General features: G+C 40.7%; 3 protein-coding genes and 1 pseudogene across 7 annotated transcripts; 2 read left to right on the forward strand and 2 right to left on the reverse strand.

Annotated features, from left to right (window-relative positions):
- Positions 1-17,216: 17,216 nt before the first annotated feature.
- NSL1 (NSL1 component of MIS12 kinetochore complex) lies at positions 17,217-54,875 on the reverse strand. Its single transcript, XM_055419056.2, has 6 exons — positions 54,573-54,875; positions 48,424-48,502; positions 38,677-38,807; positions 37,058-37,112; positions 21,469-21,536; positions 17,217-18,695 (listed from the first exon to the last, which is right to left on the reverse strand). Exons 1-6 carry the CDS (start codon positions 54,804-54,806, stop codon positions 18,417-18,419), a joined length of 846 nt encoding a protein of 281 aa, XP_055275031.2. The 5' UTR covers positions 54,807-54,875; the 3' UTR covers positions 17,217-18,416.
- LOC129551262 (securin pseudogene) lies at positions 24,173-24,772 on the forward strand (annotated as a pseudogene).
- Positions 54,848-72,136, forward strand: TATDN3 (TatD DNase domain containing 3). Of its 5 annotated transcripts, XM_088845257.1 has the most exons (11): positions 55,244-55,383; positions 56,645-56,744; positions 56,827-56,859; positions 57,782-57,855; positions 58,068-58,152; positions 61,299-61,361; positions 62,259-62,368; positions 62,534-62,589; positions 64,267-64,379; positions 68,039-68,119; positions 71,186-72,136. In XM_088845257.1, exons 2-11 carry the CDS (start codon positions 56,742-56,744, stop codon positions 71,327-71,329), a joined length of 762 nt encoding a protein of 253 aa, XP_088701383.1. In that variant the 5' UTR covers positions 55,244-55,383; positions 56,645-56,741; the 3' UTR covers positions 71,330-72,136. The 5 variants fall into 5 exon arrangements, with proteins under 5 accessions (XP_055275026.2, XP_055275027.2, XP_055275028.2 ...); XM_055419051.2 differs by lacking the exons at positions 55,244-55,383; positions 56,645-56,744 and adding an exon at positions 54,848-55,028; XM_055419052.2 differs by lacking the exons at positions 55,244-55,383; positions 56,645-56,744 and adding an exon at positions 54,850-55,028 and having other exon boundaries at positions 68,042-68,119.
- Positions 72,137-90,066: 17,930 nt separating this feature from the next.
- On the reverse strand, positions 90,067-93,145 carry SPATA45 (spermatogenesis associated 45). The gene is made up of 2 exons (XM_088845027.1): positions 92,872-93,145; positions 90,067-90,086 (listed from the first exon to the last, which is right to left on the reverse strand). Exons 1-2 carry the CDS (start codon positions 93,143-93,145, stop codon positions 90,067-90,069), a joined length of 294 nt encoding a protein of 97 aa, XP_088701153.1.
- Positions 93,146-136,389: the final 43,244 nt, after the last annotated feature.

Consider the following 136,389-nt stretch of genomic DNA (forward strand, 5'->3'; position numbering starts at 1 on the left):
GGCAGCCCAGAGGATTATGTTCTTCAAGGAGCTCTGGTTTCACAGGGGGCTGCTTTACTCAACATGGCACAGAGTTCTAGGTAACTGAGGGCTCTCCCAAGTTGCCTCCTCCCGGTCTCCTTTCTTTCCAGGGAAGCCAGTTTTACACACTCTTGGAGGCTCTGCACTGCTTCACCCTGCTCCCCATGAGCCTGAGAGATCCAGCCATATTCACCTCTGTGCCTTGACCTGAATCCTTCTAGAAGTAACGGGGAAGACAGATGGGAGAGGGTCCCAGTGTAGTGACAGCAAGTCTCAGACTCAACCTTTGCACAAATGTTCAACCTTTGCAGAAGTGTCCCAGGCACTGCCCAACTTTTGTAGGCAGTTCCTGGACTGCTCCGCCAAACTCCTTCCCGAATTGGCTTTTCGCTCTTTGCAAACAGCTGTTCGTCACTCCTTTCATCCATCTTACTCTTGGATTTTTTTAAAGTCATATCACTTGTTCAGACTATCCCCCAGTCGACCTCAATCTTCTCCCATTATTCGTAGAGTTCCTGAAACCACCTCTTCCAGGAAATCTTCCTTGACTTACCAGAATAGTGAAATCTCTGGCCTCCTTCCACGCTAACCACTCTCCTCAAAGAACTTCCCCTTTGTTTCCACAGAATGTAAATGCTGCAATTTATTTATTGTCTCGTGTGTTTTGAATAGATTCTCAAGAAGGATAAAATAATCAGCAATGCTTTTTGAGAAGGAGGATGGTGTCTCACAGATGTGCGGGAGGCCCCACACACCCCAATGCATCAGCAAACAAGTGGTGCTGTTTTAAGTGTGATTTTGCAGGTGGCTGCTCAGACTTTGCCTTCAGAACCTGAGTTTCCACATTCCAGTGGTGCTACTTATACATGCAGCATCAGCCAGATGCTTCAGCAGTATTCATTCAACAATACCAAGCACTGGGTTAGATCCTGGGGATTTAGTGCCCATTGAAAAAATTTAAGACTATTGTGGTAGCCCATCATTTTGGTGGTCCATCACGAACCATGTCTCCCAGCATTCATGTCCTTGTAGAGCCCCCACCCCCAAACCCCTTCTTAAACCTGACTTGGCCCGGGACCTACTTTAACTAATAGAATATAGTGCAGTCTCAGTTCAGTTTAGTCGACCCCATGGACTGCAGCACGCCAGGCCTCCCTGTCCATCAGCAACTCCCAGAGCTTGCTCAAACTCAGGTCCATCAAGTCGGTGATGCCATCCAACCTTCTCATCCTCTGTTGGCCCCTTCTCCTCCCACTTAGTAGTAGACTGTACTACCACAGTCTAGTACAGTCTAGCACAGTCTAGTACAGTCTAGTATAGTCTAGTACAGTCTAGCACAGTCTAGTACAGTCTAGCACAGTCTAATACAGTCTAGGAGACAGTACAGTACAGTCTAGTAGACTGTAAAGTAAAAAAAAAAATTTCCATTGCAATGGTCCCTATATCTATCCAAAAAAGAATATAGTACAGGTGATGTTGTGCCAGCCCCAGGCTTAAATCCAAGAAGACCTGGACACTTCTGCTTTTGTGGTTTGAAGCTCCTTGAGCTACTGTGTAAAGAGATCAGCGACCCTGCTGGAGAGATCACACGGGAAGTCCGTTTGGAAAGAGAGAGGCACTGAGACTAGGGAAAGAGCGAGATGCTTGGCCGTCCCAAGTCCCAGGTGAACCCAGCCTCCCGACAACCTGCCGACTGAGGGCAGCCACATGAGTGACCGCCAGCACGAAGACCAGTGAAGCCGCCCAGCTAAGCCCAGCTCAGCCGGCAGAACCGCGAGCAAGGAACCATTTGGTGGTTGTTTTAAGCCACTGTTTGGGGGATGATTTGTTACACAATAAGTCCCTCCATACGAAAGAGTTCCATCCTGAGAGCACGTTCTTAAGTCCAATTTGTTCCTGAGTTCAAGAAAGTTAGCCTAGGTACCCAACTAACACACTTGGCTATGTAGTACTGTACTGTAATGGGTTTGTAATCCTTCTCACACAAATAATACATGAAAAGCAAACACAAAAAATAAAGTGTTTTTAATCTTACAGTACAGTACCTTACAAAGTACGCAGCACAGTACAACAGCTGGCACACAGGAGCTGGCGTGGAGTGAAGAGGCGAGAAGAGTTACTGACTGGGGAGGAGGTGGGCGATGGTAGAGCTGAAACTCTCATTTGACGTTGATGGCACAAGTTCTGGCTCCTTGCTGGATTCAATTCTATCTATCCTCTTGAAAAAATGATCCAGTAATGTCTGGGTAGCAGCTCTTTTTCCCTTGCCATAGATGACAGTGGCACTGGATTGCATTCTGAATGGTTGCTGCAAACTGTGTGCTGTCCTACATTTGGGTCCTGTGATCCAACAACTAACAGTGCCCTCAAGAAAACGCCCTTCCATTTCCTGCGTCGTGAGCCTCTCTGGTTCTTCAGTTACTTCTTCTTCCTCTCGGTCTCTCTTCATCCATTCTCTGGGCCTCCAGTTCCATCAGGTCTTCATTAGGAAGCTCCGCACATTGCACGGAGAAGTCGTCCTCTTGCAGATCTAGCTTGAAATAAAGATGCTGCACTACTGCAGTCTATACAATAAAGTACACAAAGCACAGCCACCTGGAGAGGAAGCATGCACACGTCCATGTACGCCTGACGCATGAACTAACTTACGCGATTGAATTTGCGAACACAAGTTTGAATCCTTGAAAGTCCATAACTTGAAGGTTCATATGTAGGGGACTTACTGTGTAGCAACTCATAAATAAATAAACAAATCACAATGCAGTTCATTTCAGTTCAGTCGCTCAGTCGTGTCCGACTCTTTGCGACCCCATGAATCACAGCACGCCAGGCCTCCCTGTCCATCACCAACTCCCGGAGTTCACTCAAACTCATGTCCATCGAGTCGGCGATGCCATCCAGCCATCTCATTCTCTGTCGTCCCCGTCTCCTCCCGCCCCCAATCCCTCCCAGCATCAGAGTCTTTTCCAGTGAGTCAACTCGTGGCATGAGGTGGCCAAAGTATTGCAGTTTCAGCTTTAGCATCAGTCTTTCCAATGAACACCCAGGACTGATCTCCTTTAGAATGGACTGGTTGGATCTCCTTGCAGTCCAAGGGACTCTCAAGAGTCTTCTCCAACACCACAGTTCAAAAGCATCAATTCTTTGGCGATCAACTTTCTTCACAGTCCAACTCTCACATCCATACATGACCACGGGAAAAACCATAGCCTTGACTAGACGGACCTTGGTTGGCAAAGTAATGTCTCTGCTTTTTAATATGCTATCTAGGTTGGTCATAACTTTCCTTTCAAGGAGTAATTGTCTTTTAATTTCATGGCTGCAATCAGCATCTGCAGTGATTTTGGAGCCCCCAAAAATAAAGTCTGACAGTGTTTCCACTGTTTTCCCATCTATTTCCCATGAAGTGATGGGACCAGATGCCATGATCTTTGTTTTCTGAATGTTGAGCTTCAACCTTTTCACTCTCCTCTTTCACTTTCATCAAGAGGCTTTTTAGTTCCTCTTCACTTTCTGCCATAAGGGTGGTGTCATCTGCATATCTGAGGTTATTGATATTTCTCCCAGCAATCTTGATTCCAGCTTGTGCTTCTTTCAGCCCAGCGTTTCTCATAATGTACTCTGCACATAAGTTAAATAAGCAAGGTGACAATATACAGCCTTGACATACTCCTTTCTCGATTTGGAACCAGTCTGTTGTTCCATGTCCAGTTCTAACTGTTGCTTCCTGACCTGCATACAGGTTTCTCAAGAGGCAGGTCAGGTGGTCTGGTATTCCCATCTCTTTCAGAATTTTCCACAGTTTATTGTGATCCACACAGTCAAAGGCTTTGGCATAGAAAATCCTTTTCTCTACCCAAAAAATATGGTGTTCATGACTTGCCTTGTGACTCAAGCTGGGGACTTCCCTGGTGGTTCAGTGGTTAAGAATCTGCCTTGCAATGCAGGGGACACAGGTTCGATCCCTCATCAGAGATCTAAGATCCCACATACCTGGGGCAACTAAGCCCACGAGCTGGAACTACTGAGCCTGGGAATCCTGGAGCCCATGAGCCACACTAGAGAAATTCCAGCGATGCAATGAAGACAAGAACAGCCCCCCAAAAAAAGAGGCGCAACTGTTCCATGGTCCTTTGCTCCGGGTGGGGCTGGTGCTTACCCCCCTCATTACTGGGGTGCAGCAAGACTCAGCACTCAGGCTTAGATGTGGAAGACCAGGAGGCAATAAAGTTTAACTGGGAAAATGAAACTAAGTCAGTTTAATGCTTTCCAAACACTATCTTTGTAACAGATGCTAAGTGTATTTGGAAAACTGACACAATTTTCAGCAGCAGTCAACTAAAATTATTTCTTTTATTATTATTATTCACAGCTTGTGGGATCTTAGTTCCCTGACCAGGGATTGAACCCGTGCAGCCTGCAGTGGAAGCACAGAGTCCTAACCACTGAACTCCCAGGGAATCCCTCTTATAATTTAAATTAATATCATAAACATGTCTCCAAAGAGGACAATGATTTAAATGTGTGCCACGTACTTCTCTGAAAAACTTGATGACTCAATTATCTGGAAGTTGCTTTGAAAGCTTATTAATTCACAGTTGGCCAATTCAGAATTTATAACTGTAATCTTGAATGGGCAGGACTGTTAACTTCCTGCCATGAAGTAATGGTTGGCTATAATGATTTATATTTCTCAAGTAATTAACAGCAGAAATACACACGCAATCTCCTTAAGATAATCAACTTTTTAAAACCACTTTGAGCAATTTCTTAGATGTTGCTTATAATTCCTGGGAAATTTAGAAATATTTGTTGTTACTATATGTTGCTGCTGCTGCTGCTAAGTCACTTCAGTCGTGTCTGACTCTGTGCGACCCATAGACAGAAGCCCACCAGGCTCCCCCGTCCTTGGGATTCTCCAAGCAAGAACACTGGAGTGGGTTGCCATTTCCTTCTCCAATGTGTGAAAGTGAAAAGTGAAAGTGAAGTCGCTCAGTCGTGTCCGACCCTTAGCAACCCCACGGACTGCAGCCTACCAGGCTCCTCCATCCATGGGATTTTCTAGGCAAGAGTACTGGAGTGGCTTGCCATTGCTACATGTCATTAAAAAAAAAAGAGTGCAGGAGGGAGTTGCGGTGTAATGGCAAGGACATTGCGACCCAAGCCAAGGGGCCTTTGCTCTGTGTCATGGGCAGGAGCAGACTTTATTTTCTGGGGCTCCAAAATCACTGCAGATGGTGACTGCAGCCATGAAATTAAAAGCAGCTTACTCTTGGAATAAAAGTTATGACCAACCTAGACAGCATGTTAAAAAGCAGAGACATTACTTTGCCAACAAAGGTCCATCTAGTCAAGGCTATGGTTTTTCCAGTAGTCATGTATGGATATGAGAGTTGGACTATAAAGAAAACTGAGCACAGAAGAATCGATGCTTTTGAACTATGGTATTGGAAAAGACTCTTGAGAGTCCCTTGGACTGTAAGGAGATCCAACCAGTCCATCCTAAAGAAAATCAGTCCTGAATATTCATTGGAAGGACTGATGTTGAAGCTGAAACTCCAATACTTTGGCCACCTGATGCGAAGAGCTGACTCACTGGAAAAGACCCTGATGCTGGAAAAGACTGAAGGCGGGAGGAGAAGGGGATGACAGAGGATGAGATGGTTGGATGGAATCACCAACATGATGGACAGGAGTTTGAGTAAACTCCAGGAGTTGGTGATGGACAGGGAGGCCTGTCGTGCTGCAGTCCTTGGGGTTGCAAAGAGTCAGACATGACTGAGAGACTGATCTGAACTGAACTGATGGGGAGGGGCTGGAGGCGGAGTTTGCAGTCACACCACCTCGCTTCACCGACCTTGCTTCATATTGTCGTATTGTCTGCAGACCCCCAGGAAGGTGGCTGGGCAGGTACACTGTCTTACCTCTATCTCTAATCCTGCAAATGGAGATGATAATAGCTCCCACCTCATGCATGGTTTTGAGGATTAAATGAGACGATGCACATGACATTCTTAGCATGTTCTTGGCACACAGGAAGCACTCGATGGCATAGTAACTATTAGCATTTTACTACTATTATCTTGCAACCCACTCCAGTATTCTTGCCTGGAAAATCCCATGGACGGAGGAGCATGGTAGGCTACAGTCCATGGGGTTGCAAAGAGTCAGACATGACTGAGTGACTTCACTTTCTGCAAATAAGTTGATACAGTTACATTTCAACTCTTATAGGGAAGTTATTTTTGTACCATTCTAGGCATATAGTGAATTCTGTTTGTTGTGGTACAGCTTGCAGAATCTTAGTTCCCCGACCAGGGATTGAACCCAGCCCTGGCAGTGAAAGCACCGAGTCCTAACCACTGGACCACAAGGGAATTTCCAAGTGGTTTCTTTATGTGCTTGTTTTAAAAACAAACTAAATTTTTTTAAAATAAAAAAACTAAAAAACAAAACTACGTGGGCTTAAACAATTTTATAATTCATTCTATTAATGGCCTTTCACCTGATTTTGCTGCACTATTACTTCGTGGGTTGGTTTACACAATTCTTTCAAAGCATATTTAAAGGGAGATATGAAAGATAAAAGGGGTTGTGTTAGGGGAAAAAGTGATTTCTGAGAATTCTGAGACACTGATCTGATGGATTAAATAGCAAAGCAAACCACAGGGCTTATCCACACATCACGCAGACCATTCGAGGAAATCTCTGGAGTGTGATACCTTCACAGATAACCTGTGGTACACTTGGTCACGATCCCTTTGTTGCCACACCTCATCGTTCCTCCTCTGATTCCCCTCTCTCTGACTCCGACAACAGCTGGGAGGCAGGAGGGGCTCCGGGGCAGAGTGCGCAGCAGATCAAGTCCTGTGTTTCAGGAAGGACCATCTCGGGAGTGTTGGAAGTTGGCGGTGAGGGAGCCACACGTCCATCACCCAGACAGAGAGAACACAATGCTGATTTCTGTCTTTGGATTTTTGTTCCTTCTGAGTGTGAGAGACAAAAGAAATGAGGACTCGTTTTAGCACAGGCTATTTCTAGAGAAGCAATCATTTGTCACATCTGAAAAATTCCCAAGCGTAATTCTTGGGTTGGGCTTCTAACAAAGAGAAATCAAAGTAAGTATTAAGATTTGTCTGTTAATGACAGGACTTTCTTAGGGCTCCATCATAGCTTTTGAGGCCAGACAAAGCCATGTCTTGCAAGCAGCTAATTCCACAGAAGTCTCAAAACACTTGAGTGTTACTTTCATCTTCCCTCTGGGAGTCTGGAACCCAGCAACAGTAGTTTTGCCCCCAAACTTGGGGGCCCCTTTCCTTCTGCTCTCCTTTGTCACCTTATTGAATTTCTGGCTGCCACTGATGTCTCTGGGAACCAAAGGTAGATTGCTTATGGGCAGGGTCTGTGCCTTGTTTACACGTGTGTAGCCATACACCTTAGCACAGTGTTTGGATTCACTATTTGTAAGATAAAAGGAGGTATGATTATGAAAAGTGATTTTAAAGTATTTTTTGGAATGTGATTAAGAAAGCTCACAAGGCTCTGGAAATAGAATGTGTGGGACCTGGCCCCGAGGTGTCCTACAAACTGGTCAGATGTTATTAATACTATTTTACCCACTATTCATTTTCTAACATCCACACACACCCTCAAAAGATCAGAGGTTGGCAGATGTATGCAGAGTATGATAAATCAGAGAATGCACACCCACGCTTATTTGAACCTTCTTCCCACCACGTTCTTTTCAACAGGGAAGGAAATGAAGCAAGATATGCAAGTCAAAGCCTCCTTTCTACTCTTCTTTCCCACCTTCTCCTATGGTGGAGATGCTTAGGTGTTAAATGACTCAAAAGAAAAGGAGCTTCAAATATAGGAACAGGGGACTTCCCTGGCGGTCCAGTGGTTAAGCACGTCCCCTTGCAATGCAGGGGACACAGGTTCCATCCCTGGAGGGGGAACTAAGATCCCACATGCCTTGGGGCAACTAAGTTCACACATTACAACTAAAGAGTCCGTACACCCCAAGGAAAAAGATCCAGCATGCCGCCACTAAGACCTGACACAGCCAAATGAATATATTAAATAAATATTTATTCTTTAAATGTAGGAATAAAGGAAGTCTAACCCAGGAAAAGTGACTGAACCAGCTGGTGCTGCAAAGGGCAGGGATGGGAGAATGCAGGGCTATTGGTCTGAAGCGGGCAGCAAGAGCCCTGAAGGGGTAGGGTAACCCCCAGCTGCTTCTGGGAGGAACTAAACCTCAGAAGAGTTTGAAGGAACCAGAAGAATGAAATGTCCAAGTCTCAGATACTTATTGACTGGTGAAGGGGGAGTCCCATCCAGGTAACGCAAGGGGCAGAGATGGACAGTTAGCTCCAGTGCCATCATGGCAGAAGCTGTGGGCCACAGAGGAATCCTTACAATCCATGACTAGGTATGGGCCCAAAGCCATAGGAACCATTCTCTGAAAGGAAGCTAGTCCAAGTGATAATACAGACAGCCTGAGCCTTCACAAGTGCAGTATCAGCTGGAGCTAGGGACCCAGAGGAGCCAGGTTTTCTTACCCAGGCCACCTGGAAGTCAAAGGACTGTAGCCAAAGGAAAAGAGGACCAGAGGGAAAATATATCTGCTAAATTAAAAGACACTTGTTCCTTGGAAGGAAAGCTATGACAAACCAAGTCAGTGTATTAAAAAGCAGAGATATCACTTTGCCAACCAAGGTCCATATAGTCACAACTATGGTTTTCCCAGTAATCATGTATGGATGTGAGAGCTGTACCACAAAGAAGGCTGAGGGCTTCTGAAGAGCTGATGCTTTTGAACTGTGGTGTTGGAGAAGACTCTTGAGAGTCCCTTGGACTGCAAGGAGGTCAAACCAGTCCATCCTAAAGGAAATCAGTCCTGAATATTCACTGGAAGGACTGAGGCTGAAGCTCCAGTACTTTGTCCACCTGATTCAAAGAGCCAATTCATTTGAAAAGACCCTGATGCTGGGAAAGATTGAAGGCAGGAGAAGGGGACAACAGAGGATGAGATGGTTGGATGGCATCACCGACTCAATGGACTTGAGTCTGAGCAAACTCCGGGAGACAGTGAAGGACAGGGAAACCTGGCATGCTGCAGTCCATGGGGTCACAGAGTCAGACACGACTGAGTGACTGAACAAGCTCCAGGGAGTCAGTCTGAGGGGTGTGAACGCCTTCCTCTGCTCTGACACTCCCAGGGATACAGGGACTACACTTCAACAGCAGTAGCATGAAGACTCCAGAGTTCAAATTCAGCGGTTTCCCAGTGACTTGCCCTCAGGACTTTAAATTCCCCAGCCACACACCGACTCCCCACCATACTCCTCTGCCTCCTGCAATAGTAAGACTATCTTTTAAAGTAATTTTTAAAAGAATATGAATACCATAAGTTATTAATGCCTGTGATTGTGATGTAGGGAAACTGACAAGTTAGAAATATGCAGTGTGAAATCATTCATTCACTCGGCTAATATTAGTAGAGGGCCGACAGGCTACAAACAACTTAGAGATACAGCGATGAATTATAGGAAGACTCCTTGAACTTGAGGCTTCAAGTGAATATGGTTTTAATTTCCTCAAATCATTTCATATAAAATACCCAGTAACCTTTTAGTGGTTCTCTAGAAAGATTTTTTTTTCTTCATTTTTGTACATAGAGACTTGATAATAGAATCTATTTGCAAAACAAATGGTCAGGGGGAGAAAAAAAAACTTCAAAGAAACCAAAACTAAAACTCTCAGCTAAAAAAAGAATCTTATCTGAAATATACTGACATAATGGAACTGAAACAACTGAAAGAAACTCCTGAAATACAATTTATTTCTTAATTTTCAATGAAATGAAGATAGTGGCGAAGGTAACTCATATTCACTTGCATTTGTGTTCCAGTTTTTAAATCATTTAAAAATCAAATCTATGTTTATGAAAGTATTAAATGCACAAAATTTTAAAAATCAAATCTACAAAACTTAAACCAAAAAATATCAGTCCCTTGGCCCACTTTACCCACCTAGATTCATCCACAAAGGTAACCGCTTTCCATTCTCTTCAGCTCAGTTCAGGTCAGTCGCTCAGTCGTGTCCGACTCTCTGCGACCCCATGAATCACAGCACACCAGGCCTCTCTGTCCATCACCAACTCCCGGAGTTCACTCAAACTCATGTCCACAGAGTCGGTGATGCCATCCAGCCATCTCATTCTCCGTCGTCCCCTTCTCCTCCCGCCCCCAACCTTTCCCAGCATTAGAGTCTTTTCCAGTGAGTCAACTCTTCGCATGAGGTGGCCAAAGTATTGGAGTTTCAGTTTTAGCATCAGTCCCTCCAATGAACACCCAGGATTGATCTCCTCTAGAATGGACTGGTTGGATCTCCTTGCAGTCCAAGGGACTCTCAAGAGTCTTCTCCAGCACCACAGTTCAAAAGCATTAATTCTTCGGCGATCAGCTTTCTTCACAGTCCAACTCTCACATCTATACATGACCACTGGAAAAACCATAGACTTGACTAGACAGACCTTTGTTGGCAAAGTAATGTCTCTGCTTTTTAATATGCTGTCTAAGTTGGCCACCTCATGCGATGAATTGACTCACTGGAAAAGACTCTGATGCTGGGAAGGATTGGGGGCGGGAGGAGACGGGGACAACAGAGAATGAGATGGCTGGATGGCATCACCGACTCGATGGACGTGAGTTTGAGTGAACTCCAGGAGTTGGTGATGGACAGGGAGGCCTGGCGTGCTGTGATTCATGGGGTTGCAAAGAGTCGGACACGACTGAGCGACTGAACTGAACTGAACTGAACTGGGCTATCTCTGGAGTCAACTATTTCAGACACTTTGCATTTACTTTCAGTTGAGGCAAAGACTTCACTCCCCAACATTCCCACTTCGTGGTTGATATTCAGATGTCAGAGTGGAAACCATCTGAGTTGTTTCAATACTGCAAGTACTCTTGGTATACTGGTTGGTACAGCTTTCTCAGCATCCCATCCTTGTCACTCTGGATGCTCCAGTTCCTGTCCTGGGAAACCCTGGACTTTCCCAGGGCCCAGCAGCTGCAGGGGCCTCCAGAGTCCCTACTGCAGTGCTTTGACCACTGTCTGTTCTGACGTCCAGTACTCATGCTGTACTCATTATTAATTTCCAGTCCTCTTGCCCTCCCAATGTAACTGCCTCAATTTTTAACTTAATTCAGATTTGGGGTGCTCATTATTATGTCTGTGTAAGTATTGTTCACTGTGTGGCCAACTATGATTACATTTCTTTCCTTGTACAACTTTCTGCTTTTATTGTGGTGAAGAATTTCCTGGTATTTTGACATGTTTGCTTGAACATCCAAATTCTGTAAAATATCTCCTCTACATAATTTTCCAAGCTGTCAGTTATATTTTCTCCTCCCGATAGTGTCTCTTGGAGTCTTACGTGTTCATATTCCAACCTGAGCTGATTGCACTCTTCTCCAGATCTACTGAACTGTGTCCTGTGGAACTAAATTTGCCGCTATCTTGGAGCTTCTCTTTCCTAGACCCACAGGCTTCTTTGGTTTATACTTTGTAGTGGAGCACATGCTCTAGAAGTGTCCCCAAAACAGATGCTTTGGAGATAATTTTTTAAAAAGATTTTGCATGTCTGAGAATGGCTTTTGGCTAACCTCACACTTGACTGCTTGACTGGGTATGGATGCCTAGGTTTCAAATAATTTATACCAAGAATTTCCAAATTGTATTGCTTCAGGACTCTTTATTTAGTGATTTGATGCCATTCCAATTCCCTTTTCTTTATAATCTTTTCCTCTCATGGAAGCTTTTAGGAATTTCTCTTTATCCAGCATTTCTCAGTAATCTGCCTTGGTAGAGATGAGTTTGTTTTTTCATTCCTTGGGTTGAACACTCAGGTTTTATCTTCTCGACTCTTGGGATCTGAAAATGTATTTTTTTCCCCATTATTCTTCTTTCTTTACTGTCTTTTAAAATTGAGATATACTTCACAAGCCATACAATTCACCCACTTAAAGTGTACAGTTTAATGGGTTTTAGTATATTCACCAAAAAACCATCACCACTATCAGTTTTAGAACATTGTCATCACCCCTGAGAAAAACCTCATACCCATTAGTGGTCACTCCCCATTCTTCCCACCCTCTCAGTCTAGTCCTGGGCAACCACTAATCTACTTTCTGTTTCTATAGATTTGCCTGTTTTACCATTTCATATAAATGGGATCATACCAAAGACAATCTTATAAGTGACTTATCACTTAGCATGTTTTCAAGTTTCATCCACGTTGTAACATGTACCGTACCTCTTATTGCCAAATAATATTCCATCAATTGGATATACCACGTTTTATTTATTGTCAGTTGATAGACATTTGGTTTGCTACTATAAACATTCATTCACATGTTATTACATAGACATGCCTTTGTTCTCTTAGGTTTTGACCTCAGAATTGAACTGCTGAATCAGATGCTAACTGTATCATCTTTGATAATTTTGACTCCTTGGTTTTCTCTGCCCTTTCTTTCTGGAATGGCTATCAACTAGACATTGGCCCTCTGAATTTATTCTCCTTATTCTTACTTTTTCTTCCTAACTTGCCATCTCCTAATCTTTTACTTTTGGGAAATACTCATATTATCTTACAGCCCTCACCCTGAATTTATTTCACCCTTTACACTTCAACTTTTAATTTTTGAGAACTCTTTCTTGTTTACTAAATTCTTTAATGGAATTTTCTTAATGGAAGCAGTCTTCTCATCTCTGGGAAAGCACTAATTATTTATTTTGTAACTCAGCCCTGTAGTCAGTTGTCTGGGTTTTTTTGTTTGTTCATTTTTTGTTTGGGGATCCTAATTTCCCTTTGGGTTTTGTGTTCTTGTTTTCAGTTAACCAATATGCTTTGAGAAACAACCATGTGCCCTGCAGGCACTAGTTTGGGTACATCAGAACAAAGATTCCTGCCTTCGTGGTACCTAGTGTCTTTTGGTCTCTGCATCTGGAGGCTTCTTTCACATGTCCAGTGAATTTCCACTTGTGTGCTTATTATTTTTTAAAATAAAACTTATATAAAATAAAATGAAGACATTTAAAGTGCATAGCTCAATGCAATTTTACATATGTATATAGCAATATAAGCACCACCAAGATACAATATACAGAACATTTCTGTCACCCAAAAAGTTTCCCTGTGCCCATTCCCAGTTAGTACCTCCTCTCCGCCCACAGTAACCACCATAGATTCATTCTGCCTCTTCTGTAATTTCCAGAAATGGTATGTACTCTTTCGAGCCTGGCTTCTTTCATTCAATACAATGTCTTTGGGATTTATCCATAATACAGTTAAGTCCCCTACACACGAACTTTCAAGGATGCAAACGTGTGTTCCATCAATGTCTTCACCCTCCACCTCTTATTGCTGTGGATCCTTCAGCTCCCCCGTCTCCACCTCTCCTCCCCACTTCAGTTAGGAACTCTTCTTGCCTGTTCGCTCGACGCCAGTCCCTATGAGCCAGCTGTTATACTGTACGACTGGACTTCTCTAGGTACTGTAAGACTTAAAATGTTTTTTGTTTGTTATGTATTTTTGGTATGAAAGTATTACAAACGTACTACAGAATAGTACTTTATAACCAACTGCACTGGTTGGGTACCTAGGCTAACTTTGTTGGTCTTACGAACGTATTGGACTTTCGAATGTGCTCTCGGGTGGGAACTTGTTCATGTGTAGGGGACTTCCTGTACATTCATCAGTAATTTCAGTTTAAAATTCCTGTGTAATATTTCATTACATGTATATGCCACAACTTGTTTTATGACTATTGGATATTCGGGTTGCTTCCTGGTCTTTTTCCACACTGCGCAGGTTGCGGGATCTTAGTTCCCCGACCAGGAATCAAACCCGGGTCCTGGCAATGAAAAGTGTCAAGTCACAACCACTGAACTGCCAGGGTACTCTATTCACTTCTGAGAGTAAAATATATACAGAAATGTTTCTGGAAGCCCTGTATGGATGGGTCTTAAGAGACACAATGGCTCCACGGTAGAGCAATTGGACTGGTCGGCTGGAAATGTGGTTTGGGACCTCCAAGTATCATTGTCTGGGGCTCTTTTCTCTGGGGGTTTTTCAGTTTCTCTAAAGATGGCCCAGCTAAGATGTGTGAACCAGGCTGCCAGTGTTCTGGAACTTCAAGACTTGCCACTCCAGTCTGGGACTTCGCTTTGCCGTTTTTGGCTCTGGGTTTCACTCTTCTCTCAGGTCTTTATTTCAGTTTCTCAGCAGACAGACTCCTTTTCATAGTCACCAACAGTGAGTGAGGGGGTAAGTCACCACCTCATTTCCAGGCTCCTCCATCTGCTCGGTCTCGGTGGTGTCCTCCATTCAACTGTCAAGTGATTCTGGGGGTGGAGGGGGCAGAATTGGGTTTTTCTTATCAATGTATCACTCTGCAGACACTTAGGTTTGATATCCCTCTGACTTGTTAATTCATTTCTCTTTCCTCCATACACTTTTCTTCTTCATCTGCTATCGTTTGGGGCAACCTAACTCCTGGTTTTTTTCAAAAGATGCATATGTATCTCTTTCTTGTTCTTGCTATTTGGGGGTAAATGCCACAAAAGGGGGACCACGGATTCAATGGATTTTCCATCTCCTTGTCCCTCCTGCGTTGACGTTAATGGCGCCTCACCACCAATTCTAAAGAAGGACAAAATTCTTAAAGAGTTGCTCCTGCTTCTCTCTTCAGGTTCGCCTGCAGCAAGCCTCTTTAGACAAGACCCAACAGAGACTTACCTGGGGGTCCTCCCGTGCACAGAGCTCTCTCACAGCCACCTGCCCTGTTGAATTCTCTCACATTGCTGGGAATCTTCCTCCCTGATTATTCCCTAAAATAGTCAAGACTGCTCAAATGTCACCTCCTTCACAAAAGACTTCCATGGCTTCTCACCAAAGTTCCCCCCCACCCACGTCTATGTAACATTTGCTGCAATGCATGATCATTGTTCCCCTCACTAGGAATGAGACTCTTGAAGTTTATCCCCTGAGTGTTTTCACTTCCTTTTTTGACAAACCAAGTAACAATAGTGCTCATGGAATGCTCACTATGTATACTTTGTGCCAAGTACTAAAGACTTTATATTATGAATTCACTTACTTCTCATAACAGCACTAGAAGGTGGATCTTACACATGAGAACACTGTGGTACAGAGGTATCCTGCTCAATTCTATTTAATAACAGTAGAACAGATATCTGAATCCAGGCGGTCTGGCTCAGAAACTATGCTCTCAACCTGACTTTTGAACTAAGTAGTGACTACCAGGTATCTGTTGAGTGGATTAATAAATGAATAAATGAAGGTATACAGGGGAAAATGAAAGCCTTCAATAGAAGTCAGACAAGCTCAGTTTTACAGACAGCTGCATCCTGAAGCAAAGTAAAAGTCTGATTTCATTGACTTTGTTCTCTATGCAGCCCAAGCCATGAAGGCCCAAGGAAAGAGGTCGAGGAAAAGACTTCTGTTGTCCAGTGTTACGGACCAAACGTTTGCGTCCCCTCAAAATCCATATGTTGAAGCTCTAAAGTGAAAGTCGCTCAGTCATATCCGATTCTTTGCGACATCCATGGACGAATTCTCCAGGCCAGAATACTGGAGTGGGCAGCCGTTCCCTTCTCCAGGGGATCTTCCCAACCCAGGGATTGAACCCAGGTCTCCTGCATTGCAGGTGGATTCTTTACTGTCTGAGCCACCAGGGAAGCCCATAACCCTGCCCCAAGTGTGGCTGTATTTGGAGACAGGACCTCTAAGGAAGTAATTAAGGTTAAATGAGGTCATAGGTGTAGCTTTCTAAGAGGATTAATGTTCTTAAAAGAAAAGACACCAATACCTCCCCAACCACCAATGCATGCATGAAGGAACAGAAACTGAATTTGCCTTGATCGTGGGCTTCAAATCTCCAGAACTGTGAGAAATTAAATTTCTGTTGTTTAAGTCACCCAGTCTGCGGTATTCTGTTACAGCAACTCAAGCTGACTAATACAGTTTCTAATGCCTGATGTTTGGAAACACAGATATTCCTTCAGTATTTTCAGGAACCAGCCTCTTTAAATGTTCTCTCTCCCCTGAAACTGGATTTGACCTTCCTGTGTTTTGCTTCTTTGTCTGACTTTGGTTTTTGTTGAAAGGAAATTTTAGACTCCGTCCAATCTGGCCTTCTTTTTACCATAGGTATGTCACTATTTGATTTTCTATTTTTTCCTTCAATATTTCTTGCAACTACAGACTTTTTGACTTTTCATCACCTTAGCTAGCTAGTTCTCAGTCTATGCAGACATTCAATTTCTCTTCTTTTTTTAAAAAAATCTGTATTTGGCTGCACCAGGTCTTAGTTGCAGCATGCTGGATCTTTTCAGTTGCGGCATGTGGGATCTAGCTCCTTGACCAGGGATCAAACCTGGGCCCCTACACTGGGAGTACTTGAGTCTTAGCCACTGGACCACCAGGGAAGTCCCTCAATTTCTCTTCTTAAAAATACCTATCAATAATAAATTACTGATATCAGCCATATTTACCTTAGTTAATAATGCTAATATATTTTCTTTCCTAATGGTATTTCATTTGGAACTCTGCTATAACTGTGGAGTAACACTTCGAGCTCTCTAAAAGATTTCAAGTTTCAGCGGTTTGTCTGAGGGCTTTAAAAAGAACAAACTTTTTAATTATAAAAATTTCCAGACCCAGGAGTAGAAAATTATAGCTTCACACAGATCCAACATTATCAAGATTTTTACCATACTCACTTTATCTATTCCTCTCCTTTTTTCTTGGCTAACATATTGCAAACAAATCTAAGACATCAAGTTATTAAACTCTATGTATCTCAATATGAATCCCTTAAAAAGAAGACTTTTTTTTTTTTAACAGAAACACAATTCAGTTATCTAATCCAGGAGAATTAAGAATAATGCTTTTGTTTGCACGCTTTTGACTGAAACTATTCATACAGACTTTTGTACCGATATTATGAAAAAGCATGACATTAGTATAGCAAAATTCTATAGACTCCAAACAGTTTTACAGTGAAATTTAGTTATGTGCAAGGTGATAACCTACCATCCAACTAAAGCTGAGCTCCAGAAGGCCTGAGACAAGTCTTAAAAATACACAGGACCAAGGCTGCAGTCTTTGTATGTTATTTTAATAAAAACACACTATTGCATACAAATATACAGATCTCAAGTTGTAACACTCAAATTCAGAATGCAGTAGTTTTGTAAGTTTTCTTCACTGAGACAGACTTTCTTATTCATGATTATTAAGACATAATGAAAGAGAAGTACATTATTTTCCAACCTCGTGATTAGTAAATTCCTCTGTAAAGGAATGAAGGTATAGTCGTTTGCAAGAAAACAGCTGGCAAACTGGATGGCCCTGCCTACATCGTATTAATGTGAATAAGAGAAACAATAAGAGCGAGAGAAACTCCACTTAAATGTTTAGAAGTACAGGCAATGCTACTTTCTCAGACTCCTTTCTACCAACGGTTATATACTTGATCTGTAAACATTCTCAAATGTAAAATGGTTCAATATGACTGCATCTGTATTTCTGCCACAGTGACAGTTTGTTTAATGTATTAATCTGATATATATATTTGAACTGGATTCATTGACAAACAATAATGAGAAATCCGGAAATAAATTATTAGTTCCAAGTCAACTTATGTTTAAAAGTTAATCTATGGAAAACCAAAGTGTGGGTGAGAAACACCAGCGACACGCCCATTTTATTTCTAAGAGAAACTCTTACACAAACAATCTTGTCTTGCAAAACAAAACCAAAAAAATTCTAAAATTAATCCCACAAATTCAAATTGGTGGAACTTAAGAGTAACAAGGTCAAAGCCAGTCTTGTCATCTGCATGTTAATTTGATAAATCAAACTGCACTGGGGGAGGTACCCAAGAAAACAACGGTTATCTGCTACTGTGCAGAAATGGTGATGACTTTCAGCCCTTAAATAAAGATAACTGTTACAGCTCTTTTTCAAACAAAGACGTATATCTGGAAAACGCAGTGGAATATGTTACGTCTCAAATTCCACAAAAGCTGTAAGGCAACCAAGTGTTGATGGTATTTAAGGACAGTAAAAGTTTGCACTCTTAATGACTGTTGACAGGCTTTGTGCCAACATTCAAACAGTATGCTTTTCACGGACTACAGATGAAAATATTACATCACACCCCAGCAGAGCATTACGATATTTGTATTAAGGAATCACTAGTTATCTGCTTTAAACAAAGTACTGCCCAGGCACTAGGCTGTAATCTAAATGTCGACAGTGCCTAATTTCACCTCTTAAGACGAACAAAAAGGGCTTATGTATCAAGATTAATTCTCTTTGGCTGCAACGGATACCATTTTCTCTGGGGGCAGTCTTTAGTTCGCTTTCTTCTCAGTACCAAGTCAGTAGTTGTCCTTGTAGAGGTCTCTGCTGGTGTGGTTTCTATTTGTGCTATAAAGCTCTCGGGTTTAACACCTGGTTTTCTACAGCAACTGGAAAAGACTTCTTGGTGGACTCTCTGGAGCTGGATGATAGGCTGCATCTTTAAAACTTGGGAAAATCCATCTCCTTGTTCAATTAATGCAGGCAGGGACTTAAAAACAAACAACAGTAATACTCCACGTTAATCTCAGGCTGAAACACAAGCACAGACATGAGCACAGCACTCAGGGATTTACACTGCTCAGGCCACGCCTTTTTCTAAATCCTTATTTTCAGGTCACAGATAATTGACATTACTTTAAAATACCAATTTTTGCTGAGGAATTTTAACAAAAAGCTAAAGCTAAAAAGATGTATTCCATTCCCATTTTATAATGCCTGGTAGTAAAATAAAACTCCAGTAAAACAGGAGGTAACAGGGACTTCCCTGGCAGTTCAGTGGTTAAGACTTTGTCCTTCCAATGCAGGAGGTGCAGGTTCGATCCCTATCAGGGGAACTAATATCCCACATGCCTCACAGCAAGGTGAAAAGATTAAAACACACACACACACACAGGAGGTAACAGAATTTCACAGTTAAAAGATCTAATGTCTGGAATTCTGTATTTTAGGATAGTATGTATTTTAGAAATCTTAGAGGAGGGATCAGCGCATTTTTCCTATAAAGGCCCATAGAATAAACATTTTAGGCTGTGAGGGCCATTACTTTTGTCACAATTATTCAACTCTCCCATTGTAGTGTTAAGAGGCCATGCATACATACATGCTCAGTCAAATCCCACTCTTGGTGACCTTGTGGACTGAAGCCCACCAGGCTCCTCTGTCCATGGAATTTTCCAGGCAAAAATACTGGAATGAGTTGCCATTTCCTACTCTAGGGATCTTCCAGACCCAGGGATTGAACCCGTGTCTCCTGCATTGGCAGGCGGATTCTCTACCACCATGCCACCTGGGAGGACCCAAAGAGGCCACAGACAATAAGTAAACAAAAGTACATGCATCAGTTCCAAAACAATTTTATTTACAAAAACAGGTGGCAGGCTGGGTTTTAGCCTGGCCCACCACAGTTCGCCAAAGTCTGATTAAGAGCATACTGTGAGAGAAGTGTGAGTACCAGAAAATTATGGGATCAATACACATCACAAAAGAAGGTTACAGAAAGTAATCAAAACAGAGGAGATTCTGAAGGAGTTTAAAAATAATTTTCATGTACTAGAAATCCAAATGTTTTTTGTTTGGGCAAAATACATGTCAAGAACATAGACAATTTTATTATAATAATATTAAAACTCCAAGTTGGATATGCAATGGATGGAAGAAATTTTCACATACTGAGGTATGGGGAAGTCACTCTGGTTTATACATGATTTAGTTTGAACTGTATGCTAACTCAAATAGCCTGTCTTATGGCCTGTCAAACATACTTGTACTTCTGCTTTCACCATTAAAGAAAAGAATGTGCTCATCATCCAGTTACACAAAGGGCAAAGGCACGACCAACTGCAGTCACCCAAGACAGGGAGCCCCGAGGGGAACTCAGGATGGGAAAGCCAACATGAAGCATTCTGTGCTTTGGATATACAGGCTCCCAGATAGTTAAGATGCACATTTAAGGGCAGATTTCAATGACCCCAGATTCTTGCACCTTCCCATACACAGAAAAATACACTAAAATCATTAACTTGAGATATCTGATCTTCGCACTTAGCAGTAATCTTTTACCAAGCTGCAATCTTGACAATATTTTTTCCCAGCCAAAAAATTCATATAGACTGGCTCCTCCCCTACCTCTTTGGAGCAGTCCCATCAAAGCTACTGAGAAGGTCTTTCCTGGGCTATAGCCCTCAGTTTGACTCTAATAAACCTCTTCTGCTATGCTTATTATATATTATTTACTGATTATTTGCATCAATACAGTATAATACAGTGGTTAAGAGTACATGTTCTGGAGCTAAACATCCAGGGTTTAAATCCTGGCACAATTATCTGTTTGAGCAATCTACTTAGCCCCTCTAGTTTCCTGGTCTGCAAAACAAGGAAGTAGTAGCAGTACTTCTCTCAGAGGGAGAGAGTAAGGATTAACTGAGGTAATACAATATATGTAAAACAGTTTGATGGGGCCTAATTCATACTAAATGCTGACTAAATGTTAGTATTATTATCCAAAATTGTTTGATGGATTTCTAACTCTCAGAACTCAAAAAATATATCCAATCTTTAAAGAAAGTTAAAGTGTTAGTCGCTCAATCATGTCCAATTCCGTGGACTGTATAGCCTGCCAGGCTCCTCTGTCCATGGAATTCTCCAAGCAAAAATACTGCAGTGGCTAGCCATTCCCTTCTCCAGGGGATCTTCCCGATGCAGGGATTGAACCCAGGTCTCCTGCACTGCAGGCAGATTCTTTTACCGTTTGGGTCACCAGGGAAGCCCAACCTTTAAAGAAGCCAGGTATAACACTGGCACACAGTAGGTACCTGCTGCTGCTGCTAAGTCATTTCAGTCGTGTCCGACTCTGTGCGACCCCATAGACGGAAGCCTACCAGGCTCCCCCGTCCCTGGGATTCTCCAGGCAGGAACACTGGAGTGGGTTGCCATTTCCTTCTCCAATGTGTGAAAGTGAAAAGTGAAAGTGAAGTCGCTCAGTCATGTCCAACCCTCAGCGACCCCATGGACTGCAGCCTACCAGGCTCCTCCATCCATGGGATTTTCCAGGCAAGAGTACTGGAGTGGCTTGCCATTGCCTTCTCCACAGTAGGTACCTAAAAAATGGTAATTATTCTGAATGTTACAGTCATTTAATAACTTCTTTATCTATTCAGAAGACTACTGAGAATTCCTATTAAAACAGACTAAGACACATATGAACGCTAAAAGCAAATACCTAGCTACACACGTTATTCACTTATAATTTAGTAGGTAGTTACCTTCATGGCTTCACTGATCTCCTTAGCTACTGTTTCTCCTCTGCATCTCAAGTTTTCCATCCGAGGAGCTGCAAAGAAACCACCAAACAATATTTTAGGCTTTTTAATCTAATACCAAGTCATAAAAGACATGCAGGTGCTATCTGGACAATAATCTGTGAGGACTCTTCACCTTTACTTAATGAGAAAATCAGAGGTTATTCTATACAGAAAACAGAAGATCAGTGAAATAACATACTCTATTTATCTGAATGACTCGGGGGGAGGAAATAATCTTAAAAGAGTGTGGATAATATATCAATACAAAGTACAAGATATTGAAATGGTGAAAATTAGGAAGCACAATATGTCTACAAATGAGATGGCCTTATTAAAAGTGTTAAGTCAAAATAATTCCCTACATTAAAACACTGGAAAATGTAGGGATTAAATCCAATAGAAAACATTATCTCCTACTTTGAAATTCCACCATAATTCAGATTACATTCAGCAGTTCAGTAATCACATCCACTTAAAAAGAATTCAGAGATCATGCAGTCATACTGTTGAACAGCGATGGGGAATACAGAATGGATAAGACAGAAACAGAAATATGAGAACCATAGAGAAGATGGCGTTTCCCAGGTGGCACAGTGGGAAAGAATCCAACTGCCGATGCAAGAGACGTGGGTTCGATCCCTGGGTCAGGAAGATCCCCTGGAGAAGACAATGACAACCCACTCCAGTATTCTTGCCTGGAGAATTCCATGGACAGAGGAGCCTGGCATGGGGTTGTAAAGAGTCAGACACGACTCAGAGACTCAACAGACAGAAGATATGTGGTTGACCTTTGTGGATAGATTCAGAGTAAGAATCAGTGAAGTCTCTTGGTCGTGTCCGACTCTTTGTGACCCCATGTGACAGTAGCCTGCACCAGGCTCCTCCGTCGATGTGATTTTTTAGGAAAGAGTACTGGAGAGGTTTGCCATTTCCTTCTCCAGGGAATCTTCCCAACCCAGGGATTGAACCCAGGTCTCCCGCATTGTAGACAGATGCTTTACTGTCTGAGCCACCAGGGAGTAAGAATAAAGACAAGCAATCTAATTTAAAATTTAATATTCACATAATTTCTCATCACTATACAAAAAGTTTTTAATATACAGTGTGGCAATAATAGGAAGTATTTAAAAATAATTTTTATTAATAAAAATGAGATTCCTATATTTTGTGTGCTTCTGTTAATTCAGTAACATTTGGATCTATTAAAAAGACATATCTTCCATTACATATTTCCCATTAGCTTTGTTTTACACACTGTACAAAATCCTTTGCAAGTAAAAATGTTGTTGAAAATTTCTAAGTAATTCATCTTTTGAAAAAAGGGAGTATGAAAGTTGCAAATGGATCTAAAACATTTCATAATCACTGATAAAATGCAACTCTAGTTGCAAAGACTTTTTAGTTCAATTTACCTTTCCTGCATAACTTACAGTTAACAGAGACAGAATATTTGAAGAAATATGATGATTAAGTCAGAATGGTGGCAACCTCTGAGAGCAGCAGAATATTGACCAGTAAGGAACGTAAGGAAACTTTTTTGGGTACAGAGTGTATGTAAGATTGGGAAGTAGAATAAATATGTGTTAGTTACATTTGCAAATAATATAGTCAATATCTTCAAGTTACCTTTTCAAGTAAAATGTAAAGCAGTGGATCTGTTAAAATGTAAAAATGAAATAAATCGGATATTTTCCTGATGTTTCCAGATTTTTGGACAGTGTGACTATATTTACTGTACATACGAAAACATAATGGGCATATTATTTGAAAATGTAATGTACTATTTAAAAATAGGTTTATCCTATGTTAAAGAAGTTGTAGTACATATACACAATGGAATATTACTCAGCCATAAAAAGGGAACACATTTGAGTCAATTCTAATGAGATGGATGAACCTAGAGCCTATTATACAGAGGAAAGTAAGTCAGAAAAAGAAAGATAAATATCGCATACTAATGTATATATATGGAATCTAGAAAAGTGATACCACTAAAGAATTTATTTGCAGGGCATCAGTGGAGAAACAGACAGAGAATAGACTTATGTACATGGGGAAAGGGGGAGGAGAGGGTGAGATGTATGGAAAGAGTAACATGGAAACTTACATTACCACATGTAAAATAGATAGCCAACGGGAATTTGCTGTATGTCTCAGGAAACTCAAACAGGGGCTCTGTATCAACCTAGAGGGGTGGGATGGGGAGGAAGATGGGAGGGAGGTTTAAGAGGGAGGGGATATATGTATCCCTATGGCTGATTCAGGTTGAGGTCTGACAGAAAACGACAAAATTCTGTAAGCAATTATCCTTCAATTAAAAAATGAATAAATTAAAAAAAAATAAAGATATAAAAAAAACCATAAAAATAGGTTTATCCTATGTTTCCCAACTCTGGAGACAGTATCGAGATCCAAGTGGCAGTTACATACTTTAACATATATGTATGTGTACAAGTTCATCAAGCTGTGCACTGTATATTATAGCTCAATATATATACACACAATGATGAACAAAATCTCTTTTTCAACATTTACTCCAGAAAGTTGTCTTCAGTCACTCAGCACGTAGTAACACATGCAACTTAACAAAAAATTTTCTTCTATAAACACACGCTGAGAGATGAGTCTTGCAAGAGTTTGGTTGTTACTCTGAACTTGATCCAGAATGGCTACTCTGATCTATGTTGATAAGGAAAATGGAGAACCAGGCATCCATGTGGCTCCTAAGGACGGGCTGAAGCTGGGGTCTGTGCCTTCAGTCAAAGCTTTAGATGGGAGATCTCAGGTTTCAACACCACGTGTTGGCAAAATATTTGATGCTCCACCAGCTTTACCAAAACCTGCCAGAAAGGTTTGGGAACTGTCAACAGAGCTACAGAAAAATCACTTAGGACGAATGGACCACTCAAACAGAAACAGACAACTCTCTCTACCAAAAAGATTACTGAGAAGACTGTTAAAGCAAAAAGTTCGGTTCCTGCCTCAGATGACACCTATCCAGAAATAGAAAAATTCTTTCCCTTCAATCCATTAGATTTTGAGAGTTTTTACCTGCCTGCGGAGCACCAGATCGCACACCTCCCCTTGAATGGAGTGCCTCTCATGATCCTTGATGAGGAGAGGGAGCTTGAGCAGCTGTTACACGTGGGCCCCCCTTCGCCTCTGAAGATGTCTCCTCCACTGTAATGTGCTGCAGTTTCCCTCAAGCCTTCAGTCTACTCTGGATGTTGAACTGCCACCTGTTTGCTGTGACTTAGATATTTAAATTTCTTAGCACTTTATAGTTTGGGTATGTATTAATAGTTTGCATTAATAAAGCAATTATTTGTTTAAAAAATAAATAAATAAATAAACACACGCTGATGGACAATAGCTGTTTTCCATCTGTTGCAGAAGCAATAACAACATAAAAAGTGCCAAGTAGTTTGGGATTGCATGTAAAATGGAGTTAGGTCCTAGGCTTGGATAACTATGAACAGATTTTCTTACATGAATGTTTGGTGGAACATTCTAAAGTTGTGCTGGACTTATACTACGTTTAGTATTCTTGGCCCCTGACTACAAAACGCCAGCTAAGCCCTCCCATTACTGCTCTAACTAAAAATTTCCCCCTATTTTTCAAAGGACCGCTAGGGGGCAGTACGACCCCCCCAGTGAGAATCATGGTGCTCCTATTTTTCAGAATTTCCTTGGGAACAAGACCTTATTCTCTTAATCTTGGACTCCCTCCTGCTGAACACAGTGCCTGACTTGTAGAGTAGGTGCTTGAAAAGTATGATGGATGAAGGCTATGACAAAGTTTGCCATGGAGGCACAAAGGTGAGGTCAATCCAACAAGGGAATTGAAAGGAGAGTAAAAAACTTCATAGATGTTATCAGAGCTATGTTATAACATAGATGCTATAGACTAAGAAGATTTCGTACTGGGTGGCTGGGGGTGAGTGGAAATAGGAGGTGTGTGGTAGAGGATGTGCTATACCAAAACAATAGAATAAATCAAGAAAGAAGAAAACAGGAACCAGGAAACATGATCCAAAGCATTAAAGAAGTAAAGGAAATTCCCAGGATGATGAGGAAAGAAACAGATGGAATGGAAGCTCTTCAGCAGGCCTAAAGAGCAAACAGTCCAGATTAGAACAGGAAGACAAAAGGCTCCCAGAGGAAAATCTCCAAGAAAAAAGGAAAGGGTTTTAAAAGTAGATTTGATGGAAGTGTTTACTATATTGAGAGGAATTTTACAGTTCTATTGAAGTGTTTGGGAAAGAATTAGTGAAAGACACATCAGCAAACAAAGCAAACAGAAAAATTAAGCATTCCGAAGCCGGGGGTAGAAAGATGTTCAAGAAAGAAAATACACTCATAGTATGATTACCTGACTCATACTGAAGAACATTTACATAGTCATAACAATCTCAATGCTTAATACTACTGATGATTTTTGACAAAAATGAAAGATTAAAAGTGAACCTGATGAGTGTAGATTATTCTTTTGAGAAACTTGGCTATGAAAAAGAGAGTTCAGGTAAAAGAAACAAAAGGAATGAAAGTTTTCCCTACCCGTGTCTGACAGCACATTTCTGTAGTATTATATGGGCTGTCATACAATGCCAATCAATCTTATGTATTAACTTTAGCAACTCTGATGGAAGCAGGTTTCATCAGCCTCTTTTTTTTTAGATGGGAAAAAAAAGCTGTGAGAGCTGAGAAATGTCTCTGAACTAAACAAATAACTGAATAAACACTAAACAGAGTTAGAAACTCCCAGTACACGCTCTTCTATATTCTGTTACTTTCCAAACAACCACTTTGCCAGGAATTATACTATACTCATGTGAATATAAGTTAACAAACGGTCAAAAATTTTGCTACAATAAAAATCTCTTAAAATAAAAATAAATCATGCCTAGCAAAGAATTTTTAAAAGTCTAGAGTTAAATTCGTTTGAACTATTAACATTTAAGTACTGTTTTGTTTTTAGTTAAGTAAATTAAATTCCTTTCTTTGAAAACTAAGGAGCATCAATAATTTTAGGAATAAAACCAAACACACAAAGATTTAAAAAAAAAACCAAAAAGGAGGGAAAAATAAACACATAAATATGATCACTAAAAATGAAATACATCGTCTGTAAATTTATCAGAAAAGCATTCACCAACATTAACATCTGCTCAGGAATTCAAAATACACAAACTTTTCAATTCCTCACTTAAGATTATTTTAAATCAATGTTTCACTTGTTATAACTAGTAAGAGCATACAAGTACTCCTGATAAACAAACATCTGACTTAGGAATGTCTCACGTCCAGATGGCTGGTCCCTGCCATGCAGGAGATGGATGGGCTTCCTGCAGAAGCATTCCCAACGGCTCTCTCCATCACCTTAATGGGAACACCTTCATGGCACCATTATTCACTGTCTCTCCACAAACAAAGGTATCACTGAACCCAAATGATTACCTCCAAATTCTATTTAAATGTCACGCAGTAGAACTAATGTGCATCTGAAGTGTGATTCTCCTAATATTTTTAATCATAAATGTGTAGTATTTCAGCTACACTATATGTTACATGGGGCTTCCCTGGGGGCTTAGTGGTAAACAATTCTGCAATGCAGGAGACATGGGTTCAATCCCTGGGTTGGGAAGATTCCTCGGAGGAGGGCATGGCAACCCACTTCAGTATTCTTGCCAGGAAAATCCCATGGACAGAGGGCCCTGGTGGGCTATAGTCCATAGGGTTGCAGAGAGTCGGACACAGCTGAGTGACCGAGCACACACAGGTTTACATAGGTCTTTAAAGGGTAGCCTAGAAAATTATGTATTTATAATACCATTTGCAAATTTTTTCAGGGGGGAAATACAGTTCAAATTGCAAAGTTCAGATTAAGTATAAATGTCTGAAATGTAACCATTTGTAAGTGGGTGACTACCTGTAAATATTCCAACAATGGCTTAAGCAAGCTGTCATTATTAGGAAAAAAGAGGAACTGTCTCTAAATCCTTTCCCTGTAGGGTCAGCAAAAGAACTATCACAAAGTCTACTACAGAGAAACTTAAAATAGATCCCTGTCATCACTACATGTTTAGTGAAGGACAGGAAATTAATACAAAGGGAGCCTCGTCGATTAATTTCAAATAACTTTTTAAAAAAGTTGATGATATGGAAGGAATGATTAGTTTCACTAATAGGATCACAAAAGGTTATAAATGACAAATGAAAATTCATCCTATCTAATTAGAAGAATGCTACAAAGATACAAAAGTTTGCTCTTAAAAATGTGGAAGTTAGGCACCCTTGAGTACACTGCCTTCCCTAGTCACTTGCTTTCTAAAACACAGGGAAATGAAAAAGTGGAAATGAAAGATTGAGTAATCAACCTTGTTTTGCTTTTAGGTCACTGCACTGACTAAACCAGGAAACATGAAATTCCAAAAACCTGCACAAATTCAGAAATTCAGCAAGTAAAAAAAAAGCATTAACTGAGTGTTTCCTTTCCATTTCCACTGTATTTTATGAACCTGTATTAGCAAGCATGCATAATATAGGATGTTTGGCTTGTACTAGTTTCTAAAAAGGGTAACTAAAGGCATGAATAAGAACCATGAGTTAAAAAGGTGCATCCCTGGCGAAAAGGAAACCAAAAACTAAGCAGTGATTTATGACTTTCTGGATGATAACACTTTGCCACAATTTTAACCCATCTGTTTAACACACGTGCTAGTATCCTTGGCACCCACTGGCACCTGCACCTCACCAGCTCCTTCAGTGCTCAGGAACTGCAGCTGTCTAAAGGTGCCACGTATTTTCACGCTCCCAGCTTGTGCTACCTGGTCTCAGTCAAGACTCTAACCTTCTCCTGTAACGCTCTTCCCTCTGTTCCTTCCACTACAGCCTCAGCAGTCTCTTGTTCTATGAATACTCAAGACTCTAACCTTCTCCTGTAACGCTCTTCCCTCTGTTCCTTCCACTACAGCCTCAGCAGTCTCTTGTTCTATGAATACTCAAGACTCTAACCTTCTCCTGTAACGCTCTTCCCTCTGTTCCTTCCACTACAGCCTCAGCAGTCTCTTGTTCTATGAATACTCAAGACTCTAACCTTCTCCTGTAACGCTCTTCCCTCTGTTCCTTCCACTACAGCCTCAGCAGTCTCTTGTTCTATGAATACTCAAGCTCATTCTTAGGAACCTTGTTCTAGCTCTTCTAACTGAAAAGTTCTTCCTCTTGATTGTCACAAGATAAATTCCCTCTTGCTACTTCCTCAGAAAAGTGCTTCCCATCACCTAAACACATCACCCTAGCACTGATGCTATTTATTTTTCTATTTGTTGATACTTTCCTTCTCCCACTAGAACACATGCTCTACAGAGCAAGGACCTGTCTGCGTCGTTCACCATTACATCCTCCACAGTGAGAAAAGTTCTGGCATAGAGCAGACATTCAATAAATACGCTGAATGCATGGGTGAATAAGAGTCGTGCGCTAAGTCTTTCTTGAGTATGATGCTACATGCTGGTTTCATATAATGTAAACAAAAATTCAAAGCAAAAAGCTCATGAAGCTTTCAGTTCTGTGAGAAACCATAAGGAAACAAATAAGCACATGTCGTAACAAAAGATATAAAAGAAATAAACAAGTACTATGACAGAGAATTGGGGAGAGATTACTTTTACCAGGGTGGGTAGGAAAGATCTCTCTGCGGAGATAGCATTTAAATAAGAAAAACTGAGAAGATGTCAACCTTAGAAGTACTGGGAGAAGTAAACTCATACACTTATGATCATTTTATCTATGACAAAGGAGGCAAAAATATACACTGAATAAAAGATAGTCTCTTCAACAAGTACTGCTGGGAAAACTGGACAGCTACATGTAAAAGAATTAAATTAGAACATTCTCTAACACCATATACAAAAGCAAACTTTGTTAAAATGGATTAAAAATCTAAATGTAAAACTGGATACTATGAAACTCCCAGAGAAAAACAGGCAGAACACTCTGACATAAACCACAATAGTATTTTTTTTGGATTTGTCTCCTAGAGTGATGGAAACAAAAACAAAAATAAGCAAATGGGACATAATTAAACTGAAAAGCTTTTGCACAGCAAAGGAGACCATCAGCAAAACAAAAAGACAACCTGAGGAAAAAATACTTGCAAACTATGTGACTGACAGGATTAATTTCCAAAATACACCATCAGCTCATATAGCTCAATTAAAAAAAAAATCAAAAAATGAGCAGAATACCTAAATAGATATTCCTCCAAAGACATACATAAGGCCAACAGGCACATGAAAAGATGCTCAACACTGCTAACTATTCAAGAAATGCAAATCAAAACTACAATGAGGTATTACCTCATACCAGTCAGAATGGCCATCATCAGAAAGGGTACAAATGATAAACCCTGGAGAAGGGTGGAAAAAAGGGAGCCCTCCTACACTACTGACGGGAATGTACATTGGTGCAACCACCGTGGAGAACGGTATGGCAATTCCCTGGGGCTTCCCTGATAGCTCAGTTGGTAAAGAATCTGCCTGCTGTGCAGGAGACACTGGTTCAATTCCTGGGTTGGGAAGATCCCCTGGAGAAGGGATAGGATACCCACTCCAGTAGTCTTGGGCTTCCCTTGTGGCTCAGGTTGCAATGAATCCACCTGCAAGGCGGGAGACATGGGTTAGATCCCTGGGTTGGGAAAATCCCCTGGAGAAGGGAAAGGCTTACCCATTCCAGTATTCTGGCCTGGAGAATTCCATGAACTGTATACTCATGGGGTCGCAAAGTTGGACACAACTGAGCAACTTTCACAGCAACTACTTTAAAAACTAAAAACAGATTGCTGACTCTCTCAGCAATTCCACTCCTGGGCATTTATCTGGAGAAAACTGTAATTCGGAAAGACACATAGCCAACACTATGTTCACAGCAGCACCATTTACAATAGCCAATCAAGACAGGGAAACAAACTAGGTGTTTACTGACGAATCAACAAAGAAGGTGTGGTACATACACACAATGGAATACTTCTCAACCATAACAAAGAATGAAATGCCATCTGCAGCAACATTGATGGACCTAGAGATTATCATACTAAGTGAAGTTAGACAGAGAAAGACAAATATCACTCAATAATGCTTATATGTGGAATCTTAAGGAAATGATACCGATGAACAAATGACAAAAGAGAAATAGACCCACAGCCATAGAAAACAGATTTATGGTTACCCAAGGGTAAGAGGGATAAATCAGGAGTCTGAGATTAAAATATACACACTATATACTATATACATATATACTATATATAATATGGATAACCAACAAGGACCTACTTACTACATATTAATAGCATAGGGAACTCTACTCAATATCTTGTAATAACCTACAATGGAAAAGAAAGTAAAAAACAAATACACACACACACACAGCTGAACCACTTTGCTTAAAGAGGGGATCTACAGGGGGCTAGAACAAAAAGGAAAGCTTTTGAAATGAATCTGGAAGGGCCAGGTCACATAAAGGAATGCTGAGAAAGTGGAAGTCTATTATGTATTCTTTAAAAGTGGAAGACTTTAGGATTTTAAGCAGAGAGGAATGAAAGTTGATCTGTGTTTTTAAGAGTATTCTAAATTTCTAGTCAAGCTGGTCTTGGAAGTTCATAAACTCTCCACTTTTGTCCAAAGTACCACTAGATAAATACAGAAAAATTTTAAAGACAAATTTAGAGCATGTACAAAGTAAATTTCTATGAACCAGAAAAAAGTAGAAGAGAAAAAGCTGTTAAGTCAGGCTAAAGTTACAGATCCACTGGAGGGCAGACAGAAGGTAGGCAGTAAGTAAACAGGAATTTGCTCCCCACAAGATAAAAAGGTATCAACATGCATCAGAGGGGCAGGGAATGGGGAGAGCTGGCCTCATACATGAAACCAAGGGCTCGAATGGAGTTTTTCTACCCTGAAAAGGAGGCTGGGGAAACAAACAAACAAACTAAGCTGCAGCATACTTAAAACTACACTAGTTGATGGGAGAAAATGCCTCAAAGCCAGGGCCTATATTAAGCTGACTTAGTGACTGGATCCACTATCGCCAATATTACAGGGATCAGGGGCCCGTCCAGTGTCAATTTAAGATGTGGTTCTTGCCTGGGACTGTTCAAGGGCCAGACAGAAGGCAACCACAAAACTACTAGACAGGAAGAGGGGAAAGCAGCAATAAGAATGTAAGCACATGAAGAACTTAGTCAAGAAACACTTGCTAAGCAAAATTATTAAATATATGAAGAAATTACAACCATGAAAGACAGCCAATATAAACCATGTCAAGGAGAGGAATTTGCTGCAGATAAAATAAAAATAGAGCAATCTGAAAATGATTTTTAAAGGTTTGCTGCTGCTGCTAAGTCGCTTCAGTCGTGTCCAACTCTTAGCGACCCCATGGACTGCAGCCTACCAGGCTCCTCCGCCCATGGGATTTTCCATGCATGAGTCTGGAGTGGCTGACATTGCCTTCTCCTTTTAAAGGTTTAGGATCCTCCAATAGCTAAAGAAAGGCTTCCCAGGTGCTACCGTTAAAGAACCCACCTGCCAATGCAGGAAACCTAAGAGACATGGTTCCAATCCCTGGGTCAGGAAGATCTCCTGGAGGAGAGTATGACAACCCACTCTAGTATTCTTGCCTGGAGAATCCCATGGACAGAGGAGCCTGGTGAGCTACAGTCCAGAGTCACAAAAAGTCTCAAACAACTGAAGCAACTTAGCATGCATGCAATAGCTAAAGGAAATCATAACAGACATTACAGAAGAAAAATAAATCATGAAATAAAACAAGAATAGTATAAAAATAGAAGAAATGATAAAATCACAGAATCAAATATACTGTATATATATATAAACAACTCAAAACTCCCTATACCTATCCGCCCACATACAAATGTATTGATAAAGATTTAAGATTACACATATCAAGCAGTTACAGTTAATTGTCTTATTTGAAGGTGTGTGACATCAGACAGACTGGGGAAGACAAGTAGGTTGTATTTTCATTTTCTACTATATATATACCATTGATTATTTAAAAGTTAATATTAAGCTTACATTTATTAATAGCACAAAACAAAAACTAATTAAAAACATAACAATTTAAATAATGTGAGATTTATGGTAGTTGAATTGGAGGATTCTCCCATATATTTTTAAGAGTAAGGTATAGATAATCTGAATATATAAATCATTTTTCTGCAAAATAAATTATGCTCCCCAAATGTCTAGTATGTATGTATTTCAATATGATTATGTGAAAAGAGACAAATGGATAAATGGATTCACACCAGACGAGTGCTGGATCTCTGAGGGAGCAGTGGATGGGAACGGAGGAAGGAGGCCCAAAACAAAAGTTACACGCCACCCTTATGTTCAAAAGAACATGCACAATTATGTACTTATCTCATAAATATTTCCTGAGTGTCCTATGTCAGACAATGATCTTATAGCTAAGGGATACAGAAGTGGAAAAAACAAAGCCCTTGTTCACAGAGAGTTTATAATACAATAAAATAAACAGAAATTACATAATGTCAGTAAGTAGTGGGGGAAATACAGCAGGCTAGGGTGACAAAGTATGACCAAGGGGGTCAGGAAGGGATCTGACACAGACTGTCGGGGAAGACCTCTCTGATGAGGTTATACTTTGAATGGAGCTGAACAAAGTGAGAGTCAGGCAGGTAGTTTCAAAGAGGAACCAGGGAGCAACAAGTGTGAAAACCACAGGGCCAGTGCCTGTTTGGCACATCCTGGGTGAAACAGAATGCTAGTGTGGCTGGAGCTCAGCAGACAAAGGTGAGAGTGCTAAGAAACTGGGGTCAGAGATGAAATCTGAGGAGCAGCCAGGGACCAGGTCAGAGAGGATCTGTGGACCAAGGGAAGTATGATGGGGAGCCACTGGAGACTTTTAAGCAGGGACTGATGCACCCTGATTATGCTTCAGAAAGAATCCCCTGGATGCCATGTGGCAAACTGAAATGGAAGGAGACCAGCAGACTACTGTAGTAGTCCCATTAAGAGAATATGGAGACAATTAACAATAGCAATAGAGATGGATTTGATAGGAAGTAGTTGAAATTGAAATACGTTTTCAAGGTCAAGGCAGCAAGATCTGCAGATGGATTAAAGAGGTAGCAATAAGCAATATACTACTAGTCACTGGTTCATCTCGAGTACATGATTCCATGTGATCTAATCTTGTTTCTTATGCTTTTAACACTTTTGGGATGTGAATGCATTTTTATATAATCAAGAAAAAGCAAGGAAGTTATTCTCATTGTTAAAAAAAGTACACCCAACCAGTCCAGTCTAAAGGAGATCAGTCCTGGGTGTTTACTGGAAGGACTGATGTTGAAGCTGAAACTCCAATACTTTGGCCACCTCATGCAAAGAGTTGGCTCGTTGGAAAAGACTCTGATGCTGGGAGGGATTGGGGGCAGGAGGAGAAGGGGATGACAGAGAATGAGCCTTCCCGGCACCGCGGGACACAATGGCCATGAAATGGTGTCACATGGTCAGATATGTGGCTATGAAGGGACGCTGCTGACTGGAAGTTGGTACTCGCCAGCTGCCTCTACAAAGATTACATCATGACCATTGCAAGCTGCTGACCTTCAATACCCCCTGAAAGAAGTTCAGGGTGAAAATCAGGAATGAGGCACTCTGTGCTCTGGAAAAAAAAAAAAAAAACTGGCAGAACAGGCCTTCAGATAGTTAGATCTTTTCAGAAAAAGGTTTTATGAGTTCCAATTCTTGCATCTTCTCATACCTAGAAAAACACTGACGTCATTAATGGTGAAATCTGCTTTGGCTATTAAAAAAAATTTTTTCTTTTTTTACAATTAAAAGTCAAAATAGAGTAGCTATGGTTCACACATCCTGGGAAATAACTATTTCCCAGATATCCTGAAAAATGATATTATGAGTGTGATTTCAGATTAGATGCTGTGACCTAATGCAGAACTTAATGCTCCTATAATGCATTTTTGCTTCTGTACTTTGCTTGCTGCTTGTAAAACCAAAGTTACTCCATTTTAAGAGAAGGTTGTTTTTAAGTAAAGATTCCTAAAATTGTTTTTGAAAAAAAAAACAAATGTGACAATAATATGAAAACAACCAAAAAAAAAAAAAACAAACCACATTTATCTTTTGTGTGACTGTAGATGCAAATATACTATAGTTTAACATAGTATACAAATATAAATAAAATACAGGTAAATTTAATTCAAGTATATAAAAGAAAAAATATACTAAAGAGTAAGTGGGGTTTTCTCTGTGAAAGAAAAGATAACCATCAGAAAAATCTGTCAATATTAATTCACTATGTCAGCAGAGTTAGAGACAAAAAGCATAAAATTTAGGGGCATAAGGGAACTTCATGAGTGATGAAAAATTCTGTATCTGAATTGTGGTCATGGTTACAGAGTTGTATACGTTTGCCAAAACTCAAACTGTGTGCATAAAACGGACGCACTTTTATTATACGTAAATTATACCGCAATAAAGTTATGTTTAAAAAAAATATATATATGTAAGGTCATTATAAATAGTTATAAGACAAGCCAAAAACTGAGAGCAAATATTTACAGTGCTTGTAACACTAATGTCTATAATGTGTGTGTGCATGCGTGTATCTTCATGTGACTGTGTATATGACTCTTAGAAATGAATAAGGAAAGTTGAAATAAACCAACCAAAGAACAGGCAAAGAATATAAATAGGTAACTCAAGGACGAACAACCTCACTTTAAAAATTTCTACAAGCCTGTCACAATGGCGGGAAAAAAAAAAGTATAGAAAACCTGATGGCAATTAATTTTTGGCAAACTGCAGAGAAGCAAGAACTTTCAAACACTGCTGGTGGAACCATAAACTGATATGACTACTTTGGAGAGGTAGTAAAGATCAAATGTAATAAAGCTGAACAGAGACAAGCTCTCTGGACCTAGAAATTCTGCTTCCAGAAATCTACCTCAGAAAATCTGCGGCATTAAGTATGCCACAGTTTACAAGACACAGGTGTAAAAATATTCATTGTAAAACTGTTCATAACAGCCAAAAAAAGAAAAAGAAACCAAGTGCCCCTCAGTGGAGGAATGGACTTACAGAGAAGTATTCATGCTCAGAATATTATATAGAAACAAAATGAATGCAGATAATGTGTATACAATACCGATGGGGAAAAGCAAGTTGCAGAATATGATTGGTATGATACAGCTTATGTAAAATTTTTAAAACAAATGCCACACAATGTTTATGGATATACACCTATAAAGTAAAAGCATAAAAACATGGATAGGAAGGATCCTCTCAACTTGAGCATAGTGGTTACAGTGGTTACTTCTGAAGTAAGAGGGAGTGGAATGGGATGGTAAAAGAGTAAAAACAAAAGTTTCAACTATATCCATACCTTTTAATTCCTAGGAAGATCTGATCCAAGTTTGACAAAATATGAATAGCCCTTAAAAATAATCAAATTCTTCAAGACAGGCTTCAATAATACGTGAATCGTGAACTTCCAGATGTTCAAGCTGGGTTTAGAAAAGGCAGACGAACCAGAGATCAAATTGCCAACATCTGCTAGATCATGGAAGAAGCAAGAGAGTTCCAGAAAAACATCTATTTCTGCTTCACTGACTATGCCAAAGCCTTTGACTGTGTGATCACAACAAATTGGAAAATTCTTCAAGAGATGGGAATACCAGACCACCTGACCTGCCTCTTGAGAAATCTGTATGTAGGTCACGAAGCAACAGTTACAACTAGACACGGAACAACAGAATGGTTCCAAATAGGGAAAGGAGTATGTTAAAGTTGTATAATGTCACCCTGCTTATTTAACTTATATGCGGAGTACATCATGAGGAAATGTCTCTTAGGAAAATTGTTACAAACTTTTAAAGGTAAGAATAGAGCTATTTAAAAATACGCATGATCCACATTTTTAGCAACATTAGTTCTGTTGCTGGATTTACAAAGTTTATGTTCTTTTTATTTCTCTGTGTTTTACAAGATGCACCTAAGTGGAAAACAGAATTGAATTCAAAGGTGTAACAAACGTACATATCTCTTAAGTTTAGTATTATATTTTTATTGGATTTTATTCTATAAATGATGAAAAACCAATGACAGTTATCACACGAAGGAAAGATACTATGAGTGCTTTATCAGTACAACTTTGGCTGTAATGCAAAGAATGGATAATATAATAGTATTAAAGACAGAAGGGTATTATAGGAGAAGGTAGATGGAGAAGGTTTAATACTCTAGGTCAGGAGACTGCTTAACAGAAGTCCAGATTCCTGGGTCCTGACCCTAGAAATTCTGAGATGGTAGGTTTAGAGCTAGTTCTCATAAATGGAAGTGAGAAAAAGACCTAAACGCTTATGACTGGGAGTGAGTTAGAGCATCAAAGGGAAGATACCCCTGATGCTAAAACCTTTAAATGAGTATCAGGAACTCTGAAAAGTTAGCAGCTCACGCTTCATTTTTACCACAAATGAATACTGGCTCACCTGGATCAGGGTCATATTTTAGGTCCAACAGATGTACAACAGGGTGGTACTGCTTCTAAACATAAAATAAATTAAAACAGATTTAAATTAACAACTAGGTGACTTACAGAAACATTTTCTTTGGCTAATATAAACAAATATTAGTCAGTAGTATCATTCTTTTGCCAAAAAAAAAAACCCAAAACAAAACAATCATCTAAATTAGATCCTGTAGGGGAGAGAGGAGAAAGAACAGATCAAATTAAGTCTGAATTATACCTTTTAGAGTACTGCCACCTATTGCATACACTAAGACGCAGCAACATAAAGAAGCATAAAAGCAAATTTAAAAAAATAAATAAACAAACAAAAAAAAAAGCAAATTAAAGGCACAGTGACAGAATCTTGTGTTTATATAAAGTATAAGGTAGTTTTCAAACTATTAACGGACTGGTTTTCAAAAGTTCATTTTAAGACAGATGGTTAGAACTCAGAACTCATACTCACACAGAAATCTGTTTTTAACAGTGTCAGCACACTAATGTCTACCTGTGATACACTGGGACTGCAGTAGCAGAACAGCAGAACAAGATCCATAATTCAGGCAGAAAGGAAGTGGAAAATGTTCTTTCTCATGCCAAAAGCAGCAGGAACCAAAAAGGTTTTTTGTCTGTTTGTTTTAAAGCTATCTTTAGTATCCTCACCCCATTCATTTTTGCATCAATTTTTAAACTTAAACAGCAACACCCCATCTAGGTCAGCAAACTTTTGTTTATGTAATACTGACTACAGGTTTTTTGGTGGGGGGTGGGAGCAGGAAGGAAGGGTAGTAATAGGGAGAAAGATACTGGAAAATAAACACATTTTTAATGTTTTTCTTAAGGAAACTTTAAAAGTAGATGAGGGAGATGGGAGTGGGGTATTTCTCAGAGAACTTACATTTCTATGGAAGAAATAAAAAAGAAAACTTTTGCTTATAACTATTTTTTCTCATAGAATGATAAGTAAAATATTTTAGATAAACTACCTGCTTTCACTCTCTGAACAACTCCTGAAAACTACGCAACTGGAAAATTTATATGTAAAAGTATGCTAATTTCAAAAAGTAAGGACAAACCATTAAGCAAAGCTGAAAGCCACATGTATGTCTCACTCCAGAGGCAATGCCATTCCAGCAAACCTCCTTCTGCCGCATCATAATTTTTGGAGCAAAAGAAATTACACACAATTCATAAAGCAAATTTTGGCATTATAAACAGGTAGTCTCAATCTTCATCACCAAAATACATAACAAAGACAAGGGTCTCCCAAAATACATAACTATATACAAATAATGTGCCAAATACAAATCACAAATAGAAGGAAGAGGCTTAAAAAATAAATTTCTTTCTCCTTCCTGGACTTAGAATTAAGTTATTGTCAGTCTTCCATCTTCAAATTCTACTTTATTTTATTATCAGCTGTATTCAAAACCCAGTGTGACTTAGAAAGGGGAAGTTTTATAACAAACAGTAGTAATTCAGGCAGGAAAAACAAAACAAAATGTCATTTATCTCTACTTGATCTTACACTTTAACTTTTTTACTGCAGTAAAACAGACATTACATAAAACTTACTATTTTAAAGGTAAATCATCTTACCAAAATCTCCTGTTGTGCCTTTATGATTTTGATGACACATTCAAGGATCTTTCTGGGATACTGCTTACGTTTTGTGGCTAAATCAACTATGATTTCATCAAACTGGTCTTCAAGGACTTTGATATCAGAATCTATTTCAAGTGAAAAAATAATATCAAAAATTCCTTAAAACACACAGTTTATATTCTATATGAAAATGTAACATAAATAAACTAAATTTAGAAAGCACAAAATTTAAGGAAAACAAATATGGCACGTTAATGGATGCCTCACTTTGGTAACTTATTCATCTATTCATTTAACAGTCCCTGTGGAAATCCAAAGCCCAAATCAGAGAAATACAAAGATGATTTAAAAAAAAAAAGACACAATGAAGAAAAACTTACAGGACAAAAGAATTAGAAGAAAGTTATCAATTAAAGTGTATAAAACAAATGAACTAAACTCTAAAGCACAGCATACTGATTGGCATTAAAACAAAATCCAACAGTCTAATGCCTAAAGAAGACACACAAAAATATATGTGGGCTAAAATCTACAGAATAATTTAAAGCATGCAGTATCTGTGTAAATACAAAAAGGAAAAATCTAGAGTTTTCTATTATGAAAAACTAACACAAATTAATAAGGTTATGATTATGTTAAATAAATTTTCATGAAGTCATATTAAATAAGAGAATATCTAACAATATTACATGTGTCAGTTCCAAACAATATAGTAACAATATATCCTGAAGAACTATTGATTTAAAATGAAAAATATAGTTGTACCTGGAAGCCTTATCAGTTTATAATGTCAAGTTTAGTAAATATGAAATTAAAGATAAATACAATTTTAAAATCTGTATCAAATAACATAAAACTAACCCTGTAATAGTAAAATTTAATGACAAGACAAAAAAATAACTTAAAAATAAAAAAGAGAACTACAAAGATGAACATAACACAACCCCTGTTCTCTAAAAGCTTATGGTTCACTGAAGAAACGGACGGATAACTGCCAAACAACTTCACAAATGCAATAGAGGTAGGAACAAATGCTACCAGGACAAAGAACAACTTGAACAATAACTATGCCTTGGGAATCTGAGACTTTAAAGAGAAAGTAACATTTGAGTTGGATCTTGAAATATTGATATAAGTGTAAATAAACTGCATAATAAAAAGGCAGGGAAAAAATACAGAGAAGCACACAAGGCAGAGAAAACAGCATCGGAAAGATCAAGAGTCTAGGAAAAAGTTCTAAATGGCTGCAGGATAAAGTATAAGGAAAAAAGGATGATATAATGAAAGCCCACACTGAAAGCATTTAACATTTGATTTTAGTATTTCTTTGATTTGGCTAAAGCTATCTTATCAGTTGCTTTCCTATGTTTTAAAATACAGTAGACCCTTGAACAATGTGGGAGTTAGGGGCACCGACCCTCCACACCATCAAAAATCCAAACATAACTTTATAGTTTCCACATCTGTGTATTCAACCAACTACAAATCATGTAGTACTGTAGTACATATATAGTGAAAAAGAATCCCTATATAAGCGGATCCTTGCAGTTCAAATCTGCGTTGTTCAAAAGTCAACTGTACTGATTCTCAAACTCCTGGAGAATGAATAATCACCTGGAGAACGTGTCAGAAGTAAAAAACAGCTATACTGAGGTATAACTGTCATACAGTGAACTGCACATATTTAAAATATACAATTTGCTAAGTTCTGACATGTGTATCCCCTTGAAACCACCACCACAGTCAAGATAATAAACATAACCAGCACCCTAAAAGCTTCCTTATGTTCCCCTGTAATGTCCCCCCCAGCTCCTTCCAAACTGCTCTCTATCCCAGGCAACCACTCATCAAATTTTCTCCACTATATTCTAGTTTTCGTTTCCTAGAATTTTATATAAATGAAATCATATAGTACACATTCTTTTGTAAGAAGGGCAGAAGTTTTGATTCTCAACAGAGGTCTCTGGAATAAGGCCCAGAAATTAAGCACCTCACATGAAATGAATGCAGGGAATACATTAACCTTATTTTGAAAATTATTTTTTATTTTTACTTATTTATTTGGCTGTATTGGATGTCATGGGGCTCTCCAGTTGTGGCTTAGTTACCCCCAGGGCATATGGGATCTAAGTTCCTGACCAGGGAAGGAACCCGGGTCCCCTGCATTGCAAGCTGCATTCTTATCACTGGACCACCAGGGAAGTCCCTGGAAATTATTTTTTAAAGTAGCAAACATTAAGTAGTTAAAAATACTAAAAAGCTACATCCTCAGCTTAACTGACTTTGCATCCTGCGTGGTCTGCTATGTCAAAGTCTATGGCAGAAATAGTCTATTTATCTTACTGAGTAGAGAGCTTCATTATGGGGAAGTCTCAAACATGTTAAATACATACTGGGGAACATTTTGAGACATTGCTGACACACATCAGCATAAATGTACATATCAGGTAAAGATTAATGAGGTCATGTATGACCTTTCATTCATTAAAAAAATATTCATTAACTCCAACTAAATTACTTCTTATTATATGAGATATAATCATTATTACTTTGAATATTCATTTAAATGAGCAGGCTTCCCTATATTTTAATTCACTATTTAAAAAGTTCAACCACTAGCCTGAAAGGAATATTGTTACTATTTCACAATCAGCTATCAAAAACAAGTCTCCCAGTTAAATCTGTGTAGAGAAGAAAATGGTTTCTTAGCGCCACCTAATGATAAAGCCAAAAACCGAAATGTATAAATTTAGTTCAGTTGAGATCACTCACTCAGTCCTGTCCGACTCTTTGTGACCCCACGGACCGCAGCACGCCAGGCCTCCCTGTCCATCACCAACTTCCGGAGTTTACTCAAACTCATGTCCATCAAGTCGGTGATGCCATCCAACCATCTCATCCTGTCGTCCCCTTCTCCTCCCTCCTTCAGTCTTTCCCTGCATCAGGGTCTTTTCCAGTGAGTCAGTTCTTCGCATCAGGTGACCAAAGTATTGGAGTTTCAGCTTCAGTATCGGTCCTTCCAATGAATATTCAGGACTGATTTCCTTTAGGATGGACTGGTTGCATCTCCTTGCCGTCCAAGGGACTCGCAAGAGTCTTCTCCAACACCATAGCTCAAAAGCATCAATTATTCGGCGATCAGCTTTCTTTATAGTCCAACTCTCACAGCCATACATGACTATTGGAAAAACCATAGCCTTGACTAGACGGACCTTTGTTGGCAAAGTAATGTCTCTACTTTTTAATATTGTCTAAGTTGGTCATAACTTTTCTTCCAAGGAGCAAGCATCTTTTAATTTCAAGAGTGCAGTCACCATCTGCAGTGATTTTGGAGCCCAAAAAAATAAAGTCTGACACTGTTTCCCCATCCATTTCCCATGAAGTGATGGGACCAGATGCCATGATCTTTGTTTTCTGAACGTTGAGTTTTAAGCAACTTTTTCACTCTCCTCTTTCACTTTCATCAAGAGGCTCTTTAGTTCTTCTTCACTTTCTGCCATAAGTGAACCTCATCTGCATATCTGAGGTTACTGATGTTTCTCCCGGCAATCCTGATTGCAGCTTGTGCTTCCTCCAGCCCAGCGTTTCTCATGATGTACTCTGCATATAAGTTAAATAAGCAGGGTGACAATATACAGCCTTGACGTACTCCTTTCCCGATTTGGAACCAATCTGTTGTTCCATGTCCAGTTGTAACTGTTGCTTCCTGACCTGCATACAGATTTCTCAAGAGGCAGGTCAGGTGGTCTGGTATTCCCATCTCTTGAAGGCTTCTCCAGTTTATTGTGATCCACACAGTCAAAGGCTTTGGCACAGTCAATAAAGCAGAAATAGATGTTTTTCTGGAACTCTCTTGCTTTTTTGATGATCCAACAGATGTTTGCAATTTGATCTCTGGTTCCTCTGCGTTTCTAAATCCAGCCTGAACATCTGGAATTTCATGGTTCATGTACTGTTGAAGCCTGGTTTGGAGAATTTTGAGCATTACTTTGCTAGTGTGTGAGATGACTACAATTGTGTAGTAGTTTGAACATTTTTTGGCATTGCCTTTCTTTGGGATTGGAATGAAAACTGACCTTTTCCAGTCCTGTGGCCACTGCTGAGTTTTCCAAATTTGCTGGCATAAGTTTAAGCAGGCAAGAATTTGTCATTACTCTGGCATCCCCATTGGCTCAGGGGTAAGGAATTCACCTCAATGCAGGAGATGTGGGTTCAGTCCCTGGGTTGGGAAGATCCTCTGGAAAAGGAAATAGCAACCCACTCCAGTATTCTTGCCTGGGAAATCCCATGGACAGAGGAACCTGGTAGGCTATAGGGTCATAAAAAGCTGGATACAACTTAGCGACTAAACAAATATGTACTGGTTCGGCCAAAAGGTTTGTTTGGTTTTTTCTGTAACTGGCTCTAGTAGTGCTTAACTGTCTTTAATTTCATTCAAAACAATTCTGTTAAGAGTATACTATGACAGCTATCACACCAGTGTGTATTTTTAAAAACAGCTTATTAATTGGTGAATTTTTGAGTAGCCATTTTAATACTGACCATGGAAGAAGAAACCAACATTTTCAGCATATTATGCTTTATTATTTCAAGAAACATAAAAACACATCTGAAACACAAAAGAAAAATTTGTGCAGCGTATGGAGAAGATGCTGTGACCAACTGAACGTGTCAAAAGTAGTTTGTGAAGTTTCACACTGGAGTTTTCTAAAGGGACAATGCTCCACAGGTGGGTAGACCAATTGAAGTTGACCGCGATCAAATTGAGACATTAATCGATAACAGTCAACGTTACACCATGCAGAAGATAGTCAACATACTCCAAATCTAGCACTGAAAATCATTTGCACCAGCTCGGTTATGTTTATCACTTGATGTATAGGTTCCGCATAAGTTAATCAAAAAAAACCTTATTGAGCATATTTCCATATTTGATTCTCTAATGAAACATAATGAAAAATGTCCTGTTTTTAAAGCAAATTGTGACGGGAGATGAAAAGTGGATATTGTACAATAGTGTGAAATAGAAGAGATTATGAGGCAAGTGAAACACCACCAATCACACCAAAGGCTGGTCTTCATCCAAAGAAGGTTATGTTGTATACATAGTGGGACTGAAAGGGAGTCCTCTATTATGAGCTCCTTCCAGAAAACCAAACGATTCATTCCAACAATTGCTGCTTCCAAAACCAACTGAAGGCAGCAATAGGTGAAAAGTGTCTGGAATCAGTCAACAGAAAACACATCATCTTCCATCAAGGTAATACAAGACCACATGATTTTTTGATGACCAGACAAAAACCGTTACAGCTTGGCTGGGAAGTCCTGATTTCATCCACTATAGTCACCAGACACTGCACCTTCAGGTGTCCACTTATTTCAGTCTTTACAAAATTCTCTTAATGGAAAAAATTTCAGTTTCCTGGAAGACTGTAAAAGGTACCTGAACAGTTCTTTGCTTAAAAAGATAAAAAGTTTTGGGAAGATGGAATTATGAAGTTGCCTGAAAAATGGCAGAAGGTAGTGGAACAAAACTGAGTATGTTGTTCAGTGAAGTTCTTGGTGAAAATGAAAGACTGTCTTATTTTTTTACTTAAAAAAACCAAAGGAACTTTTGGCCAACCATACACTATGTGCCAAGCCAAGTACTGAAAACACGGTGATGAGAAAAATATATATATTCCCTGCTCTCAAGAAACTTACTTTTAAATTCTTTTTTAAAATATGTATTTATTTTTTGGCTGCGCCAGGGCACAGCTGCAGTCTGCGAGAGCTCTGACCTTCCTTCGGGCATGGGGGCAGCCCTCTCAGAGCAGAGGGGCGGGGAGAAAGCTGGTTTCACTGGTGTATTCATTCTTGCATTTGTTCACTCATTTGCACAACAATCTCAGTGAACAAAACACAAAAGCCTCTGCCCTTGTGAAACTTACTAACTGATTCTATGTATTAGATCAGATACAAACCCTATTAATTCTATCTTCTGAGCATCCCTTGAAGCCATCTTTTTCTCCTCTTTCTTAGGGTGGCCTTCACCGTCTTTGGCTGCGTTACTACGGTAACTTCCTAAGGTCTGAGAGGTTCTCCCCTGAATCTGTCCCTTCTCCAATTCGCCCCCGACACAGTCAGCGGTTAGATTCTAAAACACAGATTTTTTCTCGTTACAGTAGTGCACCCTTATCTGTGGTTTCGCTTCTGCAGTTTCAGTTACCCATGGTCAACCACAGTCTGAAAATAGTAAATGAAAAGTTCCAGAAGTAAACAATTCCTAAGTTGTAAAATGTGTGCCATTCTGAGTAGCATGATGAAATCTCAGGCTGTCCTGCTCCATCCCACCCAAGACATGAATCATCCCTTTGTCCAATCTATCCTGCCCATGAGTCATTTGGTAGCCACCTTGGTTATCGGATCCACTGTTGCAGTATCTCTGTGTCTGTGTTCAAGTAACCCTTATTTTACTCAATAACAGCCCCAAAGCACAAGAGTTGTGATGCTGGCAATTTAAACAGGGCAAAGAAGGGGTTACCTGGTGGCTCAGTGGTAAAGAATCTGCCTACCAACGCAGGCGACACAGATTCGATCCCTTGTCTGGGAAGATCCCACATGCTGTGGAGCAACTAAGCCCCCAACTATTGAGCCTGTGCTCTAGAGCCCACGAGCCACAACTACTGAAGCCTGAGCCCATGCTCTGCAACAAGGGAAGCCACCTCAAGGAGAAGCCCGCACACCACTAGAGAGTAGTCCCTGCTTGCTGCATCTATTGACAGAGAAAAACCCGTGGAGCATCAGAGACCCAACACAGCCAAAAACGATAAATGAATTTAAAAAAAAATCAAATATGGCAAAGAGAAGCTGTAAGGTGCTTCCATTAAGTGAAAAGGCAGAAGTCTGCAACTTAATAAGGAAAAAAATTGTAGGCTGAGATTGCTAAGATCTACGGTAAGAATAAATCTTCTATCCATGAAATTGTGAAGAAGAAAAAAGAAATTTGTGTTAGCTTTGTTGTCATTCCTCAAACTGCAAAGGTTACAGCCACAGTGCATGGTAAGTCTTTAGTTCAGACAGAAAAGGCATTAAATTTATACAGTAAGATATTCTGAGTGAGGGAAAGAGATCACATTCACATAATTTTCATTACAGACTATTATTATAATTGTTCTATTTTATTATTGTTGTTGTTAATCCCATTAAGGGATTAATCCCATTAAGTCTAATTTCTAAACTAAACTTTATCATAATTATGCACAGGATGGATAAACAATCGGAGAAGGCAATGGCAAGCCACTCCAGTACTCTTGCCTAAAAAGTCCCATGGATGGAGGAGCCTGGTAGGCTGCAGTCCGTGGGGTCGCTATGGGTCGGACACGACTGAGCGACTTCACTTTCACTTTTCACTTTCACACATTGGAGAAGGAAATGGCAACCCACTCCAGTGTTCTTGCCTGGAGAATCCCAGGGACGGGGGAGCCTGGTGGGCTTCCGTCTATGGGGTCACACAGAGTCGGACACGACTGAAGTGACTTAGCAGCAGCAGCACTGGGAACTATATTCAATATTCTGTGACAAACCATAATGAAAAAGAATATAGATATATGTATACTATTGAGTCACTTTGCTGTACAGAAGAACAGCAACATTGTAAACTAACTATACTTCAGTAAAATTTTTTTTAAAATAGTATACACAGGGTTTGGTACTATCTGAGATTTCAGGCACCGACTGAACATCCTGGATATATCCCCTTAAGGTAAGAGGGGACTATGGGGAGGTGGTTTCGGGATGATCAAAAGCATTACATACACTGTGCACTGATTTACAGGATAAAGTACATATTCCTCAGCATACACTACAGGGCTCTATGTGATTTGGTCCCAACCTGGCCTCATCTATCTCAATTCACTGCTGACATTTTCCAAACGTATCACTCCTTTGTGCCTTTAGGGCTTCCCTGATAGCTCAGTTGGTAAAGAATCCACCTGCAGTGCAGGAGACCCCGGTTTGATTCCTGAGTCGGGAAGATCCACTGGAGAAGGGACAGGCTACCCACTCCGGTATTCCGGCCTGGAGAATTCTTGTCGAGTCCACGGGGTGGCAAAGAGTCGGACATGACTGAGCGACTTTCACTTTGTGCCTTTGCACATGCTTTTTTCTTTGCTTCAAACGTCCTTCCAATCTCCTTTCTGTCTATACTTTAATTTATGAAATGCATTTAATAGCAACCTACTCTGTTATGTCTTCTCCCACTTCCTGAACAGTAATGTGTTTTTGTCTACTTCCTTCCTTTAATGATGAGTTCCTAAATGGTAAGAATCATATCTTTTCATTTATTTCCTGGAACTTGGTAGGGTGTCTGACATTTATTAAGTGCCCATGAAAGAAGTAAAACTGCAGTATTCTCAACTATTTCCCCTCAGAGTTGTAAGGGGGGGAAAGGGATAGAAAACATCCAGGTTTCAGCCATCCACTCATGCTGCCAACCTGTCAGAAAATACACATGTTGATCTATAAACTGACGAATCATATGCTAAAGGCAGTCTGGACTGAACAATACAGCAGTTCCAAACTGACTTCACAGAACAACAGTCACATAAACACTCAGGAAAGGCTGTCTAGTTTGAAAATACTCCTAGATGATTCTGATATGTTGCGTTTCCCCACTAATTGGCAATCACTCTGATAATAGTTGAAAAATCTGATGTTGCTTTTCCATTTTAATATGTAAACCACAAAGTGAACTCTGGGTGTCTTTGAAGAGGTAATTTTAATAATGTCAAAGAGTAGAGAATAAAGTCTTCTGGGCAAAGAATTATCTTAATGCTGAGAAGAAAAATTAGACCCACAGAGGATTACTTGACAGGGCTTGGAATAAGCTCAAAGGTTTAAGTGGTCAATCTTAACAGCTAGCAGAGACATCAGCCTACACTGGTCAGATTTCTGCACTATCACCACAGGGACCAACAAGGCACTCCAGTCCCCCTGTCAGGACAGCCCTTTTCCTGGACGTTGCTGGAGAATTCTGTCTCTCTTCCCACGCTGATCATTCTTTTTCTACTACATCTTTCTCCTTCCTATACTGGCCATTTTCTATTAAAACTTCTTTAAATATGTCACCTTCATTAGGTAGGGGGCAATCTAGTCTGCCCAGAGCAGCAAAATATTCTTTCTTTTTAAAGAGATTTCTGCAAATATTAAACTCATTCTTTATATGGTACTTATACAGTTTAACTTCACATTTCTAAGAGTATTTCACTATCTACTCAAAGGATCGCTTATAAAAATATAATTTGACTTATAAAGTATTAAGCATAGGAATTCTCTGGGCCTGCTTCTTCATCTCACGATAGTTCTATAGTATTTTCCAATAAGCTATCGACGAGGGTACTTTTGAAGACTGATCAAATGAAAGTCTTGTGGGAATGCCAGATAGTATATATAAAGGATCATGGTAACCACTATGTTGTTTGCCTCAGTGTATGACCTTAATAGTGTTCTAGATTAATTTTCTCTTTCCTTCCAGTAAAGGAACTCTGCCAGTAAAGAGGTGACATTGAAACAGGTAGGAATTCCCTGGTAGTCCAATGGTTAGGACTTCAAGTTTCCACTACAGGGGGCATGGGCTTGATCCCTGGTTGGGAACTAAGATCCTGGAAGGATTCTTCCATGTGACATGGCAGGAAATAAAATGGAACGGCTACAAAAATAACTCAGAAATGAATGACAGAGGGACAAAGTGAAGTCACATACCCATAAAGCAATTGTCTGAAGCTTCCTGCCATGCTTGCCCATTAATGCTGACATTCTCTTGCACAGCTGATTCGAAAGTCTGCAATAAAATCACAAAAATCAAGTCACTGAAAATAACTTTAAATACTGAATTCAAACATTTGGACAATTCAGATTTGTGATAGAGAATATAAAAAAAGTAGATGACTAGATTATTAGTATGCTTATGCTTTTGAATGAAGTGAGATTCCATTTCAATCATTTATTCTACCTACATTTTAGTTCCAACAGCCATTAAGCTACCCATGAGAAAATGTGATGATAAGTTTTACAATATTGGTGCAAACAAAAAAATTTACTTCTTAAATGAAAGGAAAGTAAAAGTGAAGTCGCTCAGTCGTGTCTGACTCTTTGTGACCCCATGGACTGTAGCCTACCAGGCTCCTCTGTCCATGGGATTTTCCAGGCAAGGGTACTGGAGTGGATTGCCATTTCCTTCTCCAGGGGATCTTCCCAACCCAGGGATCAAACCTGGGTCTCCCACATTGTAGACAGATGCTTTACCGTCTGAGCCACCAGGGAAGTAAATGAAAGGGAAACAAGCTAACAAATTGGGCTCAAATGAATCTCAAGGGTATAAGTAACACATTTGCTGCTGAATGAGGGTCAGTGTTAACAAGTGGAAAAATACACAGGCTTAAAAGAAAGTGAAATTAATTTCTACTTTACAACGAATTATATTTTGGTGGGGGGGTGGGGAGGGACTGCCTGGGTCTTAGTTGCAGCACGCAGGATTTTCGTTGCGTCACTGGAGATCTTTCACTATGGTAGACGGATTTACACAGACTCTCTAGTTGTGGCACTTGGGATCAGTGTTTCGGTGCTTGGGCTTAGTTACTCTACAGCATGTGAGTTCTTCCCGCACTGGGGGTTGACCCATACCCCTTGCATTGAAAGGCAGATTCTTAACCACTGGACCACCAGGAAAGTCCTAGGACTCTTTTTTTTTTTTGAGATGTACTTTGAAGTATGTAATGATAAAATGACATTAGAGATGCAATTTGCTTTAAAATAAGAAGTATAACATATTTTTGATAACTGCTAAATTTGGTGATAGACATATATATGTTCACTGTTCTATTTTTTGTAACGTTGAAAATGTTCTTAATACATTAAAAAGTAAAAAACTAGAGAAATTTGATGGTATCATCCAAATTTTAAATGCACATTCCCTATAAGCTAACAATTTCATGTCTATCAATATAACCTAAAGGACCATTCTCATAAAAACATAAAGAAGATAAACTGAGAATGCTTATTTCAGTTCTGTTTGAAATTATGGAATAATGAGGGGAAATATCTAAATTCAAAATTAGGAAAATGGCTAAATACACAATATACCCATATCATACAATACTAAAAGAATACTAAAAGAGATGTACATAAAAGTACATCTGTATATAACATTAACAAATAATAATCAAAGACATATTCAGTTTTTTAAACAAAAAGCAGGATGTTAATTCATCAGCATGACACTGTTAGTATTAAAAAAAAAAAAAAAAAAACTTTTAAAAACAGAGAGACAGCTTTCATGCCAAAAAAAGGTGGATTATATCCTCCAAAATAGTAAGTTATTTCCAAGAAGGAAGAGGGATAGTGGAGAGGAATTCAAAGATTTTTGCTTTATGCTATTTTTCATAAAGAGAATACATTTCATATAATTAAAAATAAGCTTAAAATTACCCTTTGATTTAAAAATAAATTTTAAAAAAAGGAAAAAATAAGCTTAAATCAAATGATGACTGATAATTATGAGTTAGAGTATGTATTCTATACTTTAAAGATTTTTATAAAGTAAAATCCTTACTCTATCCAGTTCTATTCAAGAATTATCCAGTAATGTAAATTCTTTTTGATATTCATTGAATAGTTGTAACAATTTTTTTAATGTTATTTTATTAATTATTAGAGAAATGCAAATCAAAACTACAGTGAGGTATCACCTCACACCAGTCAGAATGGCCATCATTAAAAAGTCTACAAACAATAAATTCTGGAGAGAATGTACTGCACTGTTGGTGGGAATGCAAATTGATACAGACACTGTGGAGAACAATATGGAGGCTCCTTAAAAAACTAGGAATAAAACTATCATATGACCCAGCAATCCTACTACTGGGCATATATTCTGAGTAAACCATAATTCGAAACCACACATGTACCTCAATATTCACTGCAGCACTATTTACAATAGACAGGACATGGAAACAACCTAGGCGTCCACTGACAGATGAAAGGATAAAGAAGTTATGGTACATATATACAGCGGAGTATTGCTGCTGCTAAGTCACTTCAGTCGTGTCCGACTCTGTGCGACCCCATAGACGGCAGCCCACCAGGCTCCCCCGTCCCTGGGATTCTCCAGGCAAGAACACTGGAGTGGGCTGCCATTACTCAGCCATAAAACCAAACAAATTTGAGTCAGCTGAACTGAGGCAGATGAACCCAGAGCCTGTCATACAAGTGAAGCGAGTCAGAAATGAAAAATAAGTATCATATATTAACGCACATATATGGAATCTAGAAAAATATGGATCTGCAGGGCAGGAATAAAGACACACGTAGAGAATGGACCTGTGGACACAGCAAGGGAAGGAGAGGGTGGGATGAACCGAGAGTGCAGCACTGACATACGTACCCTGCCATGTGTAAACAAACAGCTGGCTAAAAATCCACCTGGCCAATGCAGGGAACATGGGTTCAATCCCTGGTCTGGGAGGATCTCACATGCCCTAGAAGCTGCTATATAACACAGAGAGTTCAGCCTGGTGCTCTGTGACTACCAAGAGGGGTGGGAAGGCAGGGGTGTGGTGTGGTGGGGTAAGGGGGTGGGAGGGAGATTTGAGAGGGAGGGGATATATGTATACTTATGGCTGATTCACGTTGCTGTACAGCAGAAACCAACACATTGTAAAGCAATTATCCTCCAATTAAAAAAAAATTCTGTGGTAGCTGAATAATGGCCCCCAGTGCATTCTAGTTCCCAGAACTTGTGAATATGTCATCTCATATGGAAAAAGGGGGGGATTTTGCTGGTTGTGATAAATAAAGGAACATGAGAAGTGAACAATGTGCTGGATTATTCAGGTGGGCTCAATGTTATCACAAGGGTCCATACAAAAAAAAGGGCAGGAGTGTCAAAATCAGAGGGAAGGGATGTGTGAGCAGAAGTCAGAGCTCTGAAGAGGAAGGAAGGAGCCACGAGTCAAGAAGTGCAGCCCCCAAGAGCTGGGAAAGGCAAGGGCAGGGATACACCCAAGAGCCTCCAGAAGAAATGCAGTCCTGCCAGCACCCTTACTTTCGGACTTCTGCCCTCCAGAACTGTCAGATAATACCTTTGATTCACTGTAAGCCACTCAGGGTGGCAACTTGCTACATCAACGATAGGAAATGAATACGCTGTCCACATCCTCTCTCTGCTGGTTTTGGATTGTTATTTTCAATCTCTGTCCCTAGCCCACTACCCACACCCATTATGAATAAATTAAAATATTAAAAGAAAAAAATACACAGGACTTTCCTAATGGCTCAGTGGATAAGAATCCGCCTGCCAATTCAGGGGACACAGATTTGATTCCTGGTCTGGGAAGATTCCACATGCTGTGGGGTAACTAAGCCAGTGTACCTCGAGTCTGTGTTCTGCAACAAGAGAAGCCACTGCCACGAGAAACCCGCCTGCCACAACGAGAGAAAGCCTGGGCACAGAAATGAAGACTCAGTGCAGCCAAAATTAACTTACTAACTTATGAAAGCCTTAAATAAAAAGTCTACAAATTATAAATGCTACCCTCTTTCATGATTGGTGGGAATGTAAACTGATACAGCCACTATGGAAAACAGCATGGAATTTCCTCAAAAAATTAAGAACTGCCATATGATCTGCATCCTACTCCTGGGCATATACCTGGGGAAAAGTACTAAATAAAATTTGAAAAGCTATGCAGGACTTCCCTGGTGGTCCAGCGGTTAAAAACCTGCCCACCAATGCAGGGGACAATGAGTTCAGTCCCTGGTCTGGGACGATCCCACGGGCCATGAGGCAACCAAGTCCGTGCACCACAGCTACGGAGCTTATGCTCTAGAATCGAGGAACTGCAACTACTGAGCCCACACACCACAACCACTGGAGCCCGCACGCCCAGAGCCAGTGACATCACCACAAGGAGAACTCCGACCATGGCAACTAAAGAGCAGCTCCCACTTGCCACAACCAGAGAAAGTCCTTGCGCAGCAACGAAGATCCAGCCAAAAATAAAAATAAATTAATTAAAAAAAAAAAAGGTATGCATCCCAATGTTCACTGCAGCACTATTTACAATAACCAAGACATGGAAACAACCTCGATGTCCATCAACAGATGAAGCATAAAGATGTGGTACACATATACAATGGAATATTCCTCAATCGTAAAAAGATGAAATAAAGCCATTTACTGCAACGTGGATAGGCCTGGAGATTATCATATTAAAGTGAAGGAAGTCTGATAGAGAAAGATATAAGGTATCACGTATATGTAGAATCTAAAATATGACTCAGAAGAACATGTCTATGAAACAAAGTCACAGACATAAAGAAGAGACTTGTGGGTACAAAGGGGGAGGTGGATGGGGGAAGGATGGATTAGAAGTTTAAGATTAGTAGATGCAAACTTTTACATGTAAAATGGATAAACAAGGTCCTAATGTACATCACAGAGAACTACGTTCAATATTCTGTGATAAACCATAACGGAAAAGAAAGCATATATAACAATCATTTCGCTATACAGTAGAAATTAATACATTGTAAATCAACTATACATCAATAAAATTAATTTTTCAAAAAACTATCACAAGAAAATGTTACTATATTACATGGTTTTAGATAAAGAGATGTCAACATTACTGAAGCCTCTACTTTTTATCTCTTTTCTTAATTAAAATACAAGTGAATTCCCTTGGTAGTTTAAGTCTTCACATCTTTTATCTTCTAATTTACTTTCTCATCCATTAATAAGGTATAATTGATAAAGCCAAGTTCCTCTTTTCCTGTAAAGAGAATTAATGTTCTAAGTACCTTTGCATTTCCTGGAAAGGGTTTGTGTAAATTCTAAGATCATTACACAAAGAAACAAGTCTTCTCCCATGAAACTGCTACTAAAAAAATGTCCTCAGGTATGTCTCTACCCTTCCTTTGCTAGCAAGGGGGTAATGATAGAAAAGTCAGTGTATACAATACTGGAACTCAGAATCACAACCCAGGGAGTGTTCCTACATTTTTTATCCACTTAGCCTTTATTTTGCTTGCCCTGTGGTGAGTAAAACTATACTGCATTACAAACATTTTAACATTCCCCCCTGTACATAAATAGGTTGTGTTCTTTTTTCAGACTGGCACAGATCCCTCAATTTGCTGTGTCTCCCCCCACCCCCCGCAAAAAAAAAAACCCATCTTCTACAGAGCTTTGCAAAGTACTTGAGAAAGGAAGGGGAAACGGATTATAAGGGTCAGTGTGATCTTAGTGAAGTTTATAATGGGAAGCTTCCTTACCTACTTTAGACTCGTAGAGAAAATGCTTTCGCTCTCTTTACAAGATATTCTAAAAGCAAGCAAAAAGAAAGACCAAAAGCTAGCCTGGTGACTGACTTCCAGGATTCTTCTTTCTGAGTCTCTGTCTACACCGTCCAACAGGGGACAATCTAGACACTTTGTGGCTGTTGAGGCCTTAAAATGTAGCTAGTGGAAAAGGAATCAGGTGTTAAGACAGAGGTGAAAAGCTTGGTATGAACCGAAGAATGTAAACTAGCTGTTCTTTTTTTTAAATTACTACAGGTTGAAATGGTATCTTGGACACAGTCGGTTAAATAAATATCATTAAAATTAATTTCACCTATTTTCTTCCTTTTAACTTCAAGTGACATACATGGCTCGCCTTGAATTTTTCGGTCGGACAGCGCTGTTCTGAGTTAACTACCACACCCAGCTGCCTTCAGTGTCTATCTCGTTCCCTCGCGTTCCCCGGGCACCATTAAACTCTGCCAAAGCCGGCCGTGGGCACCTCCTGGCCACTGAGACCGGGGTGTGGAGAAAGCGGGTGAAAAGACAAGAGGTGGCGACCTGGCCCGTACCCAATGCGCATCCCGCAGCGCGGGCTCCCGAATCTCCTCAGGCAGCGCGTCCCCGAGCCTTTGCACGAAGCTGCTGCACAGATCCAGCATTTCCGTCACAGCCCGCTTCGAGGTGCAGCGCACACGGAAGTCTTTTCGGTATGCGGCAGGGACCGAGGCCCGGTCTTCTGTCCCGGCCACTCTCCCCACGTCCCGCGAAGGGGAACGAGCCACCGATCCAAGGGCCTGCTCCATCTTTCCAGCTTGAACTGTGGGCGGGAACTCGGAGGGCGGAAGGGCGGGTTCCCCGGGAGGAAGGAGCGCACGTCCGGCCGGAAACTCTGCCCAACGCGGCACTAGCGTTCCGGCTGACGCTCCGCCGGCGAGCCCTGGGGCTTCGGTGGCTGCGCGATGGGGGAGCCGGGCGCGGGGCTGGTGGACTGTCACTGCCACCTCTCCGCCCCGGACTTTGACCACGTATGTGAGGGCGAGGTCGGGCCTGTGGGAGCGGGGCGGCCCCCGTCTTTCGCCCTTCGAGCTATCCTCCCGTGGGGCGAAGTTCCGCGCGTAATGACAACGTGTTTCACCTGCTGCAGCGGAAACCAGAGGCTAGTATTAGGGGAGGAAGAGGCGGTTCTGGTTTGGGGTAAACCTCAGGAGATGACGCTTAAGTTGCGGAAGAAGGACAAAGCGGTGGGTGCATGGCGGCGAGGAAAGCAGGCCCCCCGGCAGGACAGAATTTGGCACACGCAAGCTATCCAAAGGCCGGGTGGCGTCCGATGAGTTAAAGAGAGACGCATAAAATCGGACTGAAGAAGTTTGCATAGGATAGGTGCGGCACGAATCCGCGTTTCATTAGAATCGCAATGGGGATCCTGTAAAACGGTTTGTTGGTTGGTCGGATGGTTGAAGGAGAGAGACATAATCTGAAAATCCATTTAAAAACCTTTCTGCTGAGTGTGCTAAATGGATAGAGGAGAGCATGGGTTAGAAGTTAGAAAACCGGTTTGGAGACTTTTGCAGTATTGAGACTAAAGATGATAGAGGTTGCAGAGGAGTTGCGAGGGAAAGAAGCAGATGGATTCAAGTTATATTTTAGAGATTCTAAAGTACATGCAGAGAGGAATTGGATGTGCAGAGAGGGAGAGGAAAAACTTGGGGTTGCTGCAGAGAGATGGTGGTGCTCTTTACTGAGATGAGGGAAAACAGATTGGAGAAGGCAGGCAGAAGGAACAGATTTGTTGGGAAGAAAATAGCTATGCTTGGCATATGTTGAAACCTGATGTCCATCCGAGTGGAGATGTCATATGGTCATTTTAAAACGTGAATCTTGGATTCAGGAGAGAATTACAGGCTGGAGATAAAAATTGGGGACTCACTAGCATAATGAGTATAGTAATGAGATCACTTAACGGGGAAGTAGTCAAGGCTATGGTTTTTCCAGTGGTCATGTATGGATGTGAGAGTTGGACTGTGAAGAAAGCTGATCGCCGAAGAATTGATGCTTTTGAACTGTGGTGCTGGAGAAGACTCTTGAGAATTCGTTAGACTGCAAGGAGATCCAACCAGTCCATTCTAAAGGAGATCAATCCTGGGTGTTCATTGGAAGGACTGATGCTAAAGCTGAAACTCCAATACTTTGGCCACCTCATGCGACGAGGTGACTCACTGGAAAAGACTCTGATGCTGGGAAAGATTGGGGGCGGGAGGAGACTGGGACGACAGAGAATGAGATGGCTGGATGGCATCACCGACTCTATGCACATGAGTTTGAGTGAACTCCAGGAGTTGGTGATGGACAGGGAGGCCTGGCATGCTGTGATTCATGGGGTTGCAAAGAGGCGGACACGACTGAGCGACTGAACTGAACTGAACACAGAGAGAAGCCTATGGTCCTGAAATCAGAGGAGAGCCAGTCGAGGAGATTTGATAAGTAGCTGATAGCCAGAGAGAAGTATTTGCAGAGGCCAAGAGTAGAAAATATTTGGGGAAGGAAAGAGTAGACAAGTGAGGAGTTTTAATGCTGCTGAAGGGTAGAGCAGGACAAAGAAGTGTCTTTTTATGTTTGGTAATAACAGTTTCTGTCCCAGTAGAGTGGGAACACAAGCCAGAGTTTACTGAGAGCACATAGAAGATAGGCCGGCCAGGCTCTTCACGCCACCCTGCTCCTTGCCGCCACTGCCAGTCTTTATGGTACCTCGCTGCACTGGTGTACACAGCAGAGGGCAGTTACTTATCCATCCAAAATGATCGTGATTACTTATGTTTATTTCAGGATCTGGATGCTGTGCTGGAGAAAGCCAAGAAAGTAAGCCAATAGCTATACTTGCTCTTTTCTGGTTGTTTTCTACTAATTATTTTCCTACTAATTTTCATCTAAGATAGCTTGAAATTTAGATATGTTGATGTTGCTTCAGTAAAAAATACATGAACAATAAGCAGCATCTATTGTTTGCCATGTGCCAGGCATTGAACTAAGCCCACTCGGTACATTATCCCATTTAATGTTTCTCAACAACCTTCTAAGGAAGCTACTATTTCATAGCCAGCCATTACCTGTTTTATAGATGAGGAAACTAAGGCCTAGATTAACTTGTCCAAAGACGCATCACTAGTAGAGTGATACAGACAGGATAGTCTGAATCCAAAACACGTGCCCACGGCCGCCAGGCATGCCAACTATATAGAACAGGTGGGTCCATCTGTCAGTTCTTAAAATAACATTATTCTGAAGATTTGGAGAAATTATCAGTTTTCTGAAACATTTTGATTTGTTTTGGGTAAAATTGTTAATTTTTGGAAGCATTTATGAAATTCATTACAACTGGCATTTTGTGGTCTTTCTTGAAACTTATAGAAATGGTTGCCATTTTTATATATAGCCATCTTTCACTACCGCAGTTTAATTAGGAGTGTGGTATTTGGAGTAACAGAGGCCTAATGATCTTGGGCAAGTTATTTGACTCCATCCAAATGTCTCTTGATCCATAAAATGGATTACAACAATGCCTATGTCAAAAGGGTGTGCAGATTAAATGGGGTAATATTTATATTCACTGAACATATGTCCAAAATATAGTAGCTAATTAGTGACGGCCATTATGATTATATTGATAGAGTGTGAGTGAGCAAGGATAACTCAAAGCACAGAAAACTTCAAATTTTTATTTAGTTGTATTGGATGTATGTTGTTTGAGACTATAACTGAATTCTATTCATTTTTGTTTCAGGCCAATGTTATGGCTCTTGTGGTGGTCGCTGAACATTCAGGAGAATTTGAAAAGATTATGCAGCTTTCAAAAAGGTGCTACTGCTCATAAAGAAATAGAATTGCTAATAAGGGTGCATTTATGGTGTCATGTTTATAATATCAAAGATCATCCATTTTTAAAAGAGAATAAGAAGAAAAAAAATTACATTAACAGCCTTAAAAAAATTCTTTCCTACTTGTTCTTCAGAGTAACGTTGTCTCCTAGTCTAATAATCCTGCTTTCTTAATTCATTCTACATTTTTAGGTATAATGGGTTTGTTCTGCCATGCTTGGGCGTTCACCCAGTTCAAGGAGTTTCACCAGAAGACCAAAGAAGTGTCACATTAAAGGTAATAGTCTTATGAAACAGGAGCCATAAAAATTGGTATTACCCTTTGACTCAGTAATCCTCCTCTTTCTGATTTTTATTCTAAAGCAATAATCCAAAAGAAAGAAATTCTATCTTCTTTCACAAAGAGGTTTATTACAACATTGTTTGTAATAGAGAAAAAGTGGAAACAATCTAGCAGTTCAAAAATAAATAGTTAACTTATACACTGTTAAACATGATGCTGCAAAGTTAAATATAACTTTATAGAAAATGTGGGTTATAAGGTATATGTGCATGAGTGCTAAGTCATTTCAGTCGTGTTCAACTCTTTGTGACCCCATGGACTGTAGCCCGCCAGGCTCCTCTGTCCATGGGATTCTCCAAGCAAGAATCCTGGAGTGGGTTGCCATGCCTTCCTCCAGGGAATCTTCCCCCCCCAGGACCTGCATCTTCTGTACTTCCCGCATTTGGGGCAGATTCTTTACCCACTGAGCCATACATTGGCTCCTGTCCCTACTTAACCCAGTTCACTCATTTCTGTTACAAGCCTGACCCCTGTTCCAAATGTTCTAAAGACTAAATATTTTCTTTAATAAAAAAAAAGTTCTAATTGTTTTAAATCAGTCAGAATAAATCTCTCTGCCCTCCCCTTTGCCCTTCCTTTCCTTCTCGCTCCCTCCTTCCTTGAACAACATAGTGGAAACATCATGAGCTTTGAAGTCAGAGAGACTTGGCCTGCTGCCTTCTGCGATCTATTTCACTTAACTTTGCCAGGTCTCAGTTTCCTCATTTGTAAATGGTGAATAATTATTTGCAGTATTCCCAGTCATAGAGTATAAAGGTATAGAATATTTTAAAACCCCACAATAGAACCGTTAGCTATTAAGGAACTTGAGACCTTATGGAGGAAGTAGGAATAGAGCTAAAGTCAGAAATAGACCTATGAATGTCCTTTGAAATACTTTTACATCTATTAAAATGATAAAGACCACATATATTTATACATATTAGTGATGTGAAGTCGGAGAAGGCAATGGCAACCCACTCCAGTGTTCTTGCCTGGAGAATCCCAGGGATAGCGGAGCCTGATGGGCTGCCGTCTGTGGGGTCACACAGAGTCGGACACGACTGAAGTGACTTAGCAGCAGCAGCAGTGATATGAAGTAGTATTTCTGTTCAGTTCAGTTCAGTTCGGTTCAGTCACTTAGTCGTGTCTGACTCTTTGCGACCCCATGAATCACAGCACGCCAGGCCTCCCTGTCCATCACCAAATCCCAGAGTTCACTCAAACTCATGTCCATCAAGTCGGTGATGCCATCCAGCCATCTCATTCTCTGTCGTCCCCGTCTCCTCCTCACTATCCTTGACTTGCCAGAAACTTCCAAATTACTTCACAAGGAATTGAAATAATCTCATTGTAAGTTTGTTTCCCTTGTTTTTATAGATAATACATATACCCAGAAAGATTTTTTCCTTATATCTGGTGTTCATCCAAATGTATAATTTCTTTGTCTTAAGGTTTTCTAAGTGTGCTACATTTCCTGGGTAATCTCTCCAGCTTCTGCAGTCCCTTTGAGGTCCCAGACACACAGATTAGTTTGAACATTTGATACAGAAGATCTTTTCCTGACACTGACCTACTCAGCTGTTGTCAGACACCTTCTCTGGTAACCAGGGTTATATACTCTTAGCTCCTCTTGACAATATTAATTCTTCTTCGTTGAGTCTACTGGAATTGTAAGGCCTTGATTTATCCTCCTTCATCTTTTTTTCTCTCTCGTGAGGCATAATTATAACATCTTCTCCTGTTCCTCGACCATCTGTTTTACCTCCCTTTTCTTAATTCTCCTTTTTCTGATTATTCTCACTAGAAGTACTTTGAATTTACATATTCTGAGACTGAAATCCTTCAAGTAATTTAAAATATCTAGAAGCAAGTTTTCCATATGTTTGTTTTTCTCTTACCTTACAAGGAAACCCTTACAGGGGAAATTCTCTTTAAGTGGAAATAGTGCTATGGAAACTAGTAGTACACAGTTACTTCAGTAGTTGACAAACAGCCATATACGTGATATTTAGTATTTATATTGTTGAAACTTTAGGACAAAAATAGGGTACACAGAACTATAAAGATGAAATCGGTGACAATAGTGCAAAAGATGTTTGGAATTATCGCTATTAAAATTCACAAGTCATTCATCCATACCCTAAGAGGAGAGTATAACGGTGCACTCCCAGACTCACAAGGTGACCACCTGGTGGCTTTGTTCTTTCTTGCTCAGCTATTCCAGGAAAGCCAGATCACTCCTCCTAAATACCAGGAAATACCTCCTAAACCCAGAGAAGGCAATGGCAAGCCACTCTAGTACTCTTGCCTAGAAAATCCCATGGACAGAGGAGGCTGGTAGGCTACAGTCCATGGGGTCGCTACTAGTCGGACAAGACTGAGCGACTTCACTTTCACTTTTCACTTTCACACATTGAAGAAGGAAATGGCAACCCACTCCAGTGTTCTTGCCTGGAGAATAACAGGGATGGCGGAGCCTGGTGGGCTGCCGTCTATGGGGTCACACAGAGTCGGACACGACTGAAGCAACTTAGCAGCAGCCGCAGCCTCCTAAACAGAAGGAAGTGTTGAAGTGGGAATCTTCATAAGAAGTAATGGTCTTATAACTAACTGGGTATGGGACATTTCTGCTCAAATTTCCAGCTAGAATTACTCACCATTATAGAAGGATTACCATTCCTAGTTCCTCAACTGGGTAAAGGATTTGTATGTAAAGGACCCAGCATAGCATGCTGCTGCTGCTAAGTCACTTCAGTCGTGTCCGACTCTGTGTGACCCCATAGACGGAAGCCCACCAGGCTCCCCCGTCCCTGGGATTCCAGGCAAGAACACTGGAGTGGGTTGCCATTTCCTTCTCCAATGTGTGAAAGTGAAAAGTGAAGTTGCTCAGTCGTGTCCGACCCTTAGCGACCCCACAGACTGCAGCCTACCAGGCTCCTCCATCCATGGGATTTTCTAGGCAAGAGTACTGGAGTGGCCTGCCATTGCCTTCTCTGCAGCATAGCATAATGCCTGACATATAATAGGTGCTGATACAAAACCTATGAAATTCCTCTCTCCTTCTATTTGAATGAATTTACTTTTTTTTTTCATCCCAGGATTTGGATGTAGCTTTGCCCATTATCGAGAATTATAAGGATCAGTTATTGGCAATTGGAGAGGTAAATATCCACCAGCTGATCAAGTGATTTCTAGTCCAAACCTCCATGTGATACATGAAAGCAGTCCTTAATTCAGTGTCAGTGATTATAGCAGACTTAGATAATTAAGTTCACCCTGCTCAACTGAATAATAACTTGTCAGTACTTCTTCAGTAATCAAAAGCACTTAGGGATCAAACAATAGAACGCCTCCCCATGGGCTTGTTAATGGAAGAAAACTGCTTTATTAACATTTCAGTATACTTTGCTTTTTTTCTTTTGCTTAGATAAAGCCATCTCTCTGGTTAGTTGAAATAGTATGTACGAGCATACTTTAAATATTAATAGGTTAGAGTTTATAATAAAAAACTTATTAAAGTTGTGAAACATTTTATCACTTGGTAATTCCACTTGTAAAGATAAAAGATAAGAATAACACATTCAGAATATAGCTTATAGCAGTGCATGCCAAAATAGTATCAAGGGAGACAGTCCTTTATAATCATTACTGTCCAGCGTGGAGACCACATGCAGCTGCTGCGCACTTGAGTTGTGACTGGCCCGAACTCATGTGTGCTCTCAGGATAAAATGCACAGAGGATTTCAAAGTCTCAGTACCCCAAAGAAAGAATGTAAAATAACTCAGTAATTTCACATTGGTTATGTGTTGAGATAATATGAATGACTGTAATAATATTGATAATGTTTTAGGAATAGTGACTTAAAGTGTATTATTAAAGTTAATTTCACCTGTTTCTTGTTAGTGTTTTTAACGTGGCTACTGGAAGCTGTAAAGTTGGGTATGTGGCTTGTGTGTATGACTCGCATTATATTTCTCTTGGACAGTACTGCTCCATCATCTGCCTTTTGGGATTCATTAAACCATAAACATGATTCTGTTTTATTTTTCTGTGGTAGGTTGGACTGGATTTCTCGCCCAGATTTGCTGGCACTGATGAACAGAAGGAAGAGCAAAGACAAGTCCTAATCCGACAGGTCCAATTAGCCAAAAGACTAAATTTGCCTTTGTAGGTTAATTATCATCTTTTATATTAATAATTTTAAAGCACGTTATTGATAAATAATGATTCTCCTGAAATGGAGCTCTATTTTTCTTTTTCTCTTATTTTAATAGACCAAAAATAATATGTTCATAGTAGTACTTAAAAGGAGGTATTTTTGTTGTTAAACAGAAATGTTCACTCACGCTCAGCCGGAAGACCTACCATCAGCCTCTTAAATGAGCAAGGTATGTAGGTTCCTGAGAAAAATGTGCCTAATGTTTAAACTTGACAATTCCAGTCCATGTTCTCATAGAACAAGCCGTCTTTATTTGTTTTCTTGAAGGAAAGGGAATGGGTCAAGGGTCGAGATGAAAATCAATTAAGATCGTTTTGCAAGTCAGCCTACTATTTACAGGGTTTTCAGTGTGATGTTCATCAGGCCAGGATAAAGTGAATGAAAAATTCGATCAGGTAAAATAAATAAATAAAAATTCTTTTAAATTGGATCAAGTAATATTTAGTGCCTTCATTTAAAAACTAGCAGCTCCGATTTTTTAATCAGCTTAACCAGCTGATTAATGAGAAAGAGGAAAACACGAAGCAAAGAAGGGTGATGCCGTTGGGTTACTGTTTTTCTGTTTTACGGCTGCTGCCTCAGAAAGTGGTATTATTCGGATTGTGGCCGTCATACCTAAAACTCACTGTCATCTGCACCAGTTATTCCTAAAGGAAAAACACTTCTCATAGGATTGCTTTCAAATTTTCTAAGTTGCCATCCACAGTAAGAAATGTAGTTTATTTTGAAACTCGGTATATACTCATGTAGAAAACTGACAGAACTTTAAGAATCTGTACATCTGTATGCATGTGTGTATAGGTTTGTGTGTTTGTGTATGTATATATTGAATATAAGCACACACTGGCCAGTCATGACCCACCAAGTTGATTTCATAACTCACAGTTGTAACCCACTAAATGTCACACCTGCCATTTGGAAAAAAAATTATCAAATGTAATTGCCTACAACTTGAAAGCATTGAACTTCTCAGTGGTGAGTACTGACTCCCTTGGGATCACTGAGAGCATGATTTTTATGGATGCTGAGCAGCCTTGCTTTGAGAACTGGAAGTAGTTTTTGGGAAACCCACTCTGACTGTTGAATTTGTGAATCATCCAATTCCTCGTTTCCACTAGCATCCTTCTTAAGAACAGTTTGACCATTTAAAAACACCCTCACAGACAAACCCACATATTACATTTTACCAGCTATCTCGGCATCTCTTAGCCCAGTCAAGCTGACACTTAACGTTAATGTTACAGTTTAAATTATCTGTTTTACAAATACATTACTTTCTCCCTTCCTTATGTGTAGAAAGTGACTCAGAGTTGGAGTGCTTTGTTCACTGTGCCCTGATTGTGGGTGATGGAGACCGGATCAGAACTCGGGCCTGAACTTTCATTGCACTGAAATTGTTTCCTGTGGGGTCATGCTTGACACATTCTGCAGGTTTTTAAAACAGCTAGGAGGTGGGATGAGACCTGAGGTTTGGGGAATAGCTTGTAAAATTTTTCTGGGATATAGTGGACTTCTGACAGAAAAATATTTCTTTAAAAATAGACTAAAGAGCTGCCTTTGAAGCCAAAAAAAAAAACCTATTAGGAACAATACAGTTCACAAACTTCAAGAAGGTTTGGAATGGGAAGTTTAAATAATTGTTTAAAATCTGTTTCAATTTTATTTAATTTATTCTGCAGATTAAGAATTTATTCTACTGGTTGAACACTGTATGTTTATCTACCCTTTAGAAACCACAGAACCTTCTAGTGACCAACATTTACTTAAAATCTGTGTTCTTCAATTTGATTAGTGGGAAACCCTTTCATTAAGGAAATAAAATAAACTCTGATTTAATTTTTGAGAGGTGCTGACAAAGTGTTGCTACATGCGTTTGACGGTCGACCATCTGTCACCATGGAAGGAGTAAAGGCTGGGTACTTCTTCTCAATTCCTCCTTCTATCATAAGAAGTGGGCAGGTAAAATCTTTCATTAAACTTCGTTCTGCACTTTGTGAAATGACACTTTGAAATATGAACTTTCACTTTACTGTCGTGAACTTCTCCTGTTCATTACTGTTTACATTACTGTACTGCTGTGTACTATTCTGATTTCATTACAAAAATTAATCTTAGGTCCCTACCTCATACTTACATCAAGAGTAACTCATAAATGGATCAGAGACCTAAATGTAAGAGCTGAAATTACAAAACTTTTAGAAGAAAACAGATCTAAATCGTTGTGACCATAGATCAGGCAGTGGTTTTCTTTGCCATGACACCAAAAGCACTAACGACCAAAGAAAAAAAATAGATAAATTGTAGCCACACAAAAAAAAACTGGGCAACTCATGCTCAAAAGACCTGAACTCCCCGATAGTTCAGGGGAGTTTTTTTCAGAAAAGCGTTTTTAAAGACTGTGTGAGGGAGGAGGCTGCAGGGCATGTGATTGATTAGCTTGCACTCGGTGCTCGAATTGGTTGGCATCAAGATAAAGTTTTAAGCATCATCAGTCAATCTTCTGGTTTCAAATAGTCTGAGATCTACATGCTTGAGGTCAGCAGTTTTCATCTGGTGACAGTCTGCTTCCTGTAAAAACAACTTAGGAATATGTGTCAGACCTCTGTGTATCTTTCAGGGAACTGGAAATTTGGTGACTCTCCTGTATGACTGATTTGTAGTCTAAATTGTTACCAGTTTTCCAACCCAACAGCTATTCATTACTTCTATATCTTCACATTTCCTTATCATTAACTCTTGAACCAGCCTTTTAAGACTCAGGGGAGGCCTGGGAGACTAAAGCCGAAGCACTTTGCTTCAAAATACTGGGACACTGGGCTTTATCTTCAGGTAGAGTGTTCTAGAGTTTCAGGTGGGATGTTCTAGAAATGTCAATTAGGTCAAGTTAATTAATAGTCCAAAATTATTTTATTTACCAATTTAGCATTTTAGTTTTGTTTTTTAATTTTTATTGAAGTATAGTTGATCCAAGTTTATTTTTATTTTTCCTATTTTTATCATTCATGGAGAAATTTCTTATTTAGTAGTACTTTTTAGCAGTGGTATCATTTCCTTTTCAAAATTAAAATGCTATTTTTTCTAAGTTTAAAGATAATATTTGTGCATTATAGAAAATTGAGACACTTCAGAAAAAGACAAATTTCAGGTCAACCCAACCCATCCTACCAATGAGACAATCATTGTCAACGTCTGATGCATATAAAATATGAACATATCTTATTCTTTTTGTTTTGAGTTAGCGTCATGGATATTTTTTGTATCTGTAAACATACACGCTTACTCCTTGGAAGGAAAGTTATGACCAACCTTGATAATATATTAAAAAGCAGAGACATTACTTTACCAACAAAGGTCTGTCTAGTCAAGGCTATGGTTTTTCCCGTGGTCATGTATGGATGTGAGAGTTGGACTGTGAAGAAAGCTGATTGCCAAAGAATTGATGCTTTTGAACTGTGGTGCTGGAGAAGACTCTTGAGAGTCCCTTGTACCGCAAGGAGATCCAACCAGTCCATTCTAAGGGAGATCAATCCTGGGTGTTCATTGGAAGGACTGATGCTAAAGCTGAAACTGCAATACTTTGGCCACCTCATGCGACGAGTTGACTCACTGGAAAAGACTCTGATCCTGGGAAAGGTTGGGGGCAGGAGGAGAAGGGGATGACCAAGAATGAGATGGCTGGATGGCATCACCAACTCGACGGACATGAGTTTGAGTGAACTCCGGGAGTTGGTGATGGACAGGGAGGCCTGGCGTGCTGTGATTCATGGGGTCGCGGAGAGTCGGACACGACTGAGCGACTGAACTGAACTGAAACATAGACCTGTTTCTTCTTTAAAATGATTACATAATATTTCACAATATGGATGTATCCTAATTTAGTTAAGCATTACCTTAAGTAAAGGTTACATTGTTTCTAGTTTTCACTGTCACAAACAGCACTTCAGTGAATAGCTTTGTACATCCACAATTGTTCACATAACTTTTGCAGTTACTATGTATAAATGGAACCATTAAGAAAAAGGGTATGTATTTTTAAATATGTGGTTAAATTGTCGCATTTCCTTTGAGGAAGTTTATACCAGTTTAATTTTTATCTGCCAACAGTGCATGAGCATACATATTCCTGTGCTTTGGAAATTTTACTCTTTTTTTTTTTTGGCTGTGCTGGGTCTTCATTGCTATGCTGGCTTTTCTCTTGTTCTGAGCGGGGGACTTCTCTTTGTTACAGTGTGTGGGCTTCCCCCCGCGGTATCTTGTCTTGTTGGGGAGCACAGGCTTTAGGGTGGGCTCAGTAGTTGCAGTTCCCAGGCCCTAGAGCACAGGCCCCTAGTTGCAGTGCATGGGCTGAGTTGCTCCTTGGCATGTGGGATCCTCCCGGACCAGGAATCGAACCATGTCTTCTACATTGGCAGGTGGTTCTTTACCACTGAGCCACCAGGGAAGCCCTGAAATTTTATTCTTAAAATAATTTATTTTATCATTGTTCCACTCTGCATCATGTATCTCCTTTCCATTTTTTACCTTTAAAAGTGCAGTGACAACAAGAGAATTGCTGTTGGTGTAAAACTCACTGAGTTAATTGAAGTCCTTATAATCCAGGCAAGATCATAAACAGAATATAAAACCATCTATTTCCTAACCTAATATGCATATGAATTTGGACTTATAAACATAAAACCTTGACTGACTCAAAGTGAATAGCAGGAAGAAACCCTGACTATGGTAGTGGTGGAGAAACAATAGAAATCTCTTCCATGGATCTTTCAGTGAGCATGTGATACCAGATGTTTGGTTTCTTGCTGGATATACCTCAGTTTTTGCTTTTGGTTGCTACCCTTTTGAGTTCTTAGAGGCTTCAGATAATTTTTGGCAAAGAATGATTTTTGGGTCTTTTTGGTGACACTGCAGGGCTTATGAGATCTTAGTTCTCCATCCAGGGATCAAACCTGGGCCCCCTGCAGTGGAAGCACAGAGTTCTAACCACTGGACCACCAGAGAATTCCCAAAAGTGTTTCTTTTTAAGTCTGTTAGTGTAGAGTGACGAGAACATAGTGGGCATTTATTAGTTGAATATTCAGGCATGAATTTTAGATTCTTGCCGAGTAGAATGCATTGACAGGTAGGTTTCAGTTCAGTTCAGTCGCTCAGTCGTGTCCGACTCTCCACGACCCCATGAACCACAGCACGCCAGGCCTCCCTGTCCATCACCAACTCCCGGAGTTCACTCAGACTCATGTGCATCGAGTCGGTGATGCCATCCAGCCATCTCATTCTCTGTCGTCCCCTTCTCCTCCCACCCCCAATCCTTCCCAGCATCAGAGTCTTTTCCAGTGAGTCAACTCGTCGCATGAGGTGGCCAAAGTATTGGAGCTTCAGCTTTAGCATCAGTCCTTCCAATGAATATTCAGGATTGATCTCCTTTAGGATGGACTGGTTGGATCTCCTTGCAGTCCAAGGGACTCTCAAGAGTCTTCTCCAGCACCACAGTTCAAAAGCATCAATTCTTCGGCGATCAGCTTTCTTCACAGTCCAACTCTCATATCCATACATGTTTAATGCTCCTTATTTAATCTTTACTTCTCATGTTTTAAACTTACTAGCTTTCTCTTTTCTCTAAGAAGCAGAAACTTGTGAAACAGTTGCCTTTAACTTCAATTTGCTTAGAAACGGATTCCCCTGCACTGGGACCAGAAAAACAAGTAAATGATTTTCCTATTTCTACATTATTTAGTGTGTCTTTCATTTGAAATATTTTCGATTTAGCTGTGTTTCTTGTTACAGTGTAAATACAATGGAATCTTACTTTAGTGCTAGGTTGAAAGGTTATATTGACTTAAATTTCATCAAGTCTTTTCCAAATATGGCTATAGTGCTCCAAAGAATATTATGTGCTATGGGTCACAACCTAATTTATGTACTATTGAAATCCAGACCAGTATAGTAGAAAAGCTTAGTGTCTACACCTGAAACTACCACAACATTGTTAATCAGCTGTACTCCAATGTAAGAAAAAAGTTAAAAAAAAAAAAAAAACCCTGTCTAGAGTCAGAAAGACCTGGATTCAGATCCGGTGTGTGATGGTACCCACTAGCTGTGTGACTTTGGTCAAGTTTCTTAATCTGTCTGAAACTATTTCTCATTTATAAAATGTGGGTAAAATAATAGTAAAATACTTTGAAGTATTACACTGGGGATTAAATGAAGTAATGTATATGAAAGTGCTTAGTGTGTCTGATATATAGTAGATGCTCAATAAATGTTCATTTTTCTGTTTTTAATTAGCATGCTAAAATTGCCCTCAATGTCTTTCAGTACACGTATGTATTGACATAGTCATAGATTTATTTATGTAATATTTGCTGTATATTGTGTTATTATAGGCCACAAAGAATCGTATTTTAAATATTGCTAAGAATTCCCTGGTGGTCCAGTGGTTAGGACTTGGTGCTTTCACTGCCATGGCACAGGTTCAGTTCCTGATCTAGGAACTAAGATCCCACAAGCCTCGCAGCACAGCCTAAATAAATAAATAAATATTGCTAAGATTCAGGTCAATGTATGGCAAAACCAATACAATAATGTAAAGTTTAAAAAAAAAAGTGAAAGTGAAAATAAATAAATATTGCTACCATTATAAATTATATTTACCTGAAGGGTAGACACGGTATCTGCTTCATGTGCTTTGTGCAGTACCTGTTAGTCCCTCACCACTGTATAGCTCCTGAGTGCCCCTGACTGCCCTGCGGAGCTGTCTCCATGCCCCCCAGGTTCAGAGGACTGGCATTGGAGGGTACGCGGTTTGGAAACAGTCGTGATGAAATTGTTAATGAACTATGATTATTCGCGATTACATTAGGATTATTTTGCTAATTACTGTCCAGTTACATAATTTTATAAATCAGCTCTTATAAGAATACAGAACAGGAATGAGAAAACAGAGGATCATAACTGCAGATATTTTTTGTTTGAGTGTAAAATAAAATAGTACAAAACTGCCTTCCTGACTAGTCGAAATAAGAGAAAAGGACCTAACTTTTTTACCCTAAAAATGAGTTTCAAATGCTAGTGTAATTCAGTTTTGTATTTTGATGATTTGATTAAAATTGTGAGTTTCTGGCATAATGCCTTGCACACAGTAGGTACTTAAAAATATTTATTGAATAAATGAATTTTAAAAGTGAATATGCTTTTTGTTGAGTAAAATGTGTTTATCTTAGACAAATAGAAAACACAGAAAAATAAGAAAATAGAGCCATCTACCACTGAAAGGTTACCACTATAGTATACTGGTTAAAAGTATATACTCTGATGTCAGATTGCTCAGGTTGCAACCTCAATTGGGCTGTTTACTAGCTGTTTAGGATCCCTTCTTATCTGTAAAAAAGGATGGTAATAATAATAGTACCTATCTCATAGAGTTATTTTGAGGATTAAATGAGAAATTCCATGAAAAACTTAGAAGAAAACCTTGCCTACGATAAGCACTAAATAAATGCAGGTTCTTATGTCCTTTCACACTTTTTTATATCCATATATGTACACGTAACATGTTTTTCATAAAAATAGAATTAACCTTAACACATCATCTCATAACTTGCTTTTTATGTGGTGAACATGTGTGTTCATCAATAAATAAACACTTTTCCTCATCCTGGTTAATAACTATATCAATTTTAGTGTGTGAGTATATTTAATCAGATATTGCCATGTGGGTTGTTTGTTTCCAACATAGTACAGTTAACTCTTGAATAGTGAAGTGGTTAGGGGTACTGACACCTTCTCCAGCCCTGCGCCATACCATGGAAAGTCTGCATCTATCCGCCCTCCATGTCTTCAGTTTTACATCCCTGGATCCAGCCCTCGTTCACATGGTTCTGCACTCACAGATTCAACCCAAGCCTGGATTGTGCAGTTCTGTAATTTTTATTGAAAAAAAATCTGTATATAAGTGGACCTGCACAGTTCAAACCATGTTGTTAACAATATAAAGAATGTCCGTGTTGCACCTAAATCTGGGTGCACATTTTTCATTGTTTTCTTAGTAGCCTACATTATCAAGGTTATTTTTTTTTTACTCTTAACAGTTATCTTATTCCTCTGAACATTATCATCCTGAGTAAATAATAACAACAGTAATATATTTCATCATATCTAAATGCCAGTGATTGAAGATGTACCACTATTTTGTGACCCTTAAGGGAAAAAACACTACCAATTATACTTTCACATGCCATTGAATGTCAGTAAAATATTTATCAGTTTCAGAGACGTTGAGATAGGGGAGAAATGCATCTTAGAATCAGTGAAATATGAGTGCATAACCTATGTAGTCTTCAGACACACAATGGCATTACTTGAATCAAACTGTACTGCAGCCTGTGGGGTGAAGTGGCTGTCAGCAGAGCACAGTCTTTACAAACACTTGCTCGTAGAGCAGACCAAGGGACGGTTAGTGCATCAGTCAGGTCACCAGGTGTCCACTGTGCAGACTGCTTCATGTGCTAGGTTCTGGGACCTCAATTGTTAATACCCTGCTCTAGGGTCTTGTGAGCCCTGTGTTTCAAGAGCAACATAGACTCACAATCCGTGTTGTAGCCTTAGCTTCAGGCTGAAGTTCAGGGCCTTCTCCCCACCCCCTTTTAAAAAGCAGAAAGAACCCATCAGTTGTTTCAACCTAGTCATTTTCGTCTCTTTTATCCACAGTCTCCAAGGATTGCTTCTGTCAAGTGTCACGTTTGATTTAGTGTCTCTTTGTTCTATTTCAGGTACGGAATGAGCCCCGGAACATTTCCATTTCAGCAGAATATATTGCCCAGGTGAAAGGGGTCTCAGTGGAAGAAGTTATAGAAGTGACAACACAGAACGCATTGAAACTGTTTCCCAAGCTTCAGGGGCTGCTCCCAAAATAGCCTCTGAACAAAACCACCTGCAGAGGGCAGTGTTTGAGAAAAATAAGTGTCCTGACAAGTCTCAACTGCAGAAGCCACTGGAGAAGTATCAAGATAGAGAAGATTATAATTTTAGAGAAAAGTTTCTCTCAAAAGTAAAACTGGGCTTAGATCCTGAAACCCTGGGTTCAAATTCTACCTTGCACTGCTTTTCAGTTAATGAACCCATAGCAGGAGATTGGGAACACTGCTGCTTGTTACTTTGCCCGTTAAGAGCAACCACCAAATGAACTGAAACCGTTTCTTCTGGCGAGGGTGGCTCCCACAGATAAGAAATAAGTGCTACTGTGATGGCATGGAACAGGCCACAGTTTGATTCTTTACCACCTCTTTGCCTTCTCACAGGATTTATCCAGTGACAGAAGAGTATCTAATTTCTTATCCTGTCAAAAGTCCTATCTTTTCTGGCTTTGCAAAACTGAACTTTGCATTTTGAATTCTTTCTCTCTTTAAGAGAAAAATGATCACGGTTTTTATGTTGATCTTAGATTCTGGCTTGGGAAGCCAGTGGTCCGTACAATCATCATTAAACACCAAGCCCCAAAGTTTAATTAATAAATTGATTTTAAGTTCCGGTCTGAATTTTGTCACATGTTTAAAATGTAAATAGCTTCATTAAAAATGTATCTGACATTTTTGCATGCAGTAATATTTTACATTCTTAAGTTTTGAAAATCTCAGGAATGAAGAGAGTCTTGTATATAGTGGTGATGGTAGCACAACAGTATGAATGTACTTAATGCCAATAAACTATACCGGTAAAAATTATTAAGATGGTAAATTTTGTTATGTGTACTTTACTACAATTTTTTTTTTTAAATCTTAAATGTAGTTTACAAGGGATTGTGATTCATACCAAAACCTGAGTATTTAATTTTGTTAAATTTTATAAGCAGCAAACACTGGAAAAAGTACCTGCCAGAGAAACAAATTCCTAAAAATTGAGATTTTACATAATCTTCAATATTTTGAAATGAATTCATTTATGGAGGAGTGGGGGTAGAGGGTTCCCAGTCAAGTTAGACCATCTAAGAAGCAGAACAGGACCCTTTATGAGATATTCAGCCACTTACCACCATGATGACAGATGAAATTCCCACATTTAGTGGGAGGTTGTATTAAAACTAGATTTCCGAGTTCTCTTTTAACTGTCTCTTTTGCTCGTTTCCTACCGCCATCTGCTCACGATCCCTTTGTCAGACGTCTTCTCACCTTTAAATCCTTTGAGACCCAACTTACATGACTTTAGCCTACACAGTCACCCCAGCCAGACATGATCTTTGCCCTCTAAACTGTGTGGCCATTTTCTTCATTAATTCATCGGTTTCTTCCATTTGTTAAACAGTTACTGAACTCTTCCTACAGGTTGCCCACTAGTCCGAGGTCAGTAGGCTACAGAGACAAACATGATACCGTTCTTGCCTTCAGCTCTCAGTTTAATGAAGATTGACAAGTGGACAAATTTCAAAGCAAGGTGAGAAGTGCTATAATAAAGGGAAAATGCTATGAAAACCAGCCTGATGACATTTAACACGTGAATCCTTTTTACTAGGGTTACTTTGTTTTTCACCTCCAGAGATCATAAACCCTTTGACAGCAAACTACCTTTTTTGGTTTTGCATCTGCTACGTGTCCCGAAGCAAGGTTTGCAATATCATATGTTCTCACATACTTTTAAAATAAGTGAACAGAGATGGTCTCCAATGAGAGGGCGGGATGGCAGAATAGGAAGACCCTGAGCTCACTGCCTCTCCCAGTCACACAGGTTACAACTATTTACAGAGCAGGTATTGAGGAGAAAGACCAGAAGACTGGCAGAAAAGATCTACAACTAAAGATATAAAGAAGGAGCGCAGTGAGACAGAAAGGGTGGAGACATGGTATAGTAAAGGTCCGTACACCCCGGTGGGCAACTCATACACGAGAGATGATTACAACTGCAGAGGTTCTTCTCAAGGCGTAAGGGGTCTGAGCCCCACATCAAGCCACCCAGGCCCGGGGTTCTGTCACCAAGAAGATGAGCTCCCAAAGTGTTTGGTTTTGAAGGCCAGGGGGGCTTACTTTCCAGAAACCGAAGGGGGCTGTGGGTAATAGAGAATTCACTCTTAAAGAGTGCACACAAAATCTCTCACACTCCAGGACCCAGGGCAGAAGCAATAGTTAGAAGGGAGCTTGGGTCTGACCTCTCTGCTGGCCTTGGAGAGCCTCCCAGAGAGGCAGGAGGCAACTGGAGCTCATTTTGGGACACAGGAACTGCAGCAGCATATTTTAGAGAGCCGCTTCTACCTGATGGGCACGTACTGGCACGTGCCAGTTTGGAATCCTCCTTCAAGTTCACTAGCACCAGGACCTGGTCCTGCCTACCAGCCTGTCAGCCCCAGTACAGGCAGGACACCTCAGCCCTGAGAACCAGCTGGGGGGGAGACACAGCCCCACCCACCAGAAGGCCTGCTGTCTTAAGACCCCCTGAAGCCACAGTTACCCTGGGACCCAGCCCTGCCCACCAGGACACGAACACCAGCCTCATCCACTGGTGGGCGAGCACCAGCCTCACTATCACCTGGGCTGAAGCCCAGCCCTGTCCATCAGCAGGCCATCTTACCAACCATGAGAGCCCCAGGGCCCTGCAGCCAGAGATCCTGGGACACAGCTCCACTCAGCAGTGGGCCAGCACTAGACCCAGGACCTGGCTTCACTCACCAGCAGGCAGACACCAGACCCTGGACCCCTGCAACCCCATAACCTGCCATGTCAGTATCCAGCCTATGCACCGGCAGGCTGACACCACTCAGAGACACCTTGGGACCCCTCAGTCAGCCACTCCAAGATTTAGTCCCACTCACCAGCAGGTCAGCACCAGCTTTGGGACACCCTGGAACTCACATGCAGCCACGTGGGTGGGTGGAAGCAGCCCCACCCACCAGCAGGCTGACACTAGATCAGGGAACCCTAGCCCCACTACCAGCAATCCCAGAACCTGGCTCCACTGACCAGTGGGCCAACAGTAGCCCTGAGACCCCCCAGGACTCTGTAGCGAGCACCTCATGGCCTGGTCCTGCTCACTAACACCTAACACAACACTAACACTAACACTAACACCTCTACACAAGGCAGCGCCTGGCAGCCAACCAGACCAGGGGCCAGCCACACCTCACCATAACTTCCACAGTACTCAACTTCCCACAACAGAAGGACACACACAGTCCACATAGAGGGCACCCCTAAACCACATAGCTCTGGTAACCAGAAGGGATTGAGCAGCAGCTATGAAAGGCCAATTTTCCAAAGTTAGGAAATGTAACCAATATATCGAATACACAGAAAAAAAAAACAAAAACAGCAAGTTGGGCAAAAGGAGGTAACAGAGGAATGTGTTCCGAAGGGACAAGATGAAACCCCAACAGAGCCAAGTGAAGCGGAGATGGGCAATCTACCTGATGAAAAGTTCAAGGTAATGATCATCAGTTCAGTCACTCAGTCGTGTCCGACTCTTTGCAAACCCATGAATCACAGCACGCCAGGCCTCCCTGTCCATCACCAACTCCTGGAGTTCACTCAAACTCATGTCCATCAGGTCGGTGATGCCATCCAGCCATCTCATCCTCTGTCGTCCCTGTCTCCTTCCGCCCCCATCCCTCCCAGCATCACAGTCTTTTCCAGTGAGTCAACTCGTCACATGAGGTGGCCAAAGTATTGGAGCTTCAGCATCAGTCCCTCCAATGAACACCCAGGACTGATCTCCTTTAGAATGGGCTAGTTGGATCTCCTTGCAGTCCAAGGGACTCTCAAGTGTTGGACTCTTCTCCAACACCACAGTTCAAAAGCATCAATTCTTCGGAGATCAGCTTTCTTCACAGTCCAACTCTCACATCCATACATGACCACGGGAAAAACCATAGCCTTGACTAGACGGACCTTGGTTGGCAAAGTAATGTCTCTGCTTTTTAATATGCTATCTAGGTTGGCTATAACTTTCCTTCCAAGGAGTAAGCATCTTTTAATTTCATGGCTGCAATCAGCATCCGCAGTGATTTTGGAGCCCCAAAAAATAAAGTCTGACACTTTTTCCACTGTTTCTCCATCTATTTCCCATGAAGTTCAAGGTAATGATCATAAAGATGTTCAAAGAACTCAGGAGAGGATGTAGGAACAGAAGGAGAGATTCGAGGTTTTAACAAAGAGTTAGAAGATGTAACAAAGAATCAGAGAGAGATGAAGAATACAATAACTGAGATGAAAATGCATTAGAAGGAATCAACAGTAGATTAAATGATATGGAGGAATGAATTAGTGAGCTAGAAGACAGGGTGGAGATCACTGACGCTGAGCAGAAAAACGAATAAAAAGAAATGAGGACAGTTTAAGAGACCACTGGGACAATGTCAGGTGTACTAACATTCACAGCACAGGGTCCCAGAATGAGAAGAGAGAGAGTAAAGATCACATTTGAAGATATAATAGCTAAAAACTTCCCCAACTTGAGAAAGGAAACACATATCCAGGTCCAGGAAGCACAGAGTCTCAAACGAGATCAACCCAAACAGGACCACACTAAAACACATTGTAATTAAAATGACAAAAATTAAAAATAAAATATTAAAAGCAGCAAGGAAAAATCTACAAGTTACATACTACAAGGGAATTCCCATAAAGATATCAGCTGACTTTTTACCAGAAACTTTTGATCCCTGGTTTGGGAAGATGCCCTGGAGAAGGGAATGGCTACCCACTCCAGTATTCTCACCTGGAGAATCCCATGGACAGAGGAGCCTGGAGGACTACAGTCCATGGGGTTGCGAAGAATCAGACGTGACTGAGTAACTAATACTTCTGGAGGCCAGAAAGGAGTGGCATGATAGAATGAAAGGGAAAATCCTATAACCAAGAAGACTCTACCTGGCAAGTGTTTCATTCAGATTTGATAGATCAAAAGTTTTGCAGACAAGTGAAAGCAGAAAGAGCTCAGAACCGCCAAACCAGCTTTACAAGAAATGCTGAAGGGACTTCTCTAAGTGAAAAAGAAAAGGCCCACAACTAGGAACATGAAAGCTACAAGAGGAAAAAGCTCATTGGTAAAGGCAAGTATGCAGTAACAGTGGTAAATCAACCATATATAAAGGAAGATAAGAAGACAGACGTAATAAAATTATCTATATACACAACAGTTAAGGGACACACAAAACAAAAAGATATAAAACATGATGTCAAAAACAGTAAACATTGGGGGAGTGACGTTACAATTCTGGGTTGTAAAAATGAATTTGAACTTAAGAAATCCACAAATTACTACAATCACATTGAGAGATTGCTATATATAAACCTCATCATAACCACAAGCCAGAAATCTATAATAGACACACACCAAAAAAGAGAAAGAAAAACAGATAATAAAAAATAATTAAAATAGAAAAGAAGAAACTATTAGGAAAAGAGAAAGGAATCCAAACATAACACTAAAGGTAGTCATCAAGTCACAAGGAAAGAAAGACTGCAAAATTTCACTTTTATGTGGAATCTTAAAAAAAAAATTAACAGACATAATAAAACAGAAACAGTTCTGGATACAGAGAACAAACAGGTGGAAGGAAGGGGGTTGAGGGAGGGGAAAATAGAGATATTAAGAGGTACAATTTCTAATTGCAAAATAAATGAGTCACGGGTATGAGATGTACAGTGTGGGGAATATAGTCAGAAACTATGTAAATATCTTTGTACTGTGGCATATCATAACTAGACATCATGGTGATCAGTTTGAAATATACAGACATCACTGTGTGTAAAAGGAACCAACGTGGTGTTGGAGGTCAATCATACTTTAAAAACAAACAAACTCATAGAAAGGGATTGTATTTGTGCCCAGAGGTGGGTGTGGGGGAAGGCTGAAGTGAAGGTACGAAGTTCCAGTTGTAAGACAGCTAAGTACTAGGAATGTAAAGTGCAACATGATAAATTTAATTAACACTGTTGTGTGTTACATACATGTTAGTCTTTTAGTAAACCCTGAAAGTTCTCATCGCAAGATAAAATGGTTTTTTATTTAATTTGTGTCTATGAGATGACGGATGTTCACTGAACTTACTGTGATAATCTTTTCACGATGTATGTAGCTGTAACCTTCACCTTAGTGCTGTATGTCAGTGGCATCTCAATAAAGCTGGAAGAAAAGGAATAAATAAATAAGAGGAATGGAGGCAGTAAGTCCAACCGATGGCAGTTGAGAAGTCAATATTTTATCTTTCAATCTACTCTTTGAAATGGATATTGAATATTAAATACCTCTTCAGTGGGTTGATTTTTTTAAATATGCTTATTTTTCTCCTCTAACCTATAAATGCACTGACTGCTACTCAAAGTTTTTTTAATGTTAAATCTTTTGAAAAATAGGAGTCAACTCTCTTGGTCTGGAAAGTCAAGTCTTTGCTTTATCCAGGAGCCTTCCCCAGCTGAAAGGTAAAAAGAGCTTTTGCCCTCTATATGTATGATGACCTGCCATACGGGAGGAAGCGCTTCTTATTCCAGCTGTCATCTTTTTTTATTCTAGTAAAAAACAGAATAGTACCATTCTTTAATCAATAAAAATATCAGCCCTTTTCTTTCATTTTGATGCAACCGAGAGCTCGCGCTATCACTCTGGAGCTCTGTCTCGCTCCTGCTCACTACTGTCTGTCACAGTCTTCCTCTTTACTTTCGCTATTGCATGTTTTCTTCCCCTCGCAGACCCCTCTTCTGAACTAAACATAAAGAAGAGTCTTGTTTTTGCATGGTTGAGCTACAGTCATACTTCAAAGCTTAATTCTTGCTTTGCCCTTGCCCTTTTCACACTTTTGATTGAATACTTCAAAGCAGCTTATTGTGAACTCACATTTCATTTACAAGATGTGAGTAACTTAAAAAGGGTTTCCAGAGACCGGTTCTACGCTTTTTAGAGCTTAGCTTTTCATGAATATGCAAATCTCACTATTTTTTTTTTAATTTATTTAAATTTTTGACCATGCCATAAGGCTTGCAAGATCTCAGTTTGCCATCAGGGACTGAACCCGAGCCAAGGCAGTGAAAGCCCAGAATTCTAACCATGGACCACCAGGGAACTCCCTCACTGTCCTTTTAAAATTATGACAAAGTTTATGCTAAGATTACAAAGTCAGTCAAAAATATAGAATGGGAAAAAACTAGATAATTCAGGGATTATCAACGTTACAAGTTTAAACATGGAATGACTTCCATTCCAGCTCTTTTTTTCAAATATCACAAGAAAAACATCCTAATACTTCTTATCCCCCTTGTTTAGTCTCTAAGCTGCCTCCAACTCTTTCATGACCCCATGGACTGTAGTCTGCCAGGCTCCTCTGTCCATGGGATTTCCCAGGCAAGAATACCATTCTTGGGTTGCCATTTCCTTCTCCAGGGGATTTTCCTTTCAGAGAGGTCAAACCCATGTCTCCTGCACTGACAGGTGGATTCTTTACCACTGAGCCACCTGAGAAGCCCCCTTATCCCCCTTATCTTTGCCTAATTCCAAAACAAGCATATCTTACAGGAAAGAAAAAAGACAACTTCTTTGGTGAGCATCTCAATTCAAGTAATTCATAAATAACCTGAGTGGTATTTATACCTTGGGTGTTAAAAATGGTGTAAATTACTTCTCATTTCCCAGTTCAGTTACTTAATGTATTAGAGGACCGTGCATAGCATGTAAGGACAGTAAGTGTTAGAAGTCCAATATCCTCAGTACAGGAATTTTCTGTGGATTACGTCTAAAGTCCAAGTAATTTACATAAATTGTATAAATTCTTGCAGCTACTGTGTGACACATTTAGAATTACAATCCCCTGACTTCCATTTTAGCACTTTCTTTCAAGTATCACAAAGCCTCTCAATCTGATGATGTCTGTTAGTTTGTGCATGCATGCGTGCTCAGTCACTTCAGTCATGTCCAACTCTTGGCGACCCCATGGACTGTAGTACACCAGGCTCCTCTGAACATGGGATTCTCCAGGTAAGAGTACTGGAGTGGGTTGCCATTCCCTCCTCCAGGGGTTCTTCCCGACCCAGGGATCAAGCCCACATCTCTTGTATCTCCTGCATTGGCAGGTAGGGGTTCTTAAGGTTAGCCATTATTATATATATATTTTTTTGTATCCACCTTCTAATTTGGTCTTTTCAGAGACACTAGTAAAACAGCTGTTTATAATGAGAGTTCTGTAAAAACTTACCAATTTAGAAGTTTCTCCAATTTAAAGGATCCATTGTCTGGCCACTGACGAGCCGTATGTTAGCAACTCAAACCATAAAATTCAGGATGTGTCCCCACAAGCGAGTACAAAGGATGTGGTCTTCACAAGAGCCAGAAAGTTTACTCCTCAAAATAGTTTAAGTAAAGACCTTCATTGTATTTGTTCAGCCACTCAGTCATGTCTGACTCTTTGCGACCCCATTATATATACAGGCACAACAAAGGTTGAGATGACAAAGGCCCTTATGGTCGGGGGCCATTTGTGATAAATTTGCTGGCACAGCCAAACGAAAAGCTGTTCAGAATCCCAGGCTATTTGACTGGCTGCCAAATGTATATCATATGTATATATTCTGAATGGCAGAGATCAACCTCTCAAAACACAATAAAAATGCCTAAAATCAGAAAAATTTACATTTCAAAGGATCAGGGAGAGAAATGCAAGTTTCTCCTGGAAGGCCTTTTGTTTCTTTAAGGTCAAAATTCTGAAAATGTGCTTTATCCAGTTGGCTTTTTCTAACAAGTTTTGGGCAGAGTCCATTTTCAGGGTGAGATTTTCTTTCATTCTCAATTAAGCAATAACTTGTAAGTATAAATTCTGTGTGTGTATAAACCGTAGTAGTAGTAGTGTTAGTCGTTCAGTCGTGTCCAGCTCTTCGCGATCCCATGGACTGTAGCCTGCCAGGCTCCTTTGTCCATGGGATTCTCCAGGCAAGAATACTGGCATGGACTGCCATTCCCTTCTACAGAGGATCTTCCTGACCCAGGGATCGAATCCGGTCTTCTGCATTTCAGGCGGATTCTGGGAAGACCCTATATAAACCGTCAGTTCAGTTCAGTTCAGTCGCTCAGTCTGTCCGATTCTTTGTGATCCCATGGACTGCAACACGCCAGGCCTCCCTGTCCATCACCAACTCCCAGATTTTACTTAAACTCATGTCCATCTAGTCGGTGATGCCATCCAGCCATCTCATCCTCTGTCGTCCCCTTCTTCTCCTGCCTTCAATCTTTCCCAGCATCAGGGTCTTTGCAAATGAGTCAGTTCTTTGCATCAGGTGGCCAGAGTATTGGAGTTTCAGCTTCAGCATCAGTCCTTCCAATGAATATTCAGGACTGATTTCCTTTAGGATGGACTGGTGGATCTCCTTGCTGTCCAAGGGACTCTCAAGAGTCTTCTCCAACCCCACAGTTCAAAAGCATCAATTCTTCAGTGCTCAGCTTTCTTTATAGCCCAGCTCTCAAATCCATATGTGACTACTGGAAAAAACATAGCCTTGATTAGATGGACCTTGGTTGACAAACCATACTGGGGTAATATTAATAGTTTGGAGGTGGGCAATCTGTCCCTCCTTTTTCTCTTATTTTGAAAGTTTTGTTTCCTATTCAGATACCAGTTTGCCAAGCTAAAACTGCTGATGACAATTTTATGGTGAACCAATGCGCTGCTTGTGAGGTTAACTTCTCTAGGCGTCACTCTAGAGTCATCTCCACTCTCTGGTTTCTCAGTTCCTCCCTCTGGCAGTCTAAAACCACTGTGGTTGCTTGGATCACTGAGTGGCCAGCTCTCACATGCTGTCCCTGGATGAGGAAGTTTCCCCACTTCCCCTTTTTTTTTTCCCCCACACCCCTGGCTTGCAGTATCTTAGTTCCCTGATAGGGAATTGAACCTGGGCCTTTGGCAGTAAGAGTGCCAAGTCGTAACCAGTGGATGACCAGGGAATCCCCACATTTTTTAACTTAAATGAGTAAGCTTCCTATGGGATCACTACATGGTATAATGAGGATTTACCTCCACCAGTCTTGCAAATTTCTCAGTTGCCTGAGGAAACCATTGCTGGCTGCAAGGAGATGTGTCCTTCTTTGGAGCTGAAAGCTCTCCTGTGATATTTTCACTTTTATTCTGACAAACTCTATTAAAGTAGCCAGTTCAAGGAAGAGTGACAGGCCAGTCTCTCACCAAATCACTCAGCTGAATGAGTTTTGGCTTTTACTCAATGAGTAAAATTGCCCCAGTATTTTTCAACAGCAGTAACTAAGGTACCTTTTTTTGAAACTAAGTTCAAGGAAATCATGTGGCATTTGTCTTTTCATGTGGTTTTTTTCTTTTATTGATGTGGTGTGTCACAGTGATTGATTTTCATATGTTAAAACATTCTTGTGACCCTGGAATTAATCCAACTTTTTCCTGGGTGTTCATTGGAAGGACTGATGCTAAAGCTGAAACTCCAATACTTTGGCCATCTCATGCGACGAGTTGACTCACTGGAAAAGACTCTGATGCTGGGAAATGTTGGGGGCAGGAGGAGAAGGGGACGACCGAGAATGAGATGGCTGGATGGCATCATCGATTCTGTGGACATGAGTTTGGGTGAACTCCGGGAGTTGGTGATGGACAGGGAGGCCTGGCGTGCTGTGATTCATGGGGTCGTGGAGAGTCGGACACGACTGAGCGACTGAACTGAACTGATCATGGTGTGTGGTCTTCTCTATTTATTGTTGGACTCAATTTGCTAGTATTTTGTTGAGGATTTTTACATCTCCTTTGGCCTGTAATTTTCTTTTAGTGTCTTTGTCTGGTTTCCCTCAGGGTTGACCGAAGGGCAGCTGTAATGTGACAAGTTGATGGCCGCAACATTCTTTGTTTATTGTTATGGCGGGAAACATTTTTTCATTAACAAAGGAAAGAGGGTGAGGAAGGGAAGGCTTCCAGAAGAAACTGGTATTTATTAATTGATTGGCTGCGTGGCATGCGAGAACTTAGTTCCTTGACCAAGGATCAAAGCCCACTACAATGGAAAAGCGTCTTAGCCACTGGACCATCAGGGAAGTCCCTGAAGGAGGTAGTATTTAAGCTACAGTAGTTCCCCCTTATCTACAGGGACAATTTCCGAGATCCCAGTGGATACTGATACTGAGGATAGCAGAGAACCTTATATATACAATCTTCCCTATACATATCAGGGGAGCAAAATTTGCCACCCCAAAATGTCTCTTTGGCACACGAATTAGGGGAAACACACTAACTAAAACCACCCACCCTGGCCAGGCACCATATAACCATTTGTGTGAGTGATTTTGCAAGAGGAGGCCCTAGGAAGGAACACGGAACTACAAGGCACCATCAATCAAAAGAGTTTGGGAAAGGTCAAAAAGAGATGCCATGTGTCCTTCCACCTCCTAGAGTCCTCCTCACTGGCATCCATCTCAGTCAAGCAATGCGTGTGCCACCAGGAATCTCCCTGAGTCAGAAGGATTGGCCAGAGACAACCCGGAAACTAATCCCATCACCATAAAACCTGAGACTGCGAACCACGCGGCAGAGCAGTTCTCCTGGGTTCCCTCACCTTCCTGCTCTCTGTCTGGGTGACCCTTCCCAGAAACGCCTCTTGCTTTGCCAGCACATGTGTCTCCTTGGACAATTCATTTCTGAGTGTTAGACAAGAGCCCCTTTTCCAGCCCTGAAAAGGGTCCCCCTTCCTGCAACAATGGATTAATTCAAAATGAAAACAATCCATTTCCAGAGGACTCAAGAAGACCATTTGTCCTACCTGCCTAAAAGAATTTAGATAGAGGACTTTTTCTCATCTTCACGTGAATTGCCTTCCTCCCAGTTGAAGTCCCAAACCACTACCCTCAATATCCTCTTTAGTCTTTAGCTGAAGATAAGTATTTAAGGTAAGGGTTTCAGCCATTCTGGCAAGTTACTGAAGTTTCCTAGGTCTCTCTCATGTATACATGTTATTAAACTTTATTTGATTTTCTCCTGCTAATCTATCTCATGTCAGTTCTTAGGCCATCCAGAAAAGCCTAGAAAGGCAGAGTAAATTTTCTTCCTCCTGACACATACATACCTATGATAAAGTTTAATTTATAAATTAGGCACAGTAAGAGATTAACAATAGCTAATAATAAAATAGAACAATTATAACAGTATACTGTAATAAAAGTTATGTGAATGTGGACTCTCTCAAAATGTCTTATTTTACAAATTTAAATTTATCACATACTGTGGCTGTAACTTTCGCAGTTCAAGGTGCGACAGCAAAGGTAGCACAAATTTTTTTCCTTTTTCACAGTTTCACAGATAGAAGATTCAATCTTACTGTAGATCTTAATAACCCCAGCAAAAGATTTTTTTCTTTTCCTTATTAAGTCTAGAACTTTTACCTTTTCACTTAACGGAAGCACTTCTTGTGCCCTGGGGCCGTTATCAAATAAGGGTTACTGAAACATAAACGCTGTGACACTGAGAGCATTGGTCTGTTTGTTAAGTCAGCTACCAAGAGACTACTGGGCAGCGTACGCTGGACAGAGGGATGGATGGTTCATCTCCCGGGCAGGATGGAGCAAGACAGTGTGAGATTTCATCATGCTATTCAGAAGAGTGCAAAATTTAAAATGTACTATTAGTTGCTTATTTCTGGAATTTTCTGTTTGGTGTTTTCAGGCTATGGTTGACCACAAGTAAGCGAAACTATGGATAGTGAAAGTGTGGATTGGGGTGGGGAGACTACTGTAAAGTCACAGCTGGCCAAGTGAACCAAATATGTGGAAGGGGGCTGGTAACAGAATAAGGCAGAAAACCACAAGTAGCTGGGCAGGAGGTAGCGAGGACCGAAATGAGGTTAGAGAGGTTAAGTATATTGTACACAACCAGACACGCATTTACTGTTTGTTTGTCTCCTATGATTCATCTCCAGTTCAGTTCAGTTGCTCAGTCGTGTCCGACTCTTTGCGACCCCATGGACTGCAGCACGCCAGGCTTCCTTGTCCATCAGCATCTCCCGGAGCTTGCTCAAACTCATGTCCATTGAGTCCGTGATGCCAACCAACCATCTCATCCTCTATCATCCCCCTTCAATCTTTCCCAGCATCAGGGTCTTTTCCAAGGAGTCAGTTCTTCGCATCAGATGGCCAAAGTATTGGAGTTTCAGCTTCAGCATCAGTTCTTCCAATGAATATTCAGGACTGATCTCCTTTAGAATGGACTGGTTGGATCTCCTTGCAGTCCAAGGGACTTTCAAGAGTCTTCTCCAGCACCACAGTTCAAAAACATCAATTCTTCGGCGCTCAGTTTTCTTTATGGTCCAGCTCTCACATCCGTACGTGACCACTGGAAAAATCTTCAGTTCAGTCAGTTCAGTCGCTCAGTCGTGTCCGACTCTTTGCGACCCCATGAATCATAGCATGCCAGGCCTCCCTGTCCATCACCAACTCCCAGAGTTCACCCAAACCCACCTCCATCTAGTCGGTGATGCCATCCAGCCATCTCATTCTCTGTCTTAGGTTGAACCAAAAGAAGATTGGCTCTGTATTTCTAGCCTTTACTTGGGCTGCCAGGTGTTGGGAGATCATTCCCCATACAGTTCTCTCACATTTCTGCAGTTTTATGCCAGAGGCACCAAAAGCTTTTGTTCCAGACTGTCTCTTCAAGGGCTTTTGTATTACCACGGGTCTTGGTAGACAGAGATCATGTCCCCACTGAAACGAAGGGAGGGTTTACTTCCTGTCCAGTGTAATAAAGAGAATGTCTTCCACCAGGCAAAGCTGGCTGTCTTGAGCTTAGTGGTCTTTAGCTGTGAGGCAGATCCTCTCTGTGTGTGTCATCTCTCTGAACAGCTCCATATCGTCCTGTGGATTTTAGGAAAGGGAAGATAGAGGGGAGGGCAAGAGGAATCAACAAGTATGTGAGGTTTGTGCTACTTGCTGGGCTCCAAATAACAAGTCCTTTGCCTCAGAACTAGGAGTCTTCTTATGTCTTCTGTCAATGCCCATGAAACTGTGGCCGGCTAACCCTTCACAGCTCCTGACACTAGGTGTTTGCCTTCTTGAAAAGCAAAAGCTTAGGTTTGGGTCTGTTTTTGTTTACATGCCCTCACATCTGATGGATCTTATTCATACTATGACCTGGTGCAGTGTTAGCTGAGGTAGGGTTGTAGGCCAGTTGCCTCATTCATCTCCTTTCAATATTAAAATCCTTTGGCTTATGAATCTGAGCTTCCTATGGAGGCAAAGGACAGCCAAATAAAAAGTGAATATTTCACTAATATAAAGGCAAATGGCAAGGAAAGCTGTGTTCCAGGCCAGGCAGTGCTCAGCTTGCCATATGAAATAGGCTTTTAATAGAAATCAAATAGCAATTAGCTCAAACTACTGTAAGGAACATAAGCCAGGATACAATTTGAAAATTAGTCTGCTATCCAAGCATCAGTGAAAGATAGGCGACCCTAGCCAAATAGGATTTGACCATGAGATGATTCAAGCAATGCCCACCTGGGAAGGGCAATGATACACAGACAACCTGTCTCCTGAGAAACCTGTATGCAGTTAAATCCAGACAAGGAACAACTGATTGGTTAAAAATTGGGAAAGGAGTACCACAAGGCTGTATATTGTTGCCCTCCTTATTTAACCTATATGCAGAGTGCATCATGCGAAATGCTAGGTTGGATGAATCAAAAAATGAAATGAAGATTGCTGGGAGAAATATCAAGAACCTCAGATATGCAGATGATACACTCTAATGGCAGAAACTGAATAGAAACTAAAGAGCCTCTTGATGAGGGAAAAAAAAGAGTGAAAAAGCTGGCTTAAATCTCAACATTCAAAAAACTAAGATCATGGCATCGGTTCCCTCACTTCATGGAAAAATAGAAGAGGAAAAAGCAGAAGCAGTGACAAATTTTATTTTCTTGGGCTCCAAAATCACTGCAGACAGTGACTTTCAGTCATGAAATTAAGAGACACTTGCTCCTTGGGGGGAAAGCTATGATAAACCTAGGCAGCATACTAAAAAGCAGAGACATCACTTTGCTGACAAAAGTCTGTACGGGCCAAGCTATGGTTTTCCAGGAGTCATGTACAGATGTTAAGAGTTGGACCATAAAGAAGGCTGAGTGCTGAAGAATTGATGCTTTTGAATTGTGGTGCTGGAGAAGACTCTTGAGAGTCCCCTTGGAGTCAAACCTAAAGGAAATCAACCCTGAATATCCATTGGAAGGTCTGATGCTAAAGCTGAAGCTCCAATACTTTGGCCACCTGATGAGAAGAGATGAGTCACTGGAAAAGATCCTGATGATGGGAAATATTGAGGGCAGGAGGAGCAGCGGTTGACAGAGACTGAGATGGTTGGATAACATCACCAACTCAATGGACATGAATCTGAGCAAACCCCAGGAGATAGTAAAGGACAGGGAAGCCTTGGAGTGCTGCAGTCCATGGTGTTGAAGAGTTAGCAGAAACTGAGCAACAACAGCAATGATATACAAGAAAAGCCTCTATAGGAATCTTCGATTACCTTCCCAAGTATGTACTTATTCTAATTATCAAAATCAAGACGCGGGAGACGCCCGGCTCCTGCGGCGCAGATGCGGGAGACGCCCGGCTCCGGCGCAACCGACCACGTGCAGAATCGTGGCTGAGATGAGCTACGCCGCGCCCAGGGTTAGGGCGGTGGCCGAGAGGAGCTGTACCACGTTCAGGAGGCGGTGGCTGCTTGGGCACCGGAGGGCCGAGAGGAGCTGATCTACATTCAAAGCAGGAGGCGCGGCCTTGAGGAGATACCCCTTGTCCAAGGTAAGGTACAGCGGCTGCACGTTGCTGGAGCAGCTGGGAAGAGATACTCCACGACCAAGTGGAATATAAGAATCCAGTGTTCTGGGGAGGAAGGAACAAGATGGCGGAGGGATAAGATGGCAAGACCACTTTCTCCCCCACAAATTCATCAAAAGAACATTTGAATGCAGAGTAAAGTCCACAAAACAACTTCTGAATACTGGCAGAGGACATCAGGCTCCCAGAAAAGCAGCCCATTGTCTTCTAAAGAAGAGAGAAGAAATCCAGCTCCACCCACCAGAACACCGACACATGCTTCCCTAACCAGGGAACCCGGACAAGTCACCCGTCCAACCCCACACAGCGAAGAAACTACATAATAAAGAGAACTCCACAAACTGCAAGAAGAGGGAAAGGCCACCCCAAGGAAAGCAATATAAGCAAGATGAAGAGGCAGAGAAATACCCAGCAAGTAAAGGAACAAGATAATTGCCCACCAACACAAACAAAAGAAGAAGATATAGGGAATTTACCTGATAAAGAATTTCAAATTTTGATGGTGAAAATGATTCAAAATCTTGAAAGCAAAATGGAGTTACAGATAAATAACCTGGAGAAAAGGATTGAGAAGATGGAAGAAAGATTTAATAAGGACTTAGAAGAAATAAAAAAGAGTCAATATACAATGAATAATGCAATAGATGAGATCAGAAACACTCTGGAGGGAACAAACAGTAGAATAACAGAGGCAGAAGACAGGATAAGCGAACTAGAAGATAGAATTGTAGAAATAAATGAAACAGAGAGGAAAAAAGAAAAACGAATTAAAAGAAATGAGGACAATATTAGAGACCTCTGGGACAATGTTAAACGCTCCAACATTTGAATCATAGGAGTCCCAGAAGAAGAAGACAAAAAGAAAGACCATGAGAGAATACTTGAGGAGATAATAGTTGAAAACTTCCCTAAAATGGGGAAAGAAATAATCACCCAAGTCCAAGAAACCCAGAGAGTCCCCAACAGGATAAACCCAAGGCGAAATACTCCAAGACACATATTAATCAAATTAACAAAGATCAAACACAAAGAACAAATATTAAAAGCAGCAAGGGAAAAGCAGCAAATAACACATAAGGGGATTCCCATAAGGATAACAGCTGATCTTTCAACAGAAACTCTTCAGGCCAGAAGGGAGTGGCAAGACATACTTAAAGTGATGAAAGAAAATACCCTACAGCCCAGATTACTATACCCAGCAAGGATCTCATTCAAATATGAAGGAGAAATCAAAAGCTTTACAGACAAGCAAAAGCTGAGGGAATTCAGCATCACCAAACCAGCTCTCCAACAAATGCTAAAGGATCTTCTATAGACAGGATACACAGAAAGAGTGTATAAACTTGAACCCAAAGCAATAAAGAAAATGGCTACGGGATCGTACTTATCAATAATTACCTTAAACGTAAATGGGTTGAAATTTTCAAAAAGGCTAGGAAACAATTCTCATAGCCATCAATAGTTCAGTGTTGAGTTCATGAATAGTTTTTAAAGTTTGGGACAAACTGTAGTATTTGCTATTTGAAGTACTATTTGTAATTGGCATATTACGATGTAACATTGGTCTTCATTTCCATCTTAAAACACCTAAAAATGCCTAACAGGTTTTTAGATTTGTGAATTTTAGTTGAAATGTATTTTACGATGTTACTAAACCTGCAGAAATATTGAAATATTTCAGAGAACTTATTCACTGTACATTTAATTTATTTTATTTATAAAAGTTATGAACTGTAGAAAGTTTTACTTGTTGGGTCAAATGCTTGTTGCTTCAAATGCTTGTTGCATTTGAAGTGCTAGTTACAAGAAAATCAAATACCTTCAATGTATAAATGCTATTAAGTTTTTAAAGGACTCTGGAGTATAAGTAAGTTTGTTTAAAGAAATTTAGTCTGTTCAACTTGAAAAAAATAAATAAATAAAATTGGAAAAATAAATAAATAATAAAAGAAAAAAAAATTATCAAAATCATTGCTCTAACAGAGTAAGGTAATATAAGTAATCAATAGAAGCAAATGTAAACTTTGGGAAACTTTAGTCTTCAACTTGATTGGTATGGTTGATCAATACATTCCACTGATTTACAGAAACAATATAAACTCTGGGTATGGGAAGAAGGATAAATCAGGGGCTGGAATTAACATATACACACTACTCTTTATATTATGTATAAATAGATAACCAACAAGGACCTTCTGTAAAACACAGGGAACTATACTCAATATTATGTAATAACCTGTAAGGGAAAAGAATCCGAGAAAAGTGTATATGTATATGGATGTATATTTTATACATATATGTTTGAATTGCTGTGCTGTACATCTGAAACTTACATAATATTATAAATCAACTATGCTGTTTGTTGTTTAGTCACTAAGTCGTGTCCCACATTTTCTTGGTCCCATGAACTGTAACCTGCCAGGCTTTCCTCTGTCCAGGGGATTTCCCAGACAAGAATACTGGAGTGGGTTGCCATTTCCTTCTAAATTAAAAAAAAAAACAAAAATTTTTTTTAAGAATTAATAAAAGTAAAACACCTGTAACTCTAAAAAAGAAATAATATAAACTATTTGAACATTTTTAATTAGTAAAGAGAAGACCGCTATGAAGTGAACATTTAGGTCATCCATCTCTGAAAGTATCTTTAATAACTCAAATCCTCTCTTCAAAACGTAAGTCTAAATGATGGAAGGCAGTGAAGATGTAATAGGTTTTGTGTGGCTCAACGGTTTCTTGATGATCTAATGAATAGTTTTCTTTGGCTTATCTTATAATTAATATTTGTAAATAATTTAGACAGATATTGAAGAAAGATCAAAGAGATTGTGTTTCTATGTGTCTTCGTAGATGGACTTTATCCAAATATGGCATTATCTGAAAAATAAAAGAATAAGTATCTATTACATATCTTATAATACATTTAATAGTTTCAGAATAACCCTGAAGGCAGAGAGAAGTACTGTTTCATATATACAAGGAATAAGCTTTAAGACACTAAATGACTAAAAGCATGAGACTACTCAATGATAGAAGTAGAACTTGAACCCAAGTGCAATGGGCTGAATATTTGTGCTCCTCAAAATTCTTATGCCATGATCTTTGTTTTCTGAATGTTGAGCTTCAAGCCAACCTTTTCACTCTCCTCTTTCACGTTCATCAAGAGGCTTTTGAGTTCCTCTTCACTTTCTGCCATAAGGGTGGTATAATCTGCATATCTGAGGTTATTGATATTTCTCCCAGCAATCTTGATTCCAGCTTGTGCTTCTTCCAGCCCAGTGTTCCTCATGATGTACTCTGCATATAAGTTAAATAAGCAGGGTGGGGACTGCAAGGAGATCCAACCAGTCCATTCTAAAGGAGATCAATCCTGGGTGTTCATTGGAAGGACTGATGCTAAAGCTGAAACTCCAATACTTTGGCCACCTCATGCGACGAGTTGACTCACTGGAAAAGACTCTGATGCTAGGAAGGGTTGGGGGCGGGAGGAGAAGGGGACGACAGAGAATGAGATGGCTGGATGGCATCACCAACTCGATGGACATGAGTTTGAGTGAATTCCAGGAGTTGGTGATGGACAGGGAGGCCTGGTGTGCTGTGATTCATGGGGTCGCAAAGAGTCGGACACGACTGAGCGACTGACCTGAACTGAACTGAACTGAAATTCTTATGCTGAAACCCCTAATCCCAGTGGGATGGTATTTGGAGGTGGGGCCTTTGGGAGGTAATTAAGTCATGAGAGTGGAGTCCTCGTGAAAGGGATTCATGCCCTTACAGGAAGGGCCCCCAAAACTAGCCAGCTGTTTCTATTGTGTAACAATACGGCAAGAAACTGCTCTCTGAAAACTAGGAAGAGGGAACTCCAAGAACCCAATCATGCTGGCAACCTGACCTCAGACTTCCAGCCTCCAGAACTGTGAGAAATAAAGTTAGTTGTTTAAGCCTCTCAGTCTATAGTAATTTGTTATAACAGCCCATGATGAGTAAGACATCAAGTCTTCTATTTTTAAGGCATGGTTAAGTAAGACTCTCCCTCTTTTGACTGACATATCTCCAAATGGAAAATTGAAGAGAGAGTGTCAAAATACCTGTGAGTCTGTTTCTGTTCATTTGAGTTTTATTTTAGATTCCACATATAAGGGATGTCATATGGTATTTATCTTTCTCTTTCTGACTTACTTCAGTTAGTATAGTAATCTCTATGTCCACCCATGTTGCTGCTGCTGCTGCTGCTAAGTCACTTCAGTCGTGTCCGACTCTGTGTGACCCCATAGACGGAAGCCCACCAGGCTCCCCCGTCCCTGGGATTCTCCAGGCAAGAACACTGGAGTGGGTTGCCATTTCCTTCTCCAATGCATGAAAGTGAAAAGTGAAAGTGAAGTTGCTCAGTCGTGTCCAACCCTTAGCGACCCCACAGACTGCAGCCTACCAGGCTCCTCCATCCATGGGATTTTCTAGGCAAGAGTACTGGAGTGGCTTGCCATTGCCTTCTCCACATGTTGCTGCAAATGGTATTATTTCATTCTTTTTTGTGGTTGAGATTGTGTGGGTTTTCTTAGAATTGTGGTGGTTCAGTCACTAAGTTCTGTCTGACTCTTGAGATGCCATGGACTGTAGCTCGCAAAGTGCCTCTGTCCATGGGATTTTCCTGGCAAGAATACTAGAGTGGGTTGCCATTTCCTTCTCCAGGGGATCTTCCCGACCCAGGGATAGAACCCTGGTCTCCTGCGTTGCAGGCAGATTCTTTACTAACTGAGCTACTAGGGAAGCAGAATACTTCCTCCTTGTAAAAGAGTTATTTTTTGAGCAAAGTTAACATATGACTGTTACAGATCCACTTTAAAACACAATGGAGAATCTCAGGTTTCCAGGCCACACTGCATCACCTTCTCTGTCCTGCTTATGAAGGCAGTGGGTCAGGTGTATAGTCACAGCTTCGTCATCAAAGAAGTTAAAGTTCCAATATGGCAATTATTTTTGCTTATTTTCACTTAATCATTTGTTGGTTATGTTTAACATAATTACACTCTTTTTATTTTTTTCAAAATAAATGGAAAAATACCATCAGTTACTTGTCTTGACTTAGAAACAAGTATTTAACAATTAAAGTATTTACCAGCAGTTCTTCTTCCTCCCCCCTGCAAAATAATACCATCAACACCACACCACCTCACCCCAAACTTCCTCTACATTTTATTATTGTGTCTCAGGTCTTTTTGTTTGACAGTTGTCATCAAAATCATTTCCAGTGTATCTCAATTTTGCATATGACATGCAGACATAACGGAAATTGATGAACCAGGAGGCCTCTGGACCCTTCTCAAAATATGGTTCTTAGGCCATCAGGCTCAGTATCACCTCTGCCTGCCTGAGAATGCATATTCCAGGACCCAAACTAGAGCCTATTGAATGAGCCGTTGTGGAGATGATCCCTCAAATCCTATAAACACAAGGAAACGAGGATCTCTGGTCTATAGTAGATCTTACCGGCCTAGTTTACGTCAACTAGCCTAGATTACTGATGCATTTAACTTCAAATAGATTGCCTTTTAACTATCCCAGAGCAATATATATGAACCTCTTTTAATCCTAGAAATAACTCCTAAGTTTACTTATCGATCCCTCCTGTCAACTGGGTAGGGATCCTACTGCAGTATCTTACTTTTTGGTGGAAAGTGCCTTTTCTCTTTGTGAATGAAGAGACTCAGTTTGACCCAAGAGCTCCTGTCACTGTTGGGATCAGGGTCTTTGACCTGGTCGTGAGTAAGGGACTGGTAGGCACCATGGAAATGCCTCTTTTGAACTCTCAATAAGCTGACTTGATTGCTTCTTTCCACCAGGCAGTTGGATTCTCGCCTTTCGTTAATCTCCTCCAGGAGACGTTTGTCTGTTTTAAGTTTTTTAATTATTTCACTGCTTCTGTTTACAGATGCCATTATGCTGACAAACTAATCATCAAGTGGTTCTTGCTGTCCTGCAAACAAATGCAGAGAAAAAACAAATACTATCAATTGCTTGCTTGACCTCAAACCCAATGCTCACAATCAGGTATTCGCCAGCATCTCCGGTTACTTTATCAAGTGATTACCTCATGTCAGGTATTTATCCTCCTGCAGACAACGCTGCCACTGTGCCCCTCCCCCAACCCCACTGCATCTCTTACTATTGCTTTCCTGAGGAGAAAGAAAAGACCAGAGAAAGAGGATACAGTGAGAGAATATATTTTGGTTTATACAGCAATACTGTGCATTGATTTTTGCTTTTAGGAACTTTCATTGCTTATTCTGATTATAAAGATAACATGAGTTTATTATAGGAAATGAAGAAAACACAGCAAAGTATAAGGTAGAAGAGCTAAAATCACTCGTAATCCAGAGACAGCCAAATTAGAATTTTGGATGTTTCTTTCCTAATAAATATCCAAAGTTTATTTAATTATAAAAAGTACAAGGGGTTCCCTGGCTGTCTAGTGGTCAGAACTCTGAGATTCCACTGGCGAGGCTGTGTTGGATCCCTGCTCAGGGAACTAAGATCCCTCAGGCTTAGTGCTACAGCGAAAAATTTAAAAAAACAAATACAGAAGACATCAAACTGGTCATACTAAAGCACAAATGTTAAACATATGTTTTAACTATTTAGGAAGATTTTGCTTGTCAGGCCAGTACATTTGTCTTTTCAGGGATTTGAAGCACTTAAAAATCAGATATGCTAAATTTACAAAGGAAATTTAAAATATTTAAAGGATTTGCATTAACTAAGTTTGTAAATATACCACTCGTGAGGTGTTAAGTCTTTTCAACTTGGGTTAACTGAATATTAATTGCAGAAAAAAATAAGAATGATCATTCTTTATACAAAAATAACTCAATTTAGAGAATTTTCTGGCAATCCAGGGGTTAGCACTTCATGCTTTTACAGCTGGGGGCAGTGGTCTTTCAGTCTCTTGTTGGGGGACTAAGATCCCACAAGCCATGTGGCATAGCCAAATTAAAAAAAAAATAAAACAACACCCACAATTTATAAATAGAATACAACTCATGTTGAAATCAACATTTTCACTTTAGAAAATCAGTATTATGAGCCCTAAAGTCCTACCAACCCAAATGTCCATCAACAGCTGAGTGGATAAATAAATCATGGTATATCCACACAATAGATACTATGCAGTTAGTAAGAAAAAAAAATAGTACTATTGATACACATAATAACATGGCTACTCTCAGGATAATTGAGTTGAGTGAAAAAAAGTCAGACAAAAAAAAACGGTATTGTATGATTCTACTCATAAAAAATTCTATGAAATATGAACTACTCTATAGTGAAGTGGTTGTCTGGAAATGAGGAGGGGTTAAGAACAATGGCAGCAGGCAGGACTGTAAAGTAATACAAAGTATGAGTAAGCTTTTAGTGTTGATTAATAAAGAGATGGGAATACCAGACCACCTGACCTGCCTCTTGAGAAACCTGTATGTAGGTCAGGAAGCAACAGTCAGAACTGTACATGGAACAACAGACTGGTTCCAAATAGGAAAAGGAGTACGTCAAGGCTGTATATTGTCACCTTGCTTATTTAACTTATATGCAGAGTACATCATGAGGAACGCTGGGCTGGAAGAAGCACAGCTGGAATCAAGATTGCTGGGAGAAATATCAATAACCTCAGATATGCAGATGACACTACCCTTATGGCAGAAAGTGAAGAGGAACTCAAAAGCCTCTTGATGAAAGCGAAAGAAGAGAGTGAAAAGGTTGGCTTGAAGCTCAACATTCAGAAAACAAAGACCATGGCATCTGGTCCCATCACTTCATGGGAAATAGACGGAAAAACAGTGGAAACAGTGTCAGACTTTATTTTTTGGGGCTCCAAAATCACTGCAGATGCTGATTGCAGCCATGAAATTAAAAGACGCTTACTCCTTGGAAGGAAAGTTATGACCAATCTTGATAGTATATTAAAAAGCAGAGACATTACTTTGCCAACCAAGGTCCGTGTACTCAAGGCTATGGTTTTTCCCGTGGTCATGTATGGATGTGAGTGTTGGACTGTGAAGAAAGCTGATCGCCAAAGAATGGATGCTTTTGAACTGTGGTGCTGGAGAAGACTCTTGCGAGTCCCTTGGACTGCAAGGAGATCCAACCAGTCCATTCTAAAGGAGATCAGTCCTGGGTGTTCATTGGAAGGACTGATGCTAAAGCTGAAACTCCAATACTTTGGCCACCTCATGTGACGAGCTGACTGACTGGAAAAGACTCTGATGCTAGAAAAGGTTGGGGGCAGGAGGAGAAGGGGACGACAGAGAATGAGATGGCTGGATGGCATCACTGACTCTGTGGACATGAGTTTGAGTGAACTCCGGGAGTTGGTGATGGACAGGGAGGCCTGGCGTCTATGATTCATGGGGTCGCGGTGAGTCAGACACGACTGAGCAACTGAAATGAACTGAACTGATCTCTGGCATATACAGCCTTTCTGCTTTATCTTTCTTTCTCCTGTCTCCCTTGGAAAATCCTTGATTTCAGGCACCATATTATTTACAATACTATGGAGTTGGAGCTCAGTATAATGCAGGAGCGCAATAAAAAGCAGTTGACTTTGCTAAAAGTATAAATCCAGTAACGTTAGCTCACAAATATAAAAGATGTACAACCCACCAAGAAATGATCCCTTGGTTTTCAAGTAAGCAATTCTTTAGGCAAGATATCAGTTGCAGAAGTGAACAGGGAAGAGAGAAGATACCTTTCAACACTGGATCTAGCAAGTTTAAACTTAAGGGACATAAAATATTGTATGTACTCAGTTAACACTAAATAATTAAATTGCCCTCAATCTTGCTAACTCTATTTCGATCACCCGTTAATTATCCAAGGTAGTAAAAACAAGAATATATGAATGAAATAAATCTACAAATAGCCCCCATATCTCATTTTTGTCATTAATTTCAAGTTACTTTTACTAGAGATACTAATTTGTTAGAAATTAAACTCCTTGAATTCTGTCTCCTTTACTACTTTTACTGTTTATCATCCTCTCTGCAGGATGTTCAAATGAAAAACAAGTGGGGACATGACTAAAGGAAGGAGAAAACAAAGTAATTGTCTCATGTACTTTGGAGCTAATTTATATTTTGTTAAAAGCCCATTATATAGATTTACTGTGAATGAAATGTAGATGTGTTAGTCACAAATTCACTAAGATCACAGAATTCAAACTTTTTTACTAATAATTTATTCGATATCACTGTGCATTCTCACCCTAGTGTGTTTTATTTTATTATTTTTAAACTAATTTTTATTGGAGTATAGTTTCCTTACAATGTTTAGTTTCTACTGTACAGCAAAATGAATCAGCCGTACATATACGTCTATCCCCTCCCTTTTGGACTTCCTTCCCATTCAAGTCACCACAGTGCATTAGGAAATAGTCAATCAAGTCCAGGAAGCACAGAGAGTCCCATATATAATAAACCCAAGGAGAAACATGCCAAGACACATATTAATCAAACTGACAAACATTAAATTCAAAGAAAAATTATTAAAAGCAGCATAGGAAAATTAAACTCTTATTACAGATCACATGAACACAGGAGCCAACTAAAATTAGACACAGCAAGAATCTAATGGTAAGAGCTTGGAATCTGAAGTCAAAAAGGTTTGACTCCGGTTCAAGCTATGCTAATTGTGTGGCCTCAGTTAAGTTACCTTCTCTGGCTCTCAGTTACCTTACACGTTTAATGGAAATAATATCCAAATCACAGAGAACCATAAGGATTAAATGAACTAATATGTTATCAAGAACTTAATATAACCAAAACTCAATAAATTGTAATTTAAAAATATTTATTAGTCACTGTAAAAACATTTTTGTTCAATTGGATAAATAAATAGTGTTTTTGTCCCCTCAGTTATTAATCTGTTTATTTGCTATGTGATCTGTTTCAGCTACATAATTTGTGGTGGCCATAGCAAAATGATAAGGCAAGGGCCCTTGTTGAAAAATCACTGAGAATTTTAAGATGGTAGCAGAAGAGCATTAAACCAAGTGGGCTCCTTCTTAGGGGTCGGGGCTGGTGATTGTGTGATGGTAGAAAGAGGTCACATGTCTATGAAACTGGCTATATGTGTGACATAGGAACAAGTCAATTTCTATGCTTAAATCCCCAAGTTTTAGTGTCTTAAATGGAGATAAATAATGTGCCTAACCTATGACTTTTTAAAGGCATGTATTTTTAAGCATGCATATACAGTCAGTTCAGTCGCTCAGTCGTGTCCAGGCTTCCTTATCCACCACCAACTCCTGGGGCTTACTCAAACTCATGTCCATCGAGTCAGTGATGCCATCCATCTCATTCTCTGTTGTCCCCTTCTCCTTGAAAGGTTGTTTCTGAACCATGCAAAGACGCCGAGATTCTTGGCCTCTGGAGGAGAGGAATTCAATCCAGGGCCAGAGACGAGGCTTGATCGCTCAGAGCTTTTGTGTAATAAAATTTTATTAAAGTATAAAGGAGATAGAGAAAGCTTCTGACATAGGCATCAGAAGGGGGCAGAAAGAGTACCTGCTTGCTAGTGTTAGCAATGGAGTTATATACTCTCCAAAGAATCCAAAGAATGTCTGGAGGTTGTAAAGACTTCACCAGACCTACTCACATGATTTACATTTTAAGATAACAGGATCAGCCAGAAGGTTTAATCCAGAGACTGTCCTCAGGCAGGATACATTACTATTATATAATCCTTGTAAAGACCAGACCTACTCCCATAATTTACATTTTAAGATAACAGGATTAGCCAGAAGGTTTAATCCAGAGACTGTCCTAAGGCAGGATACATTCAGTTCAGTTCAGTTCATTTCAGTCCAGTCGTGTCCAACTCTTCACGACCCCATGAATCACAACACACCAGGCCTCCCTGTCCATCACCGACTCCCAGAGTTTACTCAAACTCATGTCCATCAAATCAGTGATGCCATCCATCCATCTCATTCTCTGTCGTCCCCGTCTCCTCCCACCCCCAAACCCTCCCAGCATCAGAGTCTTTTCCAGTGAGTCAACTCGTCGCATGAGGTGGCCAAAGTATTGCAGTTTCAGCTTTAGCATCAGTCCTTCCAATGAACACCCAGGACTGATCTCCTTTAGAATGGACTGGTTGGATCTCCTTGCAGTCCAAGGGACTCTCAAGAGTCTTCTCCAGCACCACAGTTCAAAAGCATCAATTCTTCGGCGATCAGCTTTCTTCACAGTCCAACTCTCACATCCATACATGATCATTTAGATCTCTCAAATCACTTGCCCCTGGAACCAAGTCACCATATGATGAGGAAGCTTAAGCCATAGTGAGAGGTCATGTATGGGGGTTCTGTCACTAGCCCTAACTAGTCATTCAGCCAGAGGCCAGAATCAACTATAAGACATATGAGTGATTGAGCTTTCATATGATTGCAGGCCCTAGTTTTCTAGTTCTTTTAGCTTGAGGCCTTAGATATCATGGAGCAAAGATAAGTTATCTGAATCTCTCACCCAGTGAAATTGTGATAGATAATAATTATTGTTGTTTTGACATCTTGGAATGTGAAGTCAAGTGGGCCTTAGAAAGCATCACTACGAACAAAGCTAGTGGAGTTGATGGAATGCCAGTTGAGCTGTTTCAAATCCTGAAAGATGATGCTATGAAAGTGCTGCACTTAATATGCCAGCAAATTTGGAAAACTCAGCAATGGCCACGGGACTGGAAAAGGTCAGTCTTCATTCCAATCCCAAAGAAAGGCAATGCCAAAGAATGCTTAAACTACTGCACAATTGCACTCATCTCACACGCTAGTAAAGTCATGCTCAAAATTCTCCAAGCCAGGCTTCAGCAATATGTGAACCATGAACTTCCAGATGTTCAAGCTGGTTTTAGAAAAGGCAGAGGAATCAGAGATCAAATTGCCAACATCCGCTGGATCATGGAAAAAGCAAGAGAGTTCCAGAAAAACATCTATTTCTGCTTCATTGACTATGCCAAAGCCTTTGACTGTGTGGATCCCAAGAAACTGTGAAAAATTCTGAAAGAGATAGGAATATCAGACCACCTGACCTGCCTCTTAAGAAACCTATGTACAGGTCAGGAAGCAACAGTTAGAAGTGGACATGGAACAACAGACTGGTTCCAAATAGGAAAAGGAGTACATCAAGGCTGTATATTGTCACCCTGCTTATTTAACTTATATGCAGAGTACATCATGTGAAATGCCAAGCTAGATGAAGCACAAGCTGGACTCAAGATTGCCGGGAGAAATATCAGTAACTTCAGATATGCAGATGACACCACCCTTACTGCAGAAAGTGAAGAGGAACTAAAGAGCCTCTTGATGAAGGTCAAAGAGAAAAGTGAAAAAACTGGCTTAAAACTCATTCATCAAACTCAGATTATGGCATCCAGTCCCATCACTTCATGGCAAATAGATGGGGAAACAATGGAAACAGTGTTTCTTGGGCTCCAAAATCACTGCAGATGTTGACTGCAGCCATGAAATTAAAAGACACTTGCTTCTTGGAAGGAAAGTTATGACCAACCTAGACAGCATATTGAAAAGAAGAGACATTACTTTGCCAACAGAGGTCCGCATAGTCAAAGCTATTGTTTTTCCAGTAGTCGTGTACGGATGTGAGAGTTGGACCATAAAGAAAGCTGAACACTGAAGAATTAATGCTTTTGAAGTGTGATCTTGAAGAAGACCCTTGAGAGTCCTTGGACTGCAAGGATATCCAACCAGTCCATCCTAAAGGAAATCAGTCCTGAATATTCATTGTAAGGACTGATGCTGAAGCTGAAGCTCCAATACTTTAGCCACCTGATGGGAAGAACTGACCTATTAGAAAAAACCCCGATGCTGTGAAAGATTGAAGGCAGGAGGAGAAGGGGGTGACAGAGGATGAGATGGTTGGATATCATCCCTGACTCTATGGACATGAGTTTGAGCAAGCTCCGGGAATTGGTAATAGACAGGGAAGCCTGGCATGCTGCAGTCCAGGGGTTGCAAAGAGTCAGACATGGCTGAATGACTGAACTGAACTAAACTGATAGGTATGCTTAAGGTTTAACTGGGCTTCCCTGGTGGCTCAGTGGTAAAGAATCTGCTTGCCAATGCAGGAGACGTGGGTTCAATCCCTGAGTTGAGAAGATCCACTGGAGGAAGAAATTGCTACCCACTCCACTATTCTTGCCTGGGAAATCCCATGGACAGATATAATACTTGGAATAATTTCTCATCCTAAATTAATAAACTAGCATTTGTTACTATGTCATGAGCTTGGCTAATTTATATTTGTATTTTATATGATTAAAAACCATGTATCTGCATGTATAAGGCCAAGGAATAAACTCAGACATTGAAAATTCATCATGAACACCATGTTTCTTAAGAAACTGACCTTCTTCTCTTGAGAATGAATTAACATACCAATGTGGTTGAGATTGGAAGTTTTCATATATTCCATGATACTTAATATAGTCAGATACAACTTGTACTATGTTAAAAAACCTGAACTTTTCTTAAATACCTGTTAATTTGGTGGTACAGTCTTTCTAAATAGGTTTTCATAAACTGACACCAAAGAGTACAGTGTAAAACTTCTTTACATTTTTCTAAAGACTCTAATTTACTTCAAAAACTTCTTACAAAGTTCGCTCATATCAAATGAGTCAGGTGATCAGCTAGGTTCTGTACTCAACTACATAGGTGTTATTTTTTTCTCAAATAGTTTATTCTGTGAACCTTGAGATATCTTGTGACTCCAGCAAGAATCCACCTTGGAAGTCATTTTGCATCACTTCCGCAGTATTCACTGTGTTCCCTGGAAGCAAGTCACTTTAGTCCAGCCCACATTGATAGCAGAAGAAGTGGACTCCACCTTCTGAAGAAAGGAGTATTAAATAATTTTTGGACAAATTTTAGAACTACTGCGCTTGATAGTTTGCAATAGTTCTGGGCTTCCCTGGTGGCTCAGATGGTAAAGAATCTGCCTGCACTGCAGGAAACTTGAATTCGATCCTGGGTCAGGAAGATCCCCTGGAGAAGGAAATGGCATCCCACTCCAGTATTCTTGCCTGGAGAATACCGTGGACAGAGGAGCCTAGTGGGCTATAGTCTATGGGGTTGTAAGAGTCCAACACAACTGAGAGACTAACACTTAACACTGCACTTGATAGGCTTGAAATTAGTACAAAGGAAGTTTTATAAATTAATGATATTAGGCTTAACATATCCTTATTCTCTGTCTCACAGTACAGGGTATAGTTGTGTTTAATGGTCCTGGTAGACTTAAAATCCTTTGACTAAAGTTTTTTACTGTGAGAGGAGAGGGTGGGATGAATGGAGAAAGTAGCACTGACATATATGCAATAACATGTTTAAAATAGGTAACTAGTAGGAAGCTACTGTGAAGCACAGGGAGCTCAACTCAGTGCTCTGTGATGACCTAGAGGGGTGGGAGAGAGGCTCAGGAGGGAGGGGATATATGTATGCTTAGAGCTGACTCACGCTGTTTGTACAGTGGAAACTAAGACATCCTTGTAAAGCAGTTATCCTCCAATTAAAAATTTAAAAAATAAACTTTTTTACTCATTGAGTAGTGTTTGCATGGGCACTGTCTTTATTTGCTTCTAAAGAAAATGAAGAAATAATGATAGGAAGGTGCATTCCAGCCAGTACATGTACAGACGGGCCACCTGGGGAACTTGGAACTGTCACCGTGAATGGAACTTAGGGTGTAAAGGCGGGATGATGGGAAGTGAAGTTGGAAAGGTAGTGCCCCTCAGTTTCTCCTTCTCTCCTTTCACCCTCAGCTTTTGTCATCTTTACATTTTTAAGGCTAATATTTTCTATGGCCATAATTAAGTTTTATGTAAATTGTTAAGTTCTAGAAGTTGAAAGCCAGTGGGCAGGGTTTATGTGTGACTGCATAGGCTCCAGAGCTGCATAATATATTTCCTTTCTTATTTAGTTTTTTTAAGTATTTCCTGGAATTTCTAATTGTCTATTTTTTCCCCACCTTTAACATACTCTCAGTTTTTTCCTCCAAATCTCCATGTGATAAGATACCCTAATGATTCTGCTTTACAGACCAGTTTCTTAGGGCCTTCTTTCCTCCTGCTCTAAACTGATCCAGTTTTTCTCTAGGTCTGCTTTTCTTGAATTTCCATAATTCCTGGATTCCATTCCTTTCCCTTTCTCCCTATTGCTGCATCATGTCCTCAGAATTTCCTATAAAAGGTTGTTTGAGGGTGCTAAGTTTTCCAAGTAGTTGCAAGTCTGAAAGCACTGTTTTTGAACCTGTATATCTTGTTATCAATATCAGAGGTATTTTTAAGCGATGACGATAAGTATGAATATATTGGTATTTCAAGTCTATTACATTGGCCTAGTAAAAATAGCCAAGTAAAAACAAAAATGTGATCTTACCACCTGAAAGTAAGACATTGCCATGTTGAAACACCACTGAGTATGCTTCATTTGCTCGCATGCTTGTAATGGGGAAACTGAAGTGTAAAGTGATCGGTGTAGACACTGTCAGTACTTTCTACATTTAGTGAACAAAATTATTATACATTCTTTTTCTCACAAATTACTCTTACTCATGTTTACGAAATACAGCCAGGCTATAGTTTTTATTTTTTCAGCTTATTGAAATATATTTTTTTGTCTCTTTTTCTTATGAGAAAATTCTGAAAATTGATGTTTCAGAAAGATCCCTAAGAGTTAGGCTGTATTAAACATCTATTTTATAATTTTTTAATGATAAAACCATTGATGTTTTCTTACTAGGATAACCATTATAAAAATGTTTTGACTGATATAAAAATGTTATGTGTCTTGAACCTAGAAGTAGGCCAACCAATAGTAGACGACAGGAGCATCATCTCGTCTCTCACTTAACCTTTTACAATCTGATCAACTCTTCCACCGTTGTTTTACCTTAGCTTCCAAGAGACTCAGTGCAAAGTGCTTAAATACAGCAGTCAAATACCTTGTATAGCTTTCCTGCTTTTAATTAATCCTGATTTTATTTTTAATTGTTCTGTTTATATTTAATCTTGTAAGCACTCTCAAATTCTTTTTGACTCCAGGTTATATTTTTTAAGGTTTTATGTCTTGCTTTTTCAACTTGCTTCTAAGCTCTTGAAGACAGGAAATCATCTCTAACTTTCAAAACTAGCCTCAGAGGACTGTTTTAAAGTTAAATGAATAGACATAGGAAACACTTAGAATTGTATTTGGCATGAAGGAAATGCTAATGTTAGTAGCATTATGTTTTATTATGTAGCATTCAGACTACATAGAACATGTACTTATAGAAGGTGTTTTTAGGTAAGAAAAGATTTTTCTATTCCTCAGTACTTACAATTTGAGGACTGGACATTTCTATTTTAACTCAGTGCCAAATGAGTTGAAATGTTAACTGCTTTCTAAATATATCTAATGTTTGATAAAATCCAAAGGTGACCTTTTCCATCCAAATATTAGGTAATGCTGGGACATAATTCTGGAGGAGAAAGCAACTTTAAAGAAATCTTTAGGCTAAGTAGCACATTACTGAATGGAGAAGCTATGAAAAACATGGATTTATTCTCAGAGGAGGCTGAAGAGATAGGTGCCCAGAAAAAGAAACTTACTTTTTATATGTAACATGTTCCTGAATCTCCTATTTGCTAGTCTTGAAGATCATATTGTGTCTTCGAACATGATAGCTGTAGGCTACTAGCCTGTCATGTAAGAGAACCCCATGGACTTTAGCCCACTAGGCCCCTCTGGCCATGGGATTTCCCAGGCAAGAGTACTGGAGTGAGTGTGTTGCCATTTCCTTCTCCAGGGGATCTTCCTGACCCAGGGATTCAACTTGCGACTCCTGCATTGGCCAGTGGATTCTTTAGCACTGGGAAAAAAACCTGGGAAACCCCCTATATATCCCATGTTAGTAGTAAAAGAGATGAAAAGGAAAGCCTGCTCAGTGAATGATCCTTGCCCTTGAGGAGCCTTCTCTGAGTTGGGAAGATCCCTTGGAGGAAGGCATTGGTAGGTGATGGTGGTGGTGGTAATTTAGTCTCTAAGTCATGTCTGACTCTCTTGCGACCCCATGGACTGTAGCCCACCAGACTCTTCTGTCCATGAAATTTTCCAGGCAAGAATACTGGAATAGATTGCCATTTCCTACTCCAGGAGATCTTCCCAACCCAGGGATTGAACCCATGTCTCTTGAGTCTCCTGTGTTGGCTGGCGGATTCTTTACCACCACGTCATGTGGGAAGCCCCAGGATGTCATGGCTGTAGTATAAATGATGAATGTGTGAGTTGTTAAAGTAGCAGAGGGAGTGACAAGAAGAGGATAGATTCCAGATAAAAAAAAAACAGAATCAATAATATTTAATGATTGATTATGGGTAGTGAGAGAGGAGGAACGTAAAATTTCATTCCTGGCATGAATAATGGGATTATATGGTAAATTTCTCACTAGGCTTTTGAGAAAAATTTTACTTTATATATGTGAATAGCTTCTACAAGATAGTAAACATATGAAGGTAACTTCTGAGTAGGTCATTTCTAAGTTCTCTCTGTTTTTATTTATAGATGCCACCTCAAATGAACAGCAAGAGCTTTTCTGTCAGAAGTTGCAGCAGTGTTGCATACTGTTTGATTTCATGGACTCTGTTTCAGACTTGAAGAGCAAAGAAATCAAAAGAGCAACATTGAATGAACTGGTTGAGTATGTTTCAACTAATCGTGGTGTAATTGTTGAATCAGCGTATTCTGATATAGTAAAAATGGTAAGCTTCTAGACTTTAAGTTCCTCAGATTTATATAAATTCAAGTAAGATCTGAGGTGTAATTACAATTTAATGAGATTGATTTTTAGTAAATGTACAATAGTTGATGTGCTCAAAAGAATGTTTTTTAAAATAGTCCGTTTGAAAGATTATCCATTCCATTGATGGTGTCATTGCTTTATGATAGTTTTGGAATTCAGTGACCACAATGACTGGTGGCTACCACATTGGAGAGTGTGGATCTAGACCTTAGGAGAAAGATGTAAGCTCAAGATTATATGGGTTGGTAGGTAATTAATGTCATGTAGCTGAATGGAGAAGGAATAGCTAAAGGGGGAAGAAAAGACTAATGAAAAAATATGGGGCTCTCCACATCTCAGAATTGGATAAGGGAGTCAAATATAAACCATTCTTATTTAGGACATTTTGATATCATATATGTAGCATCTATAGCATTGAATTTTAATCAAAACTCAGGACTCTTAAATGATGTAAACAAACATTTGAAATACCTGATGGGAAAAAAAAAACTGTTGAAGAAAGGTTGTTTAGGGTACTATTTATTAATTAATTAACCATATTCGTCAAGCTGTTTAGTGCATAACAAAATATAAAAATTCATTTGGAATAATTAAAGTCACCAGGCACACAGTTTAAACTTGTGTTAGTTATGGAAGGTTTCACAGAGTCAGACATGACTGAGCTACTAACACACAGAAGGTTATAGCAAGTATGATCTAAACTAAATTATACTCTTTGCATTGGTCACTTAAGAAGGCTTTCTTACCTCTTCTTGCTATTCTCTGGAACTCTACATTCAGTTGAGTATATCTTTCCCTTTCTCCTTTGCCTTTTGCTTCTCTTTCCTCAGCTGTTTATTAGGCCTCCTCTGACAGCCACTTTGTCTTCTGGCATTTCTTTTTCTTGGGGATGGTTTTGGTCATCACCTCCTGTACAATGTTATGAACTTTCATCCATAGTTCTTCGTGCAGTCTGTCTACCAGATCTAGTCTCTTGCATCTATTCGTTACTGCCACTGTATAATCACAAGGGATTTGATTTAGGTTATACCTGAATGGCTTAGTGGTTTTCCCTACTTTTTTCAATTTGAGCCTGAATTTTGCGTTAAGGAGCTGAAGATCTGAGCCACAGTCAGCTCCAAATCTTGTTTTTGCTGACCATATAGAACTTCTCTGTCTTCGACTGCAAAGAATATAATCAGTCTGATTTCGATACTGGCTACCTGGTGATGTCCATGTGTAGAGTCATCTCTTATGTTGTAGGAAGAGGGTGTTTTGCCAACAAATGCTGGGTCATAGAAAAAGTAAGGGAATTCCAGAAAAAACATCTACTTCTGCTACATTGACTATGCTGAAGCCTTTGACTACGTGGATCACAACAAACTGGAATATCCTTAATGAGATGGGACTCCCAGACCATATTACCTGCCTCCAGAGAAACCTGTATGCAGGTCAAGAAGCAGCAGTTAGAACTGGACATGGAACAACGAACTGGTTCAAAATTGGGAAAGGCTGTATGTTGTCACCCTGCTTATTTAACTTACATGCAAAGTACTTCATGTGAAATGCTGGGCTGGACGAATCACAAGCTGGAATCAAGATTGTGGAGAGAAATATCAAAAGCTTCAGATATGCAGATAATACAACTTTAAAGGCAGAAAATGAAGAGCAACTAATGAGCCTCTAGATGAAGGTGAAAGAGAAAAGTGAAAAAGCTGGCTTAAAACTCAACATTCTGAAAACTAAGATTATGGCATCTGCTCCTATTACTTCACAGCAGATAGATGGGGAAACAATGCAAACAGTGACAGACTTTATTTTCTTGGGTTTCAAAATCACCGCAGAAGGTGACTGCACCCTGAAATTAAAAGATGATTGCTCCTTGGAAGAAAAACTATGACCAACCTATACATTTATTGGTTGACAAAAATGCTGTGACCAGAGGCTCTGGTCACAGAGCCTCTGTATTTCCTCTAAGAGTCATGACTCAGTATTTGCTAATTCAATGTTCAGGGCACTTTATAGAATATAACTACCAAAATACCAAGAATCAAATATGTATATATTGAAAGCATGTTGCTATTTCTGCAGGTATATTGGGCTTCCCAGGTGGCTCAATGGTAAAGAATATGCCTGCCAATACAGGAGTTGTGGGTTCAATCCCTGGGTCAGGAAGATCCCCTAGAGAAGGAAATGGTAACCCACTCCAGTATTCTTGCCTGGAAAATCCCATGGACAGAGGAGCCTTGGGCTACAGTCCATGGGGTTGCATGGGGTCGTGTCTAACTTAGCGACTAAACAACAACAGGTATATTATTATAAATTACCTTCAACATACAGCAACTCAGAGCCTATCTGAAGTCCACTTGTGTGGCTCAGCCTAATGATATGTTACCCTGGCAATGGAATATTATGATTTGTGCCCTTCTGGCTTTGTTCTAGTCATAGAATCCTGATTAAGAGACGTTTTAAAGTCAAAAGACCGTTTAGTTATCAGCCATATGTCCTTGAATATATTACTCAGTCTCTCAGTATCAGTTTCTCCACCTGTAAAATAGGATAAAGATATCTATATCATGATTCTGTGCTTATGTGTATGTGGTCAGAAGAGAGAGGAGTTGGAATTGTTAAAAAAAAAAAACAGACCCTAAATGGCGTCACTTGTGCTAAAGTCCACGATGCCAAACCTAGATTTAATCCCTAATGTAACTGCAGTCTCCACCCCTACCAGAAATGCAATTTTAATCAACTCGCCTGGAATTTTCAATAAAGTGAGCTGCCACGGGGGTCCTCTCCACCCCTAGAAGAAGAAAATATAACCTTTGCTTTTCTCTCCCCTCATTCCTCTGGTCTAAAGCAACCCTTCTTTTTATTTTTCCTTTTGCTAATAGCTCCCTTTCTCACCTTCCTTCCTATAAAAGCCTTTCATTTTGTACAACCCCCCAAGTGTCCTTCTACTTGCTAGATGGAATGCTTCCTAGTTTGTGAGTTGCCTAATAAAGCCAATGTCATCTTCATATTTGCTCGGCTAAATTTTGTTTTTTAATAGAGTTAAATGAGATATGCATATAAAGCCCTTTTCAATGTGCCCAGCATCAATTTTTTATATGCACTGACATTTCTTGAGCACCTACTCTGGATCTGTTGCTGTTCTATGCACTGAGGGCAAATAGCTACCTGCCCCCAAGGAGCTTAAGGCCTAATGGTTTGTGGTAAGTACTTAGTAAATTGTTGCTATTTTTTTAATTGATTTTATTAAAACTTCATATTTCACTTGGGTAATTATTTTATTTGGATGCTTTTTTCTCAGAAGAGGAAGTCTCCAGCTTCTTAAAAAAAAAAAAAAAAACCTTCAGAAATACATGTCATTTTTTTTTCTGTTTTTTTTTAATTGAAGTACAGTTGATTCATAATATTGTGCCAATCTCTGCTGTACAGCAAAGTGACTCAACTATATACACACATTCTTTTTGTATTCTTTTCCATTACAGGGTATTGAATATAATTCCTGTGCTATACGTTAAGACCTTGTGATTTATCCATTTGAAAGACAGTAATTTGTATCTACCAACTCCACACTCCCAGTCCATCCCTCTCCCTCAACCCCAATCCCTTTGGCAACCACAAGTCTGATCTCTATGAGTCTGTTGCTGTTTTGTAAATAGGTTCATTTGTATCATGTTTGGGAGAAGGCAATGGCAACCCACTCCAGTACTCTTGCCCGGAAAATCCCATGGGTGGAGGAGCCTGGTAGGCTGTAGTCCATGGGGTCGTGAAGAGTCGGACATGACTGAGCGAATTCACTTTCACTTTTCACTTTCATTCATTGGAGAAGGCAATGGCAAGCCACTCCAGTACTCTTGCCTAGAAAATCCCATGGACAGAGGAGCCTGGTAGGCTGCATTCCGTGGGGTCGCTAAGGGTCGGACACGACTGAGCGACTTCACTTTCACTTTTCACTTTCATGCATTGGAGAAGGAAATGGCAACCCACTCCAGTGTTCTTGCCTGGAGAATCCCAGAGACGGCAGAGCCTGGTGGGCTACCATCTATGGGGTCGCACAGAGTCGGACACGACTGAAGTGACTTAGCAGCAGCAGCAGCAGTGCCATGTTCAGAGTCCCCATATAAGTGATATCATACGGTATTTATCTTTCTCTTTCTGAATTTCTTCACTTAGTATGATAATCTCCAGTTGCATTCATGTTGCTGCAAATGGCATTATTGTGTTCTTTTTATGGCCCAGCAGTATTCCATTGTATATATGTACCACATTTTCTTTACTCATTCATCTGTCCATGGACATTTAAGATGCTTCCATGTTTTGGTTATTATGAGTAGAGCTGCTATGAACAGAGTTGTGCATGTATCTTTTTGAATTATAGTTTTGTCCAGTTATATTCCTAGAAGTGGGGATTGCTGGTAATTCTATTTTTAGTTTTCTGAAGAAACTCCACACTGTTTTCCACAGTGGCAGCCCCAACAGTGCAGGAGGGTTCCCTTTCCTCCACACCCTTTCCAGCATTTGTAACTTGCAGGCCAAAAGCCATCATTTCTTCACCTGTTTACAGAAATTAGTGATAGAAGAAAGACTGGTGTTGAAGAAACCAGTTCACAATGCCAGAGAAATTAATTCTTTAAAGAACTATATCAAGGGTTAGCAAAAGAAACTAAATCCCCTAACTGTAATAAGACTCAAGTACAAAAATCATTAAGACCAACACAGGGCAGTTGCTAAAGATAACAAAATATTTTTGCCTTTTTCATTTTTTAAAAAACAAAGCTCCCAGATATGCAAAAGACTTATCAAGAGATCTCACCAGTTGGGCACAATCCTGGTACCTGAGGGCAGTGGCTATATTCAAATCCTCCATTCTCAGAGTGCAATCTGGAGGAAGATTTCTACGTCTTTGAACTTCAGCTTCCTTAGCTGTTAAGTGGGGTGGATGTCAGTATTGTGATGATTAAACAACAGATGAAAGGACTTATAAACTATAAAGTACAATCCAAGCATCATGAGTTCTTCTAAAATGTATAATAGATTAGATTTTTAATTCATAAAGTTACACATGCTATGCCCAAGAGTAACATTCTATCTACAATACAGTTATTTGTAACATAAGAAACCCAACTGGGGACTTCCCTGAGGGTACAGTGGATAGGAATCCCCCTGCCAATGCAGGGGACATGGGTTCCATCCCAGGTCTGTGAAGATTACACATGTCCCAGGGCACCTGAAGCCCATGTGGGTAACTTCTGAAGCCCACATGCCTGGAGAGTCTGTGCTCCTGCAACAGGAGAAGCCACCACAGTGAGAAGCCCGTGCACCAACCCCCCACCCCTCCTCCCCAGCTCATCTCAACTAGAGAAACCCTGTGCATATCAACGAGGACCCAGCACAACCAAAACTAAATAATTTTTTTTTTAAAAAAAGGAAAGAAATCCAATTGAAATAATTCTTTTTTTTTTTTTTCACTGTACCACGTGACATATGGATTCTTAGTTCCCCAGCCAGGGACTGAACTTTCATCCGCTGCATTGGGAGGCAGGTTCTTAACCACTGGATCACCAGGGAAGTCCCTGGAATAATTCTTAAGCCAACACATTTTCTTTGCTCAAAGATTACTCTCCCAGCAAGTTTCAGGCTATATTCTAGAGTATCCCAATTTTATTTTCTTAGACTTGCTAGAGTTTGCTGCCCTCTTTAAATAAATAAATAAATCTGGAAGGAAATAATCAAGAAAAACAGTGTTTATTTGGGATCAAAGAATTGCAATTTGGGACACAAGTTTCAGGCAGCAACCCAAACAGTAACATGTGGGGAGTAAAAGTCAGTGGCTTTTAAAGGAAAAGGGGGAGGTCTGTATTAGTGATTTTTCCCTCTAGTGATTTGCGGCGGCTCTTACCAGAGGGAGGTAGAGTGCATTACCGTGATGCGTCAGGTCCTCTTGCAGAGTCCTTTGAGTATTTGTGGTTTGACTCAGTTCATAGTGTGACTGGGTAAGGATGTTCATAAGATCCACCTCCTTAATGGCCTCTTGGCTCCATTTTAAAACCCCTTGACATAAGTAAATGCATTTTATTTCACATCTCATATTTTCCCCTTTTGATCCAGATTTGTCTCTGAAAGCATCACTGACTTCTAGACCTGCTTTGTCTCACATCACTGGGATGAACCTCTCCCAGAAAATTAGATCCCATGCCAGGGGGAATTTTTAATTTCTGCTGGCTATTTCAGAGAGTCAGTGTCATAAGGATTAGGCCACATCTGACCAACAGGGAAGTACTCAGGAAAAGACTTGGGCAATTTCATCACCCAGATATTTCATTGTTACCTGAATGTTCAAGTGAGTAAACCTTCAGTTCAGTTCAGTTGTTCAGTCATGTCCGACTCTTTGCAACACCATGGACTGCAGCATGCCAGGCCTCCCTGTCCATTACCAACTCGCTGAGATTGCTCAAACTGATGTCCATCGAGTTGGTGATGCCATGCAACCGTCTCATCCTCTATCATCCCTGTCTCCTCCTGCCCTCAATCGTTCCCAGCATCAGGGTCTTTTCCAATGAGTCAGTTCTTCACATCAGGTGGCCAAAGTATTGGAGCTTCGGCTTCAGCATCAGTCCTTCCAATGACTGATTTCCTTTAGTATTGACTGGTTGGATCTCCTTGCAGTCCAAGGCACTCTCAAGTCTTCTACCACACCACAGTTCAAAAGCATCAATTCTTCAGTGCTCAGCTTTCTTTATAGTCCAACTTTTATATCCATACACGACTACTGGAAAAACCATAGCTTTGACTAGATGGACCTTTGTTGGCAAAGTAATGTCTCTGCTTTTTAACATGCTATCTATCTGGGTCATAGCTTTTCTTCCAAGGAGCAAGTGTCATTTAATTTCATGGCTGCAGTCACCATCTGCAGTGATTTTGGAGTCCAAGTAAATAAAGTCTCTCACTGTTTCCATTGTTTCCCCATCTATTTGCCATAAAGTGATGGGACCAGATGCCATAAGCCTTACTATCATTTCAATCCATTGAAAGACCATAGTCTTGGTGTTTGTAGGAGCTTTGGAGCAGGTCTGAGTGAGGAGCAGCATTAAGTCTAACTACAAGCACACATAGCAAAATTCTAATAATCATAAATAATATTTGAAGTCCTGATCTTATCTAAGTGCCCAGAGCTGAAGACAGCCAGCTGAAAACATTCATAGGGAACAGAGAAGCTTTGTACTATTTTTCTAACGTTTCAAGTTCTACTTCAGATTCACCAGAAAGTTTGTGTGTGTGTGTGTGTGTGTGTTTAATATTTATTTACTTGGCTGCACCAGGTCTTAGGTGTGGCCCTTGGGATCTTTACTTGAGGCATGTGAACTCTTAGTCGTGGCTGTGGGACCTAGTTCCCTGACCAGGGATCAAACCCGGGCCTCCTGCGTTGGGAGCATGGCGTCTTAGCCCCTGGACTACCAGGGAAGTTCTGAAATTCACTGCAAGTGTTAATCTAGGTGCAGCAGGAGGTGTTGGCTAGGGCATTCTATCAACAGCTGCCCCATGCTGCAAGGAGATTATGAAGCCCTATTTGATTATCTAATACAACCCTCACTGGGGAACCTAGGGATTCCTGTTGTTGTTGGGCCAAGCCTCAAGTGGTAGATTTTGTCAATTTAGCCGTGGTCCAACAGGTCAGTATGGACTGCACCAGTTCAAGGAATAAATCCTTTCACGTGGCAATCAATGGAGAGTATGTGAGGGTATAAAAAGCGGGCAGCCGAGTCTCATCTTGACCAATGAGATTTTGGCTGGATTTCTTTCTCTAACAAGAATTTGAAGTTAAGTGAAATACTGTGGTATAAAAAGGCATTAGCCTATCACATACCAGTTGTGTAAACATTCGTAAGTCCATGGTTCTCCTTTGTAATCCCATACAAAGGTGGACCCTGAAGGAGAACATAGTCTCCAGTCAAAAATGTGATTATTCACATTTCCATTGACAGGTTATGAATGTAGGGATATGTTCTAGCCATGGATCATGCAGCCATTACAGCCTATTAAGGGGCCGGCCAACAACCATCTGGCCCCGGTGCAGCAAAATGCTAACACAGACCTGTGAGGTCACATTTCTTACACATTTTGGTCAGTCATTTGCTTCTCCACAGAGGTAAAAGAAAAAAGAAGATCCAAGCAGGTGAAATGTTAGAGGAATAGGACTTTAGAGAAACATTTTGTAACAGTGTCAAACAGAAACAGGGACCATGATCTTATCATTTTACCCTGTAGACAACTTTTACCTCGATAGAGGTAAAAGGAAAACGAAGACCCAAGCAGGTGAAATGTTAGAGGAATAGGACTTTAGAGAAACGTTTTGTAACAGTGTCAAACAGAAACAGAGTAGAGACCATGATCTTATCGTTTTACCCTGTAGACAACTTTAAGGGCTAAGTGCTTAAAATCTACCAGACCTTTGGGAACTAAGGAGAAATTGGTGATAAGGTGTAACTAAGGCTTCCCTGGTGGCTCCGATGGTGAAGAATCTGCCTGCAAAGCAAGAGACCCAAGTTCAACTCCTGTGTTGGGAAGATCCCCTGGAGAAGAGAATGGCAACCCACTCCAGCATTCTTGCCTGGAGAATTCCATGGACAGAGGAGCCCGATGGGATGCAGTCCATTGTGTTGGACATGACTAAGTGACTAACACACATAAGTAGATTGTCCTTAAATCTGGAAGACTGAGGTCATGGAAACATATCTCACCCTCAGACAGAAGTCCTCCAGCCTCTATAGTTTGAGAATAGATCACTAGAAGAATATCTCCCCATTTGCCAAAAAAGTGCCCTCGAGGAAGGTTAAAAAAATCAGCTAACATTAAACAAATTGCAACAAAATGCTGACCAGTCATCATCTTGGACATAGTAAAGTCATTAAGTGATATTCTGAGACCACCAACCAACTGAACAGGCCTTCTTTAGCAAGGATATTGAAGCAATATCATTAAATTCAGTAAGTTTATCAGTACAGTAGAGCAGCTCTTTTATGAAAAGGCTCAGTAATGAGGTGAGAGTAGTGTGTATGTCCCTGGAGAAGGAAATGGCAACCCACTCCAGTATTCTTGGCTGAAGGATTCCCTGAACAGAGGAGCATGGTGGGCTACAGTCCATGGCATCACGAAGAGTTGGACACGACTGAGAGACTAACTTTTCACTTTAGTGTATGTGTATATACCAGCCTGCTTCTGAATACTGGGAAAGCTGTGAGCATCAGACATTATCTGCTTCACTTTCTAGTTAATTTTAATTTTATTTCTCCAGTTACTTCACAAGTCCAGTTGGGCACTGGAGCCTTTTTAAGTTGGGAAACACGGGAATTCCCAGTGGTTAGGACTCCACGCTTCCAATGCTGGGGCCCGGGTTCAATACCTGATTGGTGAACTGAGATTCCCGCAAGGTATGTAGTGCAGCCAAAAAAAAAGAGAAACATGAATCCAAAAATTAGCACCTTCCAGCGTTGTAGGACAAGACTTAGTTAAGAGTACCTGTTATGGTTCTTTTCATCTAGAATGTAAAGAATCTTTTAAAAAAATTTTTTTTAATTAAAAAAATAATCTTTTTAAAGATGTTATTTCCAGTAGACAAAACCACCTGCTTATAGAATATGATGTGTGTTGTCTCGTCTCTGAGGAGCACCCTGTGGAAAGACTGTGCTATGAGGGTAGGTTTGTTATCTAAGGCTCTGATTAGTCCATTGCAATAATGAAGCATGTCTCCAGGGACGGGGGAGCCTGGTGGGCTTCTGTCAAGGGGTCACACAGAGTCGGGCACGACTGAAGTGACTTAGCAGCAGCAGCAGCAGCTCCTTTAATTAGTTGAATGGATCGAGAGCAGAGAGAGACAAATGCGTAAGTCTGCTGGTAATGATTTCAAGTGGTGACAGACTGCTTCCCAAAGGAAGTATAGAGTAGGCCAAACCCCACAGACTTGCTTCATAATATGGCCAGTAGAATGTATTCCCTGGTCACCATGCAGTTCTGAGAGCACATCCCATGTAGGTGTAACTTTTTCTCTTTTTTAAAAAAATATTTATTCATTTATTTTTGGTTGCCCTGCATCTTTGTTGCTACACTTGGGCTTTCTCCAGTTTCAGAAAACAAAGCAGGGGCTACTCTCTAGCTGTGAATGGGCTTCCATAGCGGTGGCTTCTCTTATTGTGGAGCACAGGCTCTGGGCGTGCGGGCTTCGGTAGTTATGGTGCCCCAGGTTCGTTGCTCCAAGGCATGTGAAAACTTCCCAGACCAGGGATTGAACCCACGTTCTCTACATTGGCAGGTGGATTCTTTTCCACTGTACCACGGGAGAAGTGCCTAAACTTTTCTAACAATATTTCTACATTCTTCAATCTAATGAGGAAACATACATATCATAACAAGCACAAATGTATAGCCTTGGGAAGGATACAGCTGAATTAAATCCATTTGTCTTGCCTGGGAAATCCCATGGACGGAGGAGCCTGGTAGGCTACAGTCCGTGGGGTCGCTAAGAGTCGGACACGACTAAGCAACATCACTTTCACTTTTCATGCATTGGAGAGGAAATGGCAACCCACTCCAGTGTTCTTTCTTGGAGAATCCCAGGGACAGAGGAGCCTGGTGAGCTGCCGTCTATGGGGTCGCACAGAGTCGGACACGACTGATGCGACTTAGCAGCAGCAGCAGCCATATCTTAAAAGGCCCTTTGTGGCGGTGGTGGTTTAGTTGCTAAGTAGTATCCGACTCTTGCCATGCCACGGACCACCAGGCTCCTCTCTCCAGGCAAGAATATTGGAGTGGTTGCCATTTCCTACTCCAGAGGATCTTCCAGACCCAGGATCGAACCCATGAACCTACATCTCCTGCATTTCAGGCAGATTCTTTACCCCTGAGCCACTGGGGAGCAAATCAAAACATCCAGGGACAGTTTGGATAGTTTTCCTTTTTTTTTTTAAGGATGTACAGCACAAGCTAATTGTGCCTCCTTGAAGGCTTTAAAAATATTTCCTGGGACTTCCCTGGTGAAGCAGTAGATAAGAATCTGCCTGCCAATGCAGGGGACACAATTTCAATCTTCGGTCCGGGAAGACCCCATATGCCGCAGAGCAATTAAGCCTGCGCATCACAACTAATGAGCCTGTGCTCTAGAGCCCAAGTGCTATAACTACTGAAGCCCACGTGCCTAGAGCCTGTGCTCTGCATCAAGAGAAGCCCTCCCACTGCAACAAAGAGAAGCCCATGCGGAAAGCAGCAAAGACACGGTGCAACCGACATTAAATAAATAAAATGAAACAATTAATTAATCAAAAACATTCCCCAACAGTACTGTCTCATTTATCACAGCCCAGTGGGTCATCTGATGAGTCATTGCCATCAGGAGTCTTTACATGGACTCTGGCAAGACAGGTCTTCGAGGGCCATACCATAGATTAGTTAATGGGCTAAAAATACAGCTATTATCAGCCCAATAAAACCTTTACGCACTGCCTTCAATTGGGCTTCTTTATCACTTCCATTAGATCCTCTTTGAGAATGTAGACAAAATTTAATAAAACCTTTCAGCTTGGGTGGCTCATAAGGTGTTTAATCAACCAGATTATTTCCTTTGGTTTCATCTGAATTTAATGTGAATGTCCAGGCACCTTATTGATGACCAGGACAGATGTAAGTTGGATTGATTCCAACAAATCATTCACCCAATTTCCATTCTCAATCTGGTTTCCTGGAATCTTTGTTTCCAAAGTGCCAAAGTTAAAAACTACCTCAAAGTGACTGTCTGTATAGATAGTCACAGTTTTACCTTCTTTTTGGGTGTGCAAGCTCAGTTAAAGCACGGAGCCCTGCGTGCCGGGCTGAAGTAGCAGTGGTCAGTGGAGCTTCTTCAAATACTTCAAAAGAGGAAGTGATTGCGTACAATGTTTTCCTTTGCCATTCATATAAGAAATATCTTAAAAATTAAACTTAAAAAGTAAACTTAAATTTCAGCATTAGCTAGGTATTCCTTGTAAGTCAGCTCCAAAGATTAATAACTGACCAGGCAGGGTCAGATAGTCATGAGGAGTTTGGTCAGCAGGTAAAGGGAGAAGGTTTGTAGGGTTAAGGTTGTTGCAGTGGGAAAGGTTTTGTGAGAAGTTAGTAGCAGCACTTCACATGAGGTAACATGGCTTACAGAAAGGCACTGAGTGTGATAAGAACTGAGCGAAGTTTCTTTTGCTCCGCGAACACAGATGATGAGTGGACAGCCCATAACCATTTTCTGCGTTGATTTTGTAGAGCTGCTTTTGAAATAGCTCTCAGGCTCGGGGGAAGACCTCTAGCTACAGGGTCTAATGACTGACTGCAAGGACCAAGGACTCAGTGTTGACCTTTGTGCCTTTTTGTAAACACTCCTAAGGCATTCTCCTCCCTTTCCTACACAAAGAAGGGGAAAGGGAAGCTGGTAACTAGGATGACCTAAAGCAGATGCTCTGAGGACTTCCCTGGTGGTTGAGAGGATAAGAATCTTCCTGCCAGTTCAGGGGACACAGTTTCAATCTCTGGCACGGGAAGATTCCTCATGCGTCAGAGCAATTAAGCCCATGCCCTACAACTACTGAATCTGCTCTCTAGAGCCCAAGAGCCACAGCTGCTAGAGCCCGCATGCTCTAGGGCCCTTGAACCACAGCTAATGAGCCCCTGTAACCCAGCTACTGAGCCCAAGGACTACAACCATTGAAGGCTTTGAGACTAGAGCCTATGCCCCGCAACAAGAAAAGCCACCGAAATGAGAAGTTTGTGCACCGCAAAGAAGAGTAGCCCCTGCTTACTGCAACTGGAGAAAATCCAGAACAACCAAAAGTAAAGTAAATAAATAATTTAAAAAAATAAAGCAGGTGGTTTGAGAAGTTTGATTTTCAGGATCTGGAGAGTCATAAAGGTGTTTTCTTCCCAATTTAAAGGATCTAGTCTTTCAGCTTTGAGCAACGTATAAAGAGAGTGGGCTATTAAGGAGAAATTAGGTATCCAGTTCCCATAGTATCCAGCCAGACTCCAAAATCCTTGGTGTCGTCCTTTGGCCTGTGGCTACTGGAAATTTAAGACACTGAATCCTATTAGGGTCTAAAAGGAGTCCTTCCTTATCTGAGATCAGGTATCCTACGTATTTGACCGGCATTTGAACAACTTGTAATTTCTTTTTAGAAACCTAATGAACTATAGTTGCTAATGGCTTGAGGAGACTGATGCCATTTTGCTTACTTGTTTCCTTAGAAAAGGAACAGAGAAGCAGCTTATCAACGTGTTGTAAGAGGGTAGATATGTTAGGGGAAGCACACTGACTGAAACCGCCCACCCTGGTCACGCCCTTTAGTAACCATTCTTATGAGTTGTTTTATGACAGGAGATCCTGGTAAGGAATACGGAACTAATAAGCCACCCAACCGGAAGAGTTTGGAAAAGGTCAAAAGGAGACACCGTGTGTCCGTCCACTTCCCTCTCACTAGCATCCATCTTGGCTGAGCGATGTGTGTGCCACCAGGAAAGACTCTGAATTTGAATGATTGGCCAAAGACAACCCGGAAACTAATCCCATCACCATAAAACCCGAGACTGCGAGCCACGTGGCAGAGCAGTTCTCCTGGGTTCCCTTACCCTACTGCTCTCCGCCCGGGTGCCCTTCCCAATAAAATCTCTTGCTTTGTCAGCACATGAGTCTCATCGGACAATTCATTTCTGAGTGTTAGACAGGAGCCCAGTTTCAGGCCCTGGAAGGGGTCCACCTTCCTGCAACAGATAGATAGACCCTTGTGGAAAAAATGATGTCTACTAAATCACTGTTTAGGATCTGTGAAAAGTAGGAAGGGCTTTCAGTCTAGCTAGGTGTATTGTTGTTCTTTCCACATGAAAGCAAATAAAAATTGACTTTCAGAATCCACAGGGATGCTGCAAAAGGCACCACAGAGGTCTTCCATGGTGAAAAATTTACCCTCTCTAGGTATTGTCATTAAAAGGGTATGAGAGTTCAGTTCAGTTCAGTTCAGTCGCTCAGTCGTGTCCGACTCTTTGCGACCCATGAATCACAGCACGCCAGGCCTCCCTGTCCATCACCAACTTCCAGAGTTCACTCAAACTCATGTCCATAGAGTCAGTGATGCCATCCAGCCACCTCACTCTCTGTCGTCCCCTTCTCCTCCCGCCCCCAATCCTTCCCAGCATCAGAGTCTTTTCCAGTGAGTCAACTCGTCGCATGAGGTGGCCAAAGTATTGCAGTTTCAGCTTCAGCAGCAGTCCTTCCAATGAATACCCAGGATTGATCTCCTTTAGAATGGACTGGTTGGATATCCTTGCAGCCCAAGGGACTCTCAAAAGTCTTCTCCAGCACCACAGTTCAAAAGCATCCATTCTTCGGCGATCAGCTTTCTTCACAGTCCAACTCTCACGTCCATACATGACCACTGGAAAAACCACAGCCTTGACTAGACGGACCTTGGTTGGCAAAGTAATGTCTCTGCTTTTTAATATGCTATCTAGGTTGGTCATAACTTTCCTTCCAAGGAGTAAGCGTCTTTTAATTTCATGGCTGCAATCAGCATCTGCAGTGATTTTGGAGCCCAAAAAAATAAAGTCTGACACTGTTTCCACTGTTTTCCCATCTATTTCCCATGAAGTGATGGGACCAGATGCCATGATCTTTGTTTTCTGAATGTCGAGCTTCAAGCCAACCTTTTCACTCTCCTCTTTCACTTTCATCAAGAGGCTTTTGAGTTCCTCTTCACTATCTGCCATAAGGGTAGTGTCATCTGCATATCTGAGGTTATCGATATTTCTCCCAGCAATCTTGATTCCAGCTTGGGCTTCTTCCAGCCCAGCATTCCTCATGATGTACTCTGCATACAAGTTAAATAAGCAAGGTGACAATATACAGCCTTGACGTACTCCTTTTCCTATTTGGAACCAGTCTGTTGTTCCATGTCCAGTTCTAACTGTTGCTTCCTGACCTGCATACAGGTTTCTCAAGAGGCAGGTCAGGTGGTCTGGTATTCCCATCTCTTTCAGAATGTTCCACAGTTTATTGTGATCCACACAGTCAAAGGCTTTGGCATAGTCAATAAAGCAGAAATAGATGTTTTTCTGGAACTCTCTTGCTTTCTCCATGATCCAGCGGATGTTGGCAATTTGATCTCTGGCTCCTCTGCCTTTTCTAGATGCAGCTTGAACATCTGGAAGTTCACGGTTCACATATTGCTGAAGCCTGGCTTGAAGAATTTTGAGCATGACTTTACTAGCGTGTGAGATGAGTGCAATTGTGCAGTAGTTTGAGCATTCTTTGGCATTGCCTTTCTTTGGGATAGGAATGAAGACTGACCTTTTCCAGTCCTGTGGCCACTGCTGAGTTTTCCAAATTTGCTGGCATATTGAGTGCAGCATTTTCACAGCATCATCTTTCAAGATTTGAAATAGCTCAACTGGAATTCCATCACCTCCACTAGCTTTGTTCATAGTAGTGCTTTCTAAGGCCCACTTGACTTCACATTCCAAGATGTCTGGCTCTAGGTCAGTGATCACGTTATCGTGATTATCTTGGTCATGAAGATCTTTATTGTACAGTTCTTCTGTGTATTCTTGCCACCTCTTCTTAATATCTTCTGCTTCTGTTAGGTCCACACCATTCCTGTCCTTTATCGAGCCCCTCTTTGCATGAAATGTTCCCTTGGAATCTCTAATTTTCTTGAAGAGATCTCTAGTCTTTCCTATTCTGTTGTTTTCCTCTATTTCTTTGCATTGATCACTGAGGAAGGCTTTCTTATCTCTCCTTGCTATTCTTTGAAACACTGCATTCAGATGCTTATATCTTTCCTTTTCTCCTTTGTTTTTCACTTCTCTTCTTTTCACAGCTATTTGTAAGGCCTCCTCAGACAGCCATTTTGCTTTTTTGCATTTCTTTTCCATGGGGATGGTCTTGGTCCCTGTCTCCTGTACAATGTCATGAACCTCCATCAGGCACTCTATCTACCAGATCTAGTCCCTTAAATCCTCACTTCCACTGTATAATCATCAGGGATTTGATTTAGGTCATATCTGAATGGTCTAGCAGTTTTCCCTACTTTCTTCAATTTCAGTCTGAATTTGGCAATAAGGAATTCATGATCTAAGCCACAGTCAGCTCCTGGTCTTGTTTTTGCTAACTGTATACAGCTTCTCCATCTTTGACTGCAAAGAATATAATCAATCTGATTTCGGTGTTGACCATCTGGAGATGTCCATGTGTAGAGTCTTCTCTTGTGTTGTTGGAAGAGGGTGTTTGCTATGACCAGTGCATTCTCTTGGCAAAACTCTATTAGCCTTTGCCCTGCTTCATTCCGTGCTCCAAGGCCAAATTTGCCTGTTATTCCAGGTGTTTCTTGACTTCCTACTTTTGCATTCCAGTCCCCTATAATGAGAAGGACATCTTTTTTGGGTGTTAGTTCTAAAAGGTCTTGTAGGTCTTCATAGAACCGTTCAACTTCGGCTTCTTCAGCGTTATTGGTTGGGGCATAGGCCTGGATTATTGTAATATTGAATGGTTTGCCTTGGAAACGAACAGAAATCATTCAGTCGTTTTTAAGATTGCATCCAAGTACTGCATTTCGGACTCTTTTGTTGACCATGATGGCTACTCCATTTCTTCTAAGGGATTCCTGCCCACAGTAGTAAATACAATGGTCATCTGAGTTAAATTCACCCATTCCAGTCCATTTTAGTTCACTGATTCCTAGAATGTCGACTTTCACTCTTGCCATCTCCTGTTTGACCACTTCCATTTTGCCTTGATTCATGGACCTAACATTCCAGGTTCCTATGCAATATTGCTCTTTACAGCATCGGACCTTGCTTCTATCACCAGTCACATCCACAACAGGGTATTTGTTTCGCTTTGGCTCCATCCCTTTATTCTTTCTGGAGTTATTTCTCCACTGATCTCCAGTAGCATACTGGGCACCTACCGACCTGGGGAATTCCTCATTCAGTATCCTATCATTTTGCCCTTTGTTACTGTTCATGGGGTTCTCAAGGCAAGTATGTTGAAGTGGTTTGCCGTTCCCTTCTCCAGTGGACCACATTCGGCTGTGGTCCATGTGATCAGATTGACTAGTTTCCTGTGATTATGATTTCAGTGTGTCTGCCCTCTGATGCCCCCTAGCAATACCTACCGTCTTATTTGGGTTTCTCGTACCTTGGGCGTGGGCTCTCTCTTCACAGCTGCTCCAGCAAAGTGCAGCCGCTGTACCTTACCTTGGACGAGGAGTATCTCAAGGCCGCCCCTCCTGACCTTGAACGTGGAGTAGCTCCTCTCGGCCCCTGCGCAGCCACCGCCTATTGGACGTGGGCAGTTCCTCTCGGCCGCCGGCCCTGGCCTCTGGCGTGGGGCAGCTCCTCTCGGCCGCGCCTCTTTGCCTGGTCGGTTGCGCCAGAGCCGGAGCCGGCGGCGTCTCTTTGCCTCTCTCGCGTCTGCGCGGCCGGGGCCGGCGTCTCTCGCCGAGTTCAGTTCAGTTCAGTGAGCGGTCAAATAATGAGGGATAACGATGTTCTAAATAGCCCTCGAATCTTGGTTGAATCTCTGTCATTTTCCTTGGGTTTCTTCATAGGGAAAACGGATGTAAAACAAGGGCTGGTACAGGGACTATGGGGCCTTGTGTGTCATATTCCCTTGTGATTGATTTGAAGTGAAGTGAAAGTTGTTCAATCATGTCCAACTCTTTGCAACCTCATGGACTATATAGTCCATGAATTCTCCAGGCCAAAATACTGGAGTGGGTAGCCTTTCCCTTCTCCAGGGGATCTTCTCAATCCAGGGATAGAACCCAGGTCTCCTGCATTGCAGGTGGGTTCTTTACCAGTTGAGTCACAAGGGAAATTCCTGCCCAGGCGTCAGGAATTAAAGGATATTGATTAATGCTTAGAAGAAGTTTACCAGGATCAATTTGAATTTGAATTGGGGGAGCTGGATGAATCCACACAATGTTAGTTGTGGATTTTGTCCAGCATTTCTCAGGGACTTCTTTGAGGAGTTTTAACTTACTGTTCTATCAAGCTTGTCCTAAGGGCAAAAACTGCTAATAATAGAACTGAGGAGCTGGAATGCCATGAGTCGTCCAGGCAGCTGAATCAATCTCAAAAATAATTTCTCATTTTGAGAAAATGATGACAGTGTGATATTGTTGCAGTAAAAAGGAAAAAAAAAAAAGGAATGCAGCTTTTTTCTTTCCCTTTCCTGAGAACAAAGAAGATAGAATAGTGAGCAGGCCTGAACATTCCTAGTTTTTTTTTTTTTTTTTACTTTAACTGCTAATTGCACGTCTGTAAGTTTGCTTTTCTGCCCTCTAACTCTGCAGGATCTACACTTTGCACCTATTTCCCTTTGACTCTAGGCTAAATACAACCTGTTTCTGGTGTTTACCCTTACAACACCCTTCGCCTTGTAGTTACACATCAAAAAGAAGGCCGTAGAACTACCGAACTGCCAGACTCACAGGATTACTGATGCCAGTCTATGACTGTCTTTGTAAAGGGCAAGAGGAGGAAATCAAGATCCAAACACTTTTGTTACTCATTACCGACTCCTGACTGCGAGCCCTCGTCTTATATAAGCCCCCAGACTCCTTGTGGAGGCGGGAGAGGGGGAGGAACAGTTCTTGCAGCATGAGCCTACTGTGTTTCCCCTCTCTGCCAGCTGAGAAATAAAGCCAACTTTCTATTCCCTCCAAACTCTGCTTCTGCACTTTTTATTCGGCTTCAGTGAGCAGAAAAAGCCAAGATTTTGGCCAGCAACAATATTTCTCTAAAAAGGTCTATTTCTGGGAAGCTGACAGGAGCAGAACTGACCAGAGGTAAGGAATGATTGTCCTGGAGGGAGCCCAGTTGGAAAGGAAAGAGAGTGGACTTGTAAACTATGGAGGGTTTTCAGGATATTCTCACCATTTGAATTATCTCAGTGCTTGGAGGAAAGGGTTGTTTGAGATTGGTGGGGTTGAGCACAAAAAGTGTGGCTCCAGTGTCACTGAAGACAAGAAGAAGCTCACTTCCAATCATAAGTGAATTGTCACCCAGTTTGTTCTTGGAGCAAGCACAGTCCATAAGAAGAACTAAACGCTTAACTTGGGATGATTGTTTAAAGTATTTTAGTTTAAGGCAATCCTTTTTCCAATGGCCAGGCTTCTTATTTAAATGGCAGACATTTTTAGAGTTTGAAGGCTTTGATTTAGTTTGTTGAAGCCTCTGGGAGGAGTCTGATGGCTGTTGAACCAGTTAATTTATGATTTTAGTGGTCTTTAGTTTATTTGAATTGTGAACGAAAAAAGTGAAAATGTTATTTGCTTAGTCAACCCCATGGAGCCCGCCAGGCTCCTCTGTCTATGGAATTCTCCAGGCAAGAATACTGGAGTGTGTAGCCATTTCCTTCTCTGGGGGATCTTCCTGACCTAAGAATAGAATCTTAGTCTCCCGCATTGCAGGCAGAGTCCAATAGGTTTGCCAAATTAAGCAAATCAGGAGTTGCCATAATTTTTAAATTAAGTCAGGCTCACTTTGCCTGAATTGAGATCTTCACCTGGGCCATTTATGAACATGGAATTAAAGACTATTATCTAAAGAGAGTCCAATGTTTTCCTTAGAAACAATTTCAAGTCTGTTGTAATATCATGCACAGTTTTGTTAGTCCTTGAGTACATGCTTTGATTTTATTTCAATCAACAGGTTTTAGGAAGGCCTGAGAAATGGCTTCATATAAAATTTTGCTATTTCTTGGGCTTTAGGGCTATCAGCTGGCAGGATACATTGCAGATCCTCTAAAGGAGGAGTCCAAACAGATTTAGCCATGCAGTGTTGGTCCTGACCTACCAACAAAACTGATAAAGATCAGGAAACAAAGACTCATAGGTTTGAATGACAATGTTAAATGTTAAATTCCTTTGTAAAATGGTGAGGGTCCGCAGTTACCTGGGAAAGTTCTTTGACTATATCTAGCAACTCTTAGTCCAAAGTATATAACATACATTTTAAAAGGTGCCCTCATTACTGGGTTTCAATTTAAATGTACAGGTTTTCTATTTATTTTTCAGCTGCGCTATACAGCTTGCGGGATCTTAGTTCTCTGCCCAGGGATGCAACCCGTGCCCCCTGCAATGGAAGCGGGGAGTCCTAACCACTGGACTGCCAGGGAATTCCCTAAACGTTGAGTTTGAATTGGTTGAATGAAAGAGATTGGGGGTGGAGGCTGAAGAAGGGGGCCTCAAGCTTTGGCGGGTAAAATGGGAGTTCAGCAAGGGAAGAAGAAAAGGAGGGAGATGGGGGTAGATGAGGAGGACAGACTTGAGGAGCAGGAACAGGTGACAGAATTATAAGTCTTTTGTAACTGAGAAATCTTTTCAGAAAGTTTAGAATTTGTATCTTGGAAGGAAGTTGTTTTGCTGTATCTCATTGTTCATTGAACCCAGGGTAGGCAAGGCATGAGCAGGGAAGCAGGAAAACAAACTCAAGGAGCTGTAGACATTTATTGTCTCCTGAGTGGTAGAGCAGCCATAGCAGCAGAATGCTATATTCTCTCCTCTCGTGGTTGACCCAGCAGATGCAGCCATAATGCACCCTCAAGGGCATTTCAGGTGGAGCTTATATAAGTACACAGAACAAGAGCGGCCCAGTGGCCAAGCGGGTTCATTGTGACACGCGTGCGCAGTGCTACAAATGATCTCAGCCATTACATAATCATTACTTACCAAACGTGGGGCAAAAGCCAGAGGCTGTCGGGTGAGAGCCTGACCACCGCCATCTTGGCTAGCTTGGTCTTTCCCTATGGATTGGGATTGCCCTGATAGCTCAGTTGGTGAAGAATCCGCCTGCAATGCAGGAGACCTGGGTATGATTCCTGGGTCAGGAAACCCCCCTGGAGAAGGGATAGGCTACCCACTTCAGTATTCTGGCCGGAGAACTCCATGGACTTACAGTCCATGGGGCCGCAAAGAGTCAGACACGACCGAGGGACTCTCACTTCACAGAATTGATTGGGGATCAAAGAATTGCAGTTAAGGTCACATAGATCTGGTAGCAACCCAGGGTCCTGCTGGGAAGTAAAAGGAGCTTTTAAAGGCAAAGAAAGGAGGTTCATATTACAAAGAATTTTAAGTGAAATTGGAGGCAGAAGCTAGGCTAAACAGGTTTGGGTGCAGAGGCTAACACTAGAGGGAGGGGAAAGCCCAGCTCCTGATCGTGACAGGTTTCAGGTGTTCTTGCAGAGTCCTGGGAATAGTTGTGGTTTGGCCCAGTTCAGAAGGTCATAATTCCTTCTGTGTGTAAGGCTCACCTTGTTAGTGGCCTCCAGGCTCCATTTTAAAACACCTTGCTATCAGTGAACTCATTTTCTTTCACATGAGAAATGGAAAATTTCTTGCCATATCAGTAAACAAGAATGTCACAGTCATCAACAAGTGCAGTCCTCCACGGTGAGCTAGTCATCCCCGAAGGAACTCAGGAAGGAGAGTAATACCTGCCATCTAGCAGCCATTAGACTGCAGCTATTCCCTACAGTGAGCCCTGAGGAACTCAGCGTGTCAAAGGAATGATTTCAATGAGTCCAGACTCTTGCATTCCCGTACACAGAAATGCCCTAAATTCCTTAACCTGGGTTATCTGATTTACTTTAATTTACAAAAAAATCTGCTCTTTGTTGCAAAACATCTATATAACCTGGCTCTCCCCCAACACACACACACCTCCCTTCCCCCTCTCCCCGACTATCTGCCCCCTCCACACCGCTGCCTTCTCAGAGTCACTCTCTCAGGATCACTTAAGATGCTACCTCTAAAAATTTCCACCAAATAAAACATAACTTTCAGGTTGCAGTATTTTTTCAGTTGACACACATTTCACAAAACCCTTCCAAGGTCATTCCCACTCTAAGCCTATAGAATACAGTACTAGGCATGTGGCCAACTGTGTAAAATTAAACTGTTTTAGTTACATTTCAGAAGGGGAGAGGACATGATTTATCATGTAATGCAGATTAAATTTTAAAATCTAGGTTCACATGACCCCCTCCTTGGTTTTGATTAACTTGCTGGAGCAGCTCACAGAATTCAGGCACACAGTCTACTTACTATTTACTGGTTTATTGCAAAAGAATAAGGTAAAGGATACAGATGAACATCAAGAGGAAATAGATGCACAGGAGAGGGTATGTGGGTAAGGATGTGGATTTTCCATGCTTTCTCAGGAGCACGACTCTTCCACACCTTCAGGTGTTTGCCTGGTGTTAGAGAAACTCTCCTAATCCAGTACTTTGGGGATTCTGTATGGAGACTTTCTCATATAGGCATGACTGATCATTCATTTCATTTCTAGCCCCTCTCTCCTGTCTGGAGAATAGGAGGTGAGGCTGAAAAGTCCAAGCTTCTAATCATGGCTTTGGTCTTTCTGGTGACACGCCCTGCGAGGGGGCCACCAAGAGTTGCCTCATTAGAAGCAACTAGTGACACTGCTGTTACCCAGGAAATTTCAAGGGATTTATCAACTCTGTGTTACGAACCAGGGTCAAGGACCGAACATTAACACAAAGATGCTCCTAGTGCTCTTACCGCTTAGGAAATTATAAGAATTTCAGGAGATCTGTGTCAAGAACAGTGTGTGGGGCCGGGTGGTGACGGAGACTGACATGTATTTTATGATCTCGCAGCTGTAAAACAGTTTCTTTGCTATTTTATGATCTCACAGCTATAAAACAGTTTCTTTGCTATTTTATGATCTCGCAGCTGTAAAACAGTTTCTTTGCAAAAAGTATTTTTACTGGTTAAGGAAATTTGTTTTAACCAAAAGTTTTGGACTTACAAAGTTTGTAAGTAGTGTTTAAAATGCTTTGAATGATCTGTCTTGTTAGACTTTTAGCATTGGTGCATGGGTAGATGTAGCATTTGCCACTTTCATTTTGTGACTTCTCCCATTATGGTCAATTTCAAGCTACCTACATGATGTCACTGAAGCTGAGGTAGAAATCTGATATTAGCAACTTTAACAAATTATGTATTGATTTAAACACAAGTAACCAATCTGTGAAAGTGCTGCACTCAATATGCCAGCAAATTTTAGCAGTGGCCACAGGACTGGAAAAGGTCAGTCTTCATTCCAATCTCAAAGAAAGGCAATGCCAATGAATGCTCAAACTACCGCACAATTGCACTCATCTCACACGCTAGTAAAGTCATGCTCAAAATTCTCCAAGCCAGGCTTCAGCAAAACGTGAACTGTGAACTTCCAGATGTTCAAGCTGCATCTAGAAAAGGCAGAGGAGCCAGAGATCAAATTGCCAACATCCACTGGATCATCGAAAAAGCAAGAGAGTTCCAGAAAAACATCTATTTCTGCTTCATTGACTATGCCAAAGCCTTTGACTGTGTGGATCACAATAAACTGTGGAAAATTCTGAAAGAGATGGAAATACCAGACCACCTGACCTGCCTCTTGAGAAACCTGTATGCAGGTCAGGAAGCAACAGTCAGAACTGGACATGGAACAACAGACTGGTTCCAAATAGGAAAAGGAGTACGTCAAGGCTGTATATTGTCACCTTGCTTATTTAACTTATATGCAGAGTACATCATGAGGAATGCTGGGCTGGAAGAAGCACAAGCTGGAATCAAGATTGCTGGGAGAAATATCAATAACCTCAGATATGCAGATGACACCACCCTTATGGCAGAAAGTGAAGAGGAACTAAATAACCTCTTGATGAAAGTGAAAGAGGAGAGTGAAAAGGTTGGCTTGAAGCTCGACATTCAGAAAACAAAGATCATGGCATCTGGTCCCATCACTTCATGGGAAATAGATGGGAGAACAGTGGAAAGAAACAGTGTCAGACTTTATTTTTTGGGGCTCCAAAATCACTGCAGATGCTGATTGCAGCCATGAAATTAAAAGACGCTTACTCTTTGGAAGGAAAGTTATGACCAACCTAGACAGCATATTAAAAAACAGAGACATTACTTTGCCAACCAAGATCCGTCTAGTCAAGGCTGTGGTTTTTCCCGTGGTCATGTATGGATGTGAAAGTTGGACTGTGAAGAAAGCTGATCGCCGAAGAATTGATGCTTTTGAACTGTGGTGTTGGAGAAGACTCTTGGGAGTCCCTTGGGCTGCAAGGAGATCTAACCAGTCCATTCTAAAGGAGATCAATCCTGGGTATTCATTGGAAGGACTGCTGCTGAAGCTGAAACTCCAATACTTCGGTCACCTCATGGGAAGAGTTAACTCATTGGAAAAGACCCTGATGCTGGGAGGGATTGGGGGCAGGAGGAGAAGGGGATGACAGAGGATGAGATGGCTGAATGGGATCACTGACTTGATGGACATGAGTTTGAGTGGACTCTGGGAGTTGGTGATGGACAGGGAGGCCTGGCATGCTGCGGTTCATGGGGTTGCAAAGAGTCGGACACGACTGAGTGACTGAACTGAACTGAACCGAACCACGTTTTGTTTTCCTGAGCATAAAATCCTCCCTTACCATTAAAAAACAAACACAATAAATCCAAACGAATATAGCTAGAGTAGGGGAGCAGTCAGTCAGAGATAAATGTGTGAAGGGAAAACTTTAATTTTTTTTTCTGAATCTCACCATCTTTAAAACCAATACGCCAACTAGAAATCTGATAAATTCATTCAGGTAAAGGAAATAGGAGCAAGATGTAACATGGACAATTTAGTGATTTGACATTGATTATACTTACATCACTCAATAGGCAAATTTTAAGTGAGATAGGAAAGGCAGGACCAAATTTAGCAAATCTGTGGGAGGTTTTAGGGCAGGATGTTCTTCCCACTGCAGCACTGAATTCCTAGCACACCTACACAAAAAGGTACATGTAGTTTCCACCATCCTTCCATTTCACTACAATGGTATGCATGAATTACTTGGCTGACGCTCTCAAGAGCATCAACAATGTCAAAAGGAGACCCAAATGCCAAATTCTTATCAGGCATTGCTTCAAAGTCATTGCCCAGTTTCTAACTGATGATGAAGTATGGTTACGTTGGTCAATTTGAAGTCATTGATGAACACAGAGCTGGGAAAATTGTGAACCTTATGGGTGGTTAAACAAATGTGGAGTGATCAGTCCTAGATTTGGTATGCAACTCAAAGATCTAGAAATATGGCAGAGTAATCTGCTCTATCCTGTCTATCTGGTTTCATTGTATTCTAAGTCCCCTACATACAAACAAGTTCCATTTCGAGAGCACATTCATCAGTCTAATTTGTTTATAAGTCAAACAAATTAGCCTAAGTACCCAGCCAACACAGTCAGCTATATAGTACTATACTGGAACAGATTTATAATACTTTTCATACCAATAATGCATAAAAACAAACACAAAAAATAAAGAAAACATTTTTAATCTTATGGTACAGTACCTTGAAAAATACAGTAGTACAGCTGGCATTCAGGGGTTGGCACTGAGCAAGAAGAGTTACGGACTGGAGAAGAGAGTGGAGATGGGGAATGGTAAAATTGAAGGATTATTAGCAATAGGAGGTGGAGGGCAAGCTGCAATTTCATTCATGCCTGATGCTGATGGAACACCCACTTGCCTCTTTGAAAGTTCACAGCTTGATGTTTCGTATGTAGGGGACCTACAGTACTGATGGACTCAACTGGTATCATGGATATGAATAAAGATGAAAACACACAGAAGAGAAAATCCTAGGATTGTTTCTCTAGGAGTGTAGCGTATACATACAGATAAATCACTTCAATGGCGGGGGGGGGGGGGAGAAGGGGTACATTTCAGTGGGGGAAAGTACATCTGGGAGGATTCTAATTTCCAGCTTTCTCCACCTTTCTATTCCCAACTTAACCTTTCCCCAGAGTAGAACAGCATTGCCTTGGCTGCTCAGGGAAACAGACAGGGTAAAGGTGGTGCCAGCTGAAAACAATGCTGCTAAAATCTACCCCCTCTCGATGACACATGGATTTGACATCTAGTGACTTTGTTCTGGTTTGTAACATACCCTCTTAGTCTTCAGGAAACCTTTGCTCAGGAACAGCCACATCACTCTTAATAGTATCTTGGACCTTGGCTCCTGGGTATCATTCAGATCTCACATTGCTGAAGTATTACATATTCAGATCTGTCTCAGACTTGGCATTCCACATCCATAAAGTGGCTCAATCTCCTCTTGACTCCCAACCAAGTGATGGTCTCAGTACTGTCCTCTCTGGCAGAGATGAAGGTTCGTGTTATGTTATATATCCAAACATGTGATATTGTATAAAGTATGAGTCATACCTAAACTGGTTAATAAGTACCTACCACTGAAGCCTCAAGAGAGAGGAGGCAAGGGTTAAGACATTAGAACGATAATACAGAGAGATAGTACTGAGTTTTCTCCTTTCTGTACTTCATTCATTACTTTCTGGAACATTGTTGAAAGAACATATGAATTTTGTCAAATCCTTTCATGGGAAATATCTTACTTTTCATAAATTAAAGAAATTTAAAGTCAAAAGAAATCTTACATCTCACATAGCTCACTTTTCCTTGGAGTTTGGAAATTCTATCCACAACATACCTAGTCCAACACAGATTGCATCTAACTCTTGTCTAGATATGTCAATTGTTGGCTCCCTCCTATGAGGTCAGTGTAATTAGTATATGCCACTGTGTGCTACCCTTTAGGGACATCCTCAGATCATATTCCAGGGAGGAGGTCTACCACCATAAATTCAGTCTAAAGATCCTGTTATACAGAGTGAAATAAGTCAGAAAGAGAAAACAAATATTGTATATTAATGCATATATACGGAATCTAGAAAAATGGTACTGAAGAATCAGTACCAATGATACTGATGACTTTGCAGGGCAGACATAGAGAATGGACTTGTGGACACAGCAGGGGAAGGAGAGGGTGGCATGAATTGAAAGGGTAGCACTGAAACATATGTATTACCATATGAAAAATCGCTAGCTAGTGGGAAGTTGCTGTGTAACATAAGGAGCTCAAAACGGTACTCTGTAACAACCTAGAGGGGTGACATGGCATGTCGGGGGAGGCAGGTGGGAGGTTCAAGAGGGAGGGCACATATGTACACTTATGGCTGATTCATAGGCATAAGTGTGAATTGTGGCAAAAATTGTTGTGTGGAAGAAACCAATTCAACATTATAAAGCAATTATCCTCCAAGTGTAAAAACAATAATAATTTTAAAAAAGACTTCACTTTCTAATACAAGGGCTATGGGTTTGACCCCTGATTGGGGCGCTAAGATCCCACATGCCTCACCACCACAAAATAAAACATAAAACAGAAGTAATGTTGGAACTAATTCAATAAAGACTTGAAAAATGGTCCATGTTTAAAAAAACAAAAGACAAGATGGGATCAAACCTAAGAATACATGAGAATGAGACACAACTTTGAGGAGATACGAGTTGATAATAATGGCTCTGGACAACATTTTACTGAGTATTACTATATATCAGGGGTCAAGACACATTAGAGTTCTTTCTATTTATTAGCCATTTATTTCTCACAACAATCTTATGAAGAATATTGTCCCCACTTTCCCTGTGGAAACTGAGGCACAGAGTAACTAATCCAGTCATGCAACTAGTAAGTCAAACAGCTAGGGTTTGAGTCCAGTTCATTTGGCTCTGGAGCCTGGGCCCTTAAGTGTGGGTGCATAAGTCACTTCAGTTCAGTTCAGTTGCTCAGTCGTGTCCGACTCTTTGCGACCCCATGAATCACAGCACGCCAGGCCTCCCTGTCCATCACCATCGCCCGGAGTTCACTCAAACTCACATCCATCGAGTTGGTGATGCCATCCAGCCATCTCATTCTCTATCATCCCCTTCTCCTCCCGCCCCCAATCCTTCCCAGCATCAGAGTCTTTTCCAGTGAGTGAGCTCGTTGCATGAAGTGGCCAAAGTATTGGAGTTTAAGCTTCAGCATCAGTCCTTCCAATGAACACCCAGGACTGATCTCCTTTAGAATGGACTGGTTGGATCTCCTTGCAGTCCAAGGGACTCTCAAGAGTCTTCTCCAGCACCACAGTTCAAAAGCATCCATTCTTCGGTGATCAGCCTTCTTCACAGTCCGACTCTCACATCCATACATGACCACTGGAAAAACCATAGCCTTGACTAGACGGACCTTTGTTGGCAAAGTCGCTTCAGTCGTGTCCAAATCTTTGCAACCCTGTGGACTGTAGCCCTCCAGGCTCCTCTGTCCATGGGGCTCTCCAGGCAAGGATACCGGAGTAGGTTGCCATGCCCTCCTCCAGGGGATCCTCCTGACCTAGGGATCGAACCCATGTCTCTCACATCTCCTGCACTGGCAGGCAGGTTCTTTACCCCTAGAACCACCTGGGAAACCTATAGTAGACTATCTCAAGAACTCTGACTAAGAATACCTAATCATGTGCTAGGTGTTCTTTACTCACTTAATCCTCATATTAACAGTCTTATAAGGCATGTATTATTACAGATCAGCCTCGTAACTTGTCCAAGTTCACACAATTAAGTGAGTACTGAAGTTGGAATTCAACTCCAGGTAGCCAGGCTCGAGGTCTGATACTCTTCTCTACTATTCTAAATCCTCTTGCTGCTATGCTCCATGATGATGACAGGGTCAGATACAGAACTTTGTTGAGTGCAGGGAAGGAAAAAGACAAGGGGGTCAAGAATAAGACAGGCTCGACTTGGTGAAAGTGTGGAGGGCAAGTTTTTATTTTGTTGGCCAGGCTGCATGGCATGTAGAATCTTAGTTCCCCAGCCAGGGATCAAACCTGTGCTCCCTGCAGTGAAACCATGGTGTTTCAACCACTGGATTGCCGGGGAATTCCACCATGGAGGGAAATTAGATACCATGCTAACTGGTGTCCAGGACACTCAGAGGGTTCCCAATCCCATTCCTTCTTGCAAAGGACCATAGAAAAGACAAGTTATTTTTGAATAGATGGAGCCTCAACAATCAGAGAGAAGGGCCTCCCTGCAGGGCATTCAGGAAGCTCTTCTGTGCTGAAAGGAGACTTACCTTTCCAATCTGGCAGAAGACAATCTCCAACCTTCACTGAATAATGGGGAAATGGGGCCTTCACTGGATAATGGGGAAATGGGGCCCTAATGTACTTTGCTACTTTTTGATTTCAGGTAGGGGTGAGAAGTTTGTAGATGCCTGAATGTTTACTGTGAACATGTGGATTGGAGGTACTACTGGCGCAAGTAAAGAGAGGTCCCTTTAAAATTCCACCCATTGCTGGTGATGTTTGAAATGTATAGAAATACGGAAACACTAAATTGTGCACCTGAAATTAACCTGTTGTAGGTCATTATACTTAAAAAAAAAAGGATCTAAAATTAAATTCTATACACTAGATTCACTTTCTGAACAGTTGGTTTTTTGTTTTTTACATTCAGAAAACGAAGATCATGGCATCTGGTCCCATCACTTCATGGGAAATAGATGGGGAAACAGGGGAAACAGTGGAAACAGTGTCAGACTTTATTTTTTTGGGCTCCAAAATCACTTCGGATGCTGATTGCAGCCATGAAATTAAAAGACGCTTGCTCCTTGGAAGGAAAGTTATGACCAGCCTAGACAGCATATTAAAAAAGCAGAGACATTACTTTGCCAACCAAGGTCCGTCTAGTCAAGGTTATGGTTTTTCCCATGGTCATGTATGGATGTGAGAGTTGGACTGTGAAGAAAGCTGAGCCGAAGAATTGATGCTTTTGAACTGTGGTGCTGGAGAAGACTCTTGAGAGTCCCTTGGACCAGTCCATTCTAAAGGAGATCAATCCTGGGTGTTCATTGGAAGGACTGATGCTAAAGCTGAAACTCCGATACTTTGGCCACCTCATGCAACGAGTTGACTCACTGGAAAAGAGTCTTATGCTAGGAGGGATTGGGGGTAGGAGGAGACGGGGATGGCAGAGAATGAGATGGCTGGATGGCATCACCAACTCGATGGACATGAATTTGAGTGAACTCCGGGAGTTGGTGATGGACAGGGAGGCCTGGTGTGCTGTGGTTCATGGGGTCACAAAGAGTCAGACACAACTAAGCGACTGAACTGAACTGAACTGATTTAGAAGGTTTCCTAGTACATGAAGGTATTTAAAAAGCCTCAGAATAATGAATAGTAAGTTGTGCTGAATATCACGCAATGTAATTAGTTTCTCAGAAATCCATGAAATAGACTTCTTAACAGAATGAAGTCCTTTGGATTTAGTTATTTGTTTGTTCACTCAGAGACATCACTAAGTTATCTAAAATAATATATAAATCAATGTTTAGAAAATCATATTTGTAGAGAAATTTGCAAGTTTTTTTTAAAACAGAAATAGATTCACTTACAAAGTAAGCAATTATTCAAAATATACAAAGCTTGTTAGTTGCAATCATTCAGTAAATATTTATTGAAAACCTATTGCTAGGTACTGTTTCAAGTTCTCAGTATACAGCAACAGCAGCAATGCAACAAAACTTTCAGCCCTGCCTTCAAGGAACTTATATTTTAGTGGGGAAGGAGTAAATGACCAAAAAAAAGAAAAGTAAAATCTAGGACGTTTTAGAGTGTGCTAAGCAAAATAAATCAGGGGAAGCAGTTAGGGTGGTATCAATTTACATAGGATGACTAAGGAAGACATTAAAATTCCTTAAGGTTTAGGATTATGTAGTTTTCACCTTCACTGAGAAGTATCTGATAATAGGTTTATATGCTACCAAAATAATGATATTCAGTTCAGTTCAGTCGCTCAGTCGTGTCCGATTCTTTGCGACCCCGTGAATCGCAGCACGCCAGGCCTCCCTGTCCATCACCAACTTCCAGAGTCTACCCAAACTCACGTCCATCGAGTCAGTGATGCCATCCAGCCATCTCATCCTCTGTTGTCCTCTTCTCCTCCTGCCCCCAATCCCCCCAATCAGGGTCTTTTCCAATGAGTCAACTTTTCGCATGAGGTGGCCAAAGTATTGGAGTTTCAGCTTTAGCATCAGTCCTTCCAATGAACACCCAGGACTGATCTCCTTTAGGTTAAGCAGCAATAAAGTGTATCAGGTTTTAGCATTCTAGATAGCAACACTTTTTAATATTAAATCTATTGTGAAATACCCCTAGTTTCAATTTCACTTTAATAATATCTATCTAGAAAAATGGTCTATAGATAGCTAGTGGGAAGCTGCTGTATAGCACAGGGAGCTCAGCTTGGTGCTCTGTGATGATCTACAGGGGCGAGATGGGGAGCTGCTGGGTAGGCTCAAAACAGGGGGGATATATACATATATATTGCTGCAGTCCATGGGGTCGAAAAGGGTCAGACACAACTGAGTGACTTAACAACAAATAGGTGAT

This window comes from Moschus berezovskii, chromosome 17, assembly GCF_049115385.1.
Source record: "Moschus berezovskii isolate FMDL1 chromosome 17, NW_MosBer_1.0, whole genome shotgun sequence".
NCBI lineage: Eukaryota > Metazoa > Chordata > Mammalia > Artiodactyla > Moschidae > Moschus > Moschus berezovskii.

Coding starts and splice junctions, on each gene's coding strand:
- TATDN3 (XM_055419051.2), top strand. CDS start 54,963: ATGGGGGAGCCGGGCGCGGGGCTGGTGGACTGTCACTGCCACCTCTCC. Junction 56,860..57,781: donor TGCTGGAGAAAGCCAAGAAA/GTAAGCCAATAG, acceptor TTTTTGTTTCAG/GCCAATGTTATGGCTCTTGT. Junction 57,856..58,067: donor ATTATGCAGCTTTCAAAAAG/GTGCTACTGCTC, acceptor CTACATTTTTAG/GTATAATGGGTTTGTTCTGC.
- SPATA45 (XM_088845027.1), bottom strand. CDS start 93,145: ATGGCATCTGTAAACAGAAGCAGTGAAATAATTAAAAAACTTAAAACA. Junction 90,087..92,871: donor AAGGCACTTTCCACCAAAAA/GTAAGATACTGC, acceptor TTTATTTTTCAG/ATAATGCCATATTTGGATAA.
- NSL1 (XM_055419056.2), bottom strand. CDS start 54,806: ATGGAGCAGGCCCTTGGATCGGTGGCTCGTTCCCCTTCGCGGGACGTG. Junction 21,537..37,057: donor AAAATATGACCCTGATCCAG/GTGAGCCAGTAT, acceptor GTTTCTTTGCAG/CTCCTCGGATGGAAAACTTG. Junction 18,696..21,468: donor AGATCAGTGAAGCCATGAAG/GTAACTACCTAC, acceptor TTTGTTTTTAAG/TCCCTGCCTGCATTAATTGA.